Raw genomic sequence first — 121,896 nt, 5'->3', positions numbered from 1 at the left:
TCCAGCAGCAGTTGCCGGATTTCGTTTTTCACAGTTTGTGATTTTTTTGTACGAGCCAAATGCCGAAAAATATTTTCGAGGAAATCATTCTTTCTAAAAAATGATTTCGTCGAAAATATTTTATGACGAAAATCATTTTACGTCAAAACAAATGGAGCATTAATTAAGTTTCTTTCCAAACTCAAACTTTCACCTAGGTTTTCCTTATTTGGTTGATTTATATTTTGCTTAGCATTAGCTTACGTTGTTTGGCACAGCTTACCTTATATTCCACACCTTGCCTTGTTTACCATTCCCTAGTTTCTCTATAAATACAATACCATGTAATACAATCATATTCAATTCAATACAATAAAGATGTAACCCACCCTTAATCACTTGTGTTCTTCCTCTCTTGCTTCCGCTAGTCTTTTATTATTTTATATTTTACATAAACTTCTACATAGACAACTTTTGTCACAACAATGAACAGTAAAATTCAAATTGATGATAGAATATAGAAGAGTGTATCTCCATCTTTAAGCTAATCTGAAAACAGAAAACTTGATGTTTCTACTAATGAATCAGAAAAAACCAACACATAGATCTACTCCTTGTTGTTGGTAAGCCTTAAGAATCACAAGAGGGAAGCTATACTTTCTACATCAGAATGATAACTAACGATATTCACATGTATATGATTAGGCTGCAATGTGTCAGAAACTTGATCATTACCTGACCAGCTGAAAATCAATTTTCTGCTTTACCATGAAGATTGGAGATGGGTGCTAAAATGCTTTTTTTAGTAAAATCCTGACTAGTGCCACCTCAGGAAATCAATTCAAAGGAACTTGCACTTGTGTCAATTTCTCCTATCCCGAAAGATTAGTGATTACAAATGAAGGAACCATCTCCCCTCCTCTCCTATACTTCAGAACCCCAAGTCTGCTTCACTGATATTGTATGATCAGCCTGATATTTTTTAATGTTCAATCAGCCGTATGTGCTGCAACTAGGTGGATGACTGAAAAGAGACTGATTTTATCTTCTTGTTTGGTTATGGAAGCATTTGAAACAACAATGATCTTCAAATTACTGTCAGAAACATTAGAACAGACCAAGATTTTGAGTGGCTTTTAGAAAACCCTTAGAGAATGGCCAGCCCATTTCTTTGTGCATCAAACCTGAGACTCACCAGCCGCATTAACTTTACTACTGCACACCTCATCCAAATTCACTTCCATCATGGTATCTACAATGTCATTACTAGCACCATTATCCAAAGTTGAACTAAGAGCAGCCTTGCCACGGCTTTGCCGGGAAGACCTTGAAATTGAGTTATGTGAAGTTTCCACACGCTTTCTCTTCCTGTTTCTGTCAAACAAGCCATATTCAAGAGCTTCCCATACTTTTGTGGTCAATGGCCGGCTCCTCACACTCTGCCTCCGGCTGTTCATGGTAGGCTGCTGCTCTGTACTAGCCCCACTATCAGATATCTTTGATGGCTCGGGCAGCTGGCTTGTTTCTGATGGAAAGGATAATTTGTTTGCACATGAGTTATCATTAATTTGCATCATGTCCATTATAAAGGGTTCTTCAGTTCCTATATCTGGTGAAGCATAAGGAAGGTTCAAGTCCATGAATGTCCAAGGTTGAGGCTTTCCTGGAGATACTTCTCCACCTAGGCAATTCTCAGTGATACTTGCTGCATTACTCCCTTCTCGACTTCTTTTAGCCAAAGAACTGTCAGATGATAAATTCTGTGGACCCACTCGAAAAGCCATGTCGTGACATGCAGAAGGAAAAGTTGACTGGCAGTGGGACTCAGCTTCATTTTGCTTCCTGTCTGCAGAGATAACTCCAATGCTATGGCTTGACTCTCCACAGTTAGCATTTAAAGCTTTCTGCTTCATGACAGGAGCTAAATTTTCTGAATGACTAGAATTCATCTTCTTGCTGAAGTGATGCTTCATAGCCTTTCCCTGGCAATTTTCCTTAAGCAGACTTGTGTTTGGACTTTTATGATCTTCTACTGCTGCAATAATGGGATCCATGACATTAAGCACACCAGCACAATCTGATGAGTCAACAGATGCTTCCATCTCAGTCATATCCCCTGCCTGGTTCGAGGTATTAATTTCTTCTGACTCTTCTGTTGTATCTTGTTCAGTTTCACAGGAAAGACTAGAGGGGGTAGATAAACTAGTAGTTTGAACAGGTAAACTTCTCAGCTCTCTCACTTTAGGTAGTTCTGTTTCATGAACCATACTGGTATCTACAATTGTAAACTTCACGATATCTTGATTGCAGTTTGAAGTACGCGGCTGGAGGTAACAATGGTGTTGTTTATTTGACAAACCATCAATGGTCTGTTTTCTGAGCGGTTCCCATTTGTCTTCCTTGCGTCCACTGCCTTCACCTGCTTCAATATCAAGCTCAAGAAGCCCAGGATCTGATGCCACTATATTCAAGACATCACTAACAGAATCGAAGTAATGGTTACCTTTCACAAGTCTCCTGGAAAACTTCTTAACACCAGGAATAAGAAAAACCAAAGAATGCTTCGAACCAGAAACACCATGATCATTAGGCTGCTCAGAGTGCCATCCTCTTGCTAAAAGAAGGGGCCAAACAGCTTCCCAGAAGAGATCACTGGATCGGGCTTTACTCAACCTGAAATTTCCTCTTAGAAGCTTGATTATGTCAGCAGATGTAAGACTGGAGCAAGCTTTGCCAATTGGTATCTCAGGATGTAAAAATAAAACATGATTGGTCTTTATTGGCTCCATGGCTGGGCCAGTGAGATCTTGCTTCCCTTTGCCAATACCTACTGCTTCTATAAGCATGTTGATACCAACAGTATCCTTTAAAGTGAATATATATTCTTCAAATGAAAAATTTCCCCGTCCAAAAGTCCTAGAAACCTACAATACATCACAATTTATGTGAAATCATGGTGCAGCAGTTGTTAACAAATACATAGTAAATTTAGCTGTAGAATTGCAGCACACACTATCTACTATACTGGGTTGATGCTGTGAATGTCAGCAATGATTATTGTTAGTTAAACATTAAACGAAGCCAAATGGGCAGCCACCAGACAATCATCCAACAAAAGTAACTAATGAATGTCAACATAAGATTGTTTCATGGTGTAAATTTGGTGAATGTTTGGTTTGAACTATTAGGTGATATGAGTACGAAAAACCAGCATTACTAGAGAGTTGGAAAAAAAAACTTACGTGCAGCACCTATCAACGAGAAGTAGAAAGACATACTCTCATGTAACCTTAAAGATCACCTAGAAGATGAAGGGGCCTATAAATCAAGCAACAAAAATAAGGAGCTACGGTTAAATCATGACCTCCTATTGAGGCAGATTTATAGAAGATAAAGGATCCTATCCTTGGTTGTACCATATCTGTGCATTCTTTACGTATATTTTCTTTCTTGTGCCATTTCTTCTTCCATACTGGTTGACAAAGCCAACCATTTGGATTCAGCAATCAAATCCTGGTCCACCATTGTAGCCTTTAAAGGCCATACTATCCCCCAAGTCTGCTCTTCAAAGACCCCCAAAAAACCTGTGCATTTTTTATATGAACTCTCTTTCTTGTGCCATTTCTATTTCCACACTGGTTCACAGAGCCAACTATTTCGATTCAGCAATAAAATCCTGGTCCACCATTGTAGCTCTTAAAGACCATATCATCCCCAAGTCTACCGTACCCTTCAAAGACTTCATTGGCCTTCCAATCCTCCTTAAAGAATTACACCAATGCTCTAACTGGTTCACTACAGGTTTCCAAAAATTGCAAGACCATTATCAACACTTCATTATCTTATTAGTGATGGAAAATTTATCCCACGCATTCTCAAGTGCACTTATTTCTAGTTTCAAATCTATTTTTTCCACTAATGTGCTTTATGATGTCCATCAAAACAGCATCCTCCATTACCACCTTGCCATTATGAAAATACCAAATTGTAATCAGCAAGACAATTCACAAAGAAGTGAACATTTCTTTAAATGAGGCTAATCTTACATGAAATTCTAATACAGTGCTCTGCTACTTTACATTATGGTAAATTCTATCTCCTCAATACAAAGAAATCTCCTACAAGAGATACTTACAAAATGTCTTTACATTGTCCAGAAACTAATAATAAATTGTTTGGGGGAAAAATAGTTAAGTCATTACCATCTTCGATAGAAAAGGGAAAGCAACTAATATAGATGAGGAAGCACGGAATCAAAGATATATACAAGAAAAAGATTAGTTATATCATCAAAATGGACATTTTCCTTCTGTTACACAACTAATGAGATTGTTAATAATCCACTCCAGAAAAATCATTTGAAATTGAATTAAGTTATCCAAGAATCATAATAGTCCAAAACCATTAAGAATCTCAAGCTTGTGACAAGTAGCATCTGATCTCTAGAACTTAAAAATTTATGACACATAACTAAAGTATAAATAACAAATTAAGTCACTCAAGAAACATAAAATGGGATCCTCAGGTGCAAAGTACAACAAAATGCCAGTACCATAAAAAGGCTTACCAAGCCATATGTCTATAAAACGTTGGGTATGTTTATAAAACCATATGATACAAAGAGGTTGGCCAACAAAATTAATATATGCAACTGCTTTGATGCCGAAAAACTCTACAAACTCTAATTTCTATGCGATACTTCATCCATTTATCCTAAGCAACTTTAAGATATGATGAGTTGTGTACGATGATGTTAGAAAGATACCTCAAGCAACTTATGTTGACATTCCTCTGAGACATGAGATGACAGCCGTGATAATAATTCTTGCTGCCTCCAACCTGTAAATATCTTTTGCCCATATATGCATCTTCTACTTCTTAACTTACGGCATTCTGACCACCTACGATATCTATCAGACCCATAAAACTTTCCATGGTAGAAAGACAACATATCTCCCATCTCTTTACTCTCTACAAATCTTTTCACAAGGATAAGATTCTTCCCAAAAATATATAGACCAAGGAGAAAACTATCACATTCAATATCTGTCCAGGATTCACCCCGAGAGCCAGGAAGAGGACAAAAACTTCTCTCTACCTGATCCAACTTATTCTTAAACTCAACTGATAAGATCAAGTCAACTTCCATGCTATCACTTCCTACCGGTTGAAGGCCTGAAATTTTTTCCAGAGATTTCCCATCACACAAACTAGTAGCCGGAAGTTCCACATCAAGTTTTGAATCCGCACCGTTTGAAGTAATCTGGCATGCTTTTCTGTTTTCAAAATCTACAGTTCTATTGATGTTTTCAAGTTCACAATTCGCCCACATAATTGGGATGGGTAATCCCAATGAAAAAGACTCTGGCAGATTGATCACAACTTCTGAATCAGTTGGTTTATTGATAACCTGCAACTGATCACATTCCACTATTAGTGAGGGAATCTCTGCCTGATACCGGACTCCAATGCGAGGGAGTTCCTGTGGCTCTCCAAAAATATCACCTAGATCAGGGGAACATGGGGTTGATTCATCTTCAATGGCTTCCACGATGTTATCCATCTGAATAGAGTGCATCTGATAAAAATGCAGAACAAATTGAATTGAGAAAATCACAGCATATAGGAATCATATACTTATAATTCTGTGTCAGATGAAACTTTAATTAAACAAAAAAAAGGTATCTTAGATCTTAATATTTCATTATGGATCAAAATGTAAAGATCATATTTGACCACCAAGATATCATTTGAAACTGAGAACTTCAAAGTAATTTAAGATGGAAATACACTAATTCTATTCCTAGTATCTTCTAACCTTTAGAACTGGGCATCTATGGGTGCCTTAATCAAAACTATAAATTACTCAAATGCCAATCACGTGAATGGTATATCCCATTGCTCAAAATAATCAATATACATATGCATAAATGTATAATATTCACTTGTTTACATATTTAAATATATGGCACTCCACTTGTTTTGAACACATAAAAGCACTTTCTAACCTCATCTGCTTAATACTGGTATCTATAAAGTCTTTACAATTGATAAATAAGAGTTGATTCATCTATCCCAAAGCTAACTGTATTTTCAAAACGATAGAAGAAGAAGCGATCCTCTGGTACAGTAGAGTTAATACTGTGGTAGAACAATATATATGGTCCTCGCACATTGTAACTTCCTCCTCATGAATCCATGTATGGATAGGACTGAATCCTCTAATTTGTGTCACTAGACACTCAGAATGCCATAAACCAAGTTATATACTCATCGCAGAAAAAATTAACCAGTCCAAACTGTAAAATAGTCGAACGATATCAAATTAATGCCATTAGTCTAACATTAAATTGTATAGATTAAAAAAAAAAGAAATCCACCAAAAAGATAAAATCTATCCCACTATCGAAAAGAAAACTGCAGTATATTAAAACACGATTTCAGTAATAAAAATCCCAATGTAATCCTCAAAGTATAACAGATGGAATACTCAAGCTAAATATCATATGTGATGTGGATCATTTTACACATACAATCGAATAAAAATAACAGCCGCATTCTTGCAATCAAATTATCAAGAAAAACAATCATAACAATATTCGTTGGGGAACCCAACATCCATGCTCAAAGCAATCACGGAAATTTACTAAATACTAATTAAAGTAACATTAACAACAATAAACGAAGACAAGATTAAAGACACCCAACTGCTTCTATACAGCATGTCAACCAAATTAACTTCCAGTATTAATCATATAAAAATAAGAGCAACTGAACAGCATGTTGTCATTGTTTAGTACTAATTCGGTAATAATTTCCCTAAAAGATAAGTTATTAAACACTATCCAACTGTCCAAAGGCTAAGATAAAGACAAGAAACACATTAAAGAAGCATAAAGAATAAGAAGCAAAGCATGCAAAGAACGATTGGACAAGAACCATGTGCTAACCTCCATGGAAGAACTTGGACGTCAAAACCCACGTGCGAAAACGGACCTGGGTAAATGGGTCTTTCTCATTAACCCCGATGGTTAACTTCTACTTATTGTTTTGGTTGAAAAGTAATGAAAACAAAGGAAAACATTAAAAACTAAGAAACAAGAAAATACATACAGGAAGAGACATTTTGAATGGAGAAACTACTTTAAAGACTTACCTGGTGTAAAAGAGAAGAGCTTTCATGGATACGAGAAGATGAATTCTGGAGGACTTGCCAAGAAGACACAGAGAGAGAAGGCTGAGAGAGAACAAACAAAACACACAAGTTCTCTCGCTGTAGAGAGAGAGAGAGGATTGACGCTATTCCGTTTGATTTAATTTATGAGAGTGGGAGACCACACGCGTTCGTAGGTGGGGGGCATTGGGCGCTGAATATTAACAGAAGGGAGAGGAGAAATGATCCTACACTCATTTTTCACGATGGTCTTACAATAAGTTGATATGGCTGGTAATATTTTAACAGTCACATCAGTTTGTTGTGGGACTGTTGTGAAAAATAAGTGTAAGGATCATTTCTCTTAACGAAAACGCCCATATCGCTTTCCCATTTTGTACGTGTTTTCCTTTCTATTGTGGTACTTTTTTGGAATTTTTTTTTTTTAATTTTATTTTATTTTAAACACAATTGTGTGAAAAAGTTGCCATATCAATCAATAATAAGTCAGGGCAAATTATTTTAAAGTTTCACTTTAGTCTAGTCTTAGAGAATTTTCATGAATAGAATATGTAATTTAAGGAATTGATAAAAATGACATATTTCGTTTGTAGATTTTTTTTTATTTTTTATAAAAATTTAGAGATAGTATATGTTCAAATCCAAACATTAACAAATGTGAGTTGTTAATAAAACATAGTTAGGTCAAACTCGTAAACTTAAAGCTTTTAAATTGAGTGATATCCCTAACAACATCATCCTAAATTAATGGTCCTTACTGACGACTTCGTTACATATTCTAATATCAAATTGCAAATATCTTAGAGCTAAATTTTGGGACAGTGCAATGATCTTAAAGATTTGGGGAGAAAGTAAACTTATTATTATTATTATTATTATTATTTTAAAATTAACTCTTTTTTTCTTCTGATTTATTTTTTTATTTTTTTATCTTATGTGCATTGTATTTTTGTCATTTTTGGCGTGGAATTGGTCATTAATTATAACCCTTTTAGTAGTTGGACAGGGTGGGTATATGATATATTTTCAAAATTTCTGCATCTAAATTACACAAAATAAAAATAAAAATAAAAATGAGGGCACTTGTTAGTTTCAACTTTCAAGGTTTTCTTTTTTTCTTTGCCAATTGCCATATGGCAGTCTTCAAATGGGGAACCGCTAGTCTTCCATATATGTTCAAATCATCTTCTATTTTTTTTGTTTCAATGTTCTCATGATCCTCATAAGACTTTTGAATTAAAGGATATCCGAATTGTTTAGTTTGATTTATTTGATTAATGTTGTGTTTGTTTTGACATAAAATATTTTTTTTTGTTAGAAAATATTTTCAACGGAATTAACATTTTTCTAAAAAACTGATTTATTAAAAATATTTTTTTGACCTTTGAGTCGTATGAAAAATGACAAAATTAATTGCCGGTGACTTTCAATAACCCCTAATGTTGGTCTGTAGAGGTCTAACGGTTTGAAAAAAAGAAGAAGCTCAAACTCTGAAAAATAGTTTACAAAATTTAAAAATGGAAACTACTTTTTAAAACTAAAGAAGCAAACTAAGAATATTTTTAATTTGACTATCATTTTCCGTAACATCAAACATGAAAAAAAAAATATGAAAAATATTTTCCTAAAAATATTTTTGGGGTAATTACCTTTTTCTCCCATCAACTACCAGTCATTGTCAACATGGCCCCATGAACTGACACCTCGACCAAAAGATAGCATTCAACTACCAACTTTACATGCTTTACCCTTTTCCGTCAGTTTAATTCGTAAAAAAACTTAAATACCCTAACTCAAATTCAAAAATGACATAAATGCCCTCAACTTTTTTAAACATATTAATTTTAATATTTTTTTATTAACTATTGTTGGAGGGCATTTTGGTCTTTAAACTAAAATTAACGCCCAAAAATAGAATATTCCGTCCAAGTTAACGGGATTCCCTAACGGAGGGGGGCAAAGTATGTAAAGTTGGTAATTGAATGCTCTCTTTTGGTCGATGTATCAGTTCATGGGGGCATGTTGACAATGACTGGTAGTTGATGGGGAGAAAAAGTAATTAACCCAATATTTTTGGGTGAACAAACATTTTCCAAGAAGTCAAACTTTTTCACCCCTAATTATTCGTTGAAGAGGATCTTTCGGTTACAAATTTTTACATTTTCTGATAAATTATACCGTATAGTCCCCGAGAAATGATTAATTAAAGACTCACCAAATAATGTGCCTTGCTTTTTTACTGGCAGTAAAAAATAATTCTACTTGGTATACCAAAAGGGATTCCTGCAATATTTACGGTATTGAATCAGGTGTAATACCATTTTTTTTTTCTTTTTCTTGAGACCGTTCATAAAATGAATGGTCTAGATCGTGTGAATAATAATAAGAAAAATAATAATAATTATAATAGTGGTTCAGGGGTGGCTTGAACCCTCCCTTTGGTTCAAGCGTGTGAATTGTGGACTTTCCTAAAATTATAAGCATTTTCCTTGGTAATAAAAGATTTGAATTTCTAATAATTTGGTATTAATACTCCGTTTGTTTTCGGTAAAAAATGATTTATGTCGTAACATATTTTATGAGAAGTCATTTTTCAAGAAAAAATTTTCCGTCAAAAATATTTTTTAGTGTTTAGCGCCAAAAAAAACTGCCGCTGACTTTCGATAACCCCTAATGTTGGTCCGTAGAGGTCTGACGGTTTGAAAAAAAGAAGAAGCTCAAATTCTGAAAAATAGTTTACAAAATTTAAAAATGAAAACTATTTTTTGAAACTAAAGAAATTTTTTTGGTCAAACTAAGAATATTTTTGATTTGATTATTATTTTCGGTAGTATCAAACATGAAAAAAAAAATATGAAAAATATTTTCCTACAAATATTTTAGGGTGAACGAAACATTTTCCAAGAAGTAAAACTTTTACACTCCTAATTATTCGGGATTGCAATATTTACGGTATTGAATCAGGTGTAATACCCCTCTTCTTCTTTCTTTCTTTCTTTCTTTCTTTCTTTTTTTTTTTCTTTTTTTTTTTTTTTTTTTTTTTTTGGGACCGTTCACACGATAAGAAATATATATATAGTGGTTCAAGGGTGGCTTCCTCCCTTTGGCAGGTGTTGGTTCGGCAAACTGTACCACCTAAGGTCCTAAGCTAATTTTATTTTTGGATTGTTGGCCGATAAAATGAAGGGTCCAAAAAAGAAAAAAGAAAAAAAAGAAGAAAAAAGAAGGTATTGCATGGGATGCAATACCCAAATCCAACCAAAAGATGCTTAAAAAGGCATATCTATAACAATTGATAATTCAATTTGCTTAACGCTTGTAATACTCCTGTAAACCCCCCCCCCCCTAAAAAAAAAAAAATCTTTTGAAGGCGACCACAGCCTTCCTCCCTTGCCCCCTCCCGAAGCTACCGCCTCTTTGGAGGCCTTTATCCCGCTAGAGATTGCTCTAGCTCCCCCTATCTCTTTGGAGACAATTTTTTTGCTAGAGATCACTCTAGCTTATCCAGCCTCTATGGAGGCTTTATCTTTATTTTTGTCTCTAGCACCACATCCCTAAGCAGCCGAACCGTTCATCCACCGTGCTCTTCACTGGGAAAACTTAGGTTCATGAGTCGAGTTCTTTAAAGATAGATCTACGTTTCTCAGCCGTTCTCAATAGTATACACGCCTCCCCATTGAGCTCCCCGTCGTCTCCCGTATTTGCCAATCCCAGTGTCACAACCATCGAACCACCCCCCACCGGCACGTGACCAGCACGCGCTAGCAAATGCTTCTAACTTGCCGGTGCGTGAAGGTCACTCTCCTCACTTCCTTCGCTCCCCGCCACTGCTATCCACAGAATCTGGTGCCTCGCGGTGTTTTTAGCGGGCCAGAGGTCGTCTGCCACCGGAGCGTGTTCCTCATGTGCCAGCGCCGGCGATTCCCATCTGGCCTCTGTTGTGTTGTTTTGCTGTTTTCTTTTTTCTAGATTTGTATTTATGGGCTTTGTGTTGTACAGATCTCTTTTGTTTTCTCTGTAATGGTTACGAAACTGGAGTTGGGGTTCTTAGAACTCCGTTAACACCTTTAATGACCACCTTTTGGTGGTGGTTTCTCGCATCTGTGCGTCGAAACCTTTGGCCCGCATCTTCGGAAGCATTGTCACTATGTACTTTTGTTCTTAGGTTTATTTCCATGTATTTGCTATTTTTTCTATGTCCATTAGGTCGCCCAGCCCAATTATGGTGTAATGTGCTCTTATTAACTTAAAAAAAAAAAAAAAAAGGCATATGTATTTACAATATAATTATTGTATATACACTTGTTAAGTATTAACTTGCACTAACAAGATTAGGATTCTCTCAATTTTAGGTTAAATCGAGAGAAATCATTTTATGGTATTAAAAATGATGTGACACGATGTACACTGTTCGATACAATAAAACAAAGGAAAAGAAATGTAAAATCAGTCATTAGAGTTTCATTGAGTTGCAAATAACTACATGTTGTACAAAAAGTGACTGAAATGAAAACTCTATGTGGTAAACAAAATTCGTAAATAGGTCTTTGCATCCTATTTTCATCCATATTTTTGACGGAAACCATCAAAGTGCCACATAAGTACCAATCATGTTATCACACGTGTCTCCTATAATAAAAAACAAAATATAAGTTAGCAAAGCTCGAACTTGTGAAAATGCAATGGACATTGGACAGGGCTACTTTTGTGAAACACAAGATATAAGAAACTATACAGGCCCCGGCCCAGGCCCAAGAGGAGTTCCTTTAGAAGAGAGTTAGCCCAACGTCGCATCTTTTATTATTGCAGCAGCCCAAAATGGCAACTCTTCCAATGGACACACGTCACACACCCAGCTGCTAGGGATTATTCCACGAGTTTTCTTTTTAAGTTCAGTACTGAGCGATGTGGGATGAAGGATTTGCATAATAATGGTCTGGGAAGGCACAAATTAAAGCTTATCTCACACAATTCCATGAAATTGTGCTACTTGATGTTATTATGAGTTATTCTAGCCACCATTACATGCCAGAAATTGCCAAATAGTTTCCAAGTCAAGCTCCTGACTGTTAATTAGTATATGATTAAGTGTCCATTGCATAACATTTTGAATGATACAGTTCTATCATATATTGTGAGAATCCCAGCCGTAAAATAGAGATAGGCAATTTGTGATTTAACATGATATTAGAGGTAGAAGTTATGAATTTAAATCCTGTATTTGTAATTCATCTTCAATTTTAATTAAATATTCTACGTGTTAGGCCTCATATTAAAAGAATTTGAGTCTACATGTGAGGGAAAATGTTCAAATTAATATTAACTAAATAATTAAATTCACAATTTTCTATCGATTTAAGTTTTTTGGATGCTTTTCTGGCTACGCAAGACATCAAAAAGGCTTTGAGGGACGAGGTAACATATTGTGGTCAACTCCTACCTTTTTTTAGTTGTTAGAAAAAATGAAGATATAAAATTGGATACAATTATTTATAATATATGTAACATTTCAGTCTTACATTGAAAAGATTAATGAATAGCCTCCGTAAAGTTAATAAATTATAAAGATATTCATTAGTACTAAGTTTTATATTAATTCATTATTAGATGTGACTATATTTTATAGGCGATCGTAAGGCGCATACATATGTGATCGACTATTGCTTTCCCACGTCCATTATTGAACTTTTTGGTGGTTTTTAGGCACCTAGGATTTACGGTGCCAAAAAAATCTCTTCGATCATCAGCCTATAATATGAAAATTTGGAATATCTTATTAATTGGTTCATGTGCTCTGTTGGTTATTGTGTTATAAAAGAAAACTCCGGTCGAAGGAAAAATATATTCATCAAACCCTTCGAGTCATACACTAGTACCATGAGTAATGTTACATATCACATTTGTGTTCTCATTTTGTTCCCTCAAAATTAATTTGACTCTTAAAATCATAATTAGATTTACCAGTGTGTGTTTGTATGTGTGTAAATATTTATCATGGACATATACATAACACATTACATAGATTATCTATTTATATATATAATTTTTTTTTTTGGATGAATAAAAGCTTTATTGATCATCAAACAACTACACTCCATACAAACTCGATCTCAGAACCCAAAATGGGAACCAACCAAAGGCCAGAATATAAGCCTAAACATTGGAAAATTAAACCAACTGCAATAAAAAAAATAAAACAACAAGCCAAAAGACAACAAGACAAGCCCAGGCCAAACAGCAACAAGCCAAGACCAGGACAAACAACAAAACAGTCCAACAAACACACACAACCAATCTACAGAACATCTACATCAGATGTTGTATGTTCCATTTATCCACAAGTTTTGCATTATAGGTAAGCTTCTTAAATCTGCCTTGAGCTATCACCCGGACCCTCACATCCCACTTGATCTGAGCTAGATAGCTTCTTTAGATCTGGGAGTCTCAGAGTGAATCAAATCATTTCTGTGCCTCCATAAGTGATAAACCGTGACACCTAAACACAATCATGTATATAATTGTAGGTATATATACATGATTTTATCTATGTATGTATATATTCATGTATGTCTCTTGAAGCTAATTATCAGCTGATCATAGATAACACTGCTTGTGTGGATGCAAGAAGTTCTTGAACCATGTGTGTGATTCAACCATACAAGGAGCATATATATATATATATATATATATATATATATAGTGAATGATGGCACGTGGATACAAATGCACAAAATAATAATAGTAATGAAAATAAAATCTCTCATGCATAATTATGTTGTAAATAAGCTAAATATGATGAGAAATCAGAGTGATATTTTAATGACAGAAAATTCTTATAAACTGGTTTGTAAGAAATTTATACGTACAAATTAGTTTCGAAAAGGGATATATATCCTTTAAGCTATTAAAAAAACAAAAAAAAAGAAGAAGTGCTTCTCACATGCAATCTAATGACACATGTCACTATTATAAATTGGTTTGTATGAAATTTTTTACAAACTAGTTTGTAGAAAATTTATATCTGTTCAGTAATATTCTAGAGATAATATTCTAACAAGCTAAGAAATATGCATCCTGCAAGATTTGTTCAAGCGTCAATTTGGCATAATTAACAAATATTGAAAAGTAGATGCTTCAAGAGCAGGCAATTATAGTTAATTAAGCTAAACAAAGCAGGGTTAAGAATCAGTGAAACATGACATATGATCTAGAGGTAGATTTCAATTCCTTGCGTTTAAACTTTCTAATTAGGACTGGTCCAAAACGCACTCTACAAAAGCCCTATAGGTCCAAAAATCTAGAAGAGATCGACTAGCTAGCCAGCTGAGATGCCCACTAGAGCAAGCAAGAGTGGGAAGAAGAGGAATCTTGTCAAAAGTAGGAAGATGACCTCCGAAAGAGAAAAGAAACAGAATGTATAATTTTCTTCATATATCAGGTCTTTTCAAGTATACACCCACTTGCTAATCGCCAATTATTTCACTAGTTGTGTTAGAGAATCCCTAATTAAGTCAACCCTAGACGGTAACTTTGGCATAATTATGTGATCATGATATTCTAGTCAAACAGTCACAATCATATTAAATCGCTACTTATCTCAAAAAGTTTAAACCGATATAAAATAATAAATTTTATCATTTAATCAATAGTATTTTAACACTAATTCTCACGTGTAGGGCTTAAACTCTCTATTTAATAAGTGAGGCCCAACATGTAGAATATTTAATTGAAATGATAGGTAAATTGTAGAGTCAGGGTTCGAACTCATTATTTCTGACTTTAACTCATGTTAAATTAATATTTATTCAAAAAAGTACTTAAGTTGTTAGAAAATAATAAATTTAATCATTTAATTGATTAATACTTTAACACTCTCACTAATGTGTATGCTCAAACTCTTCCTTAATAAGTGGTATTCAACACATGAAATATGAGCTAGTTAAACCATAAGTGGGGTCAGGGTTCAATCGAACTTAGGACTTCTGGCTCTGCTACCATGTAAAATCACTAATTATTCTAAAAAATTAAATTGAAAAGAAAGAGTAAATTTAATCATTTAATCAATACTTTAACAACCTACAACACACTAAATTGACATTTATTAGTGTAACGACTCATCCCAACGATACAATATTGTCCGTTTTTGGTTCTTCCGAATCAGACTTCCCAAAAGGCCACCATCCTGATACTACTATCGCATAAGCACGCTTAATTGCAGAGTTTTGATAGGTTCATAGTTATCACGACTTTAAAACACGTTTTATCAAGAAGGGTACGAAAATACATATAAGCATCCCAATTTCTATACTCAGACAATATGAGACGTCACAATTAGAGTGGCTAGTCTTTCTTTTGAAATTGCTATGCAGGTGCAGCCCTATACAACGTACTGATACCATAGGTAGAACTTTGTTGGTTAATGCATCGATCATTAGAATCGTGCCCAAGACTAAAAGCAAAAAAACTGTTTGAGTTATGGAAGAGGGAGATCGAGGAGTATAATTAATTAAATTGCAACTCAAAATTGATTTTTAGATCAATAAAGCTCTATAAATTAACCTACTTTTTAAGTCAAAAGCTTTAAAAGGAAGTTATGAGATCCATGCTAATTAATGTCTTTACAATTGTTTTTCCTCTACTTTTGTTCATCCACCTGCCCTGCCAAGAAACTTTCAATTTGTTTACTGAGCATGGACCACATATATCATGTTCTCTAAACAGTGTTTTCATGTCAACAAGTACGGTAAGACACAGAAGATTGGCCAATGCAACTTTTGGTGACAAGCAATATATCAAAATGTGTAGTTTATTAATATACAATTGGAGATGGGATATATTCCATAACAATGTATTGCGTCTTTTGGGGGAAGCTGGGAATATGTAAAAGTGTCTCTCTACATATATGAAATTTCCTGGAATATTAGTTCACTAACCACCTTTTTTTTTTTTTTTTTTTTTTTTCATCCTTCATTATTTACCTAGCTAGAGTTGTTTATTAGTCAGAATAAAAATGCACTAAGTATTTAATTTTCATATATTTAACAACAAGATTTGTCACGGTTTAGATAGTTCGGTTTGAGGGTTTATCTCTAGCTCACAGCTTGGATAGTTCGATGTGAGTGCTTATTCTCTCATGACTGTTTAAATAAATTTTTTTAGGATATTTGACTACTTTTGTCTTAGATCTAGTCTGCTCGAAATAGATTTATTTATTTTTAACTATTTTTGTACATAAGTTAGCGAAAGATGAAAGTCATAGGTAATATATACTTTATTGCAAGAATTTTGTTTGGATCTATGATTTTGTAACTTCACAGCATATGACTTTGATTTTGCAGAGCTTTATGCTTTGTGATGTAGGAGCTTTTTGCTTGTGATCTTTGATTAATAAAATTATTAAATCTTTCGTTATAAAAAAAATAAAAAAATAAAAAAGCGGCTTCCTATGTCACTCATTTTAATTTTAATTTATTTTTTTCAAAATTTAAATCAGTTTCACTTCGATCTCTACACCTGATAATAATATAAATTTCCTATTTTAGCATCTGAATTGTCAGTTTTATGTTCAACTTCATTAAAATGTTTGTGTTTTGATACTAATTTTGGCAACTCGATCTATCTGTCTCTCCAGGCTAATAATTAAGCTATGCCCCTATATATGCTTTGAGAAGGACATTAATATATATATTGATTAATATCGATGAAATATAATCGAGTACATGATTAAGATAATTAAAATGGGATTTCAGATTTAAACCCATCTCTCCTTTCGACAGGTGTACTTGTCGTCTACTGCACGTGTTATTGCCACTCAAGATCAGGGCCACTATTAAATTAACCATAGCTTTTGGTGATGATCATATATGTTCGATCATCAAACATATATACAAGTACTAATTAAATCACTTACGAATATAATTTGGCTTGCTTAATTAATTAGAGTAATTAAATAAAAAATAAAATTAGCCGTGACAATATTCTTTTCTTAATTAAACTCTCAAAAATATTTTAATTAAGCGACAAATTGAATTTCTTTATTATTATCATAGTGAATCATTCCGCCACCTCTTTTCTTTTTTATTCTCGGCCAACTTCTGCAAACCTTCGATTTGTGGGATCATCATATTCGGTTTAATAATTACGATTGGCTGGCGTACATAAGCATAAAAAAAAAAAAGAAAAAAAAAGAAAAAAAAAAGTTTCAAATAAACAAATTAAAGTAACAACCTTTGAGCCTACTCACACTCATAGTATATATATATATATATAGTAGATCGAGTTGTGGCCGGCCGGGGATGATTCAACAAGCACACATTGTCAAGATTATGACTCATAGACAAATTTGAACCAGATAAAATAAAGAAAAAGTTAATTTGCCCCAGATCACAAATTAATATATAGATCAATCTCTACCGTTGATAGCCACGTGTCAGCAGCAGTACTGATCAGTAACCTATAAATGACGCTTAGATCGAGTCCAATTGGCCATGATGGTATTTTTATATATATATATATAGAAATCCAGAGTTCCATGACCCGACCGCGACGTTACAAAAATCGACAAGAAGTTGAGATGATTTGCTGTTGTATAGAGTGACATGATGCATCTGGTGTACGTTGAACTCTAAGTAGTAGGTAATCTAACACTAGGGTCTTTAATTTATAATTAATCAGCTCTTTTTAGGTCTTAGTTTGGTTGCATGATCTAGAGGACTGTAACCATTACACGTGCATATATGCGATCCACAAATTCAAATTGGCATGCATTATTTTAAGCATTCTTGTTTCAATTACTCATTGGGAACATTGAAGAGATTAAGGGCCAAATTTTGGGGAGGGGGGGGACCATTTCGTCTGTAATTGATAAGCTTGAGCCTTTTTGCTTAGTGACCTTATATATGGCATTGATTGCGGATTAGAATTCTCTCCATTTCATGGTTATGATATAGAGTTAGTGTGTCTAATGAAGGATGTAGATGACTTTACATTTCTTAATTCTTTTTAAAGGATGTGTAAATATTAACTTCGAATAGAAAGTTAGGTACATCACTTTAAATCTTGACCATTAAATAGATAGTATTCATTTAATTTGAATTGAGAGGATTCTTGTCCGTAGATTGCTCCCATAGACACCATAGGCGTACATAAACTTGAAGAGAGAGAGAGAGAGAAGGGGGGGATTGGAATAGTAATACTACTCTTTACACCCATTTTACATTGACTGATGTAACATGTTTTAAGTGTTTTTTTTTTTTTTTTTTTTTTTTTTTTTTTTTTTTTTTAAAAAAAAAAAAATGGTTGACATAGCCACCCATATCAACCACTTAAAAAGGAAAAGAAAAAAGTATGTTACTTAAAACACTGCACATCAACCAATATGAAATATGTGTGAAAAATAGCATTACTCGAATGAAATTATATTACACAGGACTATCCTACTTCAAAGGGTTGCTTCTGTGAAATGAGATTTTACTTTTGAGTAATGCTACTCTTGATCACACCCACATATCATGCACACTTATTTCACATTGATCGGCTAATGTAACTTGTTTTAAATTTCTTTTTAAATGGCTGATATGAAAAGTTACTTAAAATACGCCATGTTAACCAGTATAAAATATATATCATAAATAACTGTTAAGAGAAGCATTACTCCTTGCTCTCTTTACTTTTTATTGGAGCCCCTAGCTTGTCCGCAATCTATCCAAGCCTAATGCATGTGCACTTACGCTGGCTATGGCTATGCATGCACCTTGCCAATAATGTGAATTGCCATGGACCAAATTTTTAATCTATCAATGATAATGAGAGATACACATATAATTAGTTAAATCACATATGATTGGATGCAATTCAAACTAATTAAAAGAGAAAAATATGTACTTTTTTTTTTTTTTCTCATATTTTAATTTTTTTTTGCTATTTTTGTTAAATAACTTCTATTTTTAAGAAGCAATTAATTAAAACAGCTGAATTTCTCATATTTTAAACTCTTCTAAGTGGATTCCAACAGGTTGGTAAAGTTTGATATAATTAAGGTCCTTAATAGTACCGGATAAGGGTAATTAATTAAGAAGCAAAAAACTTTATTTACTTCGTATTTGAAAGGTACAGCTTTATATATATATCTATATATGATCATGTGGTGGAAGTACCTTTACCATCTACATAGCGCACATATACATAGACACGCATACATATGCTTCTATATAGCAGCCAGACTTGGGGAAAGCAACGTGTCTGTGTTTGAGAGGATCAAATTAAGTCTCTTCTTTATAGAGATGGCCAATAATTCAGTCAGGGAAGGGTTTAAGTACCATTTGGATGATCATGAAGATGGGCAGCTGATGAAAGAGCAAGATCGGCTGCTTCCGATAGCTAATGTGGGGCGGATCATGAAGCAGATTCTGCCTCCAAACGCAAAAATCTCCAAAGAAGCCAAGGAAACCATGCAAGAGTGTGCGTCGGAGTTCATAAGCTTTGTCACAGGAGAAGCTTCGGACAAGTGTCATAAGGAGAAGCGCAAGACAGTGAACGGGGATGATATTTGCTGGGCTATGGCAACTCTAGGTTTTGATGACTATGCCGACCCATTGAAGAAGTATTTGCAAAGGTATAGGGAGTTGGAAGGGGAGAGAGCTCAACAAGGTAAGGCAAGCAGCTGCAATGAAGAAAAGATTAATGAAACATCAAACGTTGTTCCGACCACTCCCTTAAAGTTCAATGTGATTGAAAGGAGTAATAGCTCTCTGTGCGCCAGGCGATTTTGAAAGATATATATAAAGCATGGTAATAATTTCTAGTCTTGTATTAATTAACATTTTGACCATGTTTTGTAGACATAATTAATCATATACTAGGTGGGTTACCAGTTGGGGAGTGTTGGATTTTCACTTTGATTGACTGTTTTAATTACCTTATGGAATATGTGAAATAAAGCTAATCCTTGTATCTTTTTCACTGAATTCATGACTTTCATTGAAAGAAATTATAAGAAAATATGATCAACAATATTAATTAGTTCTATCTTGGTTTTTAGACAGACCTGATCAAGAACCTGCAGCCAACCATCCGTTAATTAATTAAGAGTGAAAGCTTGGAATCAAAACTAAATTTACCCGGCCTAGATCTAACCCGAACCAGAATGTCTGTGAAAACACTACAAACATTTTTAGACTTGCCACAAAAAATTCTGAAACTAACTTATCTTGGTTTGTTAAGTAGTTGGAAATGATTTAGGGTTTTTTTAAGCTTACTAGAAATTTTCTTATTGTCAGTCTAAATTCAAGTAGAAGCTTTCCAATAAATGGGATAATTTGCTATATATATGAGCTTTGGGATGATTATATATATATATATATATATATATATATATAATTAACCACCGCATGGAGAAGCTAAGTGTTATGCCAATTTGCCCGATCCTACAGCAATTGTAACATAAACCTATCTGTTTGATTAAATTTTAGATGTGATTGTTGCAGGCCTGATAATTAGGGTGTTTACCCTTTTTGTTTGCAGTATTGTCGCTCATCAACATGATTCCCTCTTCAATTTTGTGGTTTATGTAAAGGTTGTTTCAGCTGCTTGCTGGAGTGTGATGTTTTCAGTATTTTGTGGTTACAAAATTTTATTTTATTTTTCTTTTTGTGGCTTACACATTCTCTAGTTGCATCTAGCTTTCTGGTATAATTTAGATCCGATTAAATTCCATGAATGATTAAATTAATGTTTGGGGTGTTTCCATCCCAGTCTAGAGCACAAATTATCATGTTAAATTAATCATTTTCCTTTTTATTTTCTGGGGCGTTGATGAATATACCAAGTATATATGCATGCATGACCTAATACAATTTTTGAGGACTGCTTGCAGTTTGGTTTGATTTGCATATCTCGAACAGTTCCTATATACAATGAAGGATTTGGAAATTATTCTCTGAACATAGCCTAGCTTCTGTCATTTGACCAAATTTATGCAGATCAGAAGCTAGCTAGCTAGCTTGTCACCATATATCCTTGCTTAAGTGATCATCAACATCCAATTAATACTGATCATGTAGTCATGTAATATTGTTAATTACAGGATTACCCCGCGAAGGATATATATATATATATATATACATTTTTCTAGAAATCTAGGGTTTTTCTTTGAACACTGAAAATCTGGGGACCAATGTCCGCAGTTTTAGTGGCTCCACCTTCCATGGATTAATGTCTCGGCGTGCTGACATTTTTCTATAGTCAGATGAGTTAGGATCATATCCCCACAAGTCAGGAAGTCTTTTGGAAGTTTTAATTTGTTCATAGCTAGATATTCTTCTTATATATATATATATGAATATGAGAGTAAAATTTAAGGCTTTCTAGGGTTTCTGTCACATTGCAAGCTAGCTCTACATAAAAGATATATAGATACTGAGGTGATCAGAATTTTGATACGTAATTTTATACAGAAAGTGGTGGATGAAAACCTAGCTAGATCATGCCATTCAACAAATTATATATACTTTTATAGAATACTCTGCATATATTTTTATAGCAGCAAGAGCGTAATTATTAATAGTTTCTACGGGCATGGAATTGCAAAGAAGGCATGTATGTAAATGTAAGCATTGATTAATCAATTAACAAAATAATAAATAAGATAATTAAGCGCACTACAAGTACTTGCCATTTGCCAAACACGTTTAATGCGACAGAAAGCACATGTCATCGTAAAGTTTTCCATGTGAACCTGATGATCGACACGTGTTGGCATGGATCGATCCAGAGTTGGTGCATTTACATGATCAGCCAAGCATAGCATTTTGGCCGGCCGGCCGGCACCTAATTAGCTAGTAATACTTAATATGAAAATATGTTAACTGAATAATATTAATTTGTCTCAGCAGCAATTTCCTTAAACTCCTATGAAGAATTTATTCTGTGAATCTGTGATCAAACTAAAATAGTGTTCCAAAACATTGTAGTCAATAGCTAGAGAAGCTCCACAATGCCAATAACAAGAACCATATAATTAGGAGAGTATTAATTAAGAGTATGCATTTATTATATACTGAGAAAAAGCCAGGAGAAGGTCATTGGCGTAGGTATGCATTTAGACTTTTTCTCTGTACTTAATTAGCTGATGTATGCGCAGTTTTCACAAGAGGAAAGCATCATATATGGTGAGTCGGTGACCAACACAAGGTAGGAAGCCAATCTATATATAACATATATTAATATGATCGAGAGCTTTAATTAGGTAGGCAGAATAGCACATCTATACTTGTCTTTTTATTTATATATATATATATATATATATATATATATATATATATATATATATATATATATATATATATATATATATATATATATATATATATATATATATATATATTAAATGACTCTGATACCATTTGTTACGATTCAAGAAGTGTTAGCTTGATACATATACCGTAAAAGAATTAGTTAAAGTAACATTTGAAATTCTTTATAATCACTTATAAAACATATTCTTACATAGTACACAAATAATATTGAACTTGTTACATACATGTCTTCATAGTCATCACCAGTGTGAGACTTAGCCTACACATGCAATTCGCAATATCAACTAAAATGTATATGTACGTTGTATGAGGAGAAATATAGTGATGTAGTGTAGTGGGTCGCATAAATAACGCACACAAAACTCACAACTCTTCCCAAAATTACCAAGAACACAATAATTAATGATTTGAGGAAAAATAGATAGAAAATCACCTCCTAAAGCGTTATTTATTTATTTATTGAAAACTAAAGAAAATATATCGATCATAAGTTGCGGCCTATGCTGTTCTGTGTAAGTTTATATAGGAATACAAGTCTACACCCTACTTGGAAAGCAAAATATATAAAGAAAACTGTCGTGTTGCGTTTGATCGGAACCTTGCGATGAAGTCCCGGGGTTGAACGAGTTTTGACTGGCTATCGACGTACTGAATGTCTCGGTTGGTTGTCGAATTTATAGCACTTGTTCAACCAGGTATAGAGCATCTTTCAACTAAGGCCCATTTTGACCCAGTAAACGTTGAAATTGAAAAATCTTTATGAAATATGACTTTTGTAACCATTTGAATATAGGCTTTCCGGCCAACACCACCAATATTATCCTCATTTGATATTGAAATTACAAGATATGACTAATTTAATAGGACTAGTCCGCTCGTAAACTGGGTTGCTTTATATAGAATGGAACCTCTTATAAAAATGTGGGCTTGTTTGTCAAGCAACAATACAGAACAACATAATGCGTTACTATTCACTTGTACTTTTTTTTTTTTTTTTTTTATTGTTTTATATTTTTCACTACTAATCAAAATCAAAATATTTTCACTTTTTTCACTTTTTATATCACATCAATAATTTTTTATTACTATTCAAATATAAAAATTCACTACAATATAAATTTTTTTCACTTTTTTATACAAATTCTTTTTATTTTGTATCACATCATCACTTTTTACTAATTTCAAAACTAACAACCCACTATTTTGTTCTGTTTTGTTCTGTACATGTCTTTGCCAAACAAGCCCGTAGTGCCGCCAATAGAAATCTAAGCTTCTTTTGAGTTAATTTTTGAAATAATGTGATGCATACGTGGAAGAGAACTGTTTTTTTTTTTTTTTTTAAATAATAAAAAAAATTCTTTTATTTTTTAAAATTAATAATTGAATATGTAAATTTTCGTGTGTGTGTGTGTATATATATATTTTTTTAAAAAAAAGATGAGATCGAGGAGGACCATTTGTACCATATAGCAGGCCGGTCTCATTGTACGTGGAATGTGGACTTGTGGTTGTGGGAACGTGGACTTACGGTTTTGGGAATTGTTGGATTCCAACTTGAAGAAATTTGAAGAGCCACCAACTAAAGAATACAAACCATACACAAAATATGGGAGCAAAACCATGGCCCAATCCCCAATCCGTCAGTTCCCAAAGAATACGTGTTGATATCCAAACAATCTTAAATAGGATATTTTTATCCTATATATATGGTGCCAACCCCCCAAAAAAAACCACAAAAGAAAAGAAAAAACTTGTGAGGGTACTTATTCATTTAAGCATTATGCTGCTTTTTTTTTCTTTTTCTTTTTTTTTTTTTCAGCTTACACATGCACATATACATAGAACTCATCCTGAGCGGTAAGAAAGATAAAACGTCGACATTTTGGATAAAAGTGATTGATTTCTTGCCTTCGAGGCTTGTTATCAATGGAAGTTTCAGATCCTGTTCAAATAAAATAAAAAAATAAAAAAAATGGAAGAATAAGTAGCTTAATTATTTATTAAAAAAAAAGGCTAAAAAGAAAAAAAAAAAACTTATAATATAAAAAATGTGTGTGGAAAGCAACTTCTCGAAAAGAAAACTTCCGAAATTCAAGAATGTGTACTAGTGGAATCATGTATGACTCAATTATATTGGGCTAAAATCGCTCAGGGAAAAAACTAAATAAGGCTAAAATTATCTTAAAAGGAAGAAAGAAAACAGTTCCAATACACCATCAAAATACTACAGCATTCCCATCACCATGGAACTTTTAAGCATTGCAGCGAACAATGTATAGCAAATATTTGGTGCATTGAAGTCCTTGCAGAGACTGTGGATCATCCATCTTGGCATGCTGGCATATGAGAGATTACATTAATGCAAACATTTCTCTCTCTCTCTCTCTCTCTCTCTTTCTCTCCCCGTCCATCTACCTATTTATCTATATATACTTTAGTGGCTCTTGGAAATACCTTAGAGAGGTTACTATGCCAAATATTTAACGTAAGTAACTATATTAATGTTCATTTGATCAAATATTAAAGTTGGGTAACATTTTCTTTAGGTGTGGTTTCAGTCGTCGGGTTTGGACTGGAATCATGGCTGATTGCTTTTTTCTCGATGTGCCTTTGGATTGGGAAAATATAGAAGATTAGTGTTTGAAGGTGCTGCAGGGAAAAAGCTTAAAAGCTAGCTAGCTTGGGCCGGTTGTACCTTGTAGCTACTGTATACAATTTATGGAGGTAGAGAAATGATCTTTTGCACAACAATACTCCATGCACTGAGGAAGCAATCCTAGCTCGTATTAGGTGGCAAGCCCGGGCTAGGATCGTGGCTAAAGGACATTTCAAGCACCTCCATAATTCTCTATTCTTGTTTCTAGCTATATGGAACATGCAGAATTTGATCTAGTGTGCTCTGTTTTAGAGTTGGGTGTTGTTGAGCTTCTGCTGTTTTTGTTTTGTTGTTGTTTTTGAGTTCCAGTGCTTCGTTTGCTGTTTAGTCATGAACTTAGTTTGATGTTGGTTTGGGTGTTCGGGTTCTGCTCCCTATGTGGTTGCAGTTGTTTTGTTTGGGTTTGGCTTGTTTTGGCCTTAGGGTGGTTGTGTTCTTTTGGGACAATGTTCCAGGCTCTCTGGAGTGTATACTGTTTTGATGTTCTATGAAAGAATTTTATTCATCTAAATATATATATATATATATATATTAAAGTTGGGGAAACTTCACTTAATTCCTTGAAACTTTCATCTCTTTTGCAATCTCCATTTCAAAGTTCAAAAACTCTCAATTTTTTACAATCTCACCCTTTCTGTTAGTGTTTGGGTTTAAATTAGATGGTCAAAGGGTACAATGATCCTTATACCCTTGTAAACTCTATGAAATTACAGGTGACGTTTTTTCTATAAAGTTTCTTCCCTACTTTTTAATTTTAATAATAGTTGGTGCCTTGATGCCTTATGAATGGCTATGATTTGCCAAAGGTTCTTACTATAATGAGCAAAGTGTAACAGTGAAGACGCACATTAGAAAGCCCAAACTGCATCACCAACCACTCATTCAATCCCTCATTTGTCATGAAAGTCGTCTTCAATTCATCTCCCGGTCGGATCCTAATATGATGGTAGCCGTTGCAAAAGGTGAAGTTTAGAAGAAATGTTAACTCTCGCCAGCATGGGCAACATGTCAATCAATCGTTGAATGGAAAAACGGTACTTCACCATAATTTTGTTGATGGTGCGGCTGTTTATGCTCGTCCTTCAGGTTCCGTCCTTCTTTGGTCTGAGCAATGCTGGTATCCTGCATGCCCTAAGTAAGCCTTTGTGAATCTGGTCCTCCACCTGGTTATGTAGAATTTGATGCTCGTTAGGACTCATATGGTAGTATGGAAGATTGGGAAGGCTTGCGCCCAGTACCAAGTCAATGAGGTGTTGGATGTTTCTCATGGGAGGTAATCCATTCAATAATTTGATTGGCGTGAGATCCCTAAATTCTTCTAGAAATTGGTGTACTGCCGCTGGGACGGCTGCAGCTTGTTCCACCTCCTCGCCTTTGACCACTAATGTCAAGAACTCTCTGGCTGCCTTCACATCCTCCACGAATTATCCTTCTTCGATGGTGAGAAAATACATCCCACCCGCTGTAGTTGCTTTTGGGAGAGGGCTATTACTTAGGGGTGTAAAGCCGATCGGTAATCGAGTACCAACCAGTAACCGACTAACCGGCCAACCAGTTTGGTACCCGATCAGAAATAACCTATAACCAACCCTACTGAAGAGGTTATCGATTTTATAAAATATTAAAACCGGTTATAAGTGGTAATTGGGTATGTGTGTGTGTGTGTATATATATGTATTTATTTATTTAAATAATTTAAATAATAAAATTTAGGGTTTTACACTTTTACTTCCATTCCAACTTAGGCTAACATATTGGGCCAAAAAATGTTGATTTTTTTTTAATGGGCTAAAAAAGTCTAAATTAAGCCAAAAAAGTAGGCCAATACCCAAATTAGGCCCAAAAGACCCAATTGTTTTTTAAATTTTGGTTACCGGTCAGGATACCATGTACCAACCAGTAACTGTCGGTAATTAAATAACCGATTAACCGGTTACCCGGTTACCAGAGCCAATTGACGATTTTGGCCAACTAACTACTCCGGTTACGGTTACTGGTTTTAGCTAATAATCGGGTTTTCACCCCTACTATTACTTCCCGTAGGTACTAATATGGTCTTTTGCCTGTGCCATTAGAATAAGTATGTGTTGTCATGTCCCTTATATGTGGCGTCCATATCATATTGCCAAGGCCTCCCCAATAGTACGTGACAAGCGTCCATCTCCACAACGTCGCAAGTAAACTCATCCCTATAACATTTACCAATAGGAAAGAGGATTCGCTAAGTATCAATTACTCGTGTCTCAGTTCCCTTCTTGATCCAAAACTAATTTTGTAGGGCTTTGGGTGCTTCTCCATCTTCAACTACAATGCTGCTACAAGTGTGACAACCCAATTTTATTTACTTATTTTATTTAATTAATTAATTAATTAATTTAATTTTATGAAAACGGATCATCGCAATGGCATGACAACATGTCATAAACCAAACATTAACACTTGACAACTCACAATATGGGTATGACTCAACAGAAATTACACATAGCAGCAGAAATTACTAGACATTAAACACTTAGAATTATACCTAACCACATAGAGCCAAGTAATATCTCCATATGATTAAACCTTGATCATTGTATGTTTTACTTAACAAAAGTATGGTTATACAAAAGGTGTCACATATGACATAGCACCATAAATATACCATTGTAACTAAATACTAACAAAAATGCTAATACATGAATGGACTAAAGCTACAGCTCGACATTAAGTTCCAGTATAAGCTACTCTCAATCATGGTAGCCCAAGTACAAGGCCACGGGGTCTTCATCTAAGCCCTCAACACATGCATAGTGATCGTAGTGGTAACCACGTTCACATAGGCGGAATAATGAGTTCACGGTCTCAGTGAGTATATAAACCACTAGGTGTTCGCATTGAGCCAACTTTTCTTTCAACACCATGCCTTTACAATAACAGCTACCTTATAGAAGAATACTTCTCTTTTTAAAAGATTTCATAGCTAATGAGGTAAACATTGACATTTCATAAATATATGAAATCGTACTACTTAGCTGTGAATATGTGTATATGTTCCAGCCTCTTGCTTGGAAGTATACACATATAAACTCATCTATACCATACATGTATGTACATCATAAGTCTAAGTTATACTCATATACATGAACTCTAGAACTTTCTGGAAATACAAGAATACATGTACACCTAAGCAAGAAATCATTTAAATCCTCATATGCAAACTAGTCATAACGGTATACAGATGCTCCGTTCCATTTAAACTCATAAGTATACCGATACATCTAGCATGAAATCTCATATAAAACATAATATATACCATCATCATATAAAACTACGTCATACATGCTTTCTTATACATCAATCTTTTACATTCCTTTTTTTTTATCACTCTGGGACTTGTCATGACAGCTTCCAGGATATCCTTTCATATACATACTTATCATCATGTGGAACTTGTCCCTAGGCAGTGAGAGCTTGCAACTCACTCCTTTCATGGACTTATTCTCCATAACGTCTTCATTAAGTTAATAGCGTCGAGGGCTTGCCTCCAGAGACTTGTCCCTTAGTGAAATGCTCGGGACTTGTCCCAATACTTTAATCTTTTATGCACTTTTCTCATTCATGTTCATACTCATGTTCATGCTTCATACTATAAAACTATTATACTTTTGCTTTCATATTCATGCATCGTTCAACAACATTTCACCTTCATTATGCATAACACTACAAGAAATTCGCTCATTAGTGTCGACCCTTAGTGGACGCTAAAAGTCCAAAAGTTAACACTAATGAGTATTAGCGTTGACTTTTGGATGCTAACAAGTCCACGCTAAAAGTTCGATGCTGATGCTCAATAGCTGATCATCAGCATCGACCTAAGGGTCGACGCTGATAATCGATTATTAGCGTCGACCTATGTCGACGCTAATACTATTTGCAGTCGACGCTAAAACATATACCACATTTACCATAAGTCGACGCTGATACACTAAAAATTAAAAAAATAATAATAGGCCATTAGCATTGATTAAGTCAACGCTAATAACCTAAAAAAAAAAAATTAAAAAAAAAAAATTAAATAGCCCATTAGTGTCGACTTAGTCGATGCTAATACTCTATAAAATAAAATAAAATAAAAAAATATATATTTTTTTCAAGAGGCCATTAGCGTTGACTGGGTCGACGCTAATACCCTAAAAAATAAAATAATAATTTTTTTTATTTTTTAAGAGACCATTAGCGTTGAAATAGTAGGCATAAACTAATATAGCCAAATACTTTACCCAATAGTAGGCACTCATCTTTCTAACATAGCATTACTTCATAACATGGAAAACACCAAAATGATTCATCATAAAAATAAGGACGATCAACTTGGAAATGAATAAGAAATGCCAGAGGAACTTGTATATATGGAGGTAGCTTAATGACATAGACAAGAAACAGGGCACCAGTTATTAAGCTTCTTCGAACCTGCATATAACAGAACATTGAGTGCGCAGACTACAAGAGATTCATAAATCCTACGCTCTAAATTCCATCAAAAGCTATCCAAGTCTTCCTTGCAAAAAAATCTCAAAGCCTAGAAATCAGAAATCATAGTGATCAAAATAACAAAGAAACAATAAAACCCAACAACCAAGAAGTTAAATCAATAAACAAACAAAGAGACCCAATTTTCTCTATTTTAAACCCAGACGTCAAAACTGATGTAATTAAACAGACATAAAAGTTAGAACCAATGGAATGAACTCAAGCACCCCATGAATCTTTTAGTTCTCACTAGAAGAATTAGAACCTCATATTTTCAAACCAGACCCAGATATTAACAATGACAGGACAATGTCAGATTAAGAAGAATTTTGTTTAACGATTAAAACAAGAAGATTGAAAAAATAGAGCCAACAACTCTCATAAACCCATGGTAAAAACCCAGATCCGAAAACATAAACAACCACAGCATCCCAAACACAACAATGTCAAACAAAAATTAGAACCCTAATAACTAGCAAAGGCAGAAGACTTCCACAGTACTGAAATCTTTAAAGCCAATATTCCATTTATTGAACGAATATTCCATTTATTGAGCCAATAATTGTAGAGAAATAAAAACATATGATGCCAACATTCATTTGGTGGAACAAGAACATCAAACATTAGTTTCCCTAAACCCTAAATGGTAAGAAAATGAAGAAAAATCAAATCTTTACCCAAAAAATTAAATTGACCATACAAAAATTGTTACTGGTGCAGCTGAAGTGAAAATCTCAGACAAATGAGTTGGCTGGAGGCTGTCGGAGAAGCGTTCGACGGAGCTGGAAACGGTGCCGGAGATCGGTGGTGAGGGGTAATACGGATGTTGAGGGGAAAAGAGAGCGTGAGAGAGAGACTCGAGAGGGATGTGAGAGAGAGAGAGACGTGAGAGAGAGAGAGAGAGAGAGAGAGAGAGAGAGAGAGAGAGAGAGAGAGAGAGAGAGCTCTGAAAATACAGAAGAAAGTCAAGAAGATGAAAGTGAAGAAACTGTAGAAGATTAATTAATTAGAGAGGAGGGAAAAATTCCATAGCGCCAAGAACACCCGCCTAACTTTTTTTATTAAAATGATGTTGTTTATATATCAGTTGATGGTATGAGTATCAGCGTCGACTACTAGAAGTCAACGCTAATAGTAAATAAAATTTACTAATTTATGTAATTTAAAAATTAATTAAACCAATTAATTTTTTTTAAAAAAAAATTAATATATATTTAATAATAAAATCTAAATTAGTAACATGCAAAATTCTTGCACGTTACTAAGTTGGTATATTTTTTTTTAAAAAAAATAATTTAAAAATTTAAATTATTAATGACGTGTCAAATTTAACACCTCACTAAATAATAAGTTGATATAATTTTTTTTAAAAAAATTAAATGATTAGTGTTGTGCCAAAATATTAAGTTGACCTAATTTTTTTTAAAATAATTTGAATTTTAAATTATTAATGATGTGTCAAATCATGATCGAATAATATGATCGATAGACCATCTTATCGATCCTAGTGCATTAGTCCGATTGATTGTGAATGAGTTCGATCAATAATACTTGAGACGGTGAATGTTCAATCTAGCTAACGTGTGATTGATCCTATTGCATTAATTAGTCTGATCGATCGAATGATCTACCATGATCGATCGGATGATCTATCGATCTTATTGATCTATTATGATTAATCGAATCTTCTACCATGATTGATTCGATAATTTATCGATCCTATTAATCTATCGATTATATTGATATATCATGACTGATCGGATGATTTATTGATCCTATTGATATATCATGATCGATCGGATGATCTATCGATCCTATTGATCTATCATGATTGATCGGATGATCTATCATGATTGATCAGATGATCTATCAATCCTATTGATATATCATGATCGGTCGGATGATCTATCGATCCTATTGATATATCATGATTGGTCGGATGATCTATCGATCCTATTGATCTATCATAATCGATCGAATGATTTATCGATCTTATTTATATATCATAATCGATCGGATAATCTATCGATCCTATTGATCTATCATGATCGATCGGATGATCTATCGATCCTATTGGTCTATCATGATCGATCAGATGATCTATCGATCCAATTGATATATCATGATCGATCAGATGATCTATAGATCTTATTGATATATCATGATCGATAAGATGATCCATCATGATCTATCGGATGATCTATCGATCCTATTGATCTATAATGATCGATCGGATGATCTATCCATCCAATTGATCTATCATGATCGATCGGATGATCTATCCATCCTATTGATATATCATGATTGATTGGATGATCTATCGATCCTATTGATCTATCATGTTCGATCGGAAGATCTATTGATCCTATTGATCTATCATGATCGATCAGATGATGTATCTAACCTATTGATCTATCATGATTGATCGGATGATCTATCGATCCTATTGATATATCATGATTGATCGGATGATCTATCGATTCTATTGATTTATCATGATCGATCGGATGATCTACCATGATCGATCGAATGATCTATCGATCGTGATAGAGTTTGATCAACCGGACTTGATACAGTGAAGGTTTGAGCGAACGTCCGATCGATCCTAGTGTAGTAGACTAATCGATCATGATAGAACAATATGATCGATAGACCATCCAATGAATCATAGTACATTGATTAGTCCGACGCTGATACTTTTCAATTTTTCAAAAAAAAAATAAATGATTTTTTTTTATACATAGTCATTAGCGTTGACTTTTAGGTTGACGCTGATACTTTTCAATTTTTTAAAAAAAAAAAAAATAATTTTTTTTTTATATATGGTCATTAGCGTCGACCTAAAGTGGATACTGATAATAGGTTATAAGTGTCGACTTATTGGTTGACGCTAATGCTTTTCAATTTTTTCAAAAAAAAAATTAATTTTTTATACATGGTCATTAGCGTCGACCTAAAGTGGACGCTGAAAAAGTCGACGCTAATGATTTTCAATGTTTTTTTTTTAAAAAATAATTTTTTATACAGGATCATTAGCGTCGACCCCATAGTCGACGCTAATTACCTATTATCAGTGTCGACTTATATGTCTCGACGTTGATAATAGGTTATCAGCGTCGACGGAAGTGGACACTAATACTGAAATGTCATTGCTATTTCTCAACCCACGTAAGGCAAAATTTCCCGCTAGGTTATTAGCAACGACACATTAGTGTCGACACCAAAGTCGAAGCTAAAAGTGCATTTTTTTGGACAATTAGCGTCAACTAAGATGTCGACGCTAATAATGCTAATAGTTGACGCTAATAGTTGACTATCAGCGTCGCAGTCAAAGTCGATGCTAATAGTCGACTATCAGCGTCGACGTTAATAGTCGACGCTAATAATGTCGTCCCTAATGGGCGAATTTCTTGTAGTGGTAAAACATATAATGAAATCCTTAATTCTTCTCAAAAATCACAAAACATATCTCAATTCTCTATTTCATAAAACATACTTTAAAGCTCATAATCATAAAAAAAAATCATATCTCATCGTATTTCAAAATATCAAAAGCAATCTTAAATCACATAACACAACAACATTATATCGGCTCGAAGTTAAACATTTATAACATTCTTGCAATCTCATTTAAAACCATAGAACTCAGTATCTTTTCATAGTGAGTTAAATACTCACCTTATCCACTTGAGGGAGAATTTGTGATAGTAAGCCTTGCAATACACTTGCATTTCACAATGCAATAACACATTATGATTAAATCAAAACACTCCTAATTCTAAATACCACATAGCTTATTGGTTTGTCTCAGGAACCCAACACCATGGCAACACATGTAATTTCTAGGGTTTACTTTTCCTACTCATTAATTAATTAAACCAACACACAGAAATACTCATAGGTTTACAATTAAAAATTTCTAATTTATACTACTCATTAACATTAGAACCTAAGCCCATAAATACCCATTATCCATTGAACCCATAGATAAGCTTGGATTAATTAACACTCTAAATGCATTTAACCCACCAATTAATAACCTAATGTTTAAACACCTAAAATCCCAAAATTTAACTCAAACCGAGAAATTTAAAGTTTATATCCATGCTTCAACAATTAACAAAATTGAAGTTTTAATCCTTTAATTCAACAACTCATGGCTTACATAATGTATAAGAATTCACTATACACAAAAGGCCCAAGCGAATTTTAGGAACTTACTCTAAAACCCAAAAATTGACCTAACTTTGACAAAAATTAGGGATTACGAAATTATTTCAAAAGAATTGGTAGATTGAAAGTTCTAACGTTGATAAACGTTACCAGAAGCTCAAAAATGATGGAAACTCCAATTTGGAACAAGAGCCATTCCCAAATCTTCCTCCATGTGAAGAGGAAGAGAGAATATAAGAGAAAGAACATAAGAACTTGAAAAAAATGAGATGCTGGCCATGTGTGTGGAATAATGGGAGAATGAGTGATCTCCCATGTGTAAGACAATAAAGGGATTAGGTGTGAATGTAAAAACCAAAAATACCCTTCTAGCTTATGTGAAAATGAGAACAAAGTGGGGCTAAAACTTGTCAATTTACACATGGGCCAAGATGGTAGTTTAATTCCCTTTTACTCATGGGCTACCATTTCTAAACCATACTAACCTATAAAATAAAATAAAACTATCTTATATTATAAACCACACTAACCCAACTTATTTTGATTGAATCATAATAAACCCATTAAATAATTTCTTGGATATTACAACAAGGGACTTGGAGTCTATGTTCTCGCAACTCCTACTGTCAATTATCAAATTACACACCTTTTGGTTAATGATCCAATGATTCTTAAAGATGCTGTGTCGCTGCATCTTCTCCTCTTGCTTCGGTGTTAGTAACACCTGCTGGAGGATGCAATTGACGAATTCCAAGTCGTCGACTTCCGCGAGCTCCCTATCGGCATAGTCTCCTAGATCCTCTTCTCCAGTCCTGTCGGTCTCTTTGAATGGGTATCCCTCTTCATCCGCTGGCTCCACGATGTTTGTTGTCCACCTGTTTGGGAACTTGTTCGAGTGATGACCCAATTGGCTACAACGAAAACACTTTCCTAGCATCGGACACGCAAGGGTTGTTGTTGTTGGGCTCTTTTCCTTGAGATTGGGTGGTAGTTCTTTGATACCCCAATTCATAATTACCTAATAGAAGTATTTAACAAAGGATTTATGTAAGTAAATGTAGCACCCTGCCTTTACTTAATGAAAGACTTGAAATTCTCCAATCTCCACTAAACACTACTATCTCAACCTCAATATCATTAGAGTTCATATATCTCACAATAGAATTTTTATTTTTATTTTTTTTCTTTCTTTCTTTTATAAGATAACCCTCATAGAATACATCAAAGTTGGAATGATGACTTTGATATAATAGAGATTATTACATTGTGCTTTACATGATAAAACAACACTAGTCAAAACTGCCACAAACAGTACATAAGTAGCTATACATCAAAAGTACTTAGAATATGTCTAAGTATAGGTACACTCTAAAAAATAGTCATTTTCAGGATATTTACAACAACTAAGGCACAAGAAAACCTTATTCATAATACCCTAGACAGGAATATGGATCTAGCCTCTTCACCCACTTCTATAGCTACGTTAACATCTTTATAATTGTGGTGTTGCCACATTTACATAAGCAGATAAATGAGTCCATCGTCTCAATAAGTATAAGAATTACTGAGCATTTCCAAATATGAGCCATCATTTTAGAAAATATCTCTAACATGGTGATTATAATAATAGCTATGTTAGGTTTACCAAAAAGAATCATTTTATGTAATTCATAACTGATAAGATAAGCATTGTAGAGCTGTTTAACATAGTAAAATCCACTTATCTTTTCCTTAACATTTCTTTAATACGTATAGTATAACTTTATCAATATACATGTTTCTTGCATCTCATAAAATGCATATGTATATAAATATAAAGCAATGAAATAGTTCAATAAGCATAAAATATAAATCACATTATTCATTATATGCAATGCATTCTTCTCTCATTTTTCTCTACAAGGCTCTTTTGGCTCATCCCGCTTTCTAAAGGACTAGAACCTTTCATTTACGGCTATCAGGAAACACCTTCGGCTCCTCGGTTAACATTTATAGGAGACACCTTTGGCTCCTCGTTTAAACATTGTTTATGAAAAACTTTCCGGTTTCTTATTTTATCTGGAAGATACTTTCGGCTTCCACAATTAACATAAGAACACCCTCTAGCTTTACATTAAAACCTTCTGGCTTCTTATTTAACCTGGAAGGCACCTTTGGCTTCCATAGTTAACATAGAAAAACCTTCATGCTTCACATTCAACTTTAGGAAGACCTTCTGGTTTCCTATTTAACCTAGAAGGCACTTTCGGCTTCCATAGTTAACATATGACAACCTTCTGGCTTCGTATTTAACTTAGGAAGACCTTCTAGCTTCCCAGTTTTATTGTCTTTTATTCTCATTAATCAACAGTATGCAATAACATGTCTCTCTTAAAATCATTCTTCCGTTGTCATAATCACCCTCTTTCATTTCACAAATTATATCAACACATGTGAAAATAATTAAAAATATACAATCATGTTATTTATAAAATACTCAGGCTCATGTAATTATAATAATCATACTTCAAAAACTTTATCAAATACTTTAGTAAGTAAAATACTCATAAAAACAATATCATTTCTCAGTAAGTAGATATACTCACCATTACACAGACTGTCTAAAAGCACTTCCTGTCTTTAATAACTCATTGCAATTTATTGTGCCCACGCGCGACAGTATATTTGTCTAGTATTAATTTTAGGGGTAATTACATTTTCCCCCCATGAACTACCAAAAAATGCGCAATGCCCCCATGAACTACCAATTTGGCCAAAAAAGAGTAGCCAACTACCACAGTTACATGTTTTGCTCCTTTCTGTTAACCTAACTCGTGAAAATACTTAAATACCCTCACTCAATTTAAAAAATAACCTAAATGCCCTTAACTTAAAAAAAAAACGAAAAAATGAAGGAAAAGGGTGCTGCCGGAGGGGGTGGCTCGCACTCCCACCCCTCCACCTAAGGGGGTGGCTGCCATTTTTTATTTTTTTTTATCAATTGAGGGCATTTTTGTCTTTTAATCAAAATTAACGTCCAAAATCGGTATATTCCGTCCATGTTAACGAGTTTGACAGACGGAAGGGGGCAAAATGTGTAAAGTTGGTAGTTGGATGCTCTTTTTTGGTTGAGTTGGTGGTTCATGGGGACATCGCGCATTTTTTAGTAGTTCATGGCGGGAAAAAGTAATTACCCCTTAATTTTTAAAAGCTAATATCTAGACCATTGATTATTTTCCTTATACTTTGCCTAAAAACGGACAACATAACAGCATATATCTAAAATGTCATAATGTCATTCGGACTTCATAACGGCTAAGAAGATTTACCACGTATTTTCACACGGGTATTACTACGGCACTAGTATAATATTTATCTAAAATTTCTAACATTACTTGGGCATTACTACGACATTAGTATAATATTTATCTAAAATTTCTAACATTACTTGGGTATTACAACAACGCTATTGTATAATACCTAATAATATTTATGCAGCACAACGACACATTTGTAATATTTAAAAGGATTATGGAATAAAACATTCTTCCTTAATATATTCAATCACACTTTCCCGAGCAATCTAGGCATTATATCTACATAATTTTAATTCTCATAACTAGAATTGACATAAACTAAAGATAAAAGAATTATACCTAACACTCCCACTTCAAGTAGCTCCAAAGCTTATTACTATTCTAAATATTTCTCACCTTTTTTTTTTTTTTCTCTACATGAGAGAGAGAGAGAGAGAGTAAATTTTTTGAATGAAAAATGACTTGTGGTCCAGCCTATTTATAGGCAAAATTTTGAGACTTAATCCGTATTCTAGAGTACGCTACCGTGTGTGAAAAGTGATAGTGAACAAAAAATCTAACAAAACCCATAAGCATGTGAAGGCTCTAATAAAAGATAGAATTTAGTAGAAGTAGAACCAATTTAGCTTAGGCGTGAAGTCACAAATTTGGAAATTTATTTATTCATTATTTTTATTTTATTTTTTATTTTTTAACTATAGAAGCATGGTCTGAACTGCACCTAAAAAAATTCAGAATTTTCCATGAAAATGCTAGAAGCTCCTTGAAATTCTGCAAGTCCTATACAGTAACAGTCCAAACTGTGCACTAAAATTCTAGAGTTTATAATAACTCTTGAAAATTCACAAAGCTACGAAATTTCATTTTTCTTTGAGCCGAGTTCGAACTGTCTACATCTCATATCAAACTATGAACATAAAATTAGACATAAAATATATTTTTCAAATATATTTGATGTAATTTAATACCAATCTTTATACCAAAGTATTCTTAGTCACTCTAAAAATTCCTAGGGTGTTACAATAAACACTTGAAAACTCTTGAGAAATGCGTTATGCTAAACTACAGATATTATTAGAAATTTTATCATTAGAAAGAATATTTAATTTTAGTTGCTAGAAAGTCTTGTGGTAAATAAATTTTCAAATTTTACTATTGTAATTTATTGCCTTGTGATTATTTATCAAGATTTTATATACTCTGATCATGAATGCCTGAGTTTCACGTCTTGATAATTTACCCAAATTCGGGGTGTGACAATCTCCCTTAGGTGCTTGGATACCATCTTCTTCTCTTGTGACTGCTAACTTATTGGGCTTGTTTCTGGCTCGACGACACATGGGACTGAGGTGTCTTAGTCTCCGATCTGAAGTGCTGTGTTCGTATGGGTTGTTGTGCTAGTTGTAGGTTGATCTTCATAGCTAAATTGACCGCATTTGACAACATCCAGACAATATTGAGGGTGTCCTAATATTAGTCACAGTCTTCATCAGTCAATCTCTTCATCTTAACTCATGTACGGACCACCTGCTTACCCTACCTCTGTCAATTACTCTGCGTTTGTTTCCACTAGGTTGAAGCACCACCACGTAATTTGTACCCCACTAGCTTCACCTCCTATGCCTCTGAAATCTGCATAGAATTGAAGAAGTTCTTTACTTCGAGAATCTAGTAAAGGAAAATCTTGACTGGGAGATGGCCATTGACCCAAGGAATGTCAATCTTGAATTGAAAGCTGTGGGAAAATCCTTCCTCCTTCGACTGCCATCATCCTTCTCATTAAAGTCTTCAAATTCATCCTCACTAGATAGCTCTTCGAAGTTTTGAGGCCTTGGTTGAGTTTCAGGGCCCCGATTTGCACCCGGAGGGCCACAAGCATCTTCGTTAGCTTGATTATTGTTGGGAACACGGTTCCTGTTGCCACCGAAACCAAGACCAACAATGGCTTGCCATATTTCCTACAACTCACGTTCAATACCGTCAAATCGCTGTTCATGAGTATGAATGGCTACCCGAAGGGCCTGCACTCTATGCTCTTAGTTGTCAGAGTGGTTGATTGCATTTTTCGTCGTTTGCCATCAGACCAAGATAGTCAAGGCTTTGATACCAATTGATGTACCGGAAGCTATAGATGCGAAAGAGAAACTGTGTTCTCAATGCATAAGAATCAACGTGGACGTTGATAGAAAAAACTAATAATATTATTGATATCAAACACTAACTATTCCAATACAACTAAGCCAAACTTAGAGTGAAACCCTAAATTCACAAACATGTAAAAATCTCGTAAGAATGGAAGTAAAATTGAAGAAGGGAAAACATAATATCTAAGGAAATACTTGGCATCAAAGACAATCTAAATATGAGAATATACTAGATGGGATATTAGGAAAATTAAAGAAAGTTATTATGTGGAATATCTTCAAAATCACAATTTGTCAATTAGTCTCCTCTTTCCTTTTTGGTCATCAATCCTGTTGGGATTCGATAAATCAGTTTTTAACTAATTAATCTCATCGGTATTGAAAGGACCTGAAATAACACACTGAAATTAAAATTTGTTTAATTAAGTTTAAGTGTGCTCTAAATTAACTTTGGATCTTTCGAGACGGGTTGAGTATGGGACTAGAGACTTTTTAAGGAATCTATGAGTAATCGAACGATTGATCAAAGTCTCGATTGATCTATCTGGTACTTAAACAATCGATGGATGATTACAACAACTTTATTTTAACATGTTTCTAACGTTTTGGACATGCATGAGTTGTTTTAACATAATGTCGATCGCGGTGTGTCACGAGTTCGCATTTTATCCTCTTGTTTTTTAATCTTATTATTTCGTAAATTATTATTTTCTCATGGGTGTTACAAAGCTTTCCAAACTGACCAGATTATTGACTCAACTCAAATGAGACTGAGGAAATGTAGCACCAAGTGACAGAGTTGCTAGGGCGAAGCTACATCAAAGAGAGCATAAGTTCATGTGTAGTTCACACTCAGTTAGTTCCGAAGAAGGATGAGTCTTGGCGATTTTGTGTCGACAACAGAGCCCTCAATTGGATCACGATGAAGTATAGATTCCCTATTCCCTACTTGGATGATATGATGGATTAGTTAGCAGGTTCTATGGTTTTTTTGGAAATTAACCTTCAGAACAAGTATCACTAGATCAGAATCTGTCTTGAAGATGCATGGGAAATGGTGTTCAAGACGCAACATGGGTTGTACGAGTGGATGAGCATGCCTTTTAGACTGCCCAACGTGCCCAGCACATTCATGAGGTTCATGTATTAGGTGTTGCGACCTTGCAAGGGAAAGTTCGCCGTCGTGTACTTTGACAATATCCTCATCTATATCCCCTCACATAAAACACATTTGGAGTACCTCATAATATTTTTTGGAAAATTGCGAAATGAGTGTTTATATGTCAATATGAAGAATTGTTCATTTTTAACTACCACTATTACTTTTCTTATTTTTTATTTTTGGTATCTATTGATGGTGTTCATGTAGATTAGTCTAAGTTGGTAGCAATTCTAGAGTGGCCAACACCCAAGAGACATGATGCCTAGATTTTTCTTGAATTGGCTTCCTTCTATCGACGATTCATCAAAAATTTCAGAATCTTGATTGCCCCTATCATAGAGTGTTTAAAGGGAAGAACTTTCTATTGGACTCAAGAAGCCAATGCAAGCTTTTAATTGGTGAATCGAAAAATGATTGAAGCACCTATTCTTGCTCTTCCAGGCTTTGAGAAGATTTTTGAATTCAACTTTGATGCATTTGTCATTCGCATTGGTAGTGTCCTGATCCAAGAGGGGCACCATATTTCATTTCTTAGTGAGAAGCTGCGGTGGTCTAAGTAAAACTATTCCACCTATGATCGAAAATTCTATGACATTGTGTAGTCTATGAAGCATTGTCATCATTACGTGGCACACGAGGAGTTCATCTTTATCATTGATGACGAGGCCCTTAAGCACATCAATGGCCAACAAAAGCTCAGCCCTAGACAAAAGCTAAGTGGGTTGCCTACCTTTAAGAGTTCACGTTTTCTTTGAGGCACTAGCCAGGGAGCTTGAATCGAGTTGCATATGCATTAAGTAGGCCGGTGGTAGTTCTTAAATACTATTATGCGTGCCAAAATTTTGGGGTTTTACACCTTCCAATAGCTGTATGCGGAGGATCCTTCCACCACGAAGGTATTTGTTGAGATGTCTACTGGTGAGCACAATGATTAGGTTATGCTTAATGGTTATTTATTCTGTAGTTTACAACTATGCATTCCGAATTGTTCGCTAATGGGGAATTTAAAACGGGAGTTGCTTGGGGAGGGTTACTTTGGGTGAGACAAGACTTTAGCTTTGGTCTCATTAGACTATTATTGGCCAAGTAAACTAGTAAAATGGCATGTATGTTACATGGATCGATATTTTATTTGCTAGAGGCCTAACTTAGTCATCACAAATTCTATCTGAACATGGATTTTATATTGGAGTTACCTCGCATTAAAAGTAACATGGATTCTATTCTTGCGGTGGTGGTCGATTTTCCAAAAATGGCCAATTTTGTATCTTGCTAGAAGATGATCAATGCCATTTAGATCTGTCATATTTATTTCTAGGAGATTGTTTGTATGCATGGGATCTCGAGATCCATTAGATCCGATTGAAATACAAATGAGCCATTTTTGGAAGAGTTTGTGGGAAAAGATGGAGACCAAGCATAATTTTAGCAATGTCTACCACCCCAAAACAGATGGTTAGTGTGAGGTGGTGAATCAAAGCTTGCAAAATCTTTTGTACAATTTAGTGGGAAATAAGCCAAAGAAGTTGGACTTAGCTTTATTACAAGCAAATTTTGCTTACAATCGGTCTAAAAATAGAACTACTCATCCGAGCCATTTTGAGGTTCTGTATAGGAAGAACCTCTCGAGAGTACTAGACTTGGCACTCAATCCTCATATTGGTTAATTGAGTATTAAGGCATATAAGATGGCAGATTGTTTCCGAGGGTTTCATAACCAGGTTAAGAAGGAGATAGCAGACAACAATGCCAAGTACAAAGGGCAATCCGACAGCCACCGACGCAAGGTTACTTTTGAGGTTAGCAATTTAGTTTGGGCTATACTCACACGTACTACTAAGCTGCAGGAGAGGAAGATTGGGCCTTGCAAGATTTTGCAGAAGATAAATGGCAATGCGTACAAGCTACGTCTTCCATGTGATCATTTGAAGACTTTTGACGCGTACCAGCTATAGAGATGATTTGAACTCAAAGAAGAGTTCTTTCTAACTCTGGAAGACTAACGCAGAAGGATCGGCAGATACTGAGTTTTCAGATACCAAATTAATGGCACTGAAATATCTTGATAGAGAATATCAGCGCAAGAATGAAATGAATCATTAGAATTAAGTTTTGAGGATTATCTTTGTAATATTACATTTTTCTTTATCTACAAGTATTTTGCTTTGTCTCTAAGTATTTTGTTTTGTCTTCAAAATATTTTTATTTGTTTCCACGTTTCAAGGTTATTTTTGTATTTTTATCTTTTGCTTTTTTCTCCAAGTATTTTGCTTTGAGAGCATTCCAAATTTTGCGTATATAAAGGCATATGGTTTGTGTTATTTTTCAATTCAGTTTGGAGAATAATTTTTCAAAATTTTAGAATTTTCCTCTATTCTCTTTGGGCCAGCTAGGGTTTTTCTTTCCTTATTGTAATTTTTTTTGTTCCTCAATCCTGATTACAACCTTTAATCTTATTTTCTTTTTACCGTCATAAATGATGGAGTTTTTTGTAAAATGTGAAACAATGTTTGTTTTTTGTTAATTAATGAGTGTTAGTTTTGCTGCTTGGTAGCAAAACAAATAGTAGCGAATTTTACATAGCAGTAGGAATGCCAGGAAAAAGGGGAAAGTTTCGGCTATGAACATTGAAAAGAATTGTTAATTTTGTTCAAAGTTGAGTTTTAGGTATAAGGTTATGCTGATTAGTGCGATTTGTTAAGAAATTTTCTCTTGCTTGTGAGTATTGTTAGACAATATTCTCCCATCTATTGCACCAATCACTCCACCAACTCATGAAGACACGTTACTTCCTCCATCATCTCATAAAGACACGATATCACCACACATGGAACAAATCAACAATACTTGGAAAGCTCGTATACACAGACAACAAATATCACAACCAAAGGAATGATACGCACACAACCCTAGTCTACAAGGAAACTAGACCGTATCCTACCTTATACTGCTCTGTAATTGATACTACCTTATGCATTGACACCCAACGAATCTTTGGCTGGCTCTACAGTGTATAAAAATATGATCAAGCAATATTCTGCATATTCTTAATTATTCTTATATGGTACAAGAGCACTTCTAAAGCTCACGCTTTTTTTTTTTTCTCTCTCAATCCTATGGCTTCCTCCTCTTCCACGGCTGCCCCTTACATCTTCCCCAATCTCACTCCGCTGGTTTCCCTCAAGCTTGAGGGTCCCAACTACATCACATGGCCTTTTACGGTTATTCCTATCCTTAAAAGCCATGACTTAATGGGTATCGTTGATGGAAGCGAATCGTGCCTACCCCAATTTCTTCACCCTGCCTCTAACAAAGAAGTAGCGTCACTGAATTCAGCTTATTCCCTTTGGGTTAAGAAGGATAAATTAATCCTCAGTTGGATAAATATCACTCTTGTTGAAAGTGTTTTATCCACAATCTATGGTTGTCATATCTCGCATCAAGTCTAGAAATTCTTGGCAACCAAGTTTGTATCTCCTTCTCACACACGGATTGCTCAACTTTAACGTCAACTACAAACTCTCAACAAGGCTCCATATCTTGTGCCGAGTTTGTCAACTTCGCCAAACTTTTAGCTCATCAACTTGCCATGGTTGGGAAGGCTATTGAAGATGATGAACTAATCACATATATCCTTGGTGGTCTTAATTGATCTTTCAACCCGTTTGTGGTCTCTCTTTCTCTTACCTTCGAAGATTTCCACATCGAACTGCTCTCTTTCAAACAACTCATCGAGAATCAAAATAATTATGTTGCTCTGGACACAACAGTTGCATTGCTTTCTCACTAGCCTTGTTCCAATTCATTTCACAAGAAGTACCGGCCTCCCCTTCTCCCAAAAAATCCTCAGAGATTTTCTTTTCAAGCTGCACTTCTCCCACCCCGCCACGGGCTTCCGCCCTGCAGCCGTTCTCCAACTGCCCATCCAGCAATCAGTTGTCTTCTCCTACCTTCCGGTCTTCCTCCCAAATATGCTGTTAGACGAGACATCGTGCCATAGACTGTTTTCACCGGATGGATTTTGCCTTCTAGGGACAACACCCTTCTGTCCAACTTGCGGCCATGGTTGCTCAAAACTCTGCTTAACCAGAGGACTCCACCTGATATGCAGACAGTGGTGCCAATCACCACTTGACTTCAGCACTCGAGAATCTTCACATCCACGAACCCTACACTAGTTCTGACACCATTGGAGTAAGCAATGGCTCAGGTTTGCAAATCACTAATACTGGATCGTTCTCCTTCACGAATGCTACTGCCATGTTAAATATGTCTCATGTTTTTCATTGTCCTCAGGCTCTTGGAAATCTGTTATCAATTAATCAATTCTGTAAAGACAATCAATGTTTCTTTATATTGACTAATTCTCCCTATTTTATTAAGGACAACCTCACGGGACTAACCCTCCTTGAGGGCGAGAGTGAAGGAGGCCTCTATCTCATCAACACCTCTAAAGTTGTTCTCCCCTAAAACCGGATCCTCAGTGCTTTACTCGGCATCAAGACCTCTGTTCGTGTGTGACACGCTCGCCTTGGTCACCATTCTTCTTCTATTGTTAATGCTATTTTGAATAAACACTATTTATCTTTCACCGGGTCTCTCTCCCACAATGCTATGTGTGAACCTTGTCAACTTGCTAAGAGCAAGCAACTATCTCTGTTGTCTTCCACCTGAGTCTCCACTGCACCACTTCAATTAATTCACACAGATGTATGGTGTTCCCCCAATGTATCGCTCAGTGGTTTTCGTTATTATGTTATTTTTATTCACACAGATGTATTGATGACTTTTTTTTGTTGATGTATCCTTTTTTTTTTTGTTGATGGTTTTTGTTATTGTGTTTCTTTTATGAAATTCAAAGCTTTAGTAGAAACTCAATTCTCTACTCGCATTAAAGAATTACAGTTTGACGAGGGTGGTGAATTTCTCTCCAAGCAATTCACCTCCTTTTTGGAAACTCATGGCATTTTTCATTGCATTAGTTGCGCTTACACGGCTCAACAGAATGGCCTTGCTGAACGCAAACATCACCATGTTGTGGAGATGGATCTCTTCTTGCTAGCCCAATCTAGTCTTCCTCACTCCTACTGGGTAGAATCTTTCCTTACTGCTACGTTTTTGATTAATTGCTTGCCTACACCTTTATTACATCATTGCTCTCGTTACTTTATGTTGTTTCAACAAACACCTGATTATTCCTTACTTCGCACTTTTGGCTGTTTATGTTTTCCTCTTTTATATCCTTATACTTCTCACAAGTTGATGTTTCGGAGTAAAAGGTGGATCTTGTTGGGCTATGGCATGAACTACAAGGGGTACAAATGTCTCGACTCTCTCTTCGACAAAGTCTTCATCACCAGACACATTGTTTTTTATGAAGCCACCTTTCCTGCTAAAATTGTAATCTCCATACCTTCCCTTACTTGCTCCTCCTCTCACGAGCCTGGTCCTCATTCCTGCCGATGCAATTCCACCTTCTCTTCATGCTAGCTTCAACCCCTCAAGTCCCCATTCAGCTTCCCCTTCCCCAAGTGAGAGTCTTACTCCTTCTTCTCCTTTACACACAACCCCTTCTTCCCCCATCATTCCTATTTTCCCTCCTTCTCTCGCTCCCACTTGATCTTCCTCCCCTCGTCCTTCTTCTTCCTCCCCTCTTTTGGAGGCACCTTCTGTTCCTTCTCCCCCTGCTTTACTTGCCCCTCCCTCACCTCCTACCCAACATACCATGGTCACCCGATCTCGCATTAGTACCTTGCGTCCTAAATACTTTTCTGACTATAAGCTTTTTTATTCCACCTGTCATCCTCTTCGAGCCTTATCTAGTGTGCTCACCACCTTGAACCCTCCTGTTACACTCTAGCAGTTACCTCACCAGAATGGAGAGCGGCCATGGGTCTTGAATTTGATGCTCTCCTTGCCAATGGCACTTGGTCCTTATGTCCACGCCCCAAGAATCAAAACATTGTTCGCAACAAATGGGTCTACAAGAGCATGCAAATGCAAGCAAGATGGTTCTATTGAGCGGTTCAAAGCTTGGTTGGTAGCCAAAGGCTTTGATCAGCGGAGTGGGGTAGAGTTAACAGAAACCTTTAGCCTCGTTATCAAATCCTCTACCATCCGAGTGGTCCTTGCTTTTGCAGTTCAATTCAATTGGTGTGTTCGTCAACTGGACGTGTCGAATGCTTTTTTTCGAGGCTGCATCATTGAAACTATCTTTATGGAGCAGCCACAGGGTTTCATTGATGTTGCTTATCCCCACCATGTCATCAAATTACACAAGGTTATATATGGCCTCAAACAAGCCCCTAGGGCCTGGTTCACTCGCTTATCTCAGGCTCTATTTGAGCTTTGTTTTCATTCTTCCTCTGTTGATACCTCTCTTTTTATCTATTACCACTCTAATGTTATCTTATATCTTCTGGTCTATGTTAATGATATTTTGATCACAGGCATCGATACCACTATCCTTTATTCCATCATCAAGTGGCTCCAATATGTGTTCGCTTTGAAGGACCTTGGCGACCTTGGCTTTTTCCTTGGCATGCAAGCCCATTGTGATTCCACTAGTCTACACATTCGGCAACGTAAGTATATCGTTGATCTTCTCCACAAATCCTTCATGGCTTGTGCCAAACCTTATAGTTCTCCAATTGTGTCTGGTTCCAAGCTCTCGGCCTCCACAAGCGACCCTTTCTCTAATGCTGACACTACCACGTATCGACGGGTCGTGGGGGCTCTACAATACTGCACCATCACTGGACCGAACATTGCTTACTCCATCAATCAATTATGCCAATTCATGCACTCCCCTACCTTAGCTCACTGGATTGTAGCCAAGATGGTGCTGCGTTATCTCAAGGGCAGACTTGACCATGGTCTCTATTTTAGCAAAGGTTCCCTTACACCTGAGGCCTTTTGTGACTCCGATTGGGCTGGCGATCCAGACAGTCAATGCTCAACCACTGGCTTTGGCATCTTCCTTGGTCCCTACCTTATCTCTCGGTGTGCCAAGATACAACCGATTGTGGCTCGTTTTAGCACGGAGGCTGAATATCGAGCCTTGGCCTGGCTCTCTTCACCACTGAAGTCTACTGGCTTTGCATGTTACTCAAAGATCTTTACATCTCACTACCCGTTCCTTTCACAGTGTGGTGTGACAATATTGGCGCCCTTGCTCTCGCCTCCAATCCCGTCTATCATGCCCGTACCAAGCACATCGAGGTCGACTACCATTTTATTCGTGGGAAGGTGGTCAATCGCGACGTCCTTGTTAAGTTCATTTCTACTCATGACCAACTCGCCGACATCTTCACCAAAGGGTTGACATCAACTTGTTTTTGCTTCCTGTGTGACAAGCTCAATGTGGCTAACTCTCATACCCCCTTCAGCTTGCGGGGGGCTGTTAGACAATATCCCCCATCTACTGCACTGATCACTCCACCAACTCATGAAGACACGTTACTCCCTCCTTCATCTCATAAAGACACGATATCACCACAAATGAAACGAATCAACAATACTTGGAAGGCTTCTATACCCAAACAACAAATATCACAACCATAGGAATAACACACACAACCCTACTCTACAAGGAAACTAGACCATATCTTACCTTATATAACTTTGTAATTGATACAACCTTATGCGTTGACACCCAACAGCTCTTTGGCTATGTAGTGTATAAATATGTATAATCTATTGTGAATAAGATCAAGCAATATTCTATATACTCTCAATTATTCTTATAAGTATAATGTCTTGTTCCTGTGTTATATCCAATCGAAGGAACAATTGGTTATTGAAACTTTTGGTTAAAGGTGGGCGTGATATAAGCAACATTGAATATATTATTGTATTAATTGAGAGGTATATATAAGGATTTAAGGTCCGGTGAAGGTGTGCATGGTTTGATTTTAGCTATTAACAATTAATATGGATTTTTTGATAAATTTTTTCATATATTTATGATAAATTTCTGCTTGGACAAGTGTTTTTTTTTTTTTTTTTTTTTTTAACAAGACCATATATTGTACAACATTATATTCCCTTATAATGGAGGCCACCCCATTGGCCTCGAAGCTTCTTTATTTTGGCCAATGGGCTGCCAATATTTATTCCTTTTGTCTCGCACACAAAACAGCATGTCAGCATCTGCCAAATCCTTAAGCGATATATGGTTTAACAAAGTCTCTTTTTGTGTTAAAAGAGACTTTTATGAGGTCTAGCCTTGAATCCCACGAAATATATAGGGTATTGGCCGGGGGTAATTTGCCTGTTGCAATGATGGCTCATGCATATTTGTGCTTTTACATGTCCTTTTTGCAGTAAAAGTGTACAATATGGTATAGGAAATGACAAAAAATTTCTTCAAATTAGGTTGTAGAAACTTTCTTTAATCCAATCTATAAAAATGTTATTTGTTAATATTTTTTTTTTCAAATTTATTATTGCTATTTAAAAAGTGTGCTTCCTACATGCAAAAAGGACTTACGGCATTTTAATACAATGAATTGGTGAAAGTTCTACCAACCTAATTTGAAAGAAAACTCTATCCTTTTTAAAAAAAAATAGTTTTGACTACCTTGTGTTCTGTCGTGTACCTGCTGTATTATATATAAACTTCAAGAGATTGCACAGTATTTTAAAATACACTTTATATCTTGAGTGTACTTAAAGTTCATCTTAATTTAACTTCTCTTGTATCCTTAGCTTCCATGATCGATCTTATTCTTGAGAAGCTTTCATGATCTTCAGATTCTCTACTTGGAAAATGGAATCTCGATGGTTATAATATTGTTAGTTGGAATTGCATAGCTAATAAATTTCAAATTTTTATCTGTCTAACCAAAAAGAAGAAGAAAAAGTTTGAAAGAGAGTAGAATTCCTTTGAGATTGAACAAAAGATCAAATTTGGCACCACCCAAATGTTGAGACTTGAAGACTTGAATGGAATTATATTCTCAATGAAGGCTCCCTATACGTACTTTACGTAATACTTTAATTTCTTTTTCTTTGGGTAAATAGGAATAAATTGAATAAACCAGCTCAAAAAATTACAGCATCACATGGGATACCCTTGGAACCTGGAGGCTAACACCCAACAAAGGCCACCCCCAGTCCTAGCTTATTTGACTATTAATCGTACCGCTACAATACTATTTAAAGCTCATAAATCATGCCCACTTTTAGCATACTCTTGTGAGGAATATCAAACAAGTTAGTACTTTGTCTCAAATTCCTCTTCATGAAATTGTAAGCATAATCTATCACAATTCTCTTGCCTAAACTGGAACCTGCGCCAGCCACCACTTCAGTCTCACCAATTAAGTGAACAACACGCGCGTGAGATGCCTTGTTCACTGCCTCGATCTCTCTCTCAACTGCCTCTTGTCCCACAACTTTATCTTCAACTTGCTTCACATTCTCATTCTCATTCTCATCTTCAATCTTTCCATCATTCTCACTATTATTGAGCAATCTTTGGGTCAACCAATGCTCTTCATTTACATACTCCTTCAATCTCTCTATCAAGATCTTCTCAAAGGGCTCATGCTGATTATTTCGCACATCTGTGTATCCATATCTCACAACGCATCGAAACACGATAAGCTCTTTCCGATCTAATCTACGAAAAAGGAAGCGCTCTTCGACCGGAACCTTGCTTATGGGGAGAGATTTAATGGTGACAAAAACCAGGACTGAGTGCAATGCGGGCACGTTCTGTACATAGTGTTGGAAGATTGGTGGGATGCCTTGAACAAGCTCGGAATAGAACATGGCTAGCCCAGGTATTCGACAAAAGCTTGTGTCGGCAGTTATTTGCTTTAGCTTATGTGGAGAGATTTTGTGTTCAAGCTCATAATAATACTTTCTCCTGAACACATAGTTCCAAATATACATTACACTCATTAGGAATGCCGCAAAAGCTAGAGGAAGATATCCTCCTTGGGTAAATTTGTATAGGGTTGAACTTAAATAGAGAAGCTCTATGCCCCCAATAATTATAATGTAGGGAATTACGAGAAGCATGTGGGATTTCCATATCATGATCATGATTAGTACTAGGAATGTCGATGTGAGGGTCATTACAAAAACCACCGCTATCCCTGTATATAAATGCAGTAAACAACTTATTAGTTCAAACTAATAGTAGTACTTCAGGCTATGTGAGACTTTAACACTACTTTCATATATACGTGGGCTCAAACTCAACACTCTTAATAAGGAAGACCTAATACATGAAATGTGAAACTGGGATGAGAGGTAAAATGTGGAGTCAAGATTCGAATTTAGAACCTCGATTCTGATACTATGTTAAACTACCACTTATCTCAAAAGCTTAAGCATATTATAGGAAGGGGAAAACGAACTTTTTCTCCATTATTCGCCTCTTGTTTTAATTAAATATTTTATGTATTGGACTTATCTATTAGAAACATGGATTAATTCAAAATTAACATTTAAAAGAGGCTAATATTAAAAGAAAGTGGAGTTACAGATTACCGTAGGCGTTGCCAATCTGAGCAGTGGTTCTGAAACCTAAAGTGACTGCTATGCAAGCTAGCATAAGAAGGTAATTGACTTCAGGTACGTACACTTGTCCTTCATATTTCGCCGATGTATGCACTACTTTCACTCGCGGGAAACACCCTAATGAGAGGGATTGTTGTATTATAGAGAAAGTCCCAGAAATCATGGCTTGACTTGCTATGATTGCAGCCAGTACAGCTACTACAAACATCGGCCAATACAAAGTTTCTGCATAACATTGATAACCACATTAACAAGTTGACCATATATATATATATGTCAAACACCAAACCTGTAAGTTAGAGGCGCATTGAAGGGTTAGTGCGCCCCTCATACGAGCATTCACGTTGGGCTTTCTAAATTTACTCTCTATTTTAGCTAAAAAATGAATTTGGTTGTAGTGCTGTAAAGAAAAAAATACAGCATTTATGCTGTAATTTTTTTAATGGCCATTATTTAATTTTATGTTTTTCATGAAAAAAAAAGAGAGAAAGTTAAATTAAATCTAAACCCTTTAAAATTTACAGCAAATGTGTTGTATTTTTATTTTTTTTTATTTTATTTTTAATTTTTTATCACAGCGTGCACTTGAGCTAATACCTAAACCCTAAATACCTAAAAAATTTCATTTTCTCATTTTAGCTACCAACTTTTTCAAAAAAACCTATATCCGGCACAACAAATTAGGGATCCTCTTTAATTATTCCATTTAAATATTATTTTTGAAGGATTTCTTTATTCTTTCTCCAGCATTCGATATATATTTGAAATTTGTCTTTTTCTAACGATCATATTTTTCTAAAATTTTCTTTTCCTAACATTCATATTTGATTTTTTTTTTTTTTGAACCTGTCATATTTTTTCAAATTTATCTCTTTCTAACGGTCATATTTTCTTTAAAAAAAATCTTTTCCAAATGGTCACATGCATTCAATAAAAATAAGACAATTTCCTCTCAAATTTTCATTCACCTCAACCAAAGTTTCTTTTGGAGAGGAAATGAGAAATGAGAAAAATAAAAATAAAAATTTGGGATCAAAGAGAATGTCAAATTTTTTTATTTTTTATTTTTAACATTTATGAAGTGAATCACTGTTCATACTTCCCAAAAAAGACTAAGAAGGGAGAACAATGACGCCATTTGTGGTGGACTTTGTGCATGTGTGTGGGAAAAAGGTTGCCAAACAACATGAGAAAATACAACTAAAAGTCTTTCTTTTCTGGTTTTCTTGGGTGTATCGAGGTATTAATTAGGTTGCGGGTTTTATGGGTATTGCCATTGTAGAAAATGCAAGAGCTATGGCACGTGGCCGGAACAACTCTAATTAGACGTTAAATTCGGTGTGAGAAAGGTACCAAATATTTTTATTTTGCTGCATTATTTTTCTAACAAAACCAAAAAGAGAGAAGAAGAATGGCAATTGATCGACAAGCAATATTGCTTACTTGGTATGGAGCGGAAAAAGACATCGGCAACAAGATCATTGTGCTTGCGGAGGAAGGAGGCTTGTCCCGTGTAGGCCAATATGATGGCCGGGTATGTCAGGAAACACATGCTTATCTGTATGGATCGAACTGAAAAGTGGCCAAGATCTGCAAATAGTGCCTCACTTCCTGCATATTTTTACAAGTACGTACTAATTATGCTTCTTTATAATTAAGTAATAATGCTTCATTAACATGATTTCCAGGTTAGCCATAAAAAGAAAAGGGCTATATTTACAGAATTTAACGAAAATTCCTAACGAAGGGGTGAAATTGAAAAAAAAATTAAAAGATGAATACATTAAATTGAGAGTTTTGAAAGTTTAGAAGAGTAATTGTAAAAACGGCTATAATTTACAGAGGTTAAGTGAAGTTTTCTCAATATTATATAAGGAGAATAAAAAATTGCAACCTGTTGTACAGAGAACAATGCCACCAAGCGAAATCCAAGCTCCTTTTTTGTTCCTCCGAAAATAATCTATTATGTACTTTGGGTTTACGGCTTTAACAACAGTTGGATCAAATTTGAAAAAATTGTAGATGCCGATTCCACCAATGAATGCGAACCAAATGCAAATTATCGGAGAAAAAGAATAGCCCACTTTATCAGTCCCATATCTTTGAATAATGAATAAGACGACCAAGATGGCTACTGATATCCAAACAATCCTATCTGTATGATAAAGAGAAAAAAGTGAGAGACACACAGAGATAGTAGAATGAATAACTATTTATTAGTAAATAAACCATTTTTCATGCAGTTTTGTGCCTCAAGTCTTATAATACATTGATGCAGCAGGATGTGGTGGATCTCAAAATTCAAACAAACACAAGAATCACAAAAAACTAAGAAGAATTAAGAAATTGAAGGAAAATAGGAAAACAAAAAAACCCAATCGATCTCTTGGAATTTCTTAATTAAAACTAATGAAAATAACACTTCAATTGCGGTCTAAGCCGTTTTTATTGGGTTTATATAAAAAATTGGGTCCTAAACCTAGTAATACAGGAAATTAAAACACATAATCATAATCTTGTTCGGACATGAATGCGATGGAACCATATTGAACATGCTAAAAACCATCCTTAGTCGGATGGAAACCAACCGAGAATCTGACCTGATGCCTCAGGATTAAGTACTCGGTCGAGTGGGATCGAACCACGATTCTGGCCGGATGCTTCGGGTCTAGGGCTGATCTTAGTCCTGGACCCTTGTTAGAATGCATACCAACCACTACTCCGACCGAAGCTCTCGGGGATTCTCCCCGAAGCTCATCTAGAAAGCACATTTGGACAAGTTTTAGAAATAGTTCAGACGCCGATGTCTCCTCCAAATTTCTTCATAAATTTGAACGCTATTTGGTCTACATTATATACATCACGTTATTGCTACTTTTGAAATATATTTGGCAACAAATGGTAGAAACTGACAATAATAGTTATCTTAACGTTGCCATGTGACATACAGGAAAGAAATGCGAGGATATTTCGAGAAGTGATAGTGTCCTAGCCAATACAAGTTTAATTATATATACAGGCTACCTTCTGTTATTGCAGACGTTGCTTCCTTCAATCCTCCCACAGCCGATAAAACTGTCATCACAGAAAATGGAACAAGGAAGACTTGTAATTTTGTAATTCAAAAGTCAAATAAATAATGATAGAATATAAAGGCAAACACACACACACACACACACACACACACACACATATATATATATATATATAATGGAAGAACACCTATAATTATAAGCACAACATGCACAGATGATAGCTCTAATATTACAAGCTGTAAGATAGGAATGAGTAAATGGAAAGTAAATGTGTAAACCTGAGATACAAGGAGTGAGAACGCCGTCCCCGATCACCATGGCAGTCCCAAGAATTGAGGCGAACAATAGGGAAGCCTTGGCAAAGTTGCTCTTCTCCAGCCTAGACTTGAGCCACGACGCCCTCTGTACACGACGGTTTGGCAACTCAAGCTTGTAATTTGACACGTTTCTGTCCTCAGCCTGTTGATTCGGGATCAAACTCACCTTGGCATACCGGCATACGAGAGAGTATAAGGCAAATGTCCCTCCTGAAACATCATATATATGAATTCTGTGATTTTCCCATGCATGGAATTGACATTACTTTTTTGCCTTAACATTATCTTGTAAGTTTAACATAAAGGTTACTATGTCACATCCGTTCTACATAGGAATTCATTAACACATTAGTGCCGCTATTGATATTGTTGTGCCACCCTGCCAGGGGCAGAGCCACCATTTGGGATTTGGGGGGCAAAATTAAAAAAAAAAAAGAAAAAAGAAAAAAGAAATTGAGGCAAAACTGAAAAAAATAAAGTTTGAGGGTAAAATTTAATTATTATTTTCTTTTAGAATTATTATTATTATTATTATTATTATTTTTGGGCTAGCTCCGCCCCTACACCCCGGTGTTCTATTAGGGTAGCTGGCTAACCCTAAAACTTCGAGAGTTAATTTATTTTGGTATTTTTGTTCAATTTCAATGAGAGCATGTGTTGATACCAAACAAAAGAATTATTATTATTATTTAATTCTAACCTCTTCTATTTCTAGTAATATGCATTCTTATTCTTAAAAAAATGACTATTATATACCAAACGTGCCCATAATTGTTAAGATCGAGTATATCTCCATACCATCTGATATTTCATCTTAAAAGAGTAAGGTTATCATGAGAGGGTGTTCATCTCACGTGTTCATCATATATAGGTCTTGTTACGAACCCTTTCATTGAATGGAGAGTTGTAGCTTACAAACCCTGCTTGATACCATTTTGTAAAGAATCATTAGACTACTCAGCTCATAATTAATTAAAAGATTGGCTAATGAAAACTACATACTCATCCAATCACATGCACGTACGGATCAAAATTGATTGTTTTTAAATTCATATTTGAAGGATCAAAAATCATTTGGATCTTACCTTCGCCATTATCATTGGCCCGTAAGACAATGAACACGTACTTGATCAAAGGGAGGAAAGTGAGGGTATAGTAGATCAACGAAAGTACTCCCAAGATATCATCGTTGGACTTAATCCCATCGGTGAAGGTGCTCGCATACACGTATAATGGGGATGTGCCAATGTCTCCATACACCACTCCAATACTTTGGAATGCTAGGTTTAAGATCACTGACCACTTAAGATCATCCTACAAAAAGAGTTAATTTCCTGTAAATTAAATTCAAAATGTCAAGTAATTAATAATCTTTATTATTATTATAGAATTTCACAATATTTGAAAGAACTACAGTGGCAGACCTTGGAGTTATGGCCATTATGACGACCAGGAATGCTGTCGGATTCTTCCAAGTCCGAGTCATATACTCGCAACTTTTGGCTTGAAACTTCCTTCTCATTGAGCTCTTCTTCCATGTCGGGAGTCAACTCAAGAATGTCTTCGTCCTTGGGCCTTATTTCGTTAAGGGATGTCATGTACTCCAGCCAGGAAAAGAGGTTTTACATATGAGAGGATCACGCTTAATTAATTACTTGAAAAAGAAATTATCATCACAATTCACAAGTTTAATTTCCCTTCTCTTTATCTATAAATACTTTCAAGCGTTTGACTCGATCGTATAATGCATGTTAAGAGGCCAGTTTAAGGAATATCCACCAGATGTTTCTCCGGACAAGAAGTTAACATTTCCATTAGTGTAGGGGGTATGACCTTTTTTATGTGGTGTATACGATACTTGAGCTTCTGTCGTTTTTCACCAATATGTTGCCTTAATTAGTTATTTTCTCAATTATATATGGAAAATGTTAGATTTACAACACTAATACAATAACTGCACAACAACCCCTCACATGAGGGTGGGTCCCAGTGTGTGGGACCCATTCTATCTGGTCGTGGTGTAAAACACCATTTTTACAGCCTCTAATAAAAATTTGACATATCAGTTAAACACACAATATAAAATGTGAGTTAATTAAATAGCTCAGATGAACCTGTGGTTAGACCCTAAATCCAATCGTCGCCCGTGTTTCAAAAAGTGTCACTGGTAGTACCTTTCTTTAATGGATAGTTCCAGTTGATCTTTCCGTCAACCCTTCGTCCATTTTGTTAAGGGACCTCAACGTCACTTACCTTAGAATGTCGAGACATGTCTTAGTTGCCACATGGCTACGAATCACAAATGATACTTATGATTTCAATGCCACATAGGATGAAAAAATAATTATAAAAAAAAATACCTCAATTTTTATTTTTATTTTTAAAAAAAAAATAATGGGAGTGGCTGGCCACCACCATTTTGGCCAAGGGATGGCCGAACCACTCCCAAGGGCCAACCCTATAATATTTTATTTTATTTTATTTTGTCTATTTGAGGGTGGCCATGGCCCCTGATCCACCCCCATAGGCCAACCCTATATTTTTTTTTTTCTTTTTTCTTTTTTCTTTTGTGATCATTTGAGATAGCCAAACCCAGCCCATGGCCCTTGGGGGTGGTTCAACCAGCATTCTTTTCTTTTCTTTCTTTTTTTTTTTTTTTTTTTTTTTTTTTTTTTTTTTTTTAAGGCCTTTTGGGGGTGATCGAACCACCCTTAAGGGTCAAGGGCGTGGTTCAACCACCTCTAGACCGGCTAGTCTAGGGTGGCTGAACCCACCCCCAGTCCAAATAGGGGTGGCCGAATCACTTCAAAGGCACTTGAGGGTGGTTTCGGTCACCCCCTGGTTGGCCATAGGGAGTGGCTCGAGCCACCCCTTGGCCAAAGAGAAATGATTCCTACACTCATTTCTCACAACAGCCCCACAACAAGCTGACGTGACTGGTAATATTTTATTATTTTTTGTTTTGTTTTGTTTTGTTTTCTTTTTGTAAAAAAATAATAAAATATTACTAGCCACGTCAGCTTGTTGTGGGGCTGTTGTGAGAAAAGAGTGTAAGGATCATTTCTCTTGGCCAAAATGGGAGTGGTTGGCCACCTCAATATTTTTGTTAAAAAAATATATATATCATTTTTTTTTTCAAAAAAATAATAAAAAAAAATATTTGAGGTTATTATTATTATTATTCTCATCTTATGTGGCATTGAAAGCATAATTATCATCTGTGATATGTGGCCACGAAACAATCGGGATAGGTGTTGGCATTTTAAGGTGGGTAACATGGAGGTCCGTTAAAAAAATGGACAAAGGACTGATGGAAGTACCAATTGGGAATATTCATTAAAGAGAGGTACAACCTATAACACTTTTTTGAAACCGAAGCAGCGATTGAATTTAGGGCATAACCATAAGTACCTCTAAGATATTTAACCCATAAAATATAGATGAAAACAACAATTTTTTTCAGCCAAACCCTCCCATGGATCTCTTTTCTCCTTCATACTAACCCTTGAACCAATGCCTAAACCACCCCCACCAAATGCCGCCATGGTCTCTTTAAAACTCATTTTATTGTTTTAGTAATAACACACAAGATCTTTTTAGAGGAACCCCAAAATAAATTAGATGAAGTTGATGTCAAACATAAATTAGCTTCCTTATATGCTAAGGTATGCATGTCCAAACAAAATCGACCTCCCAAAAAAAAAAAAAAAAAAACCAATAACAAGAAATTTTGCCATCCCCCATCCCAGAAGAACTAAGTACATCAACGATTCAACAAAAATTGTAAAAACAAAACTTTGAATTAAGCAAGGTCTCAAGAATCCAGAAAAAAATTGCAAGAATCTCACACTGCTTTAAGGAACCAACCAAACCTACAAAGAATTGCAACACAAAAGATGGTGGCTTTGGGAATGGCCTCTGGCAAATTCCGGTTGTAACGTTCGTTGGAGGAGGCGTTGGGTTGTAGATACAGCGGGTTAGAATAAATGGGAGAAAAGGTTTTTAAGGTCTTTCTTTTTCTTTTTTTTTTTCTTTTTTTTCTTTTTAATTTTTTTGGGAATTAATTTTTTTGAAATAGAATTTAATTTTAATTTATTACGCGAATTTCTAGATTTGACTTTTTGAGATAAAATTTAAGAAAATTTGAAAAAGTTTAATAAAATATGATTTATTTTTGAAAAAAGTAGAGAATAATAGGGAAGAATTCTGATTCAACTCTGTTGGCAAACACACTTGTTTGATCCTGTGTTTTCATTTCTATTCTATGTGATGTTTTTAGCTGACTTGTCAGCTTTTTATTGGAGGCCATAAAGTGTGGTTTTACACCACATTCAGATTGAAGGTTTTATGAGTTAAGAATAGATGTGGGCTTTCAAAGACAGTTTCATACAAGAACATCAATTATAAAATTGGTAAGCAGAGTTTTTCTCCAAATTAGGCGTAAAAAAATACCTGGTGTTCCTTTTTGCATATGAAAAACATATGTTTTTTTTAAATAGTATGTGTTTCTCACATGCAAAAGAATAAATGACATTTTTATAGATCGGTTTGAAAATAGTTCTTCGCCAAATAGTTCCTTCACAATTTGAAAAGAAATTTTCGGGGGTCACCAAAATTCATACTATATTATATTATATTATATTTCAAGCACTTGTTTAGATGGTTTTTGAATTTCATAATTTATTAATGAGTAATTTAAATAGTCAAATCTCATCCCAATTTGATCTTATTGGGCTAATGTGGTTGTGTACGTTCCATTTACTCGACAATTTTTTTTTTTTTTTTTTGGTACATTTTGTAATAAGAACCGTTGGATGCAGAGACTGGTTGGATTTAGCGTCCACGTTCCAATCTGGACTGTCAATCGAAATGTGCAAATATAAGTTTCCCACACCAAACATCTTCCCACATGCACAGTTCAAAGAAAGATCGATGCAGTGGCTTTCTCATTTTCCTAGGGGTACGGTCCTTTGCATCGTATGTGTTGGGCTTACAAGATAATACCCATTTTGGATAAGCAATCTTTTATCCAACTGTTGTTGATAGATGGAAAAATTATAATTTAATCTCTTAAATTACTAGTTATTTTACTGATAGTCTCCGAATAACTTACGCTTGTACTTTGATTCTTCAAACTATCAATGTTTTTAAAAAGACTCATTTTGATGAAATATATACATAATATTCCTATCACGTGTCATTGCAGAATCATTCAGGAAGTTTCTATTGAGTAGATGAGTTGCTTTAAAATATGTCAAAACCGATACATGAGGTCGACATTGTGCGTTTACTTGCTCAGAGTCACGCATCGGGCATGCCGTCGATTGTGGGGGGCATTATGCAATGCTATGGTCGTTCCGTGATTTACGCCATGTTTTGCTTGGGGTTATTCTTTTTGTTGGTGCTTATGTTTGCATGAAGTTATTTGGTTCGTATTGCCTGTGGTACCACTTTTTGTTATTCATCTCATTTGCTTTCACAAAATATAATATTGTGATATTTATTATATTTGTAGGATTTGCTATCTGAACTGTTTTGTTTTCAATACTGTTCACAAATTGTGTAATTTTTAATGCCGATGACTGTCTGCCAATCTATGTTAAGAAGGCCTTTTTTTTTTTTTTTTTTTTTTTTTTTTTTTTTTTTTGTTGATATATATATATATATTTTTGTTCTTGTGTGTGTGTATCAGTGTATGTGCCGTTTTCAGAATATCACTATTTTGGTGGGGAAAACAAATGTCACCACTGAATGGACGTACGGTGGTCATCCAAACAAGCCTACTAACGCGGCTTATGTAACGAAGTTCAAACGTTGGTTTATGTAATTTTTTAAATCATGCTAAACCCTAAATACAAATTAATATAAAAATACAAAAAAAAAAAAAAAAAAACCCCAACAAAAACCGAGTAGTTGAAGGCAGTTCATTCCACTAGGTGGTTATTTGATTGTTAGTATTTTCTTTCTAACTTCCCACCTTCATCAGGTTATCCAAACAAAACTCAAAAATAATATAATAATAATTAACTACTAAACGATGGCCTGAAATGCCTGAAATATATATATATATATATGTTGTTGGAAGGTTGATCGATGGCATTTCCTTCAATTCGGTATTGTGTTACACATATGATAATTGATTTCCGTTTTACATATATTTATCAATAATTATTTTAATTATTGTTCCAAACTAATTTTTAATTATAACTCTAATCATTTTATACCATGGTTTTCCATAAATAAACACTCTCATAACTATCACCCAAACATCATTTCAGAATTCTAAATACATTATTTTGCACTCCCAAACATATATTTCAAATATAATTTGAAATATCTAAATCATCGACCCAAACATCTTTATCAAACTAGTTTTTCTTCAGTATTCACATATATAATAGAATATAGTAACTAGAATATAATACAAAAAAATCAAACACCCAAATGCACAAAAGTATTACTATTTATCTGTCTAACCCACTTTCACTTTAATGCTTTAGAGCTCGTAAGTCATGCCCACTTTCAGCATACGCTTGCGAGGAATATCAAACACTTCGTTACTCTGCCTCAAATTTCTCTTCAAGAAATTGTAAGCATAATCTATCACAATTCTCTTGCCTATACTAGATTCTTTGCCAGCGACAACTTCAGTCTCACCAAATAAGTGAACAATACCTTCGTGCCATGCCTTATCCACTGTCTCAATTTCTCTCTCCACTGCCTGATGATCTTGTCGCTTATTTTCCACAGCTTGGTTCACATCCTCATCTTCATTCTCTCTGTTTACCAATCCATCATCAAGTATTTCTCCATCCTCTCTGTTTACCAATCCATCATCAAGTATTTCTCCATCCAGCATTCTTTGAAAATCATCTCTAATGAACTTCTTGAGTCTTTCTATCAACATCTTCTCAAAGGACGGCTCCTGCTCCTTATGCACATCTGTGTATCCGTATCTCACAACACAGCGAAACACATTAAGCTCTTTAGGCTCTACTTGACGAAAAAGGAAACGCTCTTCCACCGGAACCTTGCTTACGGGCAGTGATTTAATGGAGACAAACACCAGGACTGAGTGCAACGCAGGCACGTTCGCAACATAGTGCTTGAAGATTGGTGGGATGCCCTGAACAAGCTCTGAGTAGAACATGGCTAGCCCGGGTATTCGACAAAGGCTTGTGTCAGCCGTTATTTCTTTTAGCTTCTTGGGAGAGATTTTGTGCTCAAGCTCATAGTAATACTTTCCCCGGAACACATAGTTCCAAACATACATTATAGCCATTAGGACTACTGCAAAGGCTAGGGGAAGATATCCTCCTTCCTTAAATTTGTAGAGGGTTGAACTCAAATAGAGAAGCTCTACACTGCCGATAATGAGAATGTATGAAATAACGAGAAGTATGTGGGTTTTCCATATCATTATCATGACTAATACTAGGAAGGTCGACGTGAGAGTCATGACAAAAACCACCGCTATCCCTGTATATATATATATATATGCAGTAAACAACTCATTAGTTCCAACTTATATATTTTATGCTACATTTGAATCTTTAAAAACACAAGGGAAAGGAAATAAAGCTCTCAATAATTCATTCATTATCTAGATTAATCACTAGCAAATCGATCGAACGGCAAAACTCTTGTGTATGCATAATTCAGATTTAAATGTGTAGAAATATATGAAGGGAACATAAAATGAAAGAAAAAGAGCTAGCGAAAACAAGAGAGAAACTGGTGACGCGTTAGTGCTACATCTTATATTGATTTTTTTTGGAACAAGTAGCTTATATTTTTTCAGGCATAAAGTAATATAAGATACTAGCTAGTATAGTGGCCAATTGTCCGAGAGGAGTGAATGGAGTGGAGCAAAGTGAACATATGTTATGTTATAATGAATGCACATCTGTACAGTTAGGATTTTCTTATAAGTATGTTATGTTGTAACCATAAATTATATAGTGAAATATAGCCACACTCCTATGAATGTAGGCATATGGCTAAACTACCTAAATTTATGTCTCAATTTTCTCTTGTTCTTTCTTTTTTCGATTTTGTATTATTCATCATTAATGTTGTGCACTGTATCAATAGATGTACATGTAAACCGTATTACAATTGTCTATATTTATAGAGAGACTGGGACTAATGAACAAAAATGAGGGTAAAAGAGGTGGAGTTACAGATTACCATATGCATTGCCGATCTTAGTAGTTGTCCTGAAACTTAAAGTGACCACCACACAAGCCAGCATAAGAAGGTAATTGACTTCAGGTACATAAACTTGTCCTTCATACTTAGCCGATGTATGCACTACTCTCACCCGAGGGAAACACCCTAGTGAAAGGGATTGTTGGATTACAGAGAAAGTCCCAGAAATCATGGCTTGACTTGCTATGATTGATGCCAATACGGCCACCACAAACATTGGCCAAAATAAAGAGCCTGCATATATCATATATAACCGCTTAAACTTGTACATTATATCAAACTCAGAAATCTAGAGATCGAGAGGCGACGAAAGATCATAAGTGAAAGATAAATGCTATATGCATTCGCAAATGCACGTGTACACTTTCTGACGTGGGATGTACATAGCAGAAATGACCATTAAATTTTGGATAAATTTCACTGTCATGTCAAGAATTGTGAATTTGAGAATAAACACATAAAAGTTCATGTAACATTTCTCTAGGAAACAACGGCGCCAATGACATGTATTTATTTGTAAACCTGGCGTGGACTTGAAAAACGTATCTGAGACAAGATCCATGTGTTTGCGAAGGAAGGAAGCTTGTCCAGTGTACGCCAATAAGAGAGCCGGATAAGCCACACAACACATGCTTATTTGGATGGACCGAACCGTGAAGTGGCCAATATCAGCAAATAATGCCTCAGTCCCTGCATATGTTAATTACAGGTGATAATAATTATATATATATTTCATTAACATAAAATCCTGCAGGTTTTGGCGAAAAGAGAAGAAAATGGCAACCTGTTATGGCGAGGACAACGCCACCAAGGGAAATCCAAGCATCTTTTTTGTTCCTCTGAAAATAATCTACGATGTACTTTGGATTTATAGCTTTATAAACATTTGGATCAAATTTGATGAAATTGAAGAGGCCAATGCCACCAATGAGTACAAACCAAATGCAAATTATTGGAGCAAAACTATATCCTACTTTGTCCGTTCCAAATCTCTGAGCCATGAATAGGAGGACCAATATTGCTGCTGATATCCAAACGATCCTATCTGTATACAACAAAAATAACTATATTTATTTCAAATATCATTAAAGCATTTGAATATGATGCACTAAACTACTTTATATAAAACATTATTGCTATTTTAAGGTAATGATACAAAACGGTAGTAACCTGACCATATATTAGCATATGACAGATTGATAATGTTCAATCTCCACATGATGTTGAAATATTGAATGCACTGTAGATTATTTTTCTTTAATTTAATTTAATTTTAACCCAATGCTCTAGTTATAAAGTTACAGATCGAAAAATACACTGTAGTCCCTTGAACTACTAATAGTTCTCTTGTTTTTAAACCACCAAACTTTAAAAAATGACATAATATAACTCTCTGAAACTACTTCCAGATCGATTACAAATATATAAGTCATTCCGTTAGCAATTGGCGTCAAAAAATATATATCTATAAATAGATTGTCACGTGCGCCACATGTGACTATTTTAGAATCTTTTTTTACTAAAAGGTCCTTAATATTTTTTTTAAAAAAAAATTAAAACCAAAATAAAAATAAAAAATCTACAAAACATCTTCTAACCAAACAAATAATTGTCAGCAATGTTTGTTTCTCTCTCTCTCTCTCTCTCTCTTTTTTTTTTTTTTTTAAGGAATCCGAAATTTTTTTCTTAATGCATACATAGGTCTTCGATTTAACATTGGATAAGAAATAAGAAATAATAATAAAAATAAAAATAATAAAAACTAAACTAAACTAAAAAGAAAATTATTTCACACACACATCCACTTGACTAAACAATGTGAAACTTGCACTCATGACTCTGTTTATAAACCATTCACTCTATGTGAGCTAGTTCTGATCATTTTCTCAATGTGAGATCGGGGTGGTATAAACTCACCCCTTAAACTCCTAATGTCATCGTCAAGGGTGTGGCTACGTCATGATGTACTCTAGTATCACATGGCCAAGGTCAATAGCTTGCTTTGACATTATTTGTAACGACTCAGGAAAAAGCACTAGCTACAACTGCATTATTACTTCAAAACGATTAGTCAATTTGGAGCTTCAATTCCCTAGAATCACTAATAAGGCACAGTTTCACCTAGTAACTAAGGAATGTGAGACTTAGTACTCATACAAGACCATCTTTATAAATCATTGATTACTCTATATGGGCTATTTCCTATTTTCCCAATGTAGGACCGAAGTATTACATATTGTAAGAGACCCTATATGAGACCCACTTGTCCGAGTAGGTGACTAAACTGCCCAAAATTTATTTGAACGGATAAATCTCATATGGAGTCTCTTAAATTATTTGCCGAATTTCCAGCGATTCAAATAGATAATTAATTACCAATGAAACTCAATCTGTATGTCTCTCGATAGCTCAGCAGGCCGGCGGGTTAAGAATTTTATATTTCATGTATATAGTAAATGTAAGATGCACATAATTTACATATTTAAATATGTATGCATGACAATGACTATTCGTTCTTTTTTGTTTTGTCTTTTTTCTAGCTAGTTAGAAGCATTATGATGTCCCGCATGGGTACCTTCTGTCATCGTTGATGGGGCTTTTTCCTTGATCCCTCCTACAGCTGATAGAACTGGCATCACAAATATTGGAAGAGAGAAGAGTTGTAATTGTATTCAAGATTGAAATAAACAGAGAGAGTAAAAAAGACGAAATTCTATCTAGTTGCAACAAAGTCTAAGAAATTAACAACAAGAAGCACTAAATATAGTAGAAATGTGATAAGCCTAATTGGACTGCTTCAAACCGGGGTTAGTATGTGAGTTCTGATACTTGGGATACTCTCAGGAAAAAGAATCTTGTGGCAGATTGGTGGCCCCTTGTTCGGTTTTCGTAAGTTATCCCCAAACAGGCTTTTATCCTACGACTAGTTATGAGTAATCGTCTCTCTACTGGGGATCGCTTGGCCAAGTTGGGGTATAAGGCCATAAGGGTGATATCTTGTGTGCCTGTTCTGTACGAGTAGTATAGAAAGCCAAGACCACCTCTCTTTTTTAGTGTAGTTTTAGCTCTCGCATTTGGAAGGCAATGAGTGATGTTTTGTGCAGAATAGTTTTGAGCTCCACTGTGTATAATCTATGGCGCGCTAGAAATGATATCAAACATAATGGCTACGGCCTAAAACAGAGGAGCAAATCCTGAAGATTATTTTTTGGGAGGTGCGTTCCAGGGCAAATCTTATAAAAGTCTTTGTCAAAACTGGAATGTTACTGTTGATATACTGGCTTGATGCTAGTTTTGTTGGTTAGTTTTTGTGCTTTGTTTTGGGGGGTCTGAAACAGAGCCTAGTTTTCTCTGTTTGGTTTTGTGGTTTTCCTGTTGCATGTGTTTAAGCTTCAATGCTGTTTTGAAGAAAAGGAGAGCGACGGAATGTATAATTAAACCTGAAATACAAGGCGTAAGCACACCGTCTCCTATCACCATCGAAGTTCCAAGCATTGAGGCTAACAAAAGGAAAACCTTGGCAAACATGCTCTTCTCCAGCCTAGACTTGAGCCACGACGCCCTCTGTACACGACGGTTTGGCAACTCAAGCTTGTAATTTGACACGTTTCTGTCCTCAGCCTGTTGATTTGGGACCAAACTAACATTCGCATACCGGCATATGAGAGAGTATATCGCAAAAGTCCCTCCTGAAATTCATTTCAATTATATTTGTTAAGGAGAAATGACACACTTAGGTCTCCTATGTGTCCTTTGTACATTTACATACAACCAAGTCACGTACACACCCATATAAAACGAAGGTTATTATGGTTAATTATGTAATTTTTTTGGATAAAATTGTAATAGATTAAAGAATCAAAACAAGAATAAACAACAGCCGGTTGCCCTCCTTGCAAAAAAGCAAGGAGCTAGATAACAAACATTTTATAGAGATGAAGAAGTCCAACCCTAAAACCTTTTTATACCAATCTTCAGGAATAATGCAAAATCCTATATATAGTTTTTACCATCTCAACATATAACTATAGGCAATTTAATGATTTTTTTTTTTTTTAAAAAAAAATTATAAAGATTTCCACAAGTGATAACCGTTTAGGTGGTGAAATTAACAAGGTGTAAGTTCAAAATTGTAGTTAGAATTTTAAAGACTTCCTCATAGAAATATTCTATAAAATCCAAAGATTATAAAGATATGACCAGAGTACTTAAGGGTGGGCACCGACTTTGACAGAGTCGAAAATGCCTCTTCCGGTTCCGGCTCTATTGCAATCGGAACTGCTGAAAACCTTTGACATCACCTCCGGGTAATTTTCGAGGTGGATTAACTACAGTGCACTCTATTTTTGAGTTTGACCACCAAAAGCTTGGACGGCTTCCAAGTGAACTTATCTAGTAAGACCATTGATCTAATCCTAATTAATTAGTTCGGAATTTCCTAGTCAAATAATCATACATCATGATTTATGTTTTCTGTAAATGTGTTTATTTAAGCATGCACCCAACGTTAATATGAAATAGAACCATTTTTTTGTAGTAAATTAAGGAAAAGGATCATACCCTCGCCATTATCATTGGCCCGCAAGACAATCAACACATATTTGATGAGAGGAATTAAGGTGAGGGTATAGAAGATCAAAGAAAGTACACCCAGGATGTCGTCTTTGTGCTTGATAGTACCACTGGAGAAGGTGCTCGCATATACGTACAAGGGCGAGGTACCAATGTCTCCATACACCACTCCAATGCTTTGGAATGCCAGGCGCAAGATCACTGACCATTCCACACCCTAAGCAAAAGAAAAAAAAAAAATAATCTACGTACATGTATAAATCTATTATATATAGTGCTCGATCCCTTACCATGCAAGAAACATTGCTAATTAATCACAATAATAATACTAACTAATAAAATGGAATTCTAATATATATTAACTACTAAATTGTCATGTGGGCAGACCTTAGAGGCATGGCCATGTTGATGAGAACTAGGAAAGCTGCGGGACTCGATGTCCAAAGAGTCATATCGACGCAGCTTTTTCCATGAAAGTTTCTTCTCTTGGAGCTCTTGAGAAACTTCTTCTTTTACTTTACCGGTCACTTCTACAACATCATCAGACATATCTATAACAATCCCAGAAATTATGGATGAGAGAGAGAGAGAGAGGGTTTGTACAAGGTCCGAGGGATATTTATACTCAAAGTTTTTGAACCCGAACGAGGTTCGCGGGATTCCAAAAGGTTTCTTTTACGTAAAAGTTTGCTTTTAATTATTATTATTATTATTCTTTTTATCTTTTTTGCATTGATCTTATCTGTATGTTCGTCGTCTCTGGACGATTGCTTTTGGGTGCTTTCGCATGACATGCTACAAATTACATTGATATGTCCACCGAGTCATGTTAATTAATGTCACATGCATCCTGCATGCATGCTGGGTTAGAAATAATCACGTTTGACGTTTGTGCTTCACATGAAAGCTCTTTTCTCTTTGGATTTCCGCGTCTAATTAATCAAAGCAATCTTGAATTTTTCAAACTCTAACACGAGGTGATCAACTTTTCACCAGCTAGTTGCAAAGCAAGTTCGTTGATTTAAAGAAATATCATTAGTACTTATACTATATTATCAACTACATTTTTGAGTACTCGATGAAAGCTAAGTTTTGCACAAGCTAAGTTTCTAACAATAGATTTTTCCACGATTTGCAAGTTTCTTGAGCTAATATCCTTTTAAAATAAAAATAAAATAAATTAACAAAAACACACACACACAAACATTTTTTATAGTATCAAGTGATTTTTCAGAGTATTATCATCCTTAAAAACATGTTAGTATATTAATTAAATAATTAAATTTATCATTTTTATTAGTTTAAACTTTTGGAACAAGTAATTATTTACAATTGTATCAAAGTAATTAAAGTCCTAAATTCGAACTCTGTTTCATCACTTATTTTTTATTTTAATTAAATATTAAATGTGTTAGACCTCACTACTTATATTTTGGGGAGATAGATGACGTTAATATGATTCAGTAATGTTAACCATGAGTGGGGAGTTTAATGAATTGGTAGACCTATCTTGTTATACAATTTTTTGTGCACCCAATGGGCCAATGCTCATAACCTAACTAACCATGCAAGGATAAGTCATTCGAGACTTAATTAGTTTATCAAACACGAAAAAACCATATCTTTATTTGGTCAATGTTTTGAAGAAACATTTCTTCTGATTAAATAAGCTACATCATCCTTTACAAAAGTTCTATAAGATTTTCTTCTTGTAAGAACCATATTTTTCATTAATATAAGAGGCTCATTACTTCCCATAACAAGAAACGAATATATATTGACATGAAAACTTGAGGCTGGAGGGATCGTAGATCGATAAGTCGAAGGAATTGAACTTGATCGATGGTTACCCAGCCATCTCCATCATATTCATGTAAACTGAAGAAAATCCGACTATAAAAAGTTTGTAATGGGTACATAAAAATCCACAATATATTTAAAAGAACTATATGAGAACTACTTATTAATTCGGTTCAATGAAGAATATACGCAGGACTAACCAACCAACCATTCTCTCTTATGGAAAGGCCAGCAGGGATTTTTTGAAAAACAATGAAGAATATACGTACATGCAGGACTAATCAACCAACCATTCTCTCTTGTGCAAAGGCCAGCAGGATTTTTTTTCTTTTCCACTTCAAATTAGTTTAAGCCTGCAGCTGGGTCTAAGAAGTGCACAGAAAAGCCAATGACAATCGCCTGCATAAGTAATAATCCTAAAATTAAAGAACAATCCAACGAAATGTTGGTGCAGCTAGCATAAGATTCGATTCCTTACTTCTTGACGTTATCTGTTAAATCACAGTTTATTTTAAAAGCTTAAACAGATAAAAAATAATGAATTTAATCATTAAATTAATATTTTTTTAATTCTTTTTGTTTTTGGTTTTTAATTTTTGGTGGGGGTGCTTAGCATTAATTCAATAACGAGATTGAAAGAAACAAAATCTCAACAATAATGCAATTCTTTACCAATTAAAAATCTTATCAAAACCAACGAGGAAGATTTGATATTTTTTAAGTTTAATAGACAAAAAGCAACGGAAAAGACGAAAGCGATTAGATCGTACATTGTAATGCTTTGCGTGGTTTATACATAATACTTAACACAAATCGGCTCTATTTAGTTGTATCTTGATGCTAGCTCCCTAGCTTGTTATGATCACAAAAAAAGTTCAAATTTTTTATTTACTGACAGGTGATTATGTTAAAGGGTCCTTCCAAAATATATATATATATATATGGGTAAAGCTCCCTGGACAACCACTCACATTGGTGGAACCCATGTGAGTGGGTGGGTCCCACCAATGTGACTGGGTTGTGCAAAATTGTACAGGGACTAGTTTCCTATATATATATATATATATATATCCTTCAACATTTTGCACGCATGACGTCGTTGCCGTCAAGAAAAATCATAGTCCAAGGAAAAAGGCTCTATTTCATTTTCCACTTTGATTAATTAATATTTATAGGTCTCTGATTATCTCAAGAAACCAAAATAAAGTCAATTATTCACATTTGCCGGCCAAACATAAGATATTGTATTGATTTGAAAATAACAGAAAGATTTTATGTTATATTTTATATCCATTATTGCACTTTCTCTAATATTGAAGTATTAGTCGATTCCCATTAGGAGTAGCTTTCTAATGATGTAAAATATGCATAAATATTTGAGCCTTGAGAGTATCACACACCTAGCTCTTTTCATTGGGTGCATGTGTTGGCTATATGCTAGTATGTGTGTGTATGTTTAGTTATGGGTGTAGATCGAAATTAAAAAAGGCTTAATTAGGCTTTTGTTGGAAAAATCCTAATTTTATGATGGGCTACATTTTAAATGGGCTAGATAAGACCGAAGACGAACCTTAGGCTTTGTAAGTTGTAGGTTAATTTGGACTGATTAAAGAAATTTTTGGTGAGAGTGTAAAGTTGAGAACTTTAGGCTTAGGAACTAAAGAGGCTCCAACTTTAACCTTTAAATAGTGTTTTTGTGTGAAAAAAATATGTTCCTTTTTGAGTCTTAGAAACGCTAGAAACCTTATGAGTCTAAAAATGAGATTTTCGAAGGTAGCAGATGATGAACAGTATACAGATCTATCATTGTCGACATTGATCAATTGGTGGTCGAGTAACTCATCGATCAATCAATACTTGTATTGGCCCTCACGTGGCGATATATCTGTATTGGTCAGAATGCCAAAAAACGATGTTTTACGAGAGAGAGAGAGAGAGAGAGAGAGAGAGTAGTGACAGGTAATGAAAATAAGACGGTGTTTTAGGGTTTTTTTAGTTACATTTCTTAGCGTTTTTAAACTAATGCCGATAATTAGTCCACTCCATTCTTAATACTCGACTTTTTTTAATAAATGTCGCGAATTATTCTCAAATACCTCTTGTTTTCCACATACAATGAGAATTTAACAGTGTCTCAAGTAAGTGCCGTTAAAATAAACATGTTGGGCCCGATCCAAAAAAGTGTCCCAACAAAGTTTTATCAAATTAAATCTCTATGTTGCATTTATTATACTTAATTAAATGCTTTTAAAGTATTTTAAATGTTAACGAAAGTATGCTCAAGTATGGTACATATATATGCTCAAGTATGAATTTAATTTTTTTCAAACAATGAAAGTTTTATGTAGGAAATAATACCACTCCACACATGTTAAGTTTATATGATTATAGAAAGTTTTAAGAAATAAATAATGAGCATGGTATCAAGCTAGGTTAGAGTGCACCCCACATAGGAGTGTATTGAAAAGTCAATGACAATCACCTGCATAAGTAATTAAATTCATCATTTTTATTAGTTTAAACTTTTGGGACAAGTGATTGTTTATAATTGCATATATCAAAGTAATTAAAGTCCTAAGTTCGAACTCTGTTTCATCACTTACCTGCTATTTTAATTTAATATTACACGTTTTAGACCTCACTACTTATATATTGGGGAGATAGATGCGTTAATAAGATTCACTAATGTTAACCATGAGTGGGGAGTTTAATGAGTTGGTAGACCTAGCTTGTTATACAATTTTTTGTGCGCCCAATGCTCATAACCTAATTAAGCAAGGATAAGCAAGTCATTCGAGACATAATTAGTTTATCAAGCACCAAAAAACATTATCTTTATTTGGTCACTGTTTTGAGGAAACATTTCGTCTGATTAAATAAGCTACATCATCCTCTACAAAAGTTCTATAAGATTTTCTTCTTGTAAGAACAATATTTTTCATTAATAGAAGAGGCTCATTAATTCCCATAACAAGAAATGAATATATATTGACATGAAAACTTGAGGCCCGACGGATTGTAGATCAACAAGAAGGAATTTGAACTTGATGGTTATCCCCATCTCCATCATATCCATGTAAACTGAAGTAAATCCCACTATAAAAAGTTTGTAATGGGTACAAAAAAATCCACAATTTAAAAGTACTCTATATATGAATCCTACTTATTAATTCGGGTCAATGAAGAATATACACAGGACTAACCAATTAACCAACCATTCTCTCTTGTGCAAAGGCCAGTAGGATTTTTTGAAAAACAATGAAGAATATACGTATACGCAGGACTAACCAACCAACCATTCTCTCTTGTCCAAAGGCCAGCAGAATTTTTTTTTCTTTTCCACTTCAAATTGGCTTAAGCCTGCAGGGTCTAAGAAGTACACAGAAAAGCCAATGACAATCGCCTGCATAAGTAATAATCCTAAAATTAAAGAACAATCCAACGAAATGAGATAATCTCAAACGAAATATTAAAAAAAAAGAAAAACAACACAAAATGGTGATGCGTGCATAATTAAGATTGGATTCCTTATTAGGTAAAGTCTATATACCCTCTCAAACTAACATCCACTTGACAATGTTTTACGCCAAAATATCAAAAATTGTCAATGTTCGTTCTAATGACGAAAATACCCTTAGTAAAAAAAAATTAAAAAAGAAATACATAATTAAAAACCAAGGGTGGCTAAATTTAAAAAATAAAAGAAAAAATTAAATTTCCTTTTTTTTTTTAAGAAATTATAAATTTTCGTTTAAAAAAAGTTAATTTTTTTAAATAAAAAATTTCAATTTTTTTATTCAAAAAAATAATAATTAATTATTATTATTATTTTTAATTTATAGGAGTATTTTGTTTTATTGAAAAACTCATTAATTGAAGCACTGTCGAAGGCTGATATTGGCAATCCGAATCATTTTCTTTAGATGTGTTTATGCCGTCGATAGTGCTTCAATCTAAGGCTGAGGATGTCAATCTGTGGCTTAGTAGGAGGTTTTAAATTGACTACCCTATGAATTTTCAGACGGTTTTTACTAAATGTCTATAAATTTATAGACAGTTTGTTCAAAATCGTCTGGAAATTTACATTTCTGGACTGTTTTTGTCAAACCGTCGGTACATTTATGAACGGTTTGATCAAAACCGTCTACAAATATACATTTTTGGACGATTTTTTTCTAATTGTCCATAATTGTCCTCTTTTTTTTCTTTTCTTTTCTTTTTTTCTTTTATTTTTTATTTTTTTGTAGTGGCAGAAAAATCATGTTCCAAGGAAAAACGATCTGTTTCATTTTCCCCTTTGATTAATTAATATTTATAGGTCTCTGATTATCCCAAGAAACTATAATAAAGTCAATTATTCACATGTGCCGGACAAACATAAGATATTATATTGATTTGACAATAATTGAAGGATTTTATGTTATATTTTATATCCATTATTGCACTTTCTCTATTGAAGTATTAGTCGATTCCCATTAGGAGTAGCTTTGTAATGATGTAAAATGTGCATAAATATGTGAGCCTTGAGAGTATCACACACCTAGCTATTTTCATTGGGTGTGTTGGATATATGCAAGAATGTGTGTGTATGTTTAGTTATAGGTGTAGAAATGAAAAAAAGGCTTAATTAGGCTTTTGATGGAAAAATCCTAACTTTATGATGGGCTACATTTTAAATGGGTTAGATGAGACTGAAGACGAACCTTAGGATTTGTAAGTTGTAGGTTAATTTGGACTGATGAAAGAAGTTTTAGGTGAGAGTGTAAAGTTGAGAACTTTAGGCTTAGGAAGTAAAGAGGCTCCAACTTTAAGCTTTAAATAGTATTTTGGTGTGAAAAAAGATGTTATTTTTCAAGTGTTAGAAACTCTAGAGACCTTATGAGTCTGAAAATGAGATTTTTCGGAGGTTGCAAATAATAAACAGTATACCGATCTATCATTGTTCGACATTGATCGATTGGTGGTCAAGTACTGAGTTGACTGTACTCATCGATCGATCGATGCTTGTATCGGCCCTCACATGGCAATCTATCTGTAATGACTAGAATGCCGAAAAATGGTGTTTTATGAGAGAGAGAGAGAGAGAGAGAGAGAGAGAGTAGCGACGGGTAATAAAAATGAGATGATTTTTTTTTTTTTTTGGTTACATTTCTTAGCGTTTTTAAACTAATGTTGATAATTAGCCCACTTCATTCTTAATATTCGACTTTTTTGAATAAAGGTCGCGAATTATTCACAAATACCATATGTTTTCTACATACGATGAGAATTTAACGGCATCTCAAGTAAGTGTCGTTAAAATAAACATGCCGGGCCCGATCCAAAAAAGTGCCCCAACAAAATGTTATCAAATCTCTATGTTGCATTTATTATACTTAATTAAATGCTTTTAAAGTGTTTTAAATGTCAATGAAAATATGCCCCAAGTATGGGCACATATGCTCAAGTATGAAAGTTAATTTTCAAACAATGAAAATGTGACGTCCCACATCACTTAGGTATGGGAATGTGTTTATATGTATAAATGCACAATTTTTTACACAACACATTTTAAAGCTGTGATGGCCATGAACCTATTAAAACTCCGCAGTTAAGCTTGCTTCTGCGAGAGTAGTACCAGGAGGGGTGACCTCCTGGGAAGTCTGGTTTGGGGGAGCCAAAAGCGGATAATATTGTGTCATTGAGGGTGGGTCGTTAGAAATGGTATAAGAGCCATTGCCCAGCTTGAGATGAGGAAACGTGCACAAGCCAATGAGGATTGCTAGCAGGCACTAGCTAAGAAGCCAAGAATGGGGTGATTCCATGAGGGTCGTGAGCAGAGACGCTGGGTCTAATGAAGGGTTGATTATGATGTCCCACATCACCTTGGTATAGGAATGCGCTTATATATATAAATGCACCCATCTTGACACAACGCGTTTTAAAGCCGTGATGGCCATGAACCTATCAAAATTTCGCAGTTAAGTGTGCTTCTACGGAAGTAGTAGCGAGATGGGTGACCTCTTGAGAAGTCTGGTTTGGGGGAGCCAAAAGCAGACAATATAGTGTCATTGGGGGTAGGTTTTTACAGAAAGTTTTATGTTGGAAATGAAACCCCTCCACACATATTAAGTTTATATGATTATTGAAAGTTTTAGGAAATAAAGAATAAGCATGGTATCGGGCTAGGTTAGAGTGAACAACACTGAAGTTATGGTTGCATGATAGTGCGGCCATCACTATGTTTGCCTTTCTGAGTGCACTTAGTAGTTATCTATTGACTTGAGCACATTTACGGCCACAGGTAATGCTAGATCCTTGGAGGTTGGATCACACAACCCCTTGCATATGAGGCGTAATAATATGCGATGCCATAAGTAACAAGTGAAAATATAACCTTTTACGCATTCATAAATTATGATTTATGTCAAGTTTGAGAAAAGAATGTTGATTTATGAAATCTTTTTCTCAACTTTTTTTTTTTATTATTATTAAGAAAGATTAAAGAAACTTTTTTGAGTTAAACAAGCAAATTTTATTTTTTATATTTTAAGTTATATGCCATTTGAATTCCTAACTCTATTTTAAATGATTTTCAAAACATACCACTTCAAATCGGATGGGAATATTTGCTAAGCCTTTTGCTCACGTTTTGTTTTTTCCTATTTCAGGTTTTGAGGCTAGTGAGAAAAGATGTGGAATGCTTAGGGTTAGGGCACAGATCCCTTAAAATTAAGGTTTTATTTTGACAATTTAATGTATTTTGACCTCATACTTCTATATTATATCTATTTTGCATGTCATGCAATTTAGTAGTTTATAAGTGCTCTACCTTTATTAATATGTAACCTTAGAGCCATTTAAATTTGAGGGTTAAGAAACCTACCTTTCATGTACTAAGAGGGTTACATTAATATCATTGTACAAAATTTATTGTGTACAATTTGTTTCCAGAGACAGTATGAAAGTTTCCATGGAACACTAAGTTTCAATTATTATTATTAAGGTTGAAGCCACCTTCCCTCACATTAATTTCAAACAAACACAATAGCAAATGCTAAAAAAGGAATCTCTAAACCCATAGATCAAGGATAGTGTGACTTTGGTATAAGATGAAGTGGAATTTTCTTGGACACAGTGAGCCCGTTAACTTCACTCATGTCCAAGTCTTTTGCTTGTACGCTAGCACTTGGCAATCTCCAATCAAACCAACACAAGATGTTGGCAATCACATTTTCAACTGAAGCAACACCAAATCTCAATCCTGGACATCTCCTTCTCCTACCTCCAAATGGGATGAATTCAAATTCTTACCTATTGAAATCAACAGTCTTGTCTTTAAATCTCTCATGGAGGAACTCTTCCGGCCTCTCCCAAACTGTAGGGTCCCTTTGGATTGCCCATATATTGACAAATACTCTTGTTTTTTTGCGGAATATCATAACCTCCAAATTTCACACTTGATGATGTTTCTCGAGGTACTGAGAGAGGAGCTGGTGGATTTAGTCTTAGAGTTTCTTTGATTACACACTTCAAGTAATCCATTTGGTTGATGTCATTCACATCTATCTTTGATTTCTTTCCCACCACCATTCTCACCTTTTTTTGTGCTCTCTTCATAATATTTGGATGTTTTATGAGCTATGCCATTAACCATTCCAAAGTTGTTGAAGTAGTATCACTTCCTCCCACAAACATGTCCTGAAATTATGGAAACACAAAACTTTAGACATGGGTTTTTGTGTGTTTCATCCCACGAACATGTTGTGAAAATTATGGAAACATAAAACTTTAGCTATTGGAAATTATAGAAACATTTTAACTTCAAACATTGGGAAATAATGGAAACATAAAACTTTTTAAACATTGGTTTTTGTGTGTGTGTGTGTGAGTGAGAGAGAGAGACGCCAATAGGATTGCTTTGAGGTTGGCTTGAGCGAGCTCTATGTCAAGCATGACTTTCATTTTAAGTTTGAGTAGAATATCAATTAAATCTTTCCGCTCGTCATCATCAGTCGTTTTAATTGTATTGTGTTCTTCGAGTGCCTGATCAAACAAAGCATTTAATTCTCTGAAAGTCGCTTTCAGACTCGGGATAAATCCCGTAAGAACATCAATCCACTAGGGTTGGTTTATGACCCAAGTTTATTAGCATTTCTCTGGCCATATCTGCGGATGACACCACTAGGGTTGGTTTATGACCCAAGTTTAAGAACATTAGAGGATCGTACTCATTTGAAAGGGCTTGAAGAGAACGGTGCGGGAGTGTGCCAAGCTGGTGAAGGTTGCCTATGATTGGTAGCTTTGGTGGGGATGGAGGCAAATTGGGTTTGCTACTACTTTCAATGCGCTTGAAAACATAAAGAAAAGAGACAAGAAAAAGAAGAGAAAGAAGGAGATTAATAAAGGGTATTTTGTGTAGCTCTTGCCATGATTGTTGCAGCAACGATTGTAAAGCCATTTTCTCTCAAGTGTTTAACACAGTGCGACTTACAACTCATTCCTTTAGTTATATATATTTAAGCTTTCCAAGTTTCACTATTTACGTAATAGTACAAATTAACTTTTAAAACATGGAACCAATGGAATAATTGGCATCTATTAGTGCATAAAATCATGAGGGTATCTTGCCATCTTTTGCTTGTACTTTTGGAAATGAAGAAAACTGCCGACTACTTTTACCTAGTTACTTCAATTAACATATTTAAAAAGGATCAAAGAAATTGTTAAAGTATTGATTAAATTATTAAATTTATCTTTTCTTATTTGCTTAAGGTTTTAAGACAAGTAGTAATTTAACATGGTATCAGAGTCAAAGATCTTGAGTTCGATCATTGATTTCTTCATTTGCCTTCTATTTCAATTAAATATTTCATGTGTTGGGCATCACCTATTAAAAGAGAGTTTCATCCCCCACGTGAGGAGGAATGTTAAAGTATTAATTAAACGATTAAATTTATATCTTTCTATTAGCTTAAACTTTTAAGACAAGTGGTAATTTAACATGATATCAGAGTCAAAGATCTTGATTTCGAACCTTGACTTCTTCATTTACCTTCCATTTCAATTAAATATTTCACATGTTGGGCCTAGCTCACCTACCTATTAAAATAGAGTTTGAGACCACACGTGAGGGAAAATATTAAAGTATTGATTAAATGATTAAATTTCACTCATCCTATTCACTTAAACTTTTAGGATAAAGGATAATTTTACAAAAAAATTCTGACAATTAGGTAGTTTGCTACACTATGGATGGGCAGAATCACAACGGACAAATACATGGGCCGACAAATCCTTTATTGGATTGAAACCTCCCAACCTTTACACTCAATCCAGCCAGCCAAAGCTACAAATCCAAAACAGTTACTTACAAGTTGAAAACTCAACTACAACCTTTCATGTACAAACAAAACTATACAATCAACTACAAACTTCTACATATATACAACCAAGTCTACAAACATAAGATATTGTATAGATTTGACAATAATTGAAAGATTTTTATTATTTTATATTTTATATCCATTATTGCACTTTCTTTATTGAAGTATTAGTCGATTCCCCATATTGAGTAGCTTTCTAATGGCATGTAAAATGTGTCTATATAATATATATATATATATATATGTGAGCCTTGAGAGTATCACATGCACCCGGCCACAAACCAAAAACCTTGCCTTGCATCACAGGCGTCGAGAAATTTGTCCTAATTACGTTTATTTTCCAAGTAAATTCAACATCAATTTACGCAAGAGTTTGTTAGTTGCGAACAATTTCAATTAATGGCAATTATTGAAAAGGACCAATTAAGTATTAGCAAAATTTGCTAGATAATTCCTCGATCGTTTAACTTAGACGCAAGTTATGTATGTTTTGTCTAGTTTAATTGGATTTCTGAAGTTTTCATAATTGTTCAATTTGTTTCTTAGAACCTTTATACTTTCATATATGATTCCTTCTTGATATGCTATAGTAACACAAATGTGTGTTTAATGGTAATAGTACTCTTCTTTAATTTCTTTCTTTTTGTGTTTTTTTAGTGGGTATTTACTGTTCCAATGTCTTAAATATATATTGGCCATGGGGATTGCAACAAAGTTACACCAGCGGCTAAAACCAACTTTGCAATGAGAGTTGCATTCAGAACCAAATAACACGAGACTTCAACACATGATATTAAATACAATTGGTTCAACATATATAGTACATCATCTTAATCCACAATTTACAAAATCCGCCCATTCCCCGAGGTTTTGAGGTGACGGAGAGCATTGATGCATATGTTAGAGGAAGACCTATTGTCACAAAATGACACTCGAAGAGAGAAGATTTGTAATTGTATTTAAGATTGAAATAAGCAGAGAGAGTAAAAAAAGACAATTCTATCTAGTTAGAACAAAGTCCAAGGAATTAACAAGAAGAAGCAATAAATATAGTAGAAATGTGATAAGCCTAATTGGATTGCTTCAAACAGGGGTTATTATGTGAGTTCTAATACCTGGGATACTCTCAGGAGAAAGAATCTAGTGGTAGATTGGTGGCCGCTTGTTCGGTTTTCGCATTTTATCCCAAAACAGGCTTTTATCCTAGGGCTAGTCATGAGAAATTGTCTCTCTAGTGGGATCGCTTGGCCAAGTTGGGGTATAAGGCCATAAGGGTGATATCTTTTGCCTGTTTTGTACGAGTAGTATAGAAGGCCAAGACCACCTCTTTTTTTTAGTGTAGTTTTACATAAAATAGATGAGCAAATCCTAAAGATTATTTTTTTGGAGGTGCGTTCTTGGGCAAATCTTAGTCTTTGTCAAAACTAGAATATTACTGTTGATATACTGGCTGTTGGAATATATAAACATATTATGCTTAAACTAACATGCGCAACGGAAATAAATAAGACGGGATCTAGGCTTACCTCTAGCCATCTTTGCTTAAGCGCTTCAACGAAAATCTGAAGAAAACAAAAAATACTATTTGAGAGATCTTCTAACCTATGCCTATGACTGTATTGCCGTATTGATGGTGTACATAGACTATTAATTTATAGGCTAGGTTAGGGACCCACAAATATGGTAAATATCGTATTGTTCCTCCCATTAAGGGACCTAGACTTACCTCTAGCCATCTTTGTTTAAGCGCTTCCATGAAGATCTGAAGAAAACAAAAAATACTATTTGAGAGATCTTCAAACCTATGCCTATGACTGTATTGCCGTACTGATGGTGTACACAGGCTATTAATTTATAAGTTAGGTCAGGGACCCTCAAATATAGTAAATACTGTATTGTTCCTCTCATCAAGCAAATAATATTATTAATTGATTTTAAATCAATTAAGCGATTCCATTACGGTAATTTAATTAATTAAATTACCTAACCGTAATACCGTATATACTATTTATTTATTAAATATTAATAAATACTTCCTTATGTGGAGAATATAGGCCATATATGGAGATAATATCTTACATTCTCTCACTTGGCCTTTGTGACACATAACATTATGGTATTAAGTTCCGTAGTTTGGCCAATCACTTATGGAATCCTCCACTCAGATAATAAATGTTTCGCATGAATCATGGCAGTAAAACCATTATAAAGTTAGGTCGTCCATTCCATGTATCACAATGTAAACCACTCATTACATGAGTACCTTTGGATAATCAAGCTTTATGAATGAACTTCCTATAAGTCATTCGGGTCCAACTTTATTTATTCTCATGGATAAAATAACAAATGTGCACAACTTTATTATAATAACTTTATGTCTATAGACCAAAAAGAGGCAAACCAAGCAAAAATGAATTAATGAGTCTCATATACTCCGCATGACTTTATACTTTCTTTACCGGTAAACTTTTAGTCATGGGATCCACAATCATTAATTCAGTGCTTATATTCTCAATAAACCATTTATGTCTTTTAATGTTATCTCTAGTACTGAGAAACTTGATGTCAATTTACTTCTGCTTCTACTCTTTATTCTTATAAAAGAAAACTATAGTACAATTACCGCAGAGTATCTTTATGGTCTAACTGTGAAAATTGAAATTTACTTCTAAATAAAAGACTAGTGTGTGCACAAGTGTCAACAAAAATAAGCACAGCGGAAAATAAAAGGTACAAGGATTTTTGTTGACGAAGTGGAAACTCAATCAAGAGAAAAATCACTTCGGGGCAGCCAAACCCAGGAATTCTACTATTCAGAAGACAAGACTAGATACAAGATAGTAACACTCACATATACCTGATGCAGTGGTCATACCTTGCTTTCTAACGTGTAACCCAACACGAACGCCTCCCAACCAGGTCTCCTACCTGAAGGGGTCTTCAATGGAATCCTTTACCTTAGAGCCGACCTCTAAGATAGACTTCAAATGTAGCGCAGCACACTTGTAATGGCTTCAGAGGGATCTTGAACTTCTCTGAGCTCTTATGGAATTCAATACCGAATTCTTGCAGTTCTCAATGCCCAGGGGCCTCTATTTATAGGCTAAGGTGCAGAATGGGCGACTGCAGTAATATGTACGGACGCCGTCCGGACGGTGAACCTGGGCCGTGTTTAGGAACTGCGTTCGGACGGAGAGACACTGACGTCCAGACTGTCGCACGTCCGCTGCAAATAATTTCCATATAAGGCTTCGCGCGTCCGGACCAAGGGGGATGAACGTCCAAACGGCTGAACTTCAACACGCAATTTCTATATCTACTATGTGCGCGTTCGGACCGTGGTAGGCAGTCGTCTGGACGGTTGAAGTCGAATCGGCAATTTCCTTAACTCTTGAACACTCGTTCGGACCAATGCTAACTGACGTCCGGATGGTGGTATTTGAATTGCGATTCTTGCCTTATTTATGAGCGCGTCCAGACGGGAAACCACATCGTCCAGACGGTGTATCAATCTTCCCTTATTCTGAACTTGGAAAGAATCTAAAGCTGAGACGTTCGGACGGATGCAAGCTGGAACAAAAGCTTCTCGATACAGTGGAGGGTTCAGACAAAAAGACATGTCATCCGGACGGATGGAAGTGGACAAATTGACATCCAGACGGAAAGACACGTAGTCCGGACGGCTGACAAGGAATCTGAAATCTTCTATCTTTTTCGCAGTGCAGAGTCTTCTGAAAATGCTCTGAAAAGTGGAATCCATGTTTACAGCATCTTTACACATAAGTGATTTTGTCCAAACAGAATGAGGCCAAAATACTAACAAACTCCCCCTTTGGCTATTCTGGGACAAAAATCAATTTACTAGTTTGGAAATACGTTCCCGGTCCAAAAATAAAAATTACTCCCCCTTTTTGTCACACAGGGACAAAGGGTAAACCAGAGTAATAAAAAGTCAACTGTAATAAAAATTACTTCCCCTAACGGTCTTAGAAGGACCCCGGTAAACAGAGTAATATTAGTTTAAGTGTTTAACAAAATGACAGAAAATAACAAAAAGTCTCAAAATAACAAAAAACAGTAAAACAGAGGGAAATAAAATCAAACATTCTCTGGCATGGGTACAGTCCGAGCTGCATCATCCTTATCATCACTATTGTCAGGGTGATGATACTTGAGGCACTCCTGAAGGTCCAGCTGGGTCTGCTCCACGCGCTTGTTGATGGAATGCACTTCTAGCTGCATAGAAGTGATGGACTGCTGCATAGTGCTCATGCCTCCCTGAATGGCAAATAAGGCCGCCATTATCTGAGAAAAATTGATCTCCAGCTCTGAAGGCGAGACTGTCTGAGAGGATGAAGCCACGTCTGGAAAAGCAACAAGCATAGCAGCAGGCATGTCATCATCAGAATCATCTCATCGCAGCTGCGCATTCGACTTCATCAATGTCTGTTTGCTGAGGGGCTGCTGGATCTTCATCCTAGGCTCTCCATTAACATTGATTCCCGACTGAAGGATGATCTGAGTGATTAGGTAGCCAAAGGGGAGACCGGCATTGTTCTCATCACGAGCCTCCAGCATGACAACCAGAATATGCTTGCAAAGACAAAAGGGCAAGCGAAGGTGAATAGCGTAAACAAACTGGGCCTTTTTCAGTATCAGATGACTGCGCCTGGCAACTGGCCATAGATTGTGCTAAACAATTTTGGCCAACATACGATGAGACGGAACTAGTGCACCAATCTTGATGGTAGTAGGGAGCTCCTCACCTTGTGGAACTGCATGGAAGAACTCTCGAAGATCGTCCATAGAGGGAGGAAGCACCACCTCATTGTAAGGACTGGCAGGCAGATCAAGGACTGGTACTCCGATGAACTGACTGATGATCTGGGGATCAACAGTGATGATGTATCCGTCAACAGTGGACTGCAGTACCATCCCACGCTCATCATCTTGAGCCACCTCAAGGTTAGCATAGAAGAGTCTGACTAGCCTGGTGAGGACGATGTAGGCACAAGTATAAAGATACCCCCAATGATAGGTCTGGATAGTCTCGTAGATGCTATCCAACGTAGGCATCATGATATCTGCACGGACCACGTTCCGCTCAGCGATGAAATTACGGTCCATGATTTTGGCTTGGAACGTACTCCGCTCTTCCACTATTCTTTGGTGGACCCAGCGCTGGGAGCTAACTGCAGACATGATTCTGCAAAAGAACCAATAAGAATTTTGCAAAAATAGTCCATAAAAAAATATTCTTGTTAAGGTAACAAAAATTTGGCAGAATAACAGTAGTAAAAAGGACTTTTGTAAAAATAAAGAAAGAGAATATCACAATTAAGTCCAAAGAATTTCAACATGGCAGATATATGCATCCCAAAAACATTCCAAAAAACATTCTAACAGTTGCAAAATAAACTTAAAGGAATAAGACAAGAAAAAATACCTGGAATGTGAAAGGAATATGCAAAAAGACAACGAGGATCAAGACAAACAATCCAAAGACTCACAAAAAATTTACTCACAATCAGCCAAAAGTACGATTTGTGGGGTATGGTGGAGAGAGCGACGAGCAAGGGATTTTATAGCCTCTGTGGGGTCCCTGTCCGGATGGTGTTTTGATGACGTCCGGACGCACCCTACGTCGGAAAGGAGTAGACTGGTCGCGCACGTCGGGACGATTTAAAGTAACCGTCCGCCCGATGAATCCCACGCGCATCCGGACATAAGACAAGTCTCGTCTAGACGGCAAAGCTCTAACCCGGTCCGGACTCCAAAAAGGTAACGTCCGAACTACTGAACTCTACCCGTCCGGACGCCAAGAGAGACCTTTGGGACGCTTCACATTGAAACACCAAAAAAACTAAGGAAAATTTTACAGAGATCAAATTTTCTCAAGTCAGTGTCAGAACACGCATGTATAATCAACTGATAACACAATCAGAGAGCATCTCAAAACTAAACATAGATATAAAAGAGAGTTGAGATTTCAATTAGCACAAATATTTTTTCTGGTCATAGAAAATTCAAATAGACAACTCAACTCACGCAATGCGTGTGTGTGTGTGTGAAGACTCTTTTCCCACAAGGCATGACTTTCGATGACATGACATAGAGCAACTAGCTTTTCTAGATAGGAGAGAAAATCAGTGACAGATTGGCCAAAAGTTAAACCTTATAACTTACTAGGGCCTAGCCACCCTCATCTGATACACTCCCCGTTAGATACAGCACCTAATTGTTACCATGTAGGACAAGGTAAATTTTTAGCACATAAGCAGTGATTAACAATTTAAAGCACAAAACTTTTTATGACTTACTACTTGATTCTTATGGTGCTGCAAACTGTAGGGAGTGCCAGAGTTTTTAGATTCTAGGTTCAACTAGCATGAGGTCAATTTGGTCATCTTATCAAAGACCTCTTCTCTTATCCAAAATTTCTAAAAGTAAAAAGTCAAAGAATGAAAGATGTTCCTTTAGGGGAGCCCGGGATACTGCATTTTTTCATCACGTGAGGAAAGAAGCTATCCTACTTTTGCATAAACAGGAAAAACACTAGGCCAATATAGTCATAAACTCTCAATTATATCTAAGTAGAGTAGATTAATGCATACAGAATTGAGATATCAGGTGAAAATACATACACTATCTAATCAGCCAAGAGAAAAAGAAATCCTGCAATTTCTCCCAATTTTTTTTTTTTTTTTTTTTTTTTTTTTTTTTAAAAAAAAAAAAATGCAATATGGAAATGAAATCATATGCAAAGGTAAGATCAAACCTGCGTACGCTCAATGATGCCAATACAGAAAAACAGTTGCTCGACCTGCTTTTCTATTTTTCCCAAAAAGTACCTACAAACCTGATGCCATAGGATTAAGAACCAAATCCTAGGCATGAACACCAGAATCTGCTAGGTGCGTATGTTCCCCCTCATGGGGTAACTATCCTTCTCGACCCAATCCTGCCTTCCATTGGGTGGTTGCTGGTAGGACTGCATCATCCACTCCATCATGTTTTGCATCCAGATGGGAGGCTCACTGTAGTATTGCTCTTCTTTCATCTTCTAAGGCCTTCTAAACTGCTTGTGTTTGTTCTTGTAGGCGCCACTGTGATTGGCTGGTACGAACCACTATTGAGGCCACTGATGAGACCAAAGGGCTTGATACTGATACCTTGGTGCTTGTTCCCATGGTGCTTGGTGAGGTGCCTAATGCCATGGAGTCTGATGCTGAGCCGCAGGTCTAGTGCCATAATGAGCTTGTCTGGGCACTTCTTTCTTGCCTTTGGCCTTTTGTGCTTTCAGGAGGGAGCACTGAGGACGAACATGCCCACTTAGACCATAGTGATGGCATATGAGAGGTCTTCTGATGGAATGAGGCTCCTGAGTGCCTGGAACATCATCGTTGACCTTGTGCTTCCCTTTATCTTCAACGGTGGGAGGAGACTCTGGGACTGTAGGTTTCACAAACATAGTCTTTGAGGTAAAGGGAGCTTCTATAGAGGGAGCTACATACCCGAGACCAGTCTTGTCAGTTGGGCTCTTTTGAATTGACAGCATACGAGTCAGCTTCTCATCAGTGACTCTTTCTAGTTGGAGCTGCGTCTCTAGTAGCTTTTCCTCGAGCTCTTGTATTTTGAGCAGCAATGGACTCTTCTCAGTCTACAAACTGTTCAAGTCATTAAGGTGCTGCTTTCGGCCTTCCCTCAGCTTCTCATACTCTATATAAAGTGTCTTGTTGGCCTCCTTGAGCTCTTCCCCATTATCACTATGCTCCGAGTAATACGAGTCTTCTTCTTCAACATCTGAGGCTACAAAGGCCAGAAATTTTTTAGACTTTGGAGCTTCTTCTTCTGACTCATCACTGAGAGTCACATTGTATGCTTTCCCCTTGCCCTTTTTAAGATTCTCTAATCGGCCCGAATATGCCCAAATCCTGAGCATTCAAAACATCGGGGACCTCTAGGATCTTTCGTCTCTTCTTCCTCAGGTTCAGCTTCTCTGGGAGATTTCTTTATTTTTTCAGAAAACTTCTTTTTGAACTGATCATCTTTCATCAGTCTTCTGAAATTTTTGGCTAACATAGCCACAGCTTTCTCTTCATCCTCAGAGTCATCTTTAGATGAGGCTTCTACCTTCTTCTTGGAAGGCTTTAGGGCAATGGTCTTCAACTTCTTGACCGGGGGTAGAGACAGCTCATATGTTTGAAGAGATCCCACCAGCTCTTCAATCTTCATCTCCTCAAGATCTTTGCTTTCTTCAATTATCGTTACCTTAATCCTGAAACGCTTGGGCAAAGATTTGAGAATTTTTCGGATGAGTTTTAAATCCGTGATAGGTTTCCCAAGACTCACCATGGAGTTCCTCAGGTCACTAATCTTGGAGTAAAACTCTCCAAATGTCTCATCTTCCATCTTAATTTCTTCAAATTTTGAAATTAACATTTGAAGTTTGGCAGATTTTACAAGTTTTGTGCCTTCATATGTTGTTTCCAAAATTTCCCATGCTTCTTTGGCTGATTCGCAGTTTGAAATTTTGGAAAATTCAGATGGAGAAAGTGCTTGGCACAGAGCATGGAGGGCTTTATCATTGGAAAGTCGTGCGTTTTTCTGAGGAACAGCCTCGAGGGTTGTATCTTCTGGCTTAGTCCAACCAGTTTCAACAATACTCCAGCAGTCAATAGATTTTAAAAAGAAACGTATTCGAGCTTTCTAATAGCCATAGTTTGTACCATCAAAGGCAGGAACAGAATTAAGAGCTTCAAACATATTAAAAAATAGAAGTCAAAAGTAAATAACACTCAAGAAATTAATCTTCACAGAGTGTACCAAGCTCTGATACCAATTGAAAATTGAAATTTACTTCTAAATAAAAGACTAGTGTGTGCACAAGTGTCAACAAAAATAAGCAAAGCGGAAAATAAAAGATTTTTGTTGACGAAGTGGAAACTCAATCAAGAGAAAAACCACTCGGGGCAGCCAAACCCAGGAATTCCACTATTCAGAAGACAGGACTAGATACAAGATAGTAACACTCACTTATACCCGATGCAGTGGTCGTACCTTGCTCTCTAACGTGTAACCCAACACAAATGCCTCCCAACCAGGTCTCCTACCTGAAGGGGTCTTCATTGGAATCCTTTACCTTACAGCCGACCTCTAAGATAGATTTCAGATGTAGTACAGCACACTTGTAACGGCTTCAGAGGGATCTTGAACTTCACTGAGCTCTTGTGGAATTCAATACCGAATTCTTGCAGTTCTCAATGCCTAGGGGCCTCTATTTATAGTCTGAGGTGCAAAATGGGCGACTGTAGTAATATGTACGGACGCCATCCGGACGGTGAACTTGGGCCGTCCAGATGGACAATTGTGCGACAGGATTTTTCAAAAATTTTGCTGAAAATCTTTCCTGTTTAAGAGCCGCGTCCGGACGGTGAGACACTGATGTTCGGACGGTCGTAAGTCCGCTGCAAGTAATTTCCATATAAGGCTTTGAGCGTCCGGACCAAAGGGGATGAACGTCCAGACGGCTGAACTTCAACACGTAATTTTCATATCTGGTATGAGCACGTCCGGACCATGGTAGACAGTTGTCCGGACGGTTGAAGTCGAATCGGCAATTTCCTTAACTGTTGAACACGCGTCCGGACCAATGCTGACTAACGTCCAGACGGTAGTATTTGAATTGCGATTCTTGCCTTATTTATGAGCGCGTCCGGACAGGAAACCACATCGTCCGGATGGTGTATCAATCTTCCCTTATTCTGAACTTGGAAAGAATCTGAAGCTGATCGATCACTAAGACGTCCGGACGGATGCAAGCTGGAACAGAAGGTTCTCGATACAGTTGAGGGTCCGGACAGAAAGACACGTCGTCCGGACGGCTGACAGGGAATCTGAAATCTTCCATCTTTTTCGCAGTGCAGAGTCTTCTGAAAATGCTCTGAAAAATGGAATCCCTGTTTACAGCATCTTTACACATAAGTGATTTTGTCCAAACAGAATGAGGCCAAAATACTAACAAATTGTAAAATCGACAATATTGAAACTTTCAACATAAATGTCTCATCCATCATGCCTGTGTACCAAATTCATAGCATGTAAGAATTTTAGCTTTCTTGGTAGACGTAGCAATTATAGTCTACTTATTGCATCTCTAAGATATATCCCTCAATAAAAAGATATATACCCTAAAGCAGACTTTCTACTATCTACACAATCAGCAAAACTCAAATCTGAACAACTAACCACCTCTAAATGGAAATTGTATCTTTAGGTTAAGTTGTACTTCTTGGTTCCTTGCGTATACAGCAAGACTTTATATGTTGCACTTTATTGACCCAGAATTCTTACTGTCAGTCCAATGGTTAAGTCTAGTGCTTGCATATGCTTGCATTAGCCTGTATAATGCAGATCCTTACAAAAAACTTTTCATCTGCCCTTGTTTCATCTGTATTGAATTTGTCCATCTTAATTGCTACTGAAGGTGCAAAATCCTTCATTCTAAATCTTTCCAAAACTTTTTCAATGTAAGCCTTCCGAGACATTGTTAATATTCTTTACGTCTCTGGGAATCTCATGTCAAAAGACATAAGAGGTTTCACCCAAATCCTTCATTTCAAAGTTTTGTGAAAGAAATTTCATGTAGAAAACCTAAATCACCACTTGCAAAAATAATATCTACATATAGGACTAGAAAGATTACTGTACTCTCACTGATCTTAAGGTATATATACTAATTAACAAGGTTTTCAATCTACAATGAAGCAATAACCTTGTAAAAAGTATATCACCGATGAGAGATCTGTCACAGCCTATGAATAGAATTCTTTAATTTGCAAGCATTCTAACTGTTATTTATAAAACCTTTTGGTTGTTTCATGTAAACCTCTAACTTAAGATCTCAATTCAGGAAAGTTGTTCTCACATCCATTTGATGTTGCTCTAAGTCAAAATGAGCTTGTAATGCCATGATTTTCCTAAATTAATCATTCTTTGATACTGGAGAGAAGATTTAGTGATAATCAATGCCTTCCTTTTGAGTGAAACCCTTGGCCACAAGTCTAGCCTTATATCGCTCAACATTACTAGAAGCATCCATTTTGGTTTTGTAAACCCATTTGCAGCATGTGGCTACAACTTCCTTTGGTAAGTCAACGAGATCCCATACTTGGTTTTAGCCATGGATTCCATCTCTTCCCACATGGCATTGTACCACAATGTGGAGTTATCCCCACTCATGGCTTGTGAAAACATACTTGGATCATCATTAGGTCTAACATCAAAGTCAGACTCTTGGAGGTATACAACATAATCTGTAGAGATTGCTGGTCTCCTTATTTTAGAGGACTTTCTTAATTCCACTTCCTTTGCATTTTGCAATGGGAGAGCAAACTCATTCTGAACCTGTTCTGTATGAGTTGGTTGTTCTAGAATTGATTGTGGCTCAGGATAATCAATCTGATTTTCCCTAAATACAATCAATCTTCCTCTATGAGGAGGAGATTTGGCCAACTCTTGTGCTTCCACAAATTCTAATTTGTGTGGATGAGCACTGCCAATAGGTTCCGCATCCTTTAGAAATTTTACAATCAACAACTATAGGATTATATGAAGGATAATAAAACATTAAAACCCTTTAGAGTTTACTGGATAGCCTATAAAAGATGCACTAGTTGTCCTTGAATCTAATTTCCTTAGGCAAGGATGGTAAATCCTCACTTTAGCAGGGCAACCCTATATGTGTAAATAATTTAAACTATACTTCCATTTATTTTATAAAATGTGTCTTAAGGATAACCTTAAATGGAATGTTGTTTAACATATACACAACGGTGTTCAAGGCTTTACTCCATAAGAGTAATAGCAAATTAGAATTACTAATCATTTCCCTTTTGTGTATACCTACCATAATACTCTTTGCCTATATCAGATCTTATGATCTTCATGTTGTTTCTCTTCTTCTTCCTTATAGGTTATTGAAAACATTCAATACCTCAACTTTATTATTTAGAAGATAGAGATACATAAACCTTATATGGTCATCACTAAAAGAGATAAAAATATCTCTGACCATTTAGGCAATGAGTATGAAAATGTCAACACCTTTCAATATACATGATCTTAAGAATCTCAAAAGGCTCTCTTTGGCATCTATAGTGGTCTTGTTGGTATGCTTTCCCTTATGCAGTCCACACATATAAAGACCAAGAAAATTAATATGAATATAGCATTTAATGAATTGTATTTATTAAATGATGGAACTAATAATCATATTTTAGGTGATAGTATTTATGTTAAGAAAAAAAAATAAGTCTAAAATAAAATAGTAGAATTAGAATAATTATTATAATGAGTCCTAATTGAATAAATATTCAATAATTAATTATAAGTGTAAGTTTTAATAGAATTAAAATTGATGGGCTAAACAACAATTTATAAATGATAGAAATAGTGTAAAGTGGGGGTCTTGATGTAATATAAATAAGTTGGGGGCTTTTAATAAAGAGAATCTCCCCCTTGCCATGTGGCATCATCTGATTGGCTAGAGAGGATATTCTTATCTTCTCCCAGCCACATGTCCCACCTTATCCCATTTTCTTCTTTTCTTCTTTTTGGACCACCCGATCTCTCCCTCACACCCGACGCACCCCTCTTCCCCTCCCCTTCTCTTCTTCTCCTCCCTTCCTCTCCCTCTATCACGCATGGATCAGCCCTTCCCCTTTCTTTCTTTTCCGTTCTTTCTTCTTTCTCTCCTCTTCCTCTCCCCGTGCGCTACCGTTCCTCTTCTCTTTGGCTTAGTTGGTGAACACCCGAGTGGGACCCGACTAGTGGGTCGACAATGGTAGAAACAGACGACATCGGCGGGGCTGAGGGCACGATTTTTGGTGAGTCGTCACCAGTGAACCCTGGAGACACGATCTCTGGCAATATAAAGTGATTTCCGATGAAAATTGGTGGGGATTTCTGTAGTTTTCTGAGAAGCTCTCAAAGGTAAAATCCCTAGCCTTTTTCTTGTATTTTTGGATAACCCACTGCCTAATAGCACGAAAATTTCATGGTATTGTTAGAGCTTTGTTTGAGTTGTGGACTTTGGTTAGGATTCACTTAGAGATGAAAAATCTAGGGTTTTTGGTGATTTTTGGAAGTGTTGGCGGAATGGTGTATTTTTTTGGGATTTCGGTTTTGTGATTCTATATTGGTATTTGATGATTCTAAAATAGGTTTTGGATTTGTATTTTAGAGTTGTTGATTGGGTGCTGGAAATTCTGGATTTAGCTAATGTTTTGATGGTTTTAATCTATGATTTATACTCTATTATGGGTTTATTTTGGGTAGGATTCATGATGGATAAATGAGATTCTTGATGGCCCCTTTGTGATGGCTGAACAGTGCTCTTTCTTGAGGTTTGGTTTTGTTGATTCAAGCCCTTGTATAGTACTCTAAAATGGATTGTTAGATTTTAGTCGAAGTGGAAAAGTAATGTTTTGGTAGAAATCTAAATCTGGTTTGTGTTTCTAAATTAGGGATAATTATGTTGATTCATAATTAATGCTCCATTATTGATTGTAGCATGTTTGATTGAATTGGGTTTAGTTTTGGAAGAAATTTGGTAGATAATTGTGGCTTATGATTATTGGAATTTTAGTGGTTTGATGTGAGGGAAAACCTTGCTATATTTGATGTTGTATTTTAGGGCTTAACTTGATGATTTATAATTTGAGTTTTGGGAATGTATGGGCTGATTTCGATGAGTATTTTAATGGATTCAAATATGGATTTTTGGATTGGTAATTTGATGATGTTAGTTTATGATTAATTGTTAAGGATTAAGGTTAATGCTTGTGATGGATTTATGGATTTAGTTTTATTTGGTCTCTAATTTTTGTGGTTGATCCTTGGTAGTCCTTAATGGCTATGGCCCATTGTATGTAAATGAGGGGTTTTGATTGATCTTGATGAAAGGTTATGGATATTGAAGGTTTGGTGGTAGGAGAATCTTGGCTTGTTGTTTGAATAGAGATTGTAATGATGGTGATTGGTATTTTATGGATTCTAAGGGACTGTTTTGGTAAGGTAATTGGTTAGGAATAAGGTTTGATTAATCTCTATTATGGTTGTTAGTATTAAAATGCAAGAATGGATGATGCTCAGGTATTCACTTGGAGCCTTGGGGTAGGATAAGTTAAACATGAGTTAGACCTAGAGTCTAAGTGTGATGCTTAGTTTTGAGGATGATGTATAAGTTTTAGTAAATGAATGTATATTCAATATGTGATTATAATTTAATCTAACAAGATGTACTAAACTAATAAGTTAAATATGATTAAGGTCTTAAAGTCTAGACTACTTAGATGATTAGTAATTAATAGGAATAAAGCATTAATGTAATGGTAAATTATTCATGTAACCCTTAGACAACATGTATAAATTGGCATGGTGGTAGAAGTACATAAGTGTACTTTGAATCCAATGTGAGGCAACTAAGTACCTAATCAACCTATCTATGTACACTAAGCATTTTAGTGTATCATTGGATTAAGTTTAAGCGTGTATATATATATATATATATATATATATATAAGTCAAATATATATTGTTACGTTAGTAAATAATCAACAAGTCCTTAAAGGGATTATTAATGATAATATGATGTAATAATAAAGAGTATGCAAATAAATTGTGAATGCATCTTAAAGATAATAAGAAAAATAAGATATGAACCAAGACCTAAACGTTAACTTAATAATGGTTGAGGATACTTAACGAGACATAGAAGAGGGTAATGCGACGTGAGCAACGCGGGTAGTTTATGTGTCATAGAGTATAGGGTTTAATAGTGTAACCTAACGATACTAATGTTGCAGGATCGTGTCATTATTAGAGACTTCAATGGGTTCTCCAATGTAGAGTTTAAGTCGTAAGTCTAATGCTGCCAAGGTGAGTATTCTACTCACTGAGAAACTACTATTTTTATATAATGTAGAATTACAAAATATATATGTTTTATAAATCTGAATCAACTGTATGTTGAATATATCTGTTTTGGATGATTTGAGTACTTTTGAGACTATTGAAATTATGATGATGTTTTGAAGTATGTACATAATATGTGGAGTTTGGAAAGAATTGTATGACTATGTATGGTTGGGAACTTTTATAAACAATGATTGCATAGTAACATGAATGTGATTTTTAGAATGAGTATAAATTGGGGAACATGATGCATTGCGTGCTTAATTGTACAATCTTGAGTGAACGGACTCTATGTAAGGTGAGTGAACTGACTCTATGTAAGGTGATAGAAAGAACTCTATATTGATGTGGGTGAAAGGACCCTATATTAGTGTGAGTGTACGGACTCTTATGTTACTCGAAACACGGCTCATGATAATCGCATATGCATATATATATATATATATAAAAGATTCAAGAAAAGAAGCTTTGAGCCGAATGATTTCTATAAGACGGAAAAGAGAAAACCTAAGAAAAGGTTTAAGAGATCTAAGAACGAAAAAGATGGTTGTTATAAGTGTGGTAAGTCCGGTCACTTTGCAAAGGATTGCAAAGCTAAGGAAACCATTAAGTCTCTAAAAGTCTCTAACGAAGATAAGGAAAATTTAATAAGAATGTTAGAGATAAAAGACACTGAACCCAGTGACTATGAGTTTGAACTAAGTATTAGTTCAAGTGATAACAGCTACCGCTCATGCAGTAGCAATGAGTCTGAGTCTGGTCCAGACATAAGTTGTGGTTGTAACGACACTTGTTGCAAAACAATTGGTGTTATGACCAAAGAAGAAGAGCAAGAAGAATTGCTTCTTGATCTTATAAGTAAGATTGAAAACCCTGAGTTAAAAAGGCAATATTTAGAAAAGTTAAGAAAACTTCTAACAAAAAGAGAAGTTAATAAGTCTAAAAGCCTTGAAATAAGTTTAAGCGACACGCTTAAAAGATTTGATAAACCAAAGTAACAAATCACTATAAAAGATTTGCAACTTGAAGTTAATCAAATTAAGTCTGAGATTAAAATACTTAAGGAAGAAAATCAAGAGTTAAAATAGGATGTTAATCTCTTGAAAATTGAGCACAAGCTTAAGTCAGCCGCTAGCAGTCCTAATGATAGAAAATTGAGCACAAGCTTAAGCCGAACCTGAGCCTAAGCCTAAAGACACTCCTCCAATTGAAGAGAGTTGTATAAGTCTAATCAACCGAATCCATATTAAGAAATGGTATTCCAAGGTTAGAATTAAGATTCAAGATTTTGAGTTATCTTTAGTTGTATTAATTGATACAGGTGCAGATCTGAACTGTATACAAGAAGGACTTGTTCCTACGAAGTATTACAGTAAGTCAAAAGAAAATTTGTGTTCTGCTAATGGCAGCAAGATGCAAATTACTTTTGAAATAAGCAAAGCCCATGTGTGTCAAGACAATGTTTGCTTCAAAACATCATTTGTCTTGGTTAAGTTTATGACTGACAAAGTCATATTAGGTTTACCCTTCATCACTCTGTTGTATCCTTTTACGACAGACCAGGATGGTTCTTTGAGGCGTTTGCCCCAAATACCCAGAACACACATGTCTTCGCCAAAAATAATTATTCTATTATTCTTTGCTAAGACAGGTCTGTTTCTTATTTCTTGGACCGCGTTCATCATAAATCCCTTCTTAACAGTTCTCCAGAGATTCATAATGCTTAGGGGATCTTCAAACTTCAAGGGGATTCTTCCCATCCTTAGTTCTGCAACATAATCACTAACTGATGGATTAATGAGAATGCAATGCTTAGCAGGTTTAACTTCCATGAAATTATTGGGATCAAATTCTGGAACTGTGCTCCAGATTCTTAGGATAATCGGACTGTTGATCTTCGTCCTTGTTCTCAGATGCTTATCCTGGATGCTTTTAGTAGTATCACGAACTATGTTAGGAAAGTCACATAATTCTTCCAGGTGCTTAACTTGGTAATAAGACAGGAATCCTTCTTCAAAGAGCTAAGCTCCTAATTCAGGACATCCAATCTCAAAGTGATCCCAGTCACCATTCCATAGTTGCCTTGAGAGGCCACATTCTTTGTCAGGGACATAAATTAACCCTGGAAACTCACAGTGAGGCTCAAAAACACGAAGAGTCTTTATTCCAAAGACTTTCTTGTATTCAAAATCCTTTCCATTAGTGATCAGCATCATCCTCTGACTCCACCTGTCAAAGTATTCAGTGTATGCTAGACTTAGAAAAATTAGGTTTTGGATCTCGCCAGGAAGGTCAGAACCCTTTGTCGGATTTTTCCCATTTCCTTAGGATTGATCCTTTGGAGCTGGTAAACCTCAGTGGGAGATCGAATCCTCTTAGAACTTGAGGATGCAAAAGATTGTAGCAAAATCTTATTGCAGCTTAAATGATACTCAGTAGCTTTCATGGACTTGTCATGAAGACTCTTATGACTTTTTAAGAAAGCATGAGTTAAATTATCTAATAGTATTTGAATATGAAGAGGGTAATTGTTGAGATCACCCTTTATGCTTTCTATGTTCTTCATGCTTACGAGACTTCTTATGCTTCTTAGATGGTGCTACCGAAGGTAGACCATACTGCTCACAGAAATTACCCATTTCATACTTAGCCTTTTTCTTATCCTTATTGGCATGGTTCGATATCTTCATATCGATACACATTCTTAGTTCTTCTTTCTGGATAGTACTTATGATATTCCCGTACGTGAGATTATCATACTCTATCACATTGTTCTCATTGGCTAAGACTTCTTTGATCTTATGGGCGAAGAGGTGAGGCAGACCGTTTATGAATTTTTCTTTCCAAAACGGTTGGTTGCTATCATCTTTTAGCATGACTCTAGAAAGGAAAACATCCATATACCATCTAAAGTCGCTCAAGGTTGGACATCTAAGGTTACTCAGCTGGTCATGAACCCTAGACGCAAGGTGACTTGGGGTGCCAATAAAATGTTCTACAATCGTATAGAACAAAGTGTTGACAGCATCAGAATCTCCTAATCCAACTTTCTCATTGAATATGGGGATTCCATCCTCATTGGTTTTCACAGCACTTCTTATGCTGGCTCTTGACTCATTGGTGAGATGCTTTTCCCACCAGGATTGAAGGGTTCCTGTGAAACCCGAAACTAAGAGGTCAACAACCTCGGGTTGGCTCAAATTATGGTTCATAACATAACTGCTAGAAACCATGGTCATATGGGTTAACTTATCAAGAATTTGCTGCTCTGCTAAACCATCGATATTCCACTCGTATAGTTTATCAGTAGAAACTGCAAATTGACTTTGGAAGTTTCTTTCCTTAAATTGGATATCTGGAGGGGTAGGCTTAGGATACCAATTCTTGGTGAAACTTGTTGGGGGAAACTTAGGCTTATGGATCCTATTCAGCTCTAAAGCGGAAAGGGCTTTTTCAACTTTTCTGATATTTTCATCTGAATCAGATTCCGAAGAGGACTCTGTCTCTGATGAATTCTCAAAAGACTCAGGATCTTAGCAACAGACAAAGTATTGGAACTACTAGGCTGTTCTTGTTTGGTCTTGACCAAATCCTTAAGCATGTCCTCTATTTTTTCAACAAAGGGCTTATCCTTATTAACCTTTAATCCAGTTCCTGATTTAAGATCTGGAAACTTGATTATTGGTTTCTCTGGCTTAAGAGGCTTATGTTTCTCTTTTGGGAGAGGCTTACTATCGAGTTTTTCCTCAATCTTATCCAACTGGTTTCCTATGGAGTTTAGGTACTGGTTGGTGTAGTTGGCTTGCTCAATGACTTTCTTAACATCTGTGGTTTCAGATGCAACCTTAAAAGGTGAGGCTTTAACCGTAGTGGTTCTATGTTGGAACACTATGATTTAAATGCATTGAGTTTGAGAGTGCGTTGATGATCGCATTGCCTAGAATTAGAGATACTTGTGTCTATGTAAGGCCTCGCGAGTTGTCGTTCTTCAGTTAAGACGTGCTTGTATATTGGAGTCTAACTCTAGTACTCGCATGATCACATTGACGTTCAAAGACAATTTGCTAGAAGGTTTAGGCCTGGTACTATGGGATGCTAACGTCTATGTAAGGCCTCGCGAGTTGTCGTTCTTCAGTTAAGACGTGCTTATATAATGGAGTCTAAGGCTAATACTAGCATGATCACGCTGACGTTCAAAGACAATTTGCTAGAAGGTTTAGGCTTAGTGTTGCCTAATTCTATTAATGTGGATGTCTCAGTACTAAAGTAATATATTGTAGTATGTTTTAAATGTTTTCTATTAGTCGGAGTTTGCTATATCAGCTATGAGGGTTTCAAACAAAAAATTTTAAATTAGTAGTTGTTATAATGTACACGAGACTAAAAAGAAAAAGTTGGTTCTTTGTGAAAACTCAGTGAATAGTATACCTCTGAGGTCTTAGTGTATTTATTTAAACTAAGATGGTGGGCTCATAATTCCACCTATACGGATGTGGCAAACCCCTACAACAGTATAGATGATGTTCTTTTGGTTGCGGGTATTCCGATGGTAGTTGATGGTGTTGTAGAAGTATACGTGGGATATTATGACTAATGCTCACTGCGACGGTTGTAATTGTCAGACCATGTTATTGTATAAATTCATTTATGTTATGTATTTAATTTGAGGAAAATTTAATCATATGGTTATTTAATGGCACTTTGTTGTAAATATTTGTGATAAATGTATAAGATGTGATTTTCACTATTAAGTTATGTTTTTCACTGTATAGTTAGATAGATGTTATACTCTGATTTACCAGGTACATATTATGGAGTATGTACCATATGTTGGCTTTGCGACATATTGTCGTGCCACTGTGAAGATCTATTTGTATTTTAAGAGATTAATGTTTATGAAATGTTAATATATATATATATATATATATATATATATATATATATATGAGTCGTCACAATACAAGTACCAAAGTCAGTAAATTACCGACTTTTATTTTCTGTATGGAGATATATTTCAATCTCCAAAGCCATAACAAGAGCATTTTTAAATTCACAAAGGCTCCACTTTATGTCAACATCAATATGCAGAAACAAACAAATAATTTTATTTCAAAAGTTGGGACATAGGTCAATTTTAAATAGACTTTAAATAAAATCCAAACCAATGTTCCACCCAAAATAAGAAAAATTTCAAGTTTAAAACAAAATTGAAATTTGTAACAAACTAAACTAGAAAATAAATTTCTAAAAGATTATGGAATATAAAATATTTTGAGGTCAAAAATATAACTGAATTTTAAAATTAACCTATAGATCCTAACAACCTCCAACTATAAAAAACACGTGTTTTGCATTTGTTGACAATGTGGATTGTTAAACCATAATCAATCCATAACATATTTAAATGAATCCCTAAAAGAGATTCACGATACACTAAATATACGAGATTATATTTATTTTAAGTCATTTATCATACTTCATGCAATCTATCTTTATATGCACTTAATTTTTTTTTTTTTTCTTATTGCAAGAGAAATAGGTATCTTGATTGCCATAATACTTTATTGGCACCTTATTCTCATCCTTTAACTGTTGGGCATGATTGCATTTATCGGCATTTTCCTTACATGACTAACCATGAGAACACTTTATGGGTTCTCACATATTCTTAAACATACATGGTCAGAAGTGTCTTTACTAACCAATTATCTTTATGTATGCCTCAAGATAAAATTCCGTATTTAGAAGAGAAAATTCAAAAATGAAATAGACCAAAAATAACTCAAAATTTCAATCTTTAGGGATTTAAGTTAAGCTATAATATCCTTCATTCTCATAATGGGATTAGGAACACTCAAATGAAAAGGCATATTAATCTTTTTCCAGTCAAAAAAATATTACCATAAAGTATTGGAACATAAAAATTATCGAAAGGTAAAGTAATAAGAATAGCTGCAATCATCAAGAAAATTTAAATAATAATACTTTAATGCTATGAAGTAACTTTATTTTAAATTAGTCAATGCCAATTTAAACAGTAAATTTCAACTTACCTTTGGGCAAAGATTGCATCACGCATGAAATTTACTAATTATTAATAAGATTAATAAATTTAAATATTAATAAATAAAATCCTCCGTACCTTTGGGCAACCAAGATAAATTTTACTTTTAATATTAAATTTGTTATCTCATTCTATTAAGTCATACAAATAAAAACTTTCATTTGGGAATAAGTAATTAAATTTATGAATTAATTACAACACGATATTAATTTTTCTATATGAAGTTCATGTGTACGATCTTTATCCAATTATTATAAAATTAGTATGCTTTGGTTCTCCCAAAATCATAATAATCACGCTGCAATTCATGAACATCTAATAAAATTCTTTATGAGGTTCATGCGTGTAATCGTGATGTAATTATCATTAAAAAATGGGATGCTTTGGCTCTCTCATACTTATTATGATAATTACGTGTGTGCAATTATTATTCAAGAATTGGGATGCCTTGGCTCTCCCAAAATTATCATAATAATTGCAACTTCATTAACATCTAACAACTTTATAGATGCCACAAAAGGCCAGAAGAATATAACAAACCAAGACATAAATTGGGTAAACAGCATTTTCCAAGGTTCCAAGGTGCAACCAGGTGAGTTCCTAGGAAAGTGAGGGGGGTCACAAGAACACACTTAAATCCCAAGACTATCATAGCCAGAACTTTTCTAGAAATTGCATTCTTGGATATTACTGTAAACACACCAGTATATATGGTATTGTTAATTATTCTTAAGTCTAGGCATCAAGCAGTTTATAATTAAATAATATAAATTAAACAATTAAATATATTCCTAAGTTCATGTATTATAGAAACAATAATTTTAATACAGAACAATATAAATCATAAGTGGAATAAAACTTTAATCAGAAAACATAAAACCAAGCATAGCTGAATGGTTTGAAGCATGGCACTTTATGGACATGAAGGTCCCAAGTTCAAACCCTATATATGCCCAATTTATCTTATTTGACAAAAACTGAATGGGCTTCTAGGTCAACTTTATACCGGGTGGGCTACTGCATTGGTCTCGGGTCAGCCCACCTTTTTTTTCTGTTTTTAAAACAAAAATAAAAAGCTGAATTGGGTTTCTTCTGGATTGGGTTTACCCGAACAGGTCAACCCACTTAGCAACCCGACCCGCACTTTAATATTAATACCCAAATGCATTTAAAACCCTACCCGGTTCATAAACTTGAAAACCCACTTTTATGACCTGGATCCTAATGTTTCAACCCTGAAAACAAACCCGACCCAGAAAACTTAATGGGTCGAAACCCTACCCGATTCATCATATCTTCAACACGAAAAACCCCTAACCCTAGCCGCTGCCTTTCACCTTCCTCATGCTCCGCCGCCGTCCTGCCGACACATTGCCGCCCCTGATACGACGGCCAAGAGAGGCCACTGCTTTGACGACCATGGTGACCCTTGTGGGTTGCCGTTTTACCGGAGAAGCAGCGGCCACAAGGCCGCTGCTGGAGCACTGACGGCGACCCAAGGGTCACCGTTGTTTGACGGCTAACAGCAACCCTTGTGGGCCATCGTTCTCCTATGTAGCAGCGGCCCCTTAGCGGGCCGCTTGTTACAGTGCTGGAAGAGGCCGCAAGGGGCGGCCTCTCCTCGCAAGACAGCAGCGATGCCGAGGTGCCCTTCACTGTGGTTTTTCCATGGGTTGCTTGAACAATAAGGGGCAAAATAGTAAATATGAAAAATACCCATATCAAAATTATAGCAACTCAAAAAAAATAGATAGTATATCACAATACACAGAATAGTGATAATCGAGAAAATAGCCATATCAAAATTTATGGGTTTTTTAAACTGTACTTGAACAACAAATTTAATTATATTCGTAATGCTAAGCAAAATAGCATAGAGGTAGTCCTTGATACCACATGTTGGAACATATAAACATATTATGCTCAAACTAACATGCGCAGCAGAAATAAATAAAACGGGATCTAAGCTTACCTCTAACCATCTTTGCTCAAGCGCTTTCACGAAGATTTGAAGAAAACAAAAAATACTATTTGAGAGATCTTCTAACCTATGCCTATGACTGTATTGCCGTACTGATGGTGTATACATGCTATTAATTTATAGGTTAGGTCAGGGACCCTCAAATATGGTAAATACCGTATTGTTCCTCCCATCAAGAAAACAATATTATTAATTGATTTTAAATCAACTAAACGATTCCATTATGGTAATTTAATTAATTTAATTACCTAACCGTAATACCGTATATACTATTTATTTATTAAATATTAATAAATACTTCCTTATGTGACATATAGGCCATTTATGGAGATAATATCTTACATTGGCTCGATGCTAGTTTTGTTGGTTAGTTTTTGTGCTCTCTTTTGGGGGGTCAGAAACAGAGCCTAGTTTTCTCTGTTTTGTTTTGTGGATTTCCTGTTGTATGTGTTTAAGCTTTAGTGATGTTTTGAAGTAATGGAAAGTGATGGAATGTTTAATTAAACTAGAAATACAAGGTGTAAGTACACTGTCTCCTATCACCATATCGAAGTTCCAAGCATTGAGGTTAACAAAAGGAAAACCTTGGCAAACATGCTCTTCTCCGGCCTAGACTTGAGCCACGACGCCCTCTGTACACGACGGTTTGGCAACTCAAGCTTTATTTGACAGGTTTCTGTCCTCAGCCTGTTGATTTGGGACCAAACTCACATTCGCATACCGGCATATGAGAGAGTATATCGCAAAAGTCCCTCTGGAAATTCATTTCAATTATATATGTTAAGGAGAAATGATACACTTACGTCTCTTATGCGTATCTTATACATCTACATCCAACTAAGTCACGTACACACCCAAAAAAAACGAAGGTTATTATGGTTAATTATGTAATTTTTTTGGATAAAATTGTAATAGATTAAAGAATCAAAACAAGAAGAAAAAACACCCGGTTGCCCTCTGTGCAAAAAAGTGAGGAGAGGACCAACATTTTATAGAGACGACGAAGTCCAACCCTTAACCTTTTTTTATACCAATCTTCAGGAATAATGCAAACTCCTATATATAGTTTTTAGCATCTCAACATATAACTATAGGCGATATAATGATTTTTTTTAAAAAAATAAAATAAAATTATAAAGTCCTCCACAAGTGATAAACATTGAGGTGGCGAAATTAACAGGGTGTAAGTTCAAAATTGTAGTTAGAATTTTAAAAACTTCATCATAGAATTATTCTATAAAATCTAAAGATTATATTCTTAGTCTCAAAATTTGTTGTTGGAATTGAAAAATCTATTTTCAAAGAAAAAAATTATAAAGATATGACCAAATCGAGTACTTAAGGGTGGGAACTGACTTTGACAGAGTCGGAAATGCCTCTTCCTGTTCTGGCACTGTTGGAATCGAAACAGTTAAAAACCTTTAACATCACCTTTGGGTGATATTCGAGCCTCCTCCAAATAGTCGGAGTCGGATACGGTCGAAAGAGATGGAGTTAGGCTAGTAAAAAATGATGACGAGGGCAAAGAAAACCTTTCGTCTCCGATATCTTCGTCATCATTGTCAAAGGAAGAGATCCTCATGCATCTTCACCAGACGAAGACGACAAAGATCTCTTCATCTTTGATAGATCTCTTTGTCTTTGTGCCATATATGTCAAAGATAAATAGATCTTAGCCTTCACCAATGTCAAAACGCGCATCAACGTTGTTGTCTGTCGACGAAGATGAGGATCTCTTCCAATTTTTCAAAAACACCATAGAACCTATGCTCCAAATCTTTTTATTGACTATATATTCATTTTTTTTTATCTTTAACTAATCTCTCTTTCAATTCTCTCTCTCTCTCTCTCTCTCTCTCTCTCTCTCTCTCTCTCTCTCTCTCTCTCTCTCTCTCTCTCTCAAGATGGATGGCTTCCAAGTGAACTTATCTAGTAAGACTATGTTTTCTAGTCAAATAATTGTAGATCATGATTTATGTTTTCTGTAAATGAGTTTATTTAAGCATGCACCCAACGTAAATATGAAATAGAATGATTTTTTTGTAGTTAAAAAAGGAAAAGGATCATACCCTCGCCATTATCATTGGCCTGCAAGACAATCAACACATACTTGATGAGAGGAATTTGTTGGCGTGAGCTATGTAAATATGTCAAGAATGGGAAGTAAACATTCAAGAATGGAAAGTATGCTAATATGGAAGGAGATGAGCGTGTTGTGATTATAGCATGATACTAGGCATGATATTTGTATAGTCCAAAAATAGGATGATTGAGAGCCTATTTAATTGTATTGATTCAATGGAAAATATTTGAAAAATAGTGATTATTTCCTAATTGTTAACATGGTATCAGAGCATGTAATTCGATCCTTGCCCTATTCTCAGAAAAAACCTTAACCCTGCCCTTACCTGTCAATAATGGCCGAACCTGTCACCAACGCTGGCGATCCTCCACCACCGACTACCTCTATGCCCACCATTCTCACCCATCAAATGATTGAAGCTCTCTCAAGAGTTTAGACCCCGACCATGTCCACTGAAAACTTGACTGCTCCAATCTATATTAAGTTGGACGATTCCAACTATGCCTTTTGGTCCCAGGTTGTCAAGATGTACATCTCCGGCAAAGACAAACTAGGATTTATCAACGCCGATTTTCCCCAATCACCGACGACCGACCCATCCTTTAGAAAGTGGCGAACTGAGAATGCCATTGTCAAAGGGTGGTTGATCAGTTCAATGGACCCAACCCTTATTGGCAATTTCATATGATTTCCCACTGCCAAATCAGTCTGGGATGCCATTGCAATGACCTATTTTGACGGTAGTGATACCTCCCAGGTCTATGAACTCCGGCGACGTGTCACTCGGTTGAGACAATCTGGCGGCTCCCTGGAGAAATACTACACCGAGCTTCAAGGACTGAAACTAAATCCAGCCCCTTCACATGTTGGTGTGGCCTCTAGCCCACACCAAGGAAAGCCACACGTGACCCCTAGATCCCGAAATGCCGAAAATGCCCCTGCCACTTTGAAATGTTCTCATTGTGGAAAACAAAATCACTTGAGTTATAATTGCTTTAAAAAAAATGGCTATGCTGATTGGTGGTAAGAATTACAGGCTAAGAGAAAAAAGGACTCTGGGGGTGTAGATATAAACACTGGCACTGTGGCTGTAATGTCAGCCGAACCTCACCTTTCTCTGGTTCCTCAATCCAAGTCCCCAGATGCGGACCCGATCTCAAATATAGGTAAGATTGGTTCGGGTTTAGCAACCTCCTCCAGTAATGGCAACCACAATGCTTGGCTCCTTGATTCCGCGGCCACAGATCACATGACCTTCAATGATACAGATTTTACTACGAGATCTACCCAGCGACGCACTTGTGTTGAGAATGCTAATGGGGTAGTCTCTTCTGCTACAGGAGCGGGCACTATCCCTATCCTCGTTTTTGCAACTATCATATACATTATCTTATCCCATCACTATCACATAAGCTACTATCTGTTGGCCAAGTTACTGAACAATTAAATTGTGTTGTCCTAATTTACTCTCATTTTTGTCTTCTTCAGGAGATTCTCACCAAAGAGATAATTGGGCGTAGTACTAAAAGGGGGGGCCTCTATTATGTGGATGACTTCAACACTGGTCATGTGTTTCACTTATGCAATGATGGTCGGGAACAGCAAATCCAGTTATGGCATCAACGATTAGGGCATCCAAATTTTGGTTATATAAAGCATGTACTCACTGAACTTTTCTCTAATATGGTGCACTTTGAATTGAAATGCCCTGCTTGTATCGTAGCTAAAAGTCACCGTACTTCCTATTTGCCAAGTTTTAATAAAAGCAGTATTCTGTTTACACTTGTTCACTCTGATTTGTGGGGACCTTCCCCAATTTCTATTGTCTTTGGAGTTCGTTGGTTCATCATCTTTGTTGATGACTGTACCCGCATGACATGGCTCTACTTGATGAAACATAAAGACGAGGTGTTCTCGATCTTTCAATCGTTCCATGCGATGATCCAAACTCCGAGTTATCCACTCTGACAATGGCGGTGAATATGTTAATCAATGTTTCCGCACTTATTTTGACAACCATGGACTTATTCATGAGACATCTTGTCCTTAAACGCCTCAGCAAAACGGTGTGGCTAAGTGGAAGAACCGTCATATCCTTGAGACTGCTCAAGCTTTACTACATCGAAAGCATGTGCCGACCCGATATTGGCCCGATGCGATGTCTACTGCTGTCTACCTTCTTAACAGACTCCTCTAAAAAATATTGCAATTTCAAACTCCACTCCAGGCCTTGGCTTCTCATGTCTCCATACCCACGACCCTCATGCTCCCTCCTCGAGTATTTGGGCGCGTGGCTTATGTGCATCTTCACAAGAACCAACGAACCAAACTGGACTCGTGTTCTCTTCAGTGTCTTTTCTTGGGCTACGCCGTGCATTAGAAGGGCTACCGATGCTATGACCCCTCTACCAGTCAGTTCTATGTGACTATGGATGTCACCTTCTTAAAATCTGAACCTTTCTTTTCCACTCCCGATTCTACCCTTAAGGGGGAGACACAGAATGAAGAACAAAATTGGGTGCACTTTGACTGGCAGAACAGTAATACAGTGATAGGTGAAGAACCACATGGTGAAGAAGAAGAACCACACTCAGTGATAGATGAAGAAGAACAACAGGTTGAACATGACACACCTCTGGACAATGCAAGCCCCCCCTCCCCCCTTCCGCAGTACCCGCAGGTCCTTCTCCTGAGAATATCCCTGAGGTAAGCACACTTGACACACATTTGATAACAGTAACTTGAATTCTCATGCTAGATATGTACTACCTTTCAGGGCAAATTGTTGCAAGCCACCAAAAAGATACTCCCCTGATGATGAAGAGCGAAGATCAGAGTATCCTATTGCCAACTACATGTCGACCAAGAGTTTATCTGAACCCCTCAGAGGATTTGTGCACGTACTTTCCTCAATTCAAATCCCAGCTGGAAATCAGAAAGCCTTGTCTATTCCAAAATGGACACAGGCAATAAAGGAAGAAATGGAGGCTTTACTAAAGAATGACACATGGACCTTAGTTCCACTACCTGAAGGGCAGTAGGGTGCAAATGGGTATTCTCCATCAAACACAAGGTAGATGGATCAGTAGAAAGATACAAAGCAAGGTTGGTGGCAAAAGGCTATACACAAACATATGAGGTTGACTATCAAGAGACTTGCTCACCAGTTGCAAAACTTAGCACTGTAAGAATTTTGTTATCTCTTACAGCCAACTTTGACTAGCCGCTACATCAGTTTGATGTGAAGAATGCTTTCTTACATGGAGAACTTGAAGAAGAAGTTTACATGGACCTTCCCCCAGGATACATGGCCTCCACAGATGCCAAAGTTATGTGCAAACTACAACGAGCCTTATATGGTCTGAAACAATCACCTCAAGCATGGTTTGGGCAATTTAGTATGGAAATGTAGAAGTATGGGTTCAAGCAAAGCAACTCAGATCACACACTGTTCATAAAGCATAAAGGGAATAAGGTAATTGTCTTAATTGTCTATGTGGATGACATGATTATCACAGGAGATGATAAAGATGAGATATCGAGACTACTGAAGGCACTGGCTACAGATTTTGAAATGAAGAACTTGAGAGGACTCAAGTAATTTTTGGGAATTGAAGTTGCCCAGTCTAGGGAAGGAATATTTCTCTCCCAAAGGAAATATGTACTGGATGTTTTAACAGAGGTAGAAATGTTGGAATGCAAGCTAGTTGATACCCCAATTGTTCAAAATCACAGGCTTGGAGAATATCCAGACCAAGCTCCAACGGACAAAGGAAGATACCAAAGGTTAGTTGGGAAACTAATATATCTCTCACACACCCGTCCAGACATAGCTTATGCTGTGAGTGTAGTCAGTCAATTAATGCATAATCCGAGTGAAGATCATATGGATGATGTAGTCCGGATACTAAGATACTTGAAGGCATCACCTGGAAAGGGACTCATGTTCTCAAAGAATAGTCATCTAAAAATTAGTGGCTACACAGATGCAGATTAGGCTGGAAGTATCTCAGACAGAAAATCTACCTCGGGTTACTTTATGTTCATAGGCAGGAACCTAGTCACTTGGAGAAGCAAGAAACAAAAAGTTGTAGCACTCTCCAGTGCTGAAGCTGAATTTCGTGGAATGGCGAAGGGACTGTGTGAACTACTATGGATCAGGAGACTTCTTAGTGAACTCGAGTTTGCTCTTACTTCAGAAATGGAGCTCTTCTGCGACAATAAATCTGCAATTGCGATATCTCACGATCCAGTCCAACATGACCGTACAAAGCATGTAGAAGTGGATCGGCATTTCATCAAAGAAAATTTGGAAGGAAAAATAATATGCTTCCCATTTGTGAAGTCTGAAGACCAATTAGCAGATACAGCCACTAAGGCAGTATCGAGTAAAGAGTTCTACAACTCACTCGACAAGTTGTGCAAGAGAGACCTATATGCAACAACTTGAGGGGGAGTGTTGGCATGAGCTGTGTAAATATGTCAAGAATGGGAAGTAAATATTCTAGAATGGAAAGTATGTTAATATGGAAAGAGATGAGCGTGCTGTGATTATAGCATAATACTAGGCATGATATTTGCATAGACCAAAAATAGGATGATTGAGAGCCTATTTAATTGTATTGATTCAATGAAAAATATATGAAAAACAATGATTATTCCCTAATTGTTAACAGAATTAAGGTGAGGGTACAGAAGATCAAAGAAAGTACACCCAAGATGTCATCTTTGTGCTTGATAGTACCACTGGGGAAAGTGCTCGCATATACGTATTGGCGAGGTACCAATGTCTCTATACACCACTCCAATGCTTTGGAATGCTAGACGCAAGATCATTGACCATTCCACACCCTAAACAAAAGAAAAAAAATAAAATCTACATACATGTATAAATCTATTATATATAGTGCTCGATCCCTTACAATGCAAGAAACATTGCCAATCACAATAATAATACTAATTAATATAATGCAATTCTAATATATATTAACTATATTGTCATGTAGGTAGACCTTAGAGGCATGGCCATGTTGATGAGAACCAGGAAAGCTGCGGGACTCGATGTCCAAAGAATCATATCGACGCAGCTTTTTCCATGAAAGTTTCTGCTCTTGGAGCTCTTGAGAAATTTCTTCTTTTACTTTACCGTGGACTTCTACGAGATCATCAGACATGTCTATAACAATCCCAGAAATTACGGATGAGAGAGAGAGAGAGAGAGAGAGAGAGAGAGAGAGAGAGAGAGAGTTTGTCCGAGGTCCAAGGGATATTTATACTCAAAATTTTTGAAACCGAACGAGTTCCGATGGTTTCCAAAAGATTTCTTTTATGTAAAAGTTTGCTTTTAATTATTATTATTTTTTTCTTTTCTTTTTTGCATTGATCTTATATGTATGTTCGTCGTCGCTAGACGATTGCTTTTGGGTGCTTTCGTATGTAATGCTACAAATTACATTGATATTTCCACCGAGTCATGTTGAATAATGTCACATGCATCATGCATGCAGGGTTAGAAATAATCACGTTTGAAGTTTGTGCTTCACATGAAAGCTCTTTTCTCTTTAGATTTCCGCGTCTAATTAATCAATGCAATCTTGAATTTTCAAACTCTAACATGAGGTGATCAACTTTTCCCCAGCTACACTACAAGAAATTTGATCATTAGCGGCCACATTATTAGCGGCCATCGCATAGTGGACGCTATTGATCAAATTATTAGCGGCCACAATTAGGTGGCCGCTGAAAATGGATGCTAATAATACACTATTAGTGGCCACCTGATTGTGTCCACTAAAAATGGACGCTAATACACAAAAATATTAATATTAGTGTTGAAATTCGGGTCACCACTAATAAGTGGTCGCTAATAACTTGGCGGGAATCGGCTGAAAATTTCGAGAAGCAGTTAGTGGCGACTAATGTCGCCGCTAATAATAAAACTATTAGCGGTGAGATATTGTGGCCGCTAATAATATTTTGATGTCGATATTTTGATAAAAAATGATCATTATTAGCGGCCACTTATATAAGTGGCCACTTATAATATTTTGATGTTGATAGTTTGATAAAAAGTGATCATTATTAATAGTGGCCACTTATAAAATTGGCTGCTAATAAAATATTATCAGCGACCACTTATATAAGTGGCCGCTAATAATATTTTGATGTCAATATTTTGATAAAAAGTTATCATTATTAGCGGCCACTTATATAAGTGGCCGCTAATAGTTTTTTAAAAATTTATTTCCACTTTTACAAACACAAGTTTACAAACAGATGTGACATTTTAAATAAAGACTAAAATGCCCTCATCTGTTTTTTTTTTTTTTTTTTTTTTTTATACAGCATAGAAAAAAAAAATAAAAATTCTTTTAGTGTATTTTTTTAAAGTTTTTTTTTTTATTATATATGGACCATTCTATTCAATTTTTACATCTAAAGTATTTGGTCATTGAAAATTAATTTTAAACGATCATTTGTTATCTAAAATCAAGGGGTCTTGTCATTTCTCGATCCCCTATCCAAGGTTATTCTCGTTTTTTCTCACGAAGTCTAGGTACAGCCATAAGTTGCGGAATGTTGAGGATTTTTCCATTTCCGTTGACTCAAACTTTATCTTGCATGGGTGCTCAATACTAAAATTACTGAAGTCACTAATTAATTAATGGTAGCTCAAAATACAATTTTGAAGGAAATGACAAGATCCAATTCCTTACTTGTGATAAACCGTGATATAACATGCTTTGAATTTTTTAATCATCTTGGTGCTCTAGTCTCATCGATCGTGGTAAGATCAAATAATCATACAATCTTGGCTCTATGGATTTTGTATTAGTATGATCAATCCCAATAAGAACATCCGATTGATCATTTTGCAGCTATTTCGATTGATCATGACTCTATGAACCCCTTTTCTTATTATTATTATTATTATTATTATTATTATTATTATTATTATTATTATTGTCATTGTACACTAGAACCATCAATCGTAATACAAACATCCGATCAATCATTTTGCATTAGTTCGATTGATTGTGATAAGACCATTTGATTGATCCTTGTGCATAAGACCGATACTTGTGTATTGATCCTAATGCATATTAGTTCGATCGATCGTGATAGGATCGCATGATCAATCAAACATCTGATCGATCCTAGTACATTAGTTCGATCTAACTTGACTCAATGAATTTTGTTTTAGTATGATCACTCAAGATAAGAACATCTAATCAATCTTTTTGCAGTTATTTCAATCGATCACGACTATGAATTTTTTAATATTCTTGTACATTAGAACTGTCAATCATAATATAAACATCCGATCGATTGTGGTAAGACCATCCGAACGATCCTTGTGCATAAGACCGATCATTGTGCATAAATCAGATTGATTGTGATAAGATTGTTGGATCGATTGAACATTAAATTGATCTAACATATGATAGATCCTAAGCACTAATCTGATCGATCATGATATACTTTAGCCCCCTAAACTATGACCACATTTTCATTTAGGCCTTCAAACTTTAAAAATTGACAATGGGGTCCCTTAAACTACTACTGCGTGTCAAATTAGACATTTTGTCATTTTTATGCTCAAAGTGCACTTGAGGTTATTAAAAAAAAATTACCATTTGCTAAAAATGAAAATTATTAAAAAATAAACGAAGGGGGAAAACTAAAAATACCCAAAAGGGGTGGCCTTTTTCATATTAGCTACATTAATTTTTGTTATTTTTTTTTTTAATAACTCCAAGGGTATTTTGGGTAGACAAAAGCAAATGTGTCTAATTTGACATATAGTGGTAGTTCAAGGGCCTCAGATGCCACTTTATAAAGTTTGGTGGTGTAAAGGAAAATGTAGTGTCGATTACAATAAAAAAAGGATAATTACACCATAATTACAAATAACTCCCTATGGTTTAAAAAGTTTATGGGAGATCCTTGTGATAAACTATAATTATAAATCGATCCCTAGAATCAAATTCCATTAAAAAATTTGACAAATTAAGTGCTAACCACAGTGACATCTAAATTCACTTTGATACCATAGGAAACGAGTTGTTAATTAGGGCAATTACAGGGATCGATTGTGCATTTTTTCCTTTTTTGTTCTTTTTTAAAAAAAAATTAATAAATTTCAGAGATATATTAACATATAATTATTTAAATGGGAAAAATGAAAATTAAAAGCAAGCGGGAATAGTACTAGCGCTAAATGAAAATTTCGCCCCAAAATTAAATCTAATTGTTTGCCCTAAATTCCTAATTCTAATCCTCTCTCTCTCTCTCTCTCTCTCTCTCTCTCTCTCTCTCTCTCTTTCTCTTACACACACACACACACACATTCTCCTCTCAGTTTTTTGCCTACTTCACTGCAAGAATACGAGGCTCGTCAAATCACATTCTCCTCTCTGTTTTTCAGGTAGAGGCTCTTTTCTTTCTTTCAAATGATTTATGCTGTTTTGCCGAGCAGTTTCTCATCTATTCTCTAATATTTTTCTCTAGAGATTTCATTTCGTCACTTTAAATCCACAACGAAGCTTCTCTATTGGTCAGTATCTCTCTCTCTCTCCACCTTTTGTTTTTCTCATATGGCAACTTTATGACGCAAGACGCCAAACACGGCTAATCACAAGGACACAGCTTGAATTTCACTTAAATCATGACCATTGCCGACACACACACAGCCGGCCAAACAAAAGAGGGCCATCAAGTAACCCATTCAGTTACCTAAAAATCTAAACGAAAATCAAACCCCAAAAATCAAAGGTTAATCGGCCAAACCTCCATAGAACCTGCAACCTCAAACATCATCCACCCACCGAAAGTTAAAGGCCCCGAGAGAAATGGAACAATCGGTTCTTAACAGAAAATTAGGGGAAAAATTAAGCAAAAACCGAAGAAAGGAAAAGAGGGATCTCACCTTGGTGGATTGAAACTCGGCCCCCTAGCAGCTCGGGTTCTCACCAGCTCTCACTCTCGATCTCAGCTCATCTCTTTTAAGTTGTGTGGGTGTGGGTGTGTGAGAGGAAGAAGAGAGAAGAGGGAAAGTCGTGCGTGAAATGGGAAAAGGGGTTGGGTGTGCGTGCGTGCTCTGGAGGAGAAGAGAGAAGAACAGAGAAGGAAGAAAAAGAAAAGAAAGAAGAAGAGGGAGAGAGGCGTGCTAATGAGGGAGAAGGATCCGGAAGAAAAGAGAGAAAGAGAAAGTGAAAGCGGAAGAGAGAGGCTAGGTGTGCGTGCGTGAGATGGGGAGAGGGGCTGGGTGCGTACGTGCTCTGGAGGAGAAGAAAGAAGAACAGAGAAGGAAGAAAAAGAAAAGAAAGAAGAAGAGGGAGAGAGGCGTGCTAGTGAGGGAGAAGGATCCGCAAGAAAAGAGAGAAACAGAAAGAGAAAGAGAAAAGGGAAGAGAGGGGCTGGGTGTGCATGCGTGAGATGGGGAGAGGGGCTGGGTGCGGGAGAAGGATCTGGAAGAATAGAGAGAAAGAGAAAGAAAAAATGGGAAAAACATAATTTTGTTTAATTGCTTGATTAAACAGAGGTTGGTGAAGATTAGTTGGAGTGGTAATTTTTGGATTTTCTTTCTTGTCTCTTGCTGGTTTGTTTGCTTGTGGGGTTGGGGTGGGGGGTGTGGGCTTGCCAGCACCCTACGATTGATTACAAATGGTATTTTGGCATATCATTTGCAGTAATTGAATGGTGCTACTGCCAAATAAGATGAGTTCTTATTGGAATATTATTTTTATTGTAATTAGGACAATAGTTTTTATCTTAGCATTGAATCCATCAGTTGCTGAAAATAAATTATATATATGAGATCTTTTAGATTGGATCAACATCCACTCAAAAATTGGTATATCGAGAAGAAAATATTAAAATAAGATCAAACTAAATTCATTACTATGCCTTAATACCCCCATCAGTTTTCTTAATCTCTATTTATTTTCATTTCACTTATTCCTAACTTGTTGAATTATGAATTTTATCAAAAACTTATCATAATTATATTCCACAACCATAATATAACTATCAATTTAGGAGTAAATTTTTTTTTTTTTTTTTTTTTTAGGAAAATCCATGGGGCTTGGGGGGCTAGGCCACCCTAGCCCATGGCTAGCTCAATCCTCATGATGTCAATCTCCTTATTATGACAAAAAAATAAATAAATAAAAAAAAATTACTATGTTGTTGTAACAAAAAATGCTTGGGGCATTAAAATTTTTATAACTCCTTATAAACTCACGTGACAATCTATCTACATTATATGAACATGAGTGTCATGTAGGCTGTAGCAATTTACATTTTTCTAGTTTGACGTGCTAAGTGTCACGTGAACTATCACATTAGCTTATAAGTGTAATAAGTACCACATGGACTGTCATGTGGCACTTTGCATTTTAATAGCTAAAATGATAGTGTCACATATATAACTACATCCAATAGAGATGATTATACATAGGAACTTTAAGGACCAAAAGTTTCAATATTTGGACAACAACTAAAAAATAACTATATAACTTTAAGAGAACATATAACACGTGATTTGGTATATCAGATCATTAAGGACCATCTTGTTTTTTTAAAAAAAAATCTAAGTGTTGATTTAAATATAACTGCTATATATTATATAATCACTATTATATATAGAATTAATTGGCTGATTTAAATAGGGTAAAGTTGACGTTGGTCTGGATCTAGGTCCATTTTTTTATATCTTTTTTTTTTATTTTTATTATTTATTTATTTACAATATGGAGTAGTAATTCTTAATTTCTTTTTCTATTGAGTGAGCGTGGTAGCTATTCTATTATGCTTGCAGTTATCTAGTATATAAGAGCATAGACTGTGATTTATGCTTTGTTGTCTACTTCCCTGTTTTTTTTTTTTTTTTTTAATGAAATCAGGGATTGTTTCTAAGTTATTTGGGAATGAATAATAGTATTTCTGGAAACAGCTTTCTTGTGGTATCTTAGCTTTTGATGTGTTGGGGTATATTTGTAGTCTAGGGGCTATGAACGTTGTCGAGATGACCTTTATAAACATGAATATGGAAGCTGGAAATGAAAAAAAGGAGTAGGAATCTCCATACTTGGAGGAGGTAGCTTCTTTTCAATACATAACTACGTAGATAAAGTTGCATAGGCGTGAAAGTTACTTTGAAAAGTTCCATTGTAGTTAATCGTGTGTGTTCAAACCACATTTACCTATTTAAGCAGGCTGAAACCCTCCAACAAGCACAAATGACTTGCTCCATTGAAGCACTTGTCGAGTGTGCATTAAAATCATCGACTTTGTTTGTCACTCTTTTTCATTATCTCTTTAATGATTTTGACATAAGTTGTCATTCTCTCTCTTTTTCATTCTCCTAAATCATTTCCTATTGGTATTCTTGTGACTTGGGTGTTAATGTAGGCAAAGAGTAAATAGTTATAGAGACATCAAGATGGATCGGAGTTGGATGTGAGAACCTACTCGATGTTCGGATAGATATCAGGCTGGTGTTGAAGAATTCATAAGAATGGCGGGTAATTGTGTGGGAGTAGATGGTGAGACAAACTGTCCATGTCGTAAATGCGGAAACAAATATTTTCATCATATTGACTTGGTAGAGCATCACTTGTATGTACATGGAATTGACACTAACTACACTCGATGGATATTCCATGGGGGAGAAGATCCGTGTACGGTAAATGTTACTGGCAACTCGCAATCCGTGGGTGTGAATGAAACGATAAATGAGATTGATGTGGTTAAAGAATTGTTAGGTGATGTGCGTATTGGGACATTTTACGATGCTAACATAGGCGAGTCCACTGTTGCTCAAGGTTCCACAATCGACGATCAATTGCCGAGAACATCTTTTGATCGATTATGTGTAGATGGCCTAAGAGAACTTTATCCAGGCTGTAAGAAAATTTCAAAAATCTCTTTCATTTTGAAGATGCTAAATATAAAGGCGATTTGCAACATGACTAACAAGGCATTCGATATGATGATTGACTTGATAAAATGGGCCTTTCTAGATGGAAAGACCTTGCCAAAATCATATAGAGAAGCAACACGGTGGACCTGAGACTTGGGTATTGGTTATGAGTTGATACATGCATGCAAGAATGACTGTGTACTATTCTAGAAGGAACATGCTGATAAAGATAAATGCCCAAAATGCAACACTTCAAGATGGAGTTTTAACAAAGGTAGCGGTAAGAAAATTCCTCAAAAAGTCTTGTGGTATTTTCCAATAAAACTAAGGTTGTAATGGTTGTTCACATCGAAAGATATAGCCAAACAAATGAGGTGGCACAAAGATGGACGAGAAGATGACGGCAACACTCTCAGACACCCGGCCGATTCCATTGCGTGGAAAGAGTTTGATATGGAACATGACTGGTTTGCTAGTGATTCCCGCAATGTGTGACTTGGTTTAGCAAGTGATGGTTTCAACCCATTTGGTAATATGAGTACATCATACAGTATGTGGCCAGTAGTATTAGCACCGTACAATTTACCTCCGTGGATGTGTATGAAGGCTCCAAATTTGATATTGGCATTACTTATCCTTGGACCCATGGCCCCCGGAAATGAGATTGATGTTTATTTGCGGCCGTTGATTGATGATTTGCATGAATTGTGGGGTTAAGGTATAAGCACTTACGATGCATCAACGAAAGAGACATTTAACATGTAGCATTACTATGGACAACAAATGACTTTCCTGCGTATCGAAACTTGTCTGGGTGGTCTACCAAGGGAAGGCTTGCATGTCCGGTGTGTAACAAGAATACAAAGTTCAAGAGATTGAAGTATGGGAAAAAGACGTGTTACATGGGTCATCGTAGGTGGCTTCCTAGGGGTCATATATAGCGCCAAAAAGGAGAATTGTTCGATGGTACTGAGGAGCATAGATTAGCACCTAAAGAATTGTCAAATGATGAGCTGTTGCGACAACTCGATCACGTTACAAGTGTACAGTTTGGAAAAGGAAGTGGGACAAAGACAAAGTGCACAAATGATGAGTTGAATTGGACGAAGAAGAGTATTTTCTTTGAGTTACCTTATTAGTCAACATTAAATCTAAGGCACAATTTAGATGTAATGCATATCGAGAAGAACATATGCGACAATGTATTAGGTACATTGATGAATATTGATGGGAAGACAAAGGACACATACAAGTCACGATTAGATTTGCATGAGATGGGTATACGTAAGAAATTGCATTTGCAGGGAAATGGTGCAAAGGCGAAAATGCTACTTGCAAAGTACACTTTGACAAGAGATAAAAAAAAAAAAAGGTTGTGTGATTGGTTGAAAGGAGTTAAGTTTCCAGACGGGTATGCATCTAACATCGGTCGGTGTATGAACAAGCTGCTCGGCAAGCTTTTGGGAATGAAAGCCACGATTCTCATGTCTTCTTACAACGCTTACTTCTTGTTGCAATTTGTGGGTATGTAAAGTCTGAAATACAAACAATGTTTACTGACTTGAGTACTTTTTTTAAGCAGTTGTATGCACAGACATTGAAAATAGATGTCTTGAAGCAAATGAAGGACAACATTGTCATAATATTGTGTAAGTTGGAACAAATATTTTCACCTGCGTTTTTTGACATTATGGTCCATGTAGCAATTCATTTACCTCAAGAGGCTGAGCTTGCGAGACCAGTGCAATATTGTTGGATGTATCCAATTGAAAGAACACTTGGTAGATATAAGAGGTATGTACAGAACAAAGGGCGACCAGAGAGTTCAATTGTCGAGTGCTACGTCACTTATGAGTGTTTGACCTTTTGCTTAATGTATATTCGTGATATTGAGACAAGATGGAATTGTGCCGAGAGAAGTGCTGACGTCGGCCGAGAAGAAAAGGAAGAAGAGTTGGATGTGTTCAGTCAATGAGTCCGATTGTTAGGTGCAGTGAATTGGTAACACTTGATGAGAATCATTTTGCAAGGGCTAAATGGTATATGCTTAGCAATCGTAAGGACATCGATTCATACTTGAAATAAGTGTAGTAATAGAGATTTCTTATCATTACTTTATGTTTACTCATGTCACAAGATGACGGCTAACATTTTATTTTAGATATATATGCAGTGAACACTATCTATTGATTGAACGAGATGGCTATCATGACATTCAGAAGAAGCATGAGGCTAATTTCGAGCATTGGTTTAGAGATAATATATACCATGGTGCGAACAATGCAGGAAATGTCCCAAAACCATTATATGATCTAGCATGCGAGGCTGAGTGTCAAGTTAGATCTTATAGAGGTTGTATTGTGAATGGGGTTAGGTTCCACACAAAAGAATGTGCACAAAATCGTACTACCCAGAACAGTGGAGTTGTTCGAGGTGAGCACAACAAGTCGATCATTGAGTTCTATGGTGAGCTGAGGAACATTTTTGAGTTATGTTATCCTGGCACAAATCGGGTGTTCCTATTTGAGTGTGATTGGTGGGACACTGGGAGTAGGAGGGGAATGAAAATGGACAATGGACAATGGCTTTACGATTGTGAATACTTCTCGTAAATGGTACGAGTTTGACCCGTTCATTTTAGCAACTCAAGCTGCCCAAGTATTTTACTTGAATGATCCCAAATTTGGTGATAGTTGGAAAGTGGTACAGAAGTTGACCAATAGAAACATATACGATGTTCCAACAATAGTGGAGAGAGCTGATGACCAAGGTACAAACTTTGATGTATACCAGGAGCGTGTATGTGATGGGGGCAGTATTGCCATTGTTGAAGACTCCACTATATTATGTAGAGATGATCCAACAATACCTATTGATGAATTATATGTGCAACTTGATCCAAACTTGTTCGTTGGCAATAACCTGCTGATTGAAGAAAACAATACAAACTCCAACGAGGAGGAGGAGTTACTAGCAACAATGATACGGACTCTGAACATGTGGACAACTCTGATCACGAGGATTCATCTTCAAGCAACAGTGATGCAGAATATGATGATGACATGTGCTAATATAATGTATTACACTTCTCTTTCCTTATCATTAAGGTGTAAAATGCATTAACCATCTTCGTCAATCCAAACACTTCTATTAAATGCCAATGGAAATATAGAATAACTGAAAAAGATTCAATGAAATTTATGTGCCAATGTTGGATGCTTTTAAATTTTACAAACAAATGCGGTTGTATTTACACTTTGATTTCCTTAATGTAAAAGTGTAGAATAGTTAATCATTTGTGTCAATTCAAATACTTCTCTTTCCTTATTTTATTTTCTTTTTGAAAAAAACATATTGCCAACTAGTATGACTAATCAATTTTTTTTGTCTTTGTTTTTTGGTACATGTCAATCAAGAAAATTAGACATGCATAGAGGAAAACGAGTACCAAAAGCATCTACTAAGCAGAATTGTAGTCGGGGCCTAGGTCGGGGCCATGTGGAGGACCTCCCAATGCAGGTCGACAACCATCCTATCGAGGAGCAGCCAGATGCCCCACTTACATCGCCGGTGGAGGGCCATCATGTCGAGGAGCAGCCAGATGCCCCACTAACATTGCCAATGGAGGACCATCCTTTCGAGTCACAGTCTGATGTCGTACACTCATCGATGGGATGTAAGTAAACATATGGTCATTAGTTTTTTATTTTTTTTTATTTTTTTATTTTTTTTTCCATTGAATTCGTTAATGCTGACTGTTCTTATATTTTGAGTAACAGCTACCACATCTGTTAGGCACGGAAGAGGAAAGAACAAAAATAGGAAGTTGAAGAAACTGACGAAAAATGTTCCCATCAATATCGAGTTCCGGGGTAGGGAGCGATATCCTGTAGGTGATAATGCTCGTTTTTTCTCGAGGTTGATTGGTGAGGTCCTCAGCGATCATTGCGACTTGCATCATGATTCTTGGACTGAGGTCCCAAGTGAGATGGTGCAAATATTAAAAAACCATGTGAAGGTACACAGTGTAGACCATTGTTTGTGTGTATTATGCCAATTGTTAGAAATAATGTCACAAAGTTTTGACCATTATTGTTTGCATAATTACTATGTCACAGAGTTACTTCAGGTTGGATGATAATAATATAGCACACGTGGAAGCCTTAGATTTTGGTCTAAGTAGAGGCTATTCAAGGACTCGCTCCAACCTGCACTTGAATCAATACAAGCCTCATTTTAAAGACATTAATGTCGAAGATTCAGCTACGGTGACCGATGCAAGCGCCAAGGCAAGGGCCACTGTTCCTACTCATCTTTGTCAGGAACAATGGTCTTTGATATGTGACTCATTTGAAATGAACGAATGGAAGGTAAATATATATTCTTAAAGTGATTGGTTAATTAGGATTTGTAGTGTTTGATTACAACTGTAAGTAATATAATGAATATTTGATTTTTGGTTGAACACTATCAAGAGAAGTGTGCTCGGAATGCGGCCAATAGAAGCCACTTGAAAACAAATCACACCGCTGGCACCTGCTCATTCATCAACATTATTCACAAGAAGGTATGGAGTTTAAAGCATATTTTAGATCAAATTAATTTTAGTTTATTACCATTAATTATGTGTTTTATGCGCAAACAAAAATAACTCATGCTAGGCCCAGTCCTCTCGAATTTTATAACGATACGCACAAAAAGAAGGATGGGTCTTTTGTTAATGAAGTTGTTGAAAGCTTATATGTAAGTTTATAAAAGGATTACTCACAACAGATATAAATATTCAACTTGTGTGAGTGATTTATTTAATGTTTATTTTGTTTGTGCAAAATGAAATGGAAGCAAGAGTTCACTCAAACAGCGCGAATTGCACTGAAGAAGAGGCATTCACGAAAGTGCTCAGAGTTTCACGCACGGGGCATGTTCGAGAGATGGGGTTAGGTGTCGTACCTACCTTGCCAAAATCTTCTCGAGCAACATTCTCAAGCCAAATTGACATTCACGAGGAATGCAGGAAGCACCGGGAAGAGCTCAAGACATCTTATCAGTCCCTGTGTGAAAAGATGGCCGCATCGCAGGAAGAGAAGGCCGCATCGCTGGAAAGGATGCAGGAAGAGATTCGGGCAGAGATGCGAGCAGAGGTACAGGCAGAGATGCGGAAACTGCTATCACAATTTCAAGGGTTAGAGAACTTTTCCAATCGCATTTTTTTCATGCACACGCTGTTGATATTTAATTATTAGAAAGATTATTGATAATGATTTGAACTCTACTCCTATTAGGCATGGAGGGAGGTCTACCATAGGTCAATCAAGCCAAGGCAGTAAAGGGTGATTGATGCTCTGTAATAGTTTTTCTTAGAAACAACTATTGTCTTAGACAATTTCTACTATAATAGTTTAAATGCTTCAAACATTTATGATTTCTATTCAGTATAAAACATTCGAACAGTTATGTGTGTTTTGTAATATGCGTAATTGATGTTTTGTAAATGATGGTTTGTGTTACTAGAAGGTAAAAGATTAAGACAATTTTTTTGGTTTAAGAACTTTGAATAGTAAACTTCCCTTGAAATGTTTACCAAGGTTAAAAAACTGAGTAAACAAAGCAAGGGAATAGAACTATATAATAAAATTTTCTTTTTAAGTGTTTGTAGGATGGCAACAGAGAAAGATGGTCGAGCTAGACATTGTTGTGCTAAAGGGCTCAAGTGATCGATGGTAAGTTATTTCAATCCTATTGTCATTTACTTACTGGTGAAAGTACTGTAAATTGTAGCAAGCGGGCGGCTTGCATGGAGTGATAAGGTTGCGTAAAAATTATTTGGAGTGTTTGGATATGGTTGCTGGTTGTTGATACTATTGGTTGGATATTTTTGCTAGGTATGCTAAATGAAGTGCCATTTATGTGCCTAGGTATGTGTGTGTTTTCCATCTTTCCCTAATTACCAACCCAATAGAGCGTATATAATTCTTATCTGGTTTCGGATGTTGATATTGTGAAGAAATGGAACCTGTGATTGTTTACTTAGATTTCAAAGATAGAGTCCTTCCGAGTTTGTGTTATTTTATTTTATTTTGATTAGAGATTTTGGGATTCGCATGATTTTGTTAATGATGTAGTAGTATTAACAGAATTGGGGATTCTGTTGATCTGGGTTTGTTATGCTTATGGTTTTTTTGATTTCAAATTGTTTGGAAAGAACGGATCAAAAAGATCATGAATCATCACTGCTTTGTTAAATGTCACAATAATAATTCAACTATAGATATGGATCATATGGTACTGAAAAGTTTTAATTTTGAATTCCTTCACTCTTTTGTCAATTTTTTGTTTTTTCAAAAGGTTTGAGCTCTTGGTTGAATTATGATTGTGTTTGAATTAAGATTAGAGGAACACAAAAAAAAAAAAAAAAAAAAGAAAAAGAAAAGAAAAAAAAAAGATACAACTGGCTGCTTAGTTGTCTTGAATTTTGTTGTTTTGCTTGATGGACTTGCTGAGTTGTTTTCTTATAGGTTGCTTTTGTTCATTCTTACTGTATATCAGAAAATGTTTTGAAAACCTAGCTTTGTCATATTTTCTTAGAATGTTGAGGATGTGTTTGGTTGTCTGTAATCATGTAA

At 35.7% G+C, this 121,896-nt stretch overlaps 4 protein-coding genes and 2 pseudogenes across 4 annotated transcripts; 2 read left to right on the top strand and 4 right to left on the bottom strand.

The window, feature by feature from the left end:
• Positions 1-369: 369 nt before the first annotated feature.
• Positions 370-7,304, bottom strand: LOC133851890 (uncharacterized). Its single transcript, XM_062288514.1, has 4 exons — positions 7,136-7,304; positions 6,930-7,017; positions 4,745-5,557; positions 370-2,903 (listed from the first exon to the last, which is right to left on the bottom strand). The coding sequence occupies exons 2-4, from the start codon at positions 6,933-6,935 to the stop codon at positions 1,158-1,160; spliced, it is 2,565 nt and encodes an 854-aa protein (XP_062144498.1). The 5' UTR covers positions 6,936-7,017; positions 7,136-7,304; the 3' UTR covers positions 370-1,157.
• A 12,057-nt stretch (positions 7,305-19,361) lies between these two features.
• LOC133851874 (nuclear transcription factor Y subunit B-4-like) lies at positions 19,362-20,024 on the top strand. Its single transcript, XM_062288479.1, has one exon. It carries the CDS (start codon positions 19,435-19,437, stop codon positions 19,921-19,923), a length of 489 nt encoding a protein of 162 aa, XP_062144463.1. The 5' UTR covers positions 19,362-19,434; the 3' UTR covers positions 19,924-20,024.
• A 23,987-nt stretch (positions 20,025-44,011) lies between these two features.
• LOC133853100 (small nucleolar RNA Z247) lies at positions 44,012-44,135 on the top strand (annotated as a pseudogene).
• Positions 44,136-49,569: 5,434 nt separating this feature from the next.
• LOC133851541 (potassium transporter 5-like) lies at positions 49,570-55,893 on the bottom strand. The gene is made up of 8 exons (XM_062287981.1): positions 55,720-55,893; positions 55,381-55,597; positions 54,257-54,505; positions 53,968-54,018; positions 52,838-53,098; positions 52,387-52,554; positions 50,914-51,168; positions 49,570-50,516 (listed from the first exon to the last, which is right to left on the bottom strand). The coding sequence occupies exons 1-8, from the start codon at positions 55,891-55,893 to the stop codon at positions 49,570-49,572; spliced, it is 2,322 nt and encodes a 773-aa protein (XP_062143965.1).
• Positions 55,894-60,654: 4,761 nt separating this feature from the next.
• LOC133851912 (potassium transporter 5-like) lies at positions 60,655-67,651 on the bottom strand. The gene is made up of 8 exons (XM_062288538.1): positions 67,466-67,651; positions 67,067-67,295; positions 65,947-66,195; positions 65,082-65,135; positions 63,291-63,551; positions 63,029-63,196; positions 62,486-62,740; positions 60,655-61,774 (listed from the first exon to the last, which is right to left on the bottom strand). The coding sequence occupies exons 1-8, from the start codon at positions 67,625-67,627 to the stop codon at positions 60,792-60,794; spliced, it is 2,361 nt and encodes a 786-aa protein (XP_062144522.1). The 5' UTR covers positions 67,628-67,651; the 3' UTR covers positions 60,655-60,791.
• Positions 67,652-75,942: 8,291 nt separating this feature from the next.
• Positions 75,943-77,024, bottom strand: LOC133851540 (phenylacetaldehyde oxime monooxygenase CYP71AN24-like; annotated as a pseudogene).
• Between the last annotated feature and the right edge of the window lie 44,872 nt (positions 77,025-121,896).

The sequence above is a fragment of the Alnus glutinosa genome, chromosome 12 (genome assembly GCF_958979055.1).
Source record: "Alnus glutinosa chromosome 12, dhAlnGlut1.1, whole genome shotgun sequence".
Taxonomy (NCBI): Eukaryota; Viridiplantae; Streptophyta; class Magnoliopsida; order Fagales; family Betulaceae; genus Alnus; species Alnus glutinosa.
The sequence above is the reverse complement of the archived record's forward strand: the minus strand, read 5'-3'. Positions and strand labels throughout refer to the sequence as shown.

What these genes read in the sequence shown, in the direction of transcription:
- LOC133851890 (XM_062288514.1), bottom strand. An exon ending in GTCAACATAAGTTGCTTGAG is followed by an intron (nt 2,904 to 4,744) that starts GTATCTTTCTAA and finishes GATGTATTGTAG; the next exon opens with GTTTCTAGGACTTTTGGACG.
- LOC133851874 (XM_062288479.1), top strand. Translation starts at nt 19,435, where the DNA reads ATGGCCAATAATTCAGTCAGGGAAGGGTTTAAGTACCATTTGGATGAT.
- LOC133851541 (XM_062287981.1), bottom strand. Translation starts at nt 55,893, where the DNA reads ATGACATCCCTTAACGAAATAAGGCCCAAGGACGAAGACATTCTTGAG. An exon ending in CATTGTTCTCTGTACAACAG is followed by an intron (nt 52,555 to 52,837) that starts GTTGCAATTTTT and finishes AAAAATATGCAG; the next exon opens with GAAGTGAGGCACTATTTGCA. An exon ending in CTTTTTCCGCTCCATACCAA is followed by an intron (nt 51,169 to 52,386) that starts GTAAGCAATATT and finishes AATGTTATGCAG; the next exon opens with AAACTTTGTATTGGCCGATG.
- LOC133851912 (XM_062288538.1), bottom strand. Translation starts at nt 67,627, where the DNA reads ATGTCTGATGATGTTGTAGAAGTGACCGGTAAAGTAAAAGAAGAAGTT. An exon ending in GGCCAATGATAATGGCGAGG is followed by an intron (nt 66,196 to 67,066) that starts GTATGATCCTTT and finishes AATGAATTTCAG; the next exon opens with GAGGGACTTTTGCGATATAC. An exon ending in GTTTTTCAAGTCCACGCCAG is followed by an intron (nt 62,741 to 63,028) that starts GTTTACAAATAA and finishes TGATATATGCAG; the next exon opens with GCTCTTTATTTTGGCCAATG.